Source organism: Cornus florida, unplaced genomic scaffold, assembly GCF_030987335.1.
Source record: "Cornus florida cultivar Cherokee Brave unplaced genomic scaffold, ASM3098733v1 CherokeeBrave_3.0.0_Hap2_Chr03, whole genome shotgun sequence".
In the NCBI taxonomy this organism is placed as follows: Eukaryota; Viridiplantae; Streptophyta; class Magnoliopsida; order Cornales; family Cornaceae; genus Cornus; species Cornus florida.
The window spans coordinates 31,210,622-31,354,800 of NW_026775573.1; the positions used below are offsets into that span (position 1 = coordinate 31,210,622).

General features: G+C 34.1%; 9 protein-coding genes and 1 pseudogene across 22 annotated transcripts; 8 read left to right on the plus strand and 2 right to left on the minus strand.

Annotated features, from left to right (window-relative positions):
• The first annotated feature begins 13,698 nt into the window (after positions 1-13,698).
• LOC132300145 (DUF21 domain-containing protein At2g14520) lies at positions 13,699-32,196 on the plus strand. 2 transcript variants are annotated; one of them, XM_059797108.1, is made up of 11 exons: positions 13,700-14,262; positions 20,423-20,499; positions 20,589-20,672; positions 20,966-21,079; positions 21,197-21,283; positions 25,859-25,998; positions 26,096-26,183; positions 28,765-28,838; positions 31,358-31,485; positions 31,567-31,835; positions 31,937-32,196. In XM_059797108.1, exons 1-11 carry the CDS (start codon positions 14,085-14,087, stop codon positions 31,979-31,981), a joined length of 1,284 nt encoding a protein of 427 aa, XP_059653091.1. In that variant the 5' UTR covers positions 13,700-14,084; the 3' UTR covers positions 31,982-32,196. The 2 variants fall into 2 exon arrangements, with proteins under 2 accessions (XP_059653092.1, XP_059653091.1); XM_059797109.1 differs by lacking the exons at positions 25,859-25,998; positions 26,096-26,183 and having other exon boundaries at positions 13,699-14,262.
• Positions 32,197-35,835: 3,639 nt separating this feature from the next.
• LOC132300146 (uncharacterized) lies at positions 35,836-44,803 on the minus strand. The gene is made up of 4 exons (XM_059797110.1): positions 44,652-44,803; positions 41,035-41,208; positions 36,449-36,725; positions 35,836-36,370 (listed from the first exon to the last, which is right to left on the minus strand). Exons 2-4 carry the CDS (start codon positions 41,201-41,203, stop codon positions 36,034-36,036), a joined length of 783 nt encoding a protein of 260 aa, XP_059653093.1. The 5' UTR covers positions 41,204-41,208; positions 44,652-44,803; the 3' UTR covers positions 35,836-36,033.
• Positions 44,804-47,028: 2,225 nt separating this feature from the next.
• On the minus strand, positions 47,029-50,872 carry LOC132300147 (putative pentatricopeptide repeat-containing protein At4g17915). Of its 5 annotated transcripts, none has more exons than XM_059797114.1 (5): positions 50,638-50,870; positions 48,309-49,747; positions 48,095-48,220; positions 47,408-47,683; positions 47,029-47,304 (listed from the first exon to the last, which is right to left on the minus strand). In XM_059797114.1, the coding sequence occupies exon 2, from the start codon at positions 49,702-49,704 to the stop codon at positions 48,331-48,333; it is 1,374 nt and encodes a 457-aa protein (XP_059653097.1). In that variant the 5' UTR covers positions 49,705-49,747; positions 50,638-50,870; the 3' UTR covers positions 47,029-47,304; positions 47,408-47,683; positions 48,095-48,220; positions 48,309-48,330. The 5 variants fall into 5 exon arrangements, with proteins under 5 accessions (XP_059653097.1, XP_059653096.1, XP_059653098.1 ...); XM_059797113.1 differs by having other exon boundaries at positions 48,326-49,747; positions 50,638-50,867; XM_059797115.1 differs by having other exon boundaries at positions 48,095-49,750; positions 50,638-50,872.
• Positions 50,873-60,356: 9,484 nt separating this feature from the next.
• Positions 60,357-68,946, plus strand: LOC132300149 (LL-diaminopimelate aminotransferase, chloroplastic-like). Its single transcript, XM_059797116.1, has 10 exons — positions 60,357-60,816; positions 60,947-61,023; positions 61,416-61,483; positions 62,473-62,589; positions 63,314-63,376; positions 63,569-63,673; positions 63,876-63,926; positions 64,535-64,855; positions 66,261-66,467; positions 68,511-68,946. The coding sequence occupies exons 1-10, from the start codon at positions 60,728-60,730 to the stop codon at positions 68,802-68,804; spliced, it is 1,392 nt and encodes a 463-aa protein (XP_059653099.1). The 5' UTR covers positions 60,357-60,727; the 3' UTR covers positions 68,805-68,946.
• A 3,853-nt stretch (positions 68,947-72,799) lies between these two features.
• LOC132300150 (disease resistance protein SUMM2-like) lies at positions 72,800-76,040 on the plus strand. 2 transcript variants are annotated; one of them, XM_059797118.1, is made up of 3 exons: positions 72,800-74,097; positions 74,197-75,686; positions 75,916-76,040. In XM_059797118.1, exons 1-2 carry the CDS (start codon positions 72,954-72,956, stop codon positions 75,651-75,653), a joined length of 2,601 nt encoding a protein of 866 aa, XP_059653101.1. In that variant the 5' UTR covers positions 72,800-72,953; the 3' UTR covers positions 75,654-75,686; positions 75,916-76,040. The 2 variants fall into 2 exon arrangements, with proteins under 2 accessions (XP_059653101.1, XP_059653100.1); XM_059797117.1 differs by having other exon boundaries at positions 72,800-75,686.
• Positions 76,041-76,488: 448 nt separating this feature from the next.
• On the plus strand, positions 76,489-80,414 carry LOC132300151 (LL-diaminopimelate aminotransferase, chloroplastic-like). The gene is made up of 4 exons (XM_059797120.1): positions 76,489-76,745; positions 76,995-77,315; positions 78,658-78,864; positions 79,952-80,414. Exons 2-4 carry the CDS (start codon positions 77,019-77,021, stop codon positions 80,243-80,245), a joined length of 798 nt encoding a protein of 265 aa, XP_059653103.1. The 5' UTR covers positions 76,489-76,745; positions 76,995-77,018; the 3' UTR covers positions 80,246-80,414.
• Positions 80,415-85,197: 4,783 nt separating this feature from the next.
• Positions 85,198-87,978, plus strand: LOC132300153 (disease resistance protein SUMM2-like; annotated as a pseudogene).
• On the plus strand, positions 87,973-92,711 carry LOC132300152 (disease resistance protein SUMM2-like). 4 transcript variants are annotated; one of them, XM_059797124.1, is made up of 5 exons: positions 87,973-88,070; positions 88,300-88,424; positions 88,532-89,690; positions 89,790-91,279; positions 91,509-91,633. In XM_059797124.1, exons 2-4 carry the CDS (start codon positions 88,395-88,397, stop codon positions 91,244-91,246), a joined length of 2,646 nt encoding a protein of 881 aa, XP_059653107.1. In that variant the 5' UTR covers positions 87,973-88,070; positions 88,300-88,394; the 3' UTR covers positions 91,247-91,279; positions 91,509-91,633. The 4 variants fall into 4 exon arrangements, with proteins under 4 accessions (XP_059653107.1, XP_059653105.1, XP_059653104.1 ...); XM_059797122.1 differs by lacking the exon at positions 91,509-91,633 and adding an exon at positions 92,588-92,711 and having other exon boundaries at positions 88,532-91,279; XM_059797121.1 differs by having other exon boundaries at positions 88,532-91,279.
• On the plus strand, positions 92,612-95,918 carry LOC132301381 (LL-diaminopimelate aminotransferase, chloroplastic-like). Its single transcript, XM_059798639.1, has 3 exons — positions 92,612-92,908; positions 94,282-94,488; positions 95,625-95,918. Exons 1-3 carry the CDS (start codon positions 92,612-92,614, stop codon positions 95,916-95,918), a joined length of 798 nt encoding a protein of 265 aa, XP_059654622.1.
• Positions 95,919-99,011: 3,093 nt separating this feature from the next.
• On the plus strand, positions 99,012-111,323 carry LOC132300154 (disease resistance protein SUMM2-like). 5 transcript variants are annotated; one of them, XM_059797130.1, is made up of 4 exons: positions 99,012-100,256; positions 100,356-101,845; positions 102,075-102,199; positions 111,130-111,323. In XM_059797130.1, the coding sequence occupies exons 1-2, from the start codon at positions 99,113-99,115 to the stop codon at positions 101,810-101,812; spliced, it is 2,601 nt and encodes an 866-aa protein (XP_059653113.1). In that variant the 5' UTR covers positions 99,012-99,112; the 3' UTR covers positions 101,813-101,845; positions 102,075-102,199; positions 111,130-111,323. The 5 variants fall into 5 exon arrangements, with proteins under 5 accessions (XP_059653113.1, XP_059653108.1, XP_059653109.1 ...); XM_059797125.1 differs by having other exon boundaries at positions 99,012-101,845; XM_059797126.1 differs by having other exon boundaries at positions 99,012-101,845; positions 102,078-102,199.
• The last annotated feature ends 32,856 nt before the right edge of the window (positions 111,324-144,179 follow it).

The window sequence follows — 144,179 nt, forward strand, 5'->3', positions numbered from 1 at the left end:
TCGAAAAACTACAAACCGTTGAAGGAACCGGCTCCACACAAGGTGGAGCCGCCTCCACCATTTAGTAGAGCCGGCTCCACACATGGTGGAGCCACCTCTAGAGCCCAAAGAGCCGACTCTACCTAAGGTAGAACCTGTTCTACCCTTTTGTTGAGCCTGCTCTACTCAAATTAGAGCAGGTTCTTCCCCTGTGCGTCTTCTTCTCCACTTCCGGCGGTGTCCGGCAACTTTGTTCCTTCAACCCAAGTTTATTACTAAATAAACTAAGTCCTAGGGTGGTCCAAAATTAATTAAATTCATTGATCATTAATCAAAACTAATTGGAACAAGAATTTTTCCAAACAGATTAAAAACAAGCCAAAAACCCAATCGGTAACACACACGATTTTGAACAATTTCTATGCAACCAAAAATTAGTTTAACTATTTACTTCCTCCTGGGATTGTGTTAATGATGCAAAGAAAAGTCCTCCAGAACTATTTAAACTCATTAAACATTAATTAATTACCATTAGAACAAGAATTATGCAAAACCGTTTAAAAACGAACAAGTTACAGATACAGAAAACACATACTGTTTTAAAACCAAATAACCGTGCAAACTAAGTTAAAACAAATTAAATTAAATTTATTTTATCCTAGAATTGAATTAGGGATGCAAAGAATACAGGCCAAAGAGATAGAGTTAGTATTAGAACTTGCCTATGAGATTCGGTTCAAAAATCTTAACGTCTTTCTTCTAAGTTTTCCGGCGAACTACTTTCTCCGGCGAACTACTTTCTCCGGCGAACTACAGTAATTCTCCTCAGCTCCTAACTCCCCTGATTCTTCTGCCTCCAATACGTGTGGTTAGGGTTCTAAACCCTTGGCAGCCTTATACAGATATATATAGAGGCCAACTAAACCTAAGTGCAGTTAAACCCTAATCCTAATACTAAACAGAAAAACAAGTCGGCTAAAAACGTGGCTTCCAAAACTAATAAAAACCTATTTTAATAAAATAAAACATTTAACTTAATTCAAATAAATATTAACTAAAATAAGCAACCAATTTAAAATAAAACAAAAAATCCATTAAACAATTAAAGCAAAACAAAATTTCAATTAAATAACAATTAAATAAACCAATAATTACATCAAATAAATTAAACAATTTAAATAAATTCCAGAACTATCCTTTTAAAATTAGGGGCATTATAAGATATAACAGGAAAGTCCTAGTTGAGCAATTGACCTTTGTGAATCAACATGAATTTACCTATATGACCTTTGGCTAAAACAGAGAAAATTTGAGAATGAGTTTGGTATTGATAAGTTATATTTTTGCCCCTCCTAATACATAAAACCATTTTCCCTTATACTTGCAGCTCATTTTGGTTGGTGGGAAAAGACCGTCTCCTTCTCTTTTCTAACTCATTTCACTCATAAGATGTAGATCTATGCATATACATCTAATATATACATATACATAATATATATATATATATATATATATATATATAAGTAATTTTTGAAGACAATGATGGACCCAGATTAATGCATTGTTGCAAAAAAAAAAAAAAAAAAAAAAAAAAAAAAAAACCAGATTCGAAATCATAACCAACCAAATTGAAGTTGATTTTTAGATTAGTGGACAAGTCTTACTGCCGTCTCCGGTCCACCACACCCAGTCCACTGCTGTATTATAGAGAGAGAGATATATTTGGTCTACCACCATGACTAAAACTTTCGATTGCAGAGAACAAAACTAAAGCCAACACATCCCCACTAGCAAGCAGAGCCACAAGATTAAAATACAAAAACTGAAAGAATAAGTTGAACCACATATATATGTGTATACACACACACACATATGTTTGTAGAAATATAGATGAATTTGAGAGTTAAGTGGAATGATTGAATACCTCAAGGGAGGTCTTTGTAGAATAGTGGTGGCGGCGATTGGTGGAGGTGGAGGTGGCGGCGATTGGTGGAGACAATGCAGAGGAGAGAGAAATCGATTGAGAAAGATTGTGTTGGCGCCGGAGAGAACTTGGGACTCCATTGTTGTTAGAGAGAGAAACTAGAGAGAGGGAGAAGAAATGTAATGTCCATGAAAAAGGAAAAGTGAGTCATGTGATTCAATTAGGCAGGAAGGTACTTTTGTTCGGCTGATTATGTAATTTCAGTTTGCATAATGGACAAAAGGTTATTTCTGTCCAAAACCTTTTTGATACCCACTGTTTTGACGCATCACTCTGGATTGCAGGATATGTGATAGGTCAACAAAATTGCAAGAGTTGTTGACCAAAATATTGGTCCACATTCTATCTTGATGTATGAATTGAAAACCTAAGGGGTGGTGGTTTATATAATTTGCTCTAAATAAATTCATAACCAAATTTGACATTGGAGTGTCTTTGTAACAAAATAACAAACCTCATATTTAGGTCTTTGTAGTTTACCACTTTCACCTTTACTAGGCAGTTAGATTGGAGAATTTTGTCTTTAGACTAGAGTTAATGAATGGTCTTAATTCTCAAACTATCTCATCCTCTTATTTTATCGATTCTTTCTCGTCTTTGAATTTAGTTTTCTCAAAATAATCTTCAAAATTCTGAAAACAATCGATTTCCAAATACAAGCCTATTCATATCCAAACTTCTACTCAGCCAAACCCAAATCTCCCTCCTCCCATAATCCCATTACTAATTAATTGCAGCCTATATATATATATATATATATATATATATATATATATATATATATATATATATATATCGAGTACAATGTCTTGCACTTCTTAATACGGAGAACTAATTAAGTAGTAATTATAAAGAAATATATTTGTTGATGCAAGAATCTGTACGCTCCGGAACCCTAGCGAAACCCTGGCGATTCCTGCAAGACAAGAGAAGTGATGACCGGCATGGTGTCGGACGGGTGCACTCCGACGGTCAAGTTAGTACTTGACGATTCCATATCCGATAAGCATTACATATGAAATTTATGGCGTCCCTTTTTAGGTTAACCGATCACTTCTTTTATAGAAGCATTAATGGTAGTAGTTGTTAAAGCGAGATTCTCCCCGATCCAAAATGATATTGTTTCCTTCTTATAGGAATGGTAACTGTCGTTACATATGGTAACCAGAGATTTTTTATGATTCCATAGAGATTTTGAAGAGGATAAATCCCTTATCCTTATCTTATTTCTCATTTGAATTTGAGTTGTTCCTTATCTAATCAAATATTCCGTATCAGTAGCCCCCCATTCCCGTAATCGTGCTTGTCAAGCGTCGGGAATGCCAAGCCCTTCCAAGCTAAGCATGCTTGATGATTACTCTCTTGCCCCTTGCAATAAAAGAGTGGATTTGCTCGAGCTTTGTGAGCTTACCCTTTAATAAGGGAGTAGTGAACCCCTGGTCTCTTTACCGAGGAAAGAAGATGAAGTTGACCCTTCGTTCTTTTATGGGGGAAAGAGGTGTAGCCTTAATGAGGGTGACCCTTTTAATACGCAAGGTAGTCATCTCGTCTCTCTAGTAAATGAAGAAAGCTTTAATTATCTCACCCTTCTATGTAGAGGGAGTAGTCGGATTCTTGTCCCTTTAATGAGGGAAGAACATGTTGTTGGCCCCTGGTCCCTTTAATGAGGAAACCTTGAATAAGATGTAGTCGGCCCCTCGTCCCTTTAATGAGGAAACCTTGAATAAGGTGTAGTCAGCCTCCCGTCCCTTTAATAAGAAAACCTTGAATAAGGTGTAGTCGGCCTCTTGTCCCTTTAATAAGGGAAGCAGATTAATATGAGTTTCACTCAACTCTCCCTTTAACAAGGGAAGTAGATTATTATGAGTTTCACTCAGCTCACCCTTTAATAAGGTAAATAAATTAATATGAGCTTCACTCAGTCGGACCCTTTAAAAAGGGAGTAGTTTCGACCGAGCTTCATGAGATCGCCCCTTTAATAAGGGAAGTTGAATGTCTTGAGTTTCGTGATCCCTTTGATAAGGGAAGTTAGTTTTTTTGAGATCATCTCTTTAATAATAGAGGTTAATTTTCTGCCCCCATTCCCAAGCTTACCTCTCACGCGCAAGTAAGGCCAACATGCCTATGTTCCTTCTTATTTGCCAAGTTAGCAAAGCAATAACAGAGAAACATATATATAATGTGAACATATTAATAAATCTTATTCAAGCTTGGGAAATATATCTTATTCAAGCTTGGGAAATATATCTATCTTATTTTTTGTTTTTCTTTCTTATATGCTCATTTCTCGTGGAATTTGTCTAAAGTTGAGTGAAATGAATTATAAAGGGTGAATACATTGGTTGAAACAGAGAACCACATTCATGCACGAATTTAAATTTTTACTGTCCAATATAAAATTATCAATTCAGACTAAAACATAACAAGACAAATTAACACGTTTTTCAAATGGTAATAATATAAAGTGAATATATATATTAGCATGTATAAAGTCGATTAACTATTTTTTAAAAATGAAAATTTTTAATACATTTATACCCAATATCCAAAGCTACAAATAATTTAAAAAAAAAAAAAAGTTTGGAGTGATATAATTGAAAGTCTTAAAAGATAGATAATTTAAGTAAATAGTCTTACCACAATACCTATTGAAATTGAAATGTTGTATAAAAAGAGAAACATCATATCTATTTGTATGTTGTGATTTTTATTATCATTATATTAGTACTTGGATGTTCAAATATATCCAAATAGATACATTTTTTTTCTTATTCTCTCCTGATCTGTTGAAGATTGAAACTTCCCATAATTTTAAAATTTTTATATGTAAAAAAGCGACAAAGAGATAAAGAGAGATGAACGATTTTCGAAATTATTATATTGATCTGCAAGTAGTTTGTTTTTTTAATGAGTTAGGACTAATCTTGGGCGAATAAATCTTCATTAGGTCATATAAAAAATATTTGAGACAAAGAGGAGAGAGATGTAACCACATATATATACCTAGACAACTCCTTCACACAAAGCATCTTCATGTCTACCACTTTTCCTTCACACAAAGCATCTTCATGTTTACAACTTTTGCACAACTCTCTACTCTCTTACAATTTTCTAAACTCTCACATTATAGAATTTTCTATCCCTCTATACAATATTCCACAAATCACTACATAATTATTTATTTATTGTGTATTTGTTAGGTTGAAAAAAAAAAAAAAAAAAAAAAAAAAAAAAAAGTGCGGCTAGTTTTTTGGGTTGTTGGGCTTTGTGGTTTGGTTGACTTAATTTTGGGCCTATGCTTTTGCATTATGGATTGACCTTGTCTTGGTCTTGCTATCCTTTGCTTTACCCCTTGGGCCTTGGCCCGGACCATTTTGTACATTTTATTATACATATTAATATACCAGCTTTACATTTAGGAAAAAATTAATTAATTAATTATAAATTTAAAAATATGAAAGGGAATATAGAATTATAAAAATCCACAAAATTGTATAATCTTTTAGATGTCTCAAACGAATAGAAACAATGAGGAAGCAAGAAGAAATCTTATATAATTATTCTTCAATTGTTTACACTCTCTGCAGGTTTTATCTAGTGATACAAGGACACACGCAACATACCAACAAAAAGAATAGCACCTCACGAAATACTTATATTATCTAAAACAAATAAACAAAAATATATCTTCATCTTCGATTCCTTATTTTTTTCCTATCCTTATCTCTTGTCACTAATAAAAAAAAATTGATTATTTGACTACCTAAATATTATATGTAATTTAAATAATAATTAGATTCAATTACGTTGACATTTGAAAAATGACCATAAGATTCTCTCTCACACACACTAGTCTACGTTGAAATGTGTTTCTCTTCGAGAATATATATACGTCTACTTTTTTAAATCCATTTATGTTTGAATGAGAAATTTGATTTAAATAAAAGTGTTTGATCATAATAAACTAATTAACAAAATGAATTCAAACAAAGTGGTTCATATCAATTTCATTTCATTATTTTAGTCCAATGGATAACGTGAGGCAGATTCTTTATTTAATTACTCCTATTTTTTTATTTTATTTATTGCATTTTTAGCATGATTAATAAAATAATATTAAATAGATTATTGAACTAATTGATGATCTAATATATTATTTATATGTTGATTATTTTATAAATATATATGTATAAAGGCTTATATTATCTTAAACCCTAAGTAAAGCATATATTCATTCCCTCTCACAAAAAATGTCAAATTTTTAATTTTTTTTAAATTTTTTTTTTTTAGTTGGTACTTACACACACATGCCTCCAATAAGGCTCGAACTCTTAATGTCCATTTGGGAAGTATGGGCCTAGTATTAAAATAATTTTCCTAATTTAAAATCTAATACTTCTAATTTACCCTCCTTGCCTTGAAGTTATAAAAGTACGTAGACTCACCATAGAAGGGAATATTTGGAAATACATTTCCTACCACTATAATAAAAAAAAAAACTACATTCTTAAAAAGTTAGATTCCTGAACAGGATTTGTTTTTTTTTTTTTTTGTGTTTTTGGGTGATACGGAGTGACTGATTTATAGGGTTAATTTAATAAATAAATAAATAACACCCTAGTAAGCTTTAATTACTAAAATATAAAAACTAAAAAATAACCCCATAAAAAAATAGTTTAGACAAAAATAATTACAAATGTGTCAATTTTCACTATTCATGAATATATGGAGACTAAATTACCCTTAAATACTTTATAAAATTTACTAAATTACCCTTACTTTATCAATCTAAGAACCATTCCCATTCTGAAATTTACTCCTCATTGTCATCGTTCTCTTCTCTCTTGTGTACCTAGGGCACGACACACCATTACTCCTCGTTGTGCTAGCTCATTAGAAGGAACTGGAGGAGCGAGAGGCGCAACAAGAATATGGGGAGCAGGGGTGCAGGCTGTCTATGTGCAAACTCAACGAGTTGAGGGTACGGATGCTCTGGCCTCACTGCCCTCACTCTCACTCTTCGCATAGGACCCCTTCGCCTATAGTAGAGCCCGTCGTTGATTTAGAGAATGTTGAGCAAGGAGAAAGACGAATGAAAAGAAAAGAGGGTTTTAAGTGCATTGAACGTTCTACTTTATATAACACCAAGTTTTACATTCTTCGGTGAAAGTTTTATATTATTTAATAAATGTTTTACATTAATGCTATTACAAGTTTTACATAGTTTAGTAAATATTTTTACATTAGTGCTGTTTTATTTTAGAAGGAACTAGAGGAGTGAGAGGCACAACATGAACTATCCATGAATACATGGTAGTGATCACTTCTTGTAGTGCATGAGTATGTTTTCGTCGATGAGCATCTAAGGAGGAAGCCATAACTCGCCGTCGTCCAAGCCATGTACCATTTAAAACGCCTATAGATATAACTGATCAAATATATCAAACAGGTGGTGGGGGCTTCGACTACTCTTCTTGAGATGGTTGTTGCTTCTGCTTCAAGATTTAATTATAGTCCCTTTGCGTGTTTGTTGTAGTCTCAGGGCCCACCCAATGCCAAAAACAAAAGAAAAGCGGGAGTACAAGCTGTTAGAGAGAGAGAGAGAGAGAGAGAGAGAGAGATTTGCAAGAGTTTGTACTTCTAGACAGATAGGAGGCAGTGAGTGAGGGGATGCTTGTATTGTAATTTTAAGAATAATTTGGTAAATTTCAGAAAGTATTTAAGGGTAATTCGGTCTTTTTGTATTCATTAACAGTAAAAATTTATATATTTGTAATTATTTTTGCCTAAATTATTTTTAATAGTGCTATTTTTTAGTGTTTACATTTTATTTAAATGGGCTGTGACAAGTTGGCATACAAATTTGTTTATTTTTTTTAATTTTTATCCAAGTTTGGCATATTATAGATATTTTGCTTTGTTTAAATATCAGATTTTCTTACTTGAAAACAATACCGAATAACAAAAAGTCATGATAAAGATGCTGTATATTAAGATCATGTCCTAAGTTGTATTAAATTGACTAATGTGAGAGTGCCGTTAATTAAATTGTGTTAATTATAGATTAAACGAATATTAAACTCAAGAGTGTTCAAAAATCAATACTCTTAACGTTTGGACAAAATGTCACAGTAACAAGGGCCCATATTTTGATTGCCGCCAAAAAGTTAGACGGTAATACTAAATTTGACGACTACTACTGTAGTGTTCACCCGACAAAAACCGGTGAGTTGGCGGCATATTTGGTAAAAATATTTACAGATTTACCACAAACTTTAGACGAAATTATATATTCACCCTTAAATTTATGCACAATTTGTCTAAAGAACAACTTTTAGCTATTCTTGAATATTGTCAAGTAGCACTTGGGAACTGTTATACTTTACTAGAACTCGGAAATGCAACAAATAGCTTACAACGATGAATAGAAGAATTTAGATATAAAATTATCCTCATTCAAAATATTTTAGAAGCTAAGCGACAAAGGTTTAAAATAGTTTTATGAATAAAATAGAATTTAATATTATTGACACTTCACTAAAACGACTCAGAGAAAACTTAGATTATATTAAAACACAAGTTGATCATAATTCTAGTTCCATAAATTTAGATAATAAAATAATAATTTCCGCTATTAAATATATAAATAGTGAAATCAAAAATATTTCTGAAAATCAAAAAATAATTTTAGATTATTTAAAATCACTAAAAGTAGATATTCATAAATTATTATAATAATTTATGAACACTAGTAATCCTGATTATTTACAATATATATCTGAGATCTATAAAATAGATAAAGAACCTATAGGATTTACGAGCTTTACGATAAACATAAAATCTACCAATATACAAATTAGACAAAATAATGTTTTTATCCAGATATTACTCCAGTTAATTGAAAAAGCTAATAAGCTTGAAGAAAAATTAGAAGTCATACAATAAAGTATTCCCCAGCAGTCTTTTAAAGAAATAAATGATCTCACTGACTAATATTTCATCAATTAAAGACACCAAGCGTGCAAACCTTCTTTAACCTTATAAAGAATGGCTATTATCCTTAAAAAAAGCCAAAGAAATAATACGAGTAGAAGATTTATATGACAATGAGCATGATGCTCAAATTTATATAGAAAATGGTATGAAGAAAGTATCTAATAAAGTTAATCTTTATTCAAATAATTTGTTAAATTTTCATAGTAAAAACTACAACCATCGTAGCCAAAGAAGGATAAGTGTGGTTAATAATCAAGTGATACTTGATCTAATAACACCATAAGCTTATCGTGAATTAGATAAAACTAAATTAGACCTTATGCATCTTGGTGTAATAATGATCGGTATAGTATGATTAAACAGGTCAGAAGTAGGAGCCAAAGCACTAGTCTACATCTACGATGATAGATGGACTAACCATCAACAAGCACAAATTGATAGCGCAGAGATAGATTTAACTGTTAATTCAACCATTTTAGAGAATTTGGTAAACATATTAAGATAGCAATATCTACAAAGGGATATAATATGTTAGAACAATATGAAAACTTATTAATTAACATTTTATTTATGGAAAAAACAATTAATCAGTATAACCTAAAGTTTAAAGCTCAAATTGATGAAATAGTCAAACCATTTAGTAGTAAATATGTTCAGATGATTGAAGCTAGAAAGGTAAGTAGTGAACTTATGAAGGAACTGAATGGGAATTACCAAATCTTAATAAAACAACCAAAAAGATTCTCGAAAATAATAAAATATATGTAAAACACAACGAATAAGCTAATATACGATTCAATAATTATAAACAACATGATACTCTAATAGATAATAATATCCAAGAAGAGTTTATAAATACTCTAATAGAAATAGAATCTCCCGAAGAAATTAATGTCCTCTATGATAAATTAGAAAATGAAATTTTAAATAAAATTATGTATGATTTTGACAATTTAGAAATAGATGACCTAAATGATAAGTATCCAGAACCTAAATATCAACTACTAGAAAATATCTACTTAGGACAAGAAAATAATGATGATAGGACAAAAAACATAATAATGATATAGATTTTTTACTTGAAAACGATACCGTTTAACAAAAAGTCATGATAAAGACGATGTATATTAAGATCAGGTCCTAAGTTGTATTAAATTGACTAATGTGAGAATGTCGTTCATTAATTTAAAGTGTTAATTATAGTACACGAATATTAAATTCCAGAGTGTTCAAAAATCAACACTCAACCTTTGGACAAAATGTCACAGTAACAAAGATTTGATATTTTGATTGCCGCCAAAAAGTTAAAATACTTTATATTGCCAGCATACCAGATATCTCCTATCACAATCAATTAAAATTCTTTAGATTTTCTGGGTCATGTCGTAGTATAGGACAAGAGCTTTTTTTAGCAGTGTCACATTTTCAAGAGTTGTTGACAGGTCACACACAAACTAACACTTGGACAGCATAAATACAGTGATTAAAAATGGCCATTCGGCATTTTCTCGGGATCCAAACACATGTAAATCGTTGAGAAAATATGGATACAAATGTTGAATTGAAAATTCCAAAATAGAAATGTTGAAATGTATAAAGGACTTTTTGTAGCACCATTTGAAGTTGGTTAGTAAATTACGGAGGATTTAGGGAACGTACAAGTATATTTTGTTTTTCGTTTTTTTTTGTTTTTTTTTAAATACATTACAAAAATTTGGGAAAAAAAAAGGAGAAATTTTGGTTTTAAATACATATTTGCGAATGCATATATGTATGCATATAATACCTTGTATAGGTTAAAAATTTAAAACTAAAAGTTAGGCTATGCACAACAAATAGGGATGACAAAATTCAACACCACCTACCAACACGACTCAAACACGATATGAAATTAGTGAGTTTGGGTCGATCTTAATCATGTCAAATCGTTTAACTCGTTTAATTAATTGTATATTTTAGAGCTCAACTCATGATGTATCTCGATTTGACCAGTTTAATTAATTGTGTCAAATCAAACCGATTAACCCATAATCTGTTGTAACCCTGTTACAAAGGTCATTTTTATTATTTCAATATAAAATTCATTGTCTTTTTTACATTTTTAATTGAATTATCCACATCATTCTTGTTAGATTTTGGGTTTGGACCCAAATCGGAGAGTCCACGGGTGAACCCAACTTGATTAGGAAAGTTTAGATTATATCTAATAATTTTTCTTATGTAATAGTTGATTAGGGACTAAAGAAGGAAGCAATATAAAATATATTATAATGTAATACAGCACAAAAAAAAAAATTCTCTTTCTTTGTCAATTATTTTTGGAGGGCAAGAAAGGTTTTTTGACTACAGAGTAGAGTGAGATTGATCGAGGCTCTGTTGGCACGCGAAGCATTCGATAATTCACTTTCGAGTATCACTACTTTGAGGTAACCCAAACACGCTTTCTACTCGTTATTACTGTTATACGGAATACTTGATTTCCTGCAATTCGTATTTTTATGAATTTTGTTTTTTATTTCTCAATTTTTTTTAATTTTTTTTGTACTTATTAATAAATGAAGATAACTTATTTTAAATTAAATAGGTTAATTGTTACATTTAATAAACGGATTGTATTCATATTAAAAATTCTTGACATGATTATTAAACGTATTCTCAACCTATTTAATAAAAGAATACTCATGATGCAATATGATTATGAAATGGAGTATCACATAAACAAAGATGTAACAAATAATAGAATAAATAAATAAATATTACTAATAATAAAATAAATTCCATTTGACTCTAGACAAACGTGATTTGACTCTCAAAATATCTCAGGATAGTTTACACTATCTTTTTGCCCATCTTTCCTTGGTAGCCTGTATATAATTTGCATAAGTATAATTTTTCAAAATGAACTTTTGACATTAAATTATATCAAAATATCATATAATGTATTTATGCACAGTATTGGTTGGGATCTCTTAATTATAAAAATATCTTTACAATATCACTAAAAGATTTATAAAATTCAAAAAATAAATAAATAAAATATACAATTACAAACAAAAATTAAAAGATCTAAAAATAAATAAACATCTGTAAAAATCCATAGTTACCATTAAAAAGATCTATGAGAATCTTATGTAATATATATTAAATTTGAATTAATCTCACTTTTTAAACAATTCATAACCACAGAGTATATATATATATATATATATATATATCACTGCTGGATCAAAGAGCATGCTTATTAGCATCATAGATTAACATGGACCAAAAAGAATATTATAGTAAATCTCAAATCATAAGAATAATTTTGAATTATTACGTGATTTTTTTATATTTTTTTTTTACATGAATAATATGAATTATTACATGAGTTTGCATTCTAATATTGGAGCCTCTAGATCAAAGCATTTTTTAATAATTGTTCCTAACCGACCTTTTGCATGAATATGACTCCACCTCTAACCACTACATGGTGGGGCTTAAGTCATGAACCTAACTTCGGACCACCACTCCCTAATAAGTGCCTCAGTGTCATAGAACCGTAGCAATTGAAACCGCACTTCTTGTCTTTTTTTTGTTTAAGGGATGGTAAGACGTCACTCACGCAATCAATCTCATTGTCGCGAATAAATATTCAATGCGCTTGATTTGAGCCATTAGTAATGTGCATGTATTAGTGCGTGTTGTATATGCACAACTCAGATTAGTTAGGTGTACGATACATCGAATGTATCAAATATCTATCCTCAGGATCTTCATTTTGCAACATACCTTTTATATTTCAACATAAAACTAAAAGTATTTCTAATGTATTTTAAATAACATTAAATGTTTACTATATAATCAATCATATAAAATATATATATATATATATATATATTTAAATTTGCCCCCGATGATACTGTTATAAGAAGTGTCCCATTCACATTTTCTTTCAAAAAATGATATAATAAATAATTTAGTTTAGTCGAAATAAAATCGACTCAACACGTGTTTGATCTTAAATTAACACTCTCTTTTTATCTTAAATTAACAATCCTTTCTCTCTATGCACGTCCTTTTTTTCCGTTTATATAATCTCTTTATTCTATGCAGCTTAACACACCCCTCTCTATTATATCCTAACAATATCTCTTCTCTCTCTCTCCCTACCATCTTCTTCCTTTCCTTTTTTCTCACACTTACAGTGATTTTGATGTTATGCTTTATTCTTTTTAATTGAATTTTCGAAACACATAATATGTTTTCTTTAGATTACTTCCTGCCCAAAAAACAATTTTTCTATTTTATTCTTTCAAATGCAGAACCGCCTGACGATTAGGGTTTTGTTTCTTGTATATTTCCTCCAATTTCATTATTTATTTTTCCAATTTTTTTCTAATTTTTGTCAACAATTAGCCATTTGAATGGCACTTTTCATCCGACATTCTTTGATTTGAGTTTGCTTTTTGTGCCAAGAGAAAAATTTAAAAGTATGATCAATTTTGTTCAAGATTCTTAATAAATAAAAAATATTAATTTGTGATAAAAAAAAAAGAAAAGAAAAAGAGATGAAATAATAAAAAAGTTATACCTACCCACTGTGGTAAAATTTGTTTGAGATTTAGTTAATAAAGAATTAAAAAGCAGAAAACAAAAAACAATAAAAAAGGAGAAAAGAGAGAACACCATTTGGAGTCGGCTAAACGTCGGGTTTTCCGAGTCGTTCTTATTTGTTCTCCTTATTACGTCGGCCAAATTTTTTTTCGTAACTGTCTCTCCACTACAACCGTCAAAATACCTCACTTTCTCTCTCTAAAATCTCCTCCCTCCCTCATTTTGTCTCTCTAATATTTACATCTATATATATTATATCTCTCTACTTTATTCCTTTCTATAATTTTTCCTTGTCTCACTATTATATGCAATCGATAAAGTTTTTGATTTGTTCAGTACTACGTTTTCTCTGAATTGCTCTACTCTGTTGCAATTTTCTCAGTTTAGTTCAGTTTAGGGTTTGAGTTCTTGGGGACTTGTTCGGCAATGGAGGTTTTTCAGTTCCGGTTGTTGTTTCTTTGACAGTTTTAGGGTTTGAAGTAGAGGACGAAGGTTGAAGAAGAAGAAGGAGAAGAAGGAGAGGAATCGAATGGCGGTTGAGTATACTTGTTGCGAGACGCAGTTCTTCGTTCACATAGTAATCATCACATTGCTGGTTCTGTTTGCTGGTTTGATGTCTGGTCTTACTCTGGGGCTCATGTCGATGAGTCTCGTTGATCTTGAAGTGCTCGCCAAGTCCGGAACTCCGAAAGATCGAAAACACGCTGGTATATCTTCTGTTTTTGTTAACAATTTCTTTCATTGATTGTATTTTTTTCTGCATTAATGGCGTGTTTGGATGTTCTGCTAAATTTGGTAGTTAATTACTTTGTTTTTACATGGTATTTAATACGATCTATCCTAATTAAGGAGTTTATTACTTTATATGAGAAAACCATCAACAGTGCTGGAGCCAGGATTTTACCCTAGTGGTGGCAGCAACCTTAAACTATCAAATAATATATATATATATTTAAAGCAAACAACAAGTGCGAAACTTAAATATTGATTGATGCATTCAGTACATTATGCACGCATTTGGGTAAGCATTCAATCTGTTAATCTGGTTTTTGTTCAATTTGTAAAATTACACTTGAATTGTGACTCCATTTGATTATAGGAACTCAAAGGTCAAGTATTTAAATGTTTAATTTGTGAACTCAAGAACTCAAATATGTAGGTGTTGATTAGCATGCTCTCGAAAATTTTGGAATGATTGTTTTAGTGTGCATCAAATACTTTTCATGACAATTCTGGTTTGGCAAGTCTCCGAGAAATGGTTTATTTAGAGCAAAGTTAAAACTACATATTATCTGAAGTCTAGTTTAGAAAGAGAAATTCAGACCATAAACACAAGCCATGGTAAATTAGGAGCAAAAGGGTTTTTATTTTTGCAATTTTGAGAGGGGGCATGTTTACAATCAAAATAAATTTTTTTTGATAAGTAAAATTGTATAAAGAAGCCTTCAAAAGGGGAACACATCCCTCAGAAAATCCACAAGGCCTAATAGGGCCTCTAAACTCTCAGAGAGTCCAAAAAATCAACTATCTCCTCCATGGATTTACAATATCTCCCTATAACCCAACAAAAAACGAGTGCTAATAATAGAGAATTTGAACTCCCCCATAGGAGTCTCCTTTCCATGAAAAATCAAAATATAAAAAGTTAAGTGGGTGCATTTCCCCCCACTGTGCACCATGTGGCTCCACCACCGACCATCATTATGGATGCAATGCATTAATTTATTTTGCAGTGTTTAGTGAGATTTCCGTTTTCTCTATGGACCTAATTTGGATGATGAACTTGTATAATTGCTAATCCATGATATGTAAGAAATTACGGAGCATTTTAATTTTCTTAGGATGTCTAAAAGTGTAAGAAACTGGTTTAGCTTTTGTGGTGGGTAAGAATAGGTGTTCAACAGGTGTTTATTTCGGGAAGTGTAATCAGTTCCTCAAATTTCATATATGTTGTGGAATTTCTTTCCATTTAGACTTAGAGGTTTGTGCTATTGTATACTATAGCTGGCTTACAACCGTGCGAGCAAAGGGCCAACGACGATGGTTACCCAAAGGGGTAGGTGTATACGTTTGGGCTGGGATTGAGACTGCTATACTTTGTATTAGTTGATGTGAATGTTTCTAATTTGGTAGATTGAAGGGATTGGAAATGATATTCACTCACAAAATCAAAGCGTGTTGAGTACTATGTTACCTAGACTCGGATACGTGCATCGGGTGCGGGTATGTATCTCAAGCGTCAGACATTACAAATCCCCAAAGAGAAGGACACAACGCCACTACTATAAATTTATACATTCTAACATTTTTATTTGATTTTATAGGGGAATAAATTCTTAATGTTACATAATGTTTAGTATAGGCATTTCACTTGTATTGAAACAATAGTATACTAAAATTGAATCATTAGATATGCTTTTAGGTGCATTCCAACCAAAAATGTTGAACATGTATCCCATACCCATGTCCAAGTATAGCGTCTCTGACACGGGTATTTCAACTTCTTTTGAAGAGTCCATGTAACATAGGTTCAGTATTGTAGTATTATGAGTTGTGGCAAATTTCGTTGACACCATTTTGAGTTGTATTTTTTAGTGGTGTTGAAGATTTTTCATTCAAGCCAACTCAAGTTTAAGTGGATTGAACCACACATTTGGTGAATGTAATTGTTTGTGTATGTGGACACGAAATTTGATTTTGAGCTTTTTTCTGTATTTACAAGTGTTTTGGAAAACAAAAAAAATTGTCAAAAGTTGAATTTTGGAAGTTTTTTTAGAACTGGAGAGGGCTTAATGTACCAGTACATTGATTTCCATGCACCGTTGCATTGAACTCTAGTAGTTCCTATGCGCAGGTACATATAAGGAGGCAGTGAGTACAATGCATGGACCAGGGCACTGAGTATGAATTTGAATTGGATTTTTGTTTTCAGCTTGAATCAAACTTGGATAGCTATGAAACTTTGGAAAACATGTGTGAATGAATTTTGAAGGGTTTTTTTCCCTATCTATTTCTATCAGAATTGTCTCTCAAAAACCTACAAAAACTTATTATTTAAATCAAGTTTTTTTAAAGTAAAGTGTTTTTCTTTAGCCCTGCGCTATTTTGTACACACATTTTCACACAATGTTAGATTGTGCGTGTTCTCATCTGGTCGTAGTTCTCGAGCTTATTCTGCATTCACCATTCGATTAGCAGCAGTAGACATTGGACAGTTCAAGAACAAGCTTGCTTGACATTCACTAGGAGAAGTAGAATATAATGAAGTTATTGTATTGATGTGGACCAGTGTGGCTGCTTGCTGGTAATTGTGAAAGCTCTGAAAGCACTAAGCGTCATAGGTAAATGAATGAAAAATGATGTTGAGAATACCGGAGACGACTAGAATTCTTTGTACTATTTTTCAAGTACAATGGATTAATTTTCTTTGAGATGACATAGTATCCTTGGTTTTTCCTCTTTTGATGTTTCCCACATTAAAATATTCTAATATCCAGTTTCTCTCTTCCTTGTCCCTTTTTTTTTTTTGCTTGCTTGTGTGCTTGGATTTAGTAACAGTTAAATTAACAAATTAAAATCAAACAACTTAGCAAAAAAAGAAGAAGACTTATTCACCCCCTCTAGGTCAGTTTAACAGAGAATCTAAATAGGTAACTCCATCTTGTACAAGTGCGCTCTACTTTCAAAGTGGACCTTCTAGATAGGACGATAAATGAGTTGACCTGAGCTGGGTATTCGGATGCTTGATCTCAGACTGGTAGAATTTTGGAATATTGAAGCTGGCTGCTGCTCAAAATGGACCAAAACGAAAGCTCAGGTTGAATATTATTAATAAAAATCGTGAGCAGTTCAAGCTTGCTTAGTTACAAGCCTAATGCATATATACCGCATATTTAAAATTTAAAAGTTCTACTGGTAAAGCAGTAAATATATCAAGATGTGAAATGTGTAATGTGAAAAGCTGGCAAATGAAGTCAGTGTGTGAGCCTTTGTTGTAAAAAGGCACTTTACCACCATATATATGTGATAATGACAAGCAGATATCAAACTAACATAGAAGTTTGACACAACTACAAAGTTGGGCTCGGCTCATTCATGCTCAGGCTTGCTCAGTTTTATTTCGAGCTTAGAAAACTGAATTCAGCTAGGTTCTTTAGCTTGTGAAACATTTCCTTTCAAATAATTTTTTATAATTTATAATTTTTCTATAATTTTGTTATATATATATTTTGTCTTTCTTCATCAATGAATAACTATGAAACGATACAAAATTATAGACAAGAAATTTACTGGACATGTGTTCACAAGCCAGTATTAGTTGAGCACACCATTGATCAAGCTTGGTTTGTTTAATAAAAGAGCTCATAGTTTTTCAAGTTTGGCTCGCTTACTTATTGAATTAACGATTGAACATTCTAACAGGAACAACTTGGTTCATTTGTGGCTCTACCAGTTAGATGTTTGCCACAATACTTGGGCATTCGCGAGCAATAGTTGAGTGCAGGCTTACTTATGATTCACTTGTTATTTAGATCAATGAACTATCTTGAACATGCTTCTAAGTGTGTGTGTGTGTGTGTGTGTGAGAGAGAGAGAGAGAGAGAGAGAGATGGGGGGGGGGGGGGGGGGGGGGGATTGCTTAGTGAACTTGGTTTGAGTTGTTTATGAACAGTTCATCGCACTTGCAGCCCTACTTCTACCTTATTTCTGATCAATATTTACTTATAGAGCTAAAAGAACAATTCTATAGAATAACTATTAGATCAATCATCCTTTTTGAAACTTAACTTTGGGTAGTTATGAGTTTATAAAAGAAGCACTGTTAATAAGCAGATTTCAAGATAGACGTATTATAACACAAGGAAGGATAAATTTTAAAATGAATACATTTGTAATATGATGGACGGAGCACCAACTGGAGACAAAATGTGAGGAAGTCAACTAAGATGGTTTGGCATGTGCAACAAAGATCAAAGTGAGGTTTGCATTATAGATACTGTTAGGAAGGATATATCAAGATTAGTATATGTTGAGATAGTAAGAAAAGATTTGGAGGCCTTCGATTTCATTTAAGTTATGGCGCTAGATTAGGTGGAATGGTGAAATAGAATTCATGTAGTTGATTCCAACTAGTTCGGGCAAAGTTTTGTTGAGTTGTCATATCGTCAGTCCCTGTATTGCTTGTTTTTGTGAGTTTTGGAAGTAGACTTGTGTCATTATCTACTTTTAGGTTACATCTACCAATCTTTTGAATAATGGAACTTTATTGATTGATATTTTGTTTGAGAGAAGGGAGGACTGGGAAGAAGGAAAGGGAGAGGGATTGAAGGCCCTTCCTTCTTTTGCTAGAGGGAAAGAGGAAGCAATGAGGAAGCCCTTTCCTTTTGGACCACCATATCCCTTTTTCCGAAGTGGGATGGAAAAGAAAGAGAAGCATCTCCTCCTTCCCCCCCACCTTCTCTCTATCTTACATTTTTGCCTTCCAAAAGTCTTTAATTTTGGAAGGATATTATGGTCATATAATACTCCTTCCTTCCTTTTTACAATTTATGATTTAGTTAATGCATATGCATATTGAAGGATATGTGTGCATTAATTTACTTCACTCTTTGTTATTATTATTATTATTATTTTATTTTATAAGTAAATTTTCATTGAAAAGACAAAGGAATATCCACAGATTTATAATTAAACTCATGCACCCAAAAGAATAAGGAACAAAGCATAGGATATTTAAGCACACCAATAGAAGACTCTGCCCCATCAAAGGATCTCCTATTTCTTTCCCTCCATGAGGTCCACCACAAACAGAGAAGAGGAGGGGGTTTTGGGTTTGTGGGGGGCAGCCCTCCACACATATCTAGCTTGGGACTGAACTGAACATCATCCCTCCCCAAGCATCGATCAAACTCTTTGTGGACTCAAAAATGGTATAAAACAAGTTCCATCCACAATAAAAGATGATCGATCCACCAACTCCTCATCCCTCTTACACTTGCAGGACCAATTGACAATTACCTAACGCCTCCTCCTTAGATTGTCAATATCCTCCCCAAGGTTGTCGCCCATACAAAGAAAGCCACTTTAGGGGGCTTTTGTGTGCCAAATTCCTTTACACAGAGAGGAAGACCCTAATCCTTTAGCAAACTGCAATAGAAGGATCTCACCTCAAATCTCTCATGACTGGAGCCCGTCTGATACCACTCATCCGTCCCCTCCCCAGGAACTGCCTGCCAATAAATTAGCACCAAAAAATCGACCATATTCTCCACCTTCCAGTCCTGCAAAGACCGCTCAGACTGCATGTCTCAGGTCAACGTCCTGCTATCAAGATGATAGCATTGAGCAACCAACACCTGACATATCACTCTCTTAGTTGATATCTCAAAAAATCCATTTTTTATTTTTTATTTATTTATAAGCTGTGCTGTAAGTTTTGAGTTGTTTGTAGGTTACACTAGTTTGTCTGAAGTTATTTGCAAATTGAAAGGATATATATGCATTGATTTAGCTAATAAAAAATATTGAAGTCGTCCTTCATTTTAATCTTGTTTAGTTTGGGATGCATATTTTAATTTTTTTTAATAATTATATTCATATGCATTTTTATCCAAGGTGCTCCTTCTTCGTTCAATCAGAGTCACGCTTCACATTGCGCCTTGCGCGTAGGCTCCAGTGGCCTTGGAGCTTTAGTGGGCCTTGATCCTTCAATAACTATTGTAGAAACTATATTTCCTGATTTTGTTGTTGTAATACTTCAATGCTTCACAAACGAAGTGCCTCATAATTGTATTGCTTTCCTGGGTTTTTCTTTTTTCATTCTGTAGAATAACACTTGTGTTGACAGCTTCTACTTTCTCATGACAGAAAAGATACTGCCAGTTGTCAAAAAACAACATCTATTGCTTTGCACGCTGCTTATCTGCAATGCTGCTGCCATGGAGGTACACATTATTGTGATTTGATAAAAGAAGCCGGTTAATAAAATATATCAAGAAGACTTCATTTTTTAGGTGCTTTTTCTTTTTGGCAGGCACTTCCCATTTTCCTTGATAGTCTGATCACAGCTTGGGGTGCTATCCTTATTTCAGTGACATTGATACTTCTGTTTGGTGAGGTGAGGCATTTATCTTTGGTTATGTTTACTTTTGGAAGACAGCTCAAAAGTCAGGTCAGATGGACATAGGTTACCACAAAATAGTGATTTTTTAGCTCCTGCATCTTGCTGCATATATAATAGGATGCAATTTGTTTGTCTTATTGTGCCACCACAAGAAATGCTCCTAGAAAACATAATCAATCTGTATTATGGTTATATTGATAGTCTTTGTGAAATTATTAGTTAAAACTGCTTGGTAAAATCAACATGTTGATTTGCATACACTTATTGCTGTTAATTTGTACAAACAGATTATACCACAATCTGTCTGTTCTAGATATGGATTGGCTATTGGTTCAACTGTAGCCCCATTCGTCCGCGTCCTTGTTTGGATCTGCTTCCCTGTTGCATTCCCAATAAGCAAGGTGAGACTTGTTTGTCTGGTACTTTCTCTAATGAATTTGCTGTTTCCATAAAGTAGTCGGTTACTTGTACAAATAAGTCTTTGGTTATCCATTTTTTCCTCTATTATTTTTCCCCAGCTATTAGACTATCTGCTGGGACATGGACATGTGGCTCTTTTCCGCAGAGCTGAGTTAAAAACACTTGTTGATTTGCACGGGAATGAGGTATGCGGTTTTTGTAGATTAATTTATTATGTTTTTAAATAAAGATATCGCCATCATCCTTGTCATTTTGTTTCTGCGACACAAAACTGGTTTTTTTAGGGCATCTTCTTCCTTTACATTTGTCTATTTGATTATGCCTCCTAATGGGAACCGTCAACACTTGTCTCATCTGCTTTGCTTTCAAAATTTGCCTCAGTTTGTAGTTCTTTTTTTCCCTAAATGAAAACGTGTCTCATTTTTCTGTTGTCTATGTCAATATTGACTTGACTCATATTTCTGTTGTCAAATTCAATATTGACTTTAGCCTCTGAGAAAACTATAAGACCAAACCCTAAATTTTGATGTAGAGTTGCGCTGCACCCTTGATCTAGACCTAGAGGCGGGGTGAATACATCTTGAACTCTTAACGAAATTAAACCTTAAGCAAATGGTGTGAACCAATCTTAGTGATAATCATGCATGTGATAACTACAAGCAATAAAATATCAATCATACTGATCCATGGAATGTTGTCCAGAAGGTATTGATTGAATTATCTATTGATCGAGGAATTGAGAAAGTTTGAGAGATTAACTCGAGAATGCATTGATCAAAGAGTCGATCAATCCAGACTTTTCCAGAGAACATTGATCAAAGGGTCGATTGACGGAGAAGTCGGCAGATGTGAATCTTAAAATATCAATCATATTGATCCATGGAATGTTGTCCAGAAGCTATTGATTGAATTATTGAATGATCAAGGAAATGAGAAAGTTTGAGAGTTCAACTCTAGAATGCATCGATCAATTGAGACTTCTCCAAAGAACATTGATCAAAGGGTCGATTGACCTAAAAGTCGGCAGATGCTAATCTCAAAGTCAATCTTGGTATTTTAGGCAATTAAACTATTTCCAACTTCCATCAAACCATAATTCTTGACTACTTATTAAAAAAAAAAAAAACCCTATAATTCTCTACTAAATCCTATTTAGTGTAGGACTAGGGTATAGACCCTATAGACCCTCTTATAATCCCCCACATTACACTCATGCACACTCAAACCCTGGAGCACTCAAATCCTTCCCTTGCCTCACCAATGGTTTTCATGTTGTGAGACTTGCTTTGTTAGTGCTTATGATGCGAAGCAGTGGAATGATGTGTAATCCTAAGAGCACACGGAATTATTTTCCTCTTCACAACCTCAATCGGAAAAATAGTACTCCTTCACTTAGTCAAAAGATCACCATCTCAACCCTCGTGTGAAGAAGAGGTATGCGGATATCTTTAAGGGAAGATCTCTTGTAGTTTAACGCTGATGACATTATCACATCAAGAGGATGAGATCCACTGTGTGCAGTTCACGGAGTACCTTACGTCACACCCGTTCAAGTCTTCTGTTGCTACATGCATGACTTCGATACCTACCACCATTAAGACATTCTATGAACACATTGTCTACACCAATACCCTAGAGATTATCGGACATGGTGTCATGTGGTCTAGTCTTACCTAGGGAAGAGGATGAGCAAGTGCTGGCAACCAACATCAATAATTTGATATTTGCTCGTCACTTTGCAAGGTTCATGTCCACTAAACTCAAAAGCCTAATTATCGAATATTAAACAAAATAGTTGAATTCAATCGCCTAAGAATCATTGCTAGTTGTTTAGGTAATGATTAGAATTTCTTTACCATTTGGGTATCAACTCTCTGATTGATCTTCCGTCCTCAATTGCTAAGCATATGATCATTATCGGCCTTGATAGCAACAAGTGGAAGTCATTGCCTTTCCCTCGCCTAATTTACCGAATCCTTGTGAGTTACTTTGGTGAAATGTTCGATGGTCAATGAGCGATGGCGAAAGGCAAAGTAATTTTGGATGATACTTCAATCACAAAGGTTATTTCTCACCTTACTTCGGAGCAAAGGCATGCTTACATGCTTTTTTAATCTGAAGAGGAAGGTGATCCAAGAGAAACACATGAAGAAGATGCACTAGAGGTGGAACATCTACAAGTCAACACTCCACCGAAACATCAGTATTCGACTATGGATAATCATAATTCAACACGGTTGGATATAATCAACAACCAAATCACTTCTTTGGATGATGACTTCATTGCCTTCCAACATGGCACCCTAGGATATGTTGAAGGATATAAATGTTAAAGTTACACCCTCTCTAGCAACTTAAGTTATTAGAGTAGATAGTTGTCAACATGGTATCAGAGCTTAACTTGTTTGGGCTGCCGGCGTGTTCGGTAGCATTGTTCCTCGCGTTCGCCATGGGTTCGGTGCTGTTTGTGACTTGTTTAGGCTACCGGTGTGTTCGGTAGCATTGTTCTTCACCTTTGCCGTGTCTCCGGTTTTATTGCCTTGTTCTTGGTCTGTGTTTGTGATATTTTGTCGTTGGTGACATCATTGTCGCCGTTAGAATTGGTGCTGCTACTCGTTTCAAAATATCACTAATGATATAGGTTAGATTAAGGATACTCTTGGGAATTTTGGTGGTGATGGTGCGAGTTGTAGTGGTGGTCAAGGATATTAGGATTTCTATGTGTATCTTGTGGCTTTTACTATATTAGGGTTAGTTTTGCTTTATATTTATGTTTTCATTGTCTTGGTTATGAGACATTTTTATACATGTGCTCCAATTTTTGGTATTGAATACAGGACTTAGCGACTTAGCTTATGGAGCAAAATTTGTGATCATTGCTTTCTCTCCATATATAGCTAATGAAATTTCAGATTGGTCGAGAGTTTTTTTTGGTGCTTCATTTAGTGTTTATCAACTTGTGAGAAAAAGATGGAGAGATATATGATTGAGGGGGAATGAAGTGATCTATACTTGAAGTTGATTACTTGATTGCTTAATACTTGAATGTTAATTGATAGCTTAATTTTTGAATGTTAATTGCTATTAGTTTGACCTTCTTTTTTTTTTTAAAAAAAAAAAAAAAAAAAAAAATTATGTCACCTTGATATAATGCACTTGGTGAAGATTCCCTCAAGTATTGTAAGTTTGACCTACAAGTGTTCAAACTGTAATCGAGTCTTCTATTTCTACTTATTCTGATATATTTAATTATTATTTGACAAGAATTTTGTCATGTTTAGGATATATGACTTAAGTTGGCAAATTTGTGATCAAAACTTGGGGTCTGTAACTCTGTATTTTTTATTATTTTAGAGTGTCTAGTTAATTAAGTTAATAGTGGTACCTTGGCCAAGGATAGATTAGGAATTTCACAAAGTTTCAATGATGAAAAGGTATTTTACAACTTGAACTGGGTTACTAATCTATTAGGGTTTTGCATATAGCAATTAAGACGAGGGTGAGCCTTGGTGCAACGGTAAGGTTGCTCCATTGTGACTTGGATGTCACGGGTTCAAATCATGGAAACAGCCTTTCCGCATGCAGGGGTAAGGTTGCATACCCTCCCCAGACCCCACATTGGTGGGAGCCTCATGCACTAGTCTAGCCTTTTTTCCATTTAGTAATTAAGATTGCATGTTTGGTTTATCTTAAACTCCTTTCTATGTGTTTTAGGAAATTAAATCAAATCAGAATTCAAGTCAGAATAGGACAGGAGACTTGAATTGATCAAGGTATCCTTCGAAGTTTACTGGCCTTGTGTCGATCAATCGACACCTGGCTCAATCACTTGAGCAGAACGGTTATGGGTTTCCTTTTTGAATTAAACTACTCCATACCCTATTTTTTTTTTTGTGTGTGTGCGCGTGTGTATAAAGACATGTATTCTTCAGAAATAGCAGAGACGAGACTAGCACAATTTATACGGCTTATTATTGCATAAAAGCTTTTCATGCATATTACTTGTGGATTCTAGTGATCCTTTGATCATTAGAGTTTGTGTTTGTGCATCCTTCATCATACATCTTGCATTGTGAGTGGATCATTTGGTTGTTGAAGCATTCGTTGTTGCGCTTGAAGGGTTTCAATAACAAATTCTACACATCCAAGTTACTAGCAAGGAGTTAGAAGATCCATGGGGAAGCAGAGTTTGTGAGGAACAAGACTTGTTGTTGATCCAAGAAGCAGAGTTTGCGAGGAACAAGTCTGTTGACGGATCAACAGCTGAAGGATCTGGGAGTGGTCTTGCGTAAATCTGATTTGGAAGGGAATAAGGGATTCGTTGTAGTAGAGTCTGTAACTTAATCTGTAACTTTTTTTCTACAAACTGAATTTTTATCTGCCTGGCTGCGCCCTATTGGTTTTTCCCTATATGGGATTGTCACATAAAATTCGGTGTTCTGTGTATGATTGATTTACTTTATTGCTTATATTGATCACATGCATGATTATCACTATGATTGGTTTAAGCTAATTGTTTGTTGGTTAGTTAGCTTTTTAAATACCAGTTAATTTAGTTATGATTCAAAATTTTGTTATAAATAGTTCAGGTTTAATTTTGTTTAGAATTCAAGACCTATTCACCTCCCCTCTATGTCTAAATAAAGGGCCTTGCTCTAGGGTGCAGTCCTATAGTTTTCTCGGCCTTTGTTGTCTGGATCTTCTGGATTTCTACTGTTCTATGCTATCAGCTTTATAATCTTCTGATTACTTGTAAGTAGGCTGGAAAAGGTGGAGAACTCACACACGACGAGACAACAATCATCGCTGGAGCACTTGAGCTCACCGAGAAAACTGCTGGTGATGCCATGACTCCTATAGCTGAAACTTTTGCAATCGATATTAACGCCAAGCTTGACAGGTGTTGCATGCTTTAAAAAGTTCTTGTAAAAGGTTTTCCTTGTAGGTGTTTTCAACTTTGTTGATCAGATATTTTACATATTTTTTATATCACATAGGGAGCTGATGAGTTTAGTTTTGGAGAAAGGGCACAGCAGGGTGCCTGTTTACTATGAGCAACCGACAAACATAATTGGACTTATTCTGGTGGGTTGCTTGAATATTCTTTATTCTTTTTGGGAAATTTTTTTTGATAGTTTTCGTTCCATATATAATGATGCTTCTCTTTTAACTGATTTCCAAGTCTGTTATGTTCATCTTCTGCCTTCATATACTGGATAAGAACCATCATCACTCATATTTTCCTCCTCCTCATCTGCTTCACTTAACCGTTTCTTGCTCTAAATTAATTCAATGCAGAAACAATTAGGCTGAGGGAACTTTGGTATTTTACCTGGTGGACTTGCCTGCATAGAGATCCTTATGGGAACTTGAGACAAAAATACAAGTTGATGTAAATTTTAATTGACAGATAAGCTTCCAAAAGAATTTGGCCACTTCTCTGTTTTTTTTTTTTGGTTGGATGCAAGTAGTATAATCTTGGAGCGTGATGGATGAATGAGATGAAATAGAAATTTATCACAACTTGAACTGCTTATTGAGGAAGTATTCCGTGGCATGTCTAGGCAAATAGGTAGAGCTCTGTCTATCTAGGAGATATTGCCAAAAAAGAGATGTATGATGTAGGACAGCAGCACTTATATGAGTTTTGGATTGAAGATATGAAGAATTGAAAATTAAATAACTCGTATTTCTTGACATGTAAAACATTGGCATTATTAGACCCTTGGCAGCTCCAGACCTCTGGGCAATTTAATTAGAGTTAGGTAACAATTCTAGAGTCATATAACATGTTTATTAGAGTAAATTAGGGTGTTGGCTCCCACTACTGGAGTACAGTTGTGGCATGCTCCCTTTTTTCTTTGCAAAAATGCTGTATTGCATGGATATAAAAGGCGAATGGGCTACGACAGGTTTTACTTTATTATGTTTAAATTTGATGGAATTACAATAGAACCTTTCATGGTTATTATGATGGATTAAGGTTTGACAAAGAATAGGAATTGGAAATAGAAACCTTATGAGTTGTATTTAATTATTGACCTCCTTCTCATAACGTAGAGTTGGAGACTTGATACAAATGAGAAAAGTTAAAATTTAAACTCTGCAACTATAAATACTAAAATTGAACATGAATATTTTCTTTTAGTCATGTGTATGTATCATCTTATTCGGTGATTGATGTTGTCGACCAACCTAACAGATGAGGCATGATCACCTTTTTTTACGTGGGTGCAAAAAAAAGAAGTGCTGGTCCAACTAAAGAATTGACCTACTACCTGGAACTGATTGACCTTAAAGTTACATCATGTGACCATGTTGCAAAATAGTTAGAGTTGGAGACTTGATACAAATGAGAAAAGTTAAAATTTAAACTCTGCAACTATAAATACTAAAATTGAACATGAATATTTTCTTTTAGTCATATGTATGTATGATCTTATTCAGTGATTGATGTTGTCGACCAACCTAACAGATGAGGCTTGATCACCTTTTTTTATGTGGGTGAAAAAAAAAAAGAAGTGCTGGTCCAACTAAAGAATTGACCTACTACCTGGAACTGATTGACCTTAAAGTTACATCATGTGACCATGTTGCAAAATAGTTATTATATCTTGTGATATTGGCATCGTATCATAAGATTTTTTTAGCCTATGAAATTGAGTTAAGTTACGTATCTATCTGCTTAATCATCATATCATTTCATGGCTGTATATCTTGTATAGTAGATACTAGCAAAAGCATTTTGTGAAATCAAATTAAATTCAAGTATGATGATGTAACAGTCTGTTATACTACTATACTAGGATTCATCAATGTGATATAGACATACCATATAGTCCCGTGTTTCAATCAGCCTGGTCCTTGTTCTCACTCTTTATTCAATTCTATATTTTATGCAACTGCCAATTCATGCTCAAAGGCTTCTCTATTAATCTCTAATATGTGCTTATGCACGCTTCACCAATTTAGCTCTGGCATAAAAAGTAGTAACTTCTTTTTGGGTTCAAAGAAGATGAAAACATAAGCTACTTATCTTGTTAAAGGATCGCAACTTAATCATGTGATGGTCAGTTGGCCATTATATGTGCAACCGCTTAATTTTGATTAATTATAAAGCTTGTTGATTAAGTCAGCTAAAAGTTTTATATGACAATGATTATTTATGGCAAAAGGGTATCCACAAAGAGCTGTGCATTTGTGAACTGGCACTCTTTTGGCCATGATGTCTTGCACACCCAATTGACCACCAACCCCCTGCCCCCCTCTCTATTTATTTGGTCATATTGCATATGTAACTAGCAGATGGAAACATATTGTTGGATATTACTCAACTTAGAAATTCAAGTGTATTAGTTCTGTCTGTTATTATTTGGTTTGGCTGTTTTTTCACACATTACTATGAGTATGAATTGCATAGCTTTAGACATTTTATTTTATCTATGTTGTTTAACCTACATAGTTCATATTTTTAACTTCTTGCCTTTTAATATATAATTAGTTGCATTTATTTGGGAGAAGATTTTTTTAGTTGGGTTCGCTTGAGTATTTGTCCATCTCTATTGTAATCAGATTAGATCTATGAACATGTAATTGAGATATTGCTTTGTCGTATTCTAGTAGTACTTATTTATTTATACATTTTTTTTTAATTCTGAACTTGTAGGTGAAGAATTTGTTAACCATCCACCCAGAAGATGAAACACCTGTAAAGAATGTTACTATTCGCAGAATTCCGAGGTACCTTATGTTAGCTGTGAGAAGTCATAGTAGGTTCAAGGAAAATTACACATTCAATATTGTTCAACAATAAATAACCTGGAGTCTTCATACTTTCACATGATACAATAATATAAATTAAATCACTCCATTGTTTTTGTTTAAATATTATTATCGATTCCATCCATTTATTATGTTTTTATACTTTCAAGTTCTTTAGGTCTAAAATATCACTTTCTTTGTGGTTTGAGGCTAGCTTGCTGATTGCAGCTATTAATTCTAGTTCTGAGGGGGTAAAAGTAGAAATTGGTTTGATAATTCTTCACCAAAGTAGAGCAGCAATTATGAGTTGAGAATGTAATGAAGGTCAGGAGAATATTGAGCACTTTCCACCTGCGGTTTGTTTTAATTTTCCTTTTACCGATATGCTTTCTTTGTCTCAATGGACAGTCCAGGATGTATAACCATGAAAGATATTAAGAGAAATTAACAAAGAATCATTTATTGAATATATATATATATATATATTTTTATGTTTGACATTATTGTGGAGAAAGTTTGGTATACATGCAATGAAAGATGTACAATATGGCTTTAAACAGATTTCTATATAATAGAATCCGGGCAGGCAATTATGTTGGGACTCGTGTCTCAAATTCCTAATTTAATTAGGTTTCTATTTTAGAGTTGTATTTTATTAGGTAATTTCTTGTTTGACAAGTCTTGGGCTCCAAGGATTTGCAATCCTTGTCCAACAAGGAATTTAGATTGGAACTCTATAAATAGATAACTAGGTTATGGGTTGAGACCTGTGAGATTGAGAGAGATGTAGTCTCGTGAGGGAGTTGATGCCTTCATGGGTAGAGGTACTATATGGGTTGGTGGAGTAGGAAAAACACCAGTGGCACTGGTAGTGAGGGGATTAGGCTCGCGGAGCGGTACATGGTCAAAAGTCATGTACGTGGTGTTGGTACTTTACTGTTATAATATCTCTACGGAAATCATAGTGGAATCTCTTCTCATCCATGGATGTTGGCCGGTTTTGGTCAAACCACGTTATATCTTGTGTTTGTGTGATTGCTTTGTTGGCTTTCATTGGATCTCGGTATTCGTGCGTTTCCGCTGCCCCAACAAATAATATGGTGGAATAGATGGAGACGAGGGAGAGAAGGTGGGGTGTTTGTGAATTGTGCACTTAAAGAATTTAAGAAAGATGAGTACTAAAATAATTATCTTAGCTCTTGGGGACTTTTGTAATGTAGGGGAGGTTAAGGGTCTAGGTTTCCGGATCATAAAGCATGAGGAAAGAGAGCAAGTGTGCAAGCACTGCAAATAGAATAATGTCCAGAGGGCATATCTAAATATACCTATGAACCATGTGTACAAATATGTTGTTTAAGTATTTAATAAATATAGAAAATTTGTAAAATATTTCTTAAGGGAAGTGTTAGGTCTCTTGTGTTTAGAGCTGAATTTTAAATGCTAATTATTAATTGAGAATATTTTTGATACTTCTTTTACTTGTTTTTTTAGTAAGTGATACTTCTTTTACTTTTAATGTTCACTGATAAGTGAATACTCCATCATTTTAAATTTTAACCTATTTTAGGTGGCACTTATGTATTCATATGGGTTTTCAATTGCTCTTTATTGAATAAATACTTAATCCTGAATAATTTAGTCAGAATTAAGTCATCAAACAGCACCTTTAGTGAGCCATGCTCGTCCAAATATCTTAGGTAGTATTTCAGAGAATGAACTGATCTGTGGTCGAATCTGTGTTTGGATGTTCAATCTGGACCAAATTGAACACACACACCCCACCCCCCCCCCCCCCCCCCACAAAAATAATAATAATAATAATAAAAACGAAAACAAAAACAAAAAATTTTCTGGAAGGATTAGGTATCTTACTAGGTGAGAGGACTAAATGACTACAAGGCTGAGGAGAAGTTAGAAATACAATATGCCCTATGGCATGCATCTGCTTTTGTTGCTGCATATGATGTGATAGAATCCAGCTTTACATTAGATGTTCTTTAGACTTAAAACACAGGTTGGTATGAGTAAGTTCAGAAACGATGTCCTCATATTGTGCAAGATAGTTTTTGAAGTTCCGCACGGGTCATATGAATCGATCCATTCTACCTATATGTTGTCATGGGAACATCAAATATGACATGTCCTCACATCTGTGAATTTATGAGGGGAAAGAGAATTGATATTCATGTGATCAGACCTTGATGCTCCATACTCAGCATAGCATTTTCAGCGTTGTATATGAATGGTTGCTTTTAAGTCTTAACTTTAAGGAAGATTATTAAGGAATTCCTTCCATGTTATGCCACATTTATTTTATCCTAAACTTGTCTGCTAAATTTGGTTACGTTGAAGAATATTTAAGGTGAAACAAAATGCAGCTTGTGTGAATATTGGTCAATTACCATAGGCAGTCGCGTCATCTCTCACAGTGCTTGTTCCTTCTGAAATACCCATTTTGAAGGCGTGTGACGTACATAGTATATTGTTTTATGTTTCAGGGTTTCTGAATCTCTGCCATTATATGACATCTTAAATGAGTTTCAGAAAGGTCACAGCCACATGGCTGTTGTTGTAAGACGGTGCAACAAGATGGAGGAGCAGCCTGCCAAGGAGAGCTCTACAGATAGTAAGATCAAACCTCATGCTTTTATTTGAATTCTAGTGATGGGAAGTGTTTTGAATGTCATTTCTTTCTCTCTAACCACAGATTCAGTGAAGGATGTGAGGTTAGATATTGATGGCGAAAAGCCTTCCCGAGAAAAGAGTCTACAGAAAATAAGATCGTTCCAGAAATGGAAAAGTTTCCCCAACAGTGCAAACAATTCTTATAGGGGCAACTCTAGGAGCAGGAAGTGGTCAAAGGAAATGTACTCCGACATCCTGCAGATCGATGGAAACCCACTTCCAAAGCTCACTGACGAAGAAGAAGCTGTTGGCATAATAACAATGGAAGATGTTATCGAAGAGCTTTTACAGGTAAAATATATAATTTCCTGTGTCATCTTAAACCCCTGGTTTTATATGTTCTCGCAAAATTTTCATAGATGGTAGCTTGACACCGATCTTGCACTGTGTAGGAGGAGATCTTTGATGAAACAGATCATCATTATGAAGATTCATGACTCTGGTTTTGTTGATGCATAGTGTAGTACAATTCAGATGGCTACGAAAAATGTTGTATTGGCACGAGTTGTTTTTGTTGTACCGATGTAGGATATACTGGAGTGGGGGAGAAAAATCTGAACCCTACTTATAACTATTTATTGGTGATTATGTATTGAAGACAACAATTTATGGTTTGTAAATGTAAAGAAAAAAAATATGTATGATTTTGTTATACTTTGTTTCATAGGGTTAACTTGGTCATGGTCTGATTTTTTTTTTTTCTTTTTCTTCCCAACTCCCCAAGTGAACTTCCATTAAAATAACACAGCAGCTAAAAACCTCCCAAACTGTCAGTGACTTCCCAAAAAATGCTCCAAAATGTCAGTGGACTTCCCAAAAAATGCTCCTGACAGATTGAAAAACACTATTAGAGACTTCATTGTGCAATGATTCTTATTTCACCAGAGAAATTATTCATTACAACCGTAGCAATGATGACGTGGTGTAATGGACGGTTATAAACACCCTACCAAAGTACATATATTAGTTTTTTTGTTCTATTGTAGGTCCATTTTGGTGGAGTATTTGTAACCGTTCGTTGCACCATATCATCCTTGCAACGATTGTAATGAATGATTTCTCGTAAACAAGGCCTTGATGATCATAGTTATAGATTAATGGGAGAACGGGCAAATGAACAACAACTCAAAGGACTGAATAGAACACAAATTCCATTGAAATAATTCAGCCAGACAGTTCCAAAGGAATTGACCAAAAACACACCCAAAGGAGAAATTATTAGGTGAGCCGGAGCTAGGAATTTTGAATTGGGGGGGCCAAACTAAAATTGTATTAAACTAAAATTTAAAAATTTTATAAATCAACTGTAATTATAATTTTCTTTACAATATTAGTCTTGGTATATGTATTGAGGAAAATATAATTTAAAAACAGAAAAATGCAATTGAAATAAATAGAGATGAAAAAGTGATATGACAATAGAAAACGATAAGTCACATTTAATAAGAGAAGTAGTAAAGAAAAATGATGGTTAAAAAATTCAATTTTGTCGAGCAATTGTTTCAATTTTAAAAATTTCAAATTTGAAAATAAATTAGTACTTTGATTCCACTTTAAGATAGATATATATTAGTATGAACAATGCTTGCCTTAGGCCGTATAAGAAGGAACTTACTTCTTACGATGAGGTGGCCCAATAAAACACTACCATGTGTTGAAGTTTTAAAAATAATAATAATAATGACCACATGGAATCGAACAAATCTTAAACGGACGGCGACCATTATCACCAAACCAATCAACCATCTCCAGGCCGCCAGTATATGTGACAACCACCGCCTCCTAAAATCATTCTTCCCACCATCAGGGTATCCCATCACAGACGACCACCAAATCAACTCTTTTTTAGGTCTCATATTCACCATTGATTGGTAATTTTGATGATTTATACATGATGTGAACTCTGGCTGCGAAATTGATTGGGCGCTGTGTGAATAGTTGGTGGCGGGCCGCGGTACTAATTTATTTTCAAAATTTCAAAATTGAAAATAAATTAGTACTTTGATTCCACTTTAAGATGGATATATATTAGTATTACCTTTATGAGAGATTAATAATAAAAAGTAACATTTTACCTAAACCAAATCCCTCTCGTTTTAATAACAGACTGATTATTAGGAACAAAATATAGAAGTACTTTAATAACTTATAACAAGGAATTACTATACGATTTTTCATTTAAAAAATAATAACATATATGATATTGTTGTTCTTATTGGTATTTTTGTAATCTTTGTATCGTAACACTTTAGTTTTCCCTTCTTTCCAGCTCCAAAGACTCATGAATGAAGATTAATATATATTTAAAGATATTTTTCCCGTAAACATCATCTAACAAAAATGTCTGAGATAGAAGATTCATGCTCTATTAAGCATAAGAACATGTTAATATAAGTTATCTTTTATCTCTTGAATTCAAATCATCCATATCATATGTATTTGTATATTATTGTAAATGTACTGATAATATGGTACAATGAAGCCTGCCACAATAATGAACTTAAATTTTTGTTTCACACTATTGGACTTCAAAGGTAAAGCCTAATAGGGTTCAAGTTAAAATTTCATTCAATTTCGGAAAATTCAAGTTATTTTTCAAGCTCGCTATGTTTATTGAACAAGTGTTTTGGAAAAAGGAGGGGGCACCCTCCACCCCCACCCCCACGCTGTATCATTGGTATATGACCGGCCAATGAAAATCTACCACACATCTAACATATAGTGAAATTGATTTCACCATCTAATAAAAACTACTTTCCACAATTTAATTTTTTAAATACTAATGATGTGGTATGCCGGGCTCACCATGTATCTTCTCCACCCAAAGAACAGATGTTCCTATAGTTGCGAGATAGAGAGGTTAGATAAATAGGAGGGAATCTTATTTTGTAAAAATCTGTAAAGCCAGCAACAGGTTTCCCCTTGTTCCCCACTTCAGCTTTGACCATTTCTTCACCAGAAAGAGTTGTCTACATGCTTGCCAAAAAGATTTGAAAGTTGGAGCCCCATGGTTCCATCTGATTACATCCTGATCATATTGAACTGATTTGGAAACTCAGAGAGATTATTCATTGCAACAACTATGTAATGAACGGTTACAAATATTCTACCAAAATAAAATGAACCTACAATAGAATAAAAAAGTTAATACATGTGTTTAGGTAGTGTTTGTCATCGTCCGTTACACCACGTTATCATTGCAGCGGTTGCAATGAATTATTTCTCGGATACTTAGACACCTGTTGCCAAATATGATCTGCCTCCTCAGTCATGAAAACAGGTCTTTACCAGTGACCATTCTGAATATAATAGAGGAAAACCTGACTCTCTTCTCATAGCTTACTGTGGAACTCTTTATGTGTGTTTTTTTTAAAGGCTTTTTCGTATTTAACTCAATTTTCTGAAAAAATTATAACACACTTAATTCTTGAACTATTTTTATATTTTCACCTTTCTGTCTATTCTCAAAAAAAATGCAAAAACAAGCAGGCCCAAATGTTTGCTTTTGTGAAATCAGTGGCATGGTATATATATACTAGTCTGTTGTCATCTTCTGTTGTCATCTTGGATTCATAGCCTATTAGCTACACATGAACCCTCATTTCACCGAGTGATCAAATAGATTAGGCCTGGTAGTGTTATTTATGTTTGTTGCCCAAGTAAATTATTCAACAGTGTTTCAAGGTAAATTGTGCAGGTTTTCACCAAACTAGTCCCTCTCTGCAACATGTTGAATCTCTGCTCAAAACTCAGGTGAGTTATTTAGGTCGTCCGTTCTGGTGGAGATCCGAGTCCAGAAAATTTTCAGCTTCTAAAAAGAAATGAGAAAGAGCACTGCCAAGTCATGTTGCAAAATGCTGCACTCAAATATGTATTTCAAAGTGAGGTTCCTCACCTAGCAATAGTAGAGGGTGAGAGCATCTACCCATTGCTATCTGACACTTTTCTTGTTTAGCTTCCTTGTTTGAAGCACTGAAGGGAACTGTTGCAAACTCTTCCGATCATCCAAACAGCTTATTTCCAGTTCCAACCTGCCAAAAAGCAGGCATGTCGGTTTTTGACACCGGAATCCTCGTCAAAAAGGAAAAAAAGAACTCAAAATGCCGGTGAAATGACCTCCTCATCTCTGAGAGAAGAAGGTAGGCAAAGTTATGGCTGCAGGCTTGCCCAATCCCAATGTTTACACATTCCAGTACCAACAACAAATTATGGATCTGATATGCCGTGTGAGAGTCTGCACAGACGAGCATGGATAACCAAGGAAGAAAAAAAGAAGAAAATGTGTATCAAATTGGCCAAAAACATAACTGTGATCACATTTTTTTAAGAAAATACATAAATTTCATTGTGTTCCATCAATACTATCTTTCCTATTTTGTTAAAAACATTCTTTGATACCATTTATTATCAATTGTACAAGCGCAGATTGTCATCCTAACCCACACGAATAACGAACTAGAGAACCAAACCAACCAATACAAAACAACTCTCATCTGTGATGCTTAGATCTTTTCTCCTTCTCCCTCTTTTTCTTCAGTTTATCCCTAGATTTTTCTTTTGTGTGCTTCCTAGAGCGGTGCTTGCTTGAGCTCCCTGAGCCAACTTTCTTTGACTTCTTCCTCTTACCACGAGAAGATTCTTCTTCAGAAGATTCACAAGATTCAAGTGAAGAAGGCTTCGCTGGACCAAGAACAGCACGATTTTCCCATTCTTCTCCAACCCTGAGATTAGAATCTAACAGCTTTCCCTTGCCGTCTGAGCTACGAGGAAGGTAAGGACCCGTTTCATCCATCCTAGATCCTACAGTACCCCTGCCACGCTTGACTCTGCATTCAACAATCAAATGAGTTTCACTGCATCCACAAAAAGGGGCGCGCGCACACAGATAAAGAGAGAGAGGTTACCTTGAGTGTAGAAATTCCTCAATTTCTGCATCCCTCAATCCTTCATCATCCCTCGAATAGCAATCCTGGATTCCTCCTTTGCTTGATAAGCTTGGAGCACTAGCATTTACTTCATGATCTGCGTGCCTCTTACTTGTATTCCTTGACGAGTCAGATACGTTCCTGTGGCTCCTACTACTGCTGCTCTCCTCCTTCGATCTCCCTCTAAGCCTCTCATCCAGTTCTAGCTCTTTCTGCCTGGCTCGCCACATCTCATTTACTTCCACACTTCGATTTGCTGAAATGAACAAAATTTCATGGTCAAGCAGACACAAAAAGATATATAAATACTTACAAATAATTAATTACCAAGACAACCAATCATATCTGACATCGAAAGCTCAATACTATAGTTTAATAAATTTTGAGCACCAGAATCCCAGTAACTTCCATATTCAGAATATGCCAGACGCTTAAATTACTCTGGAATGAACTCAAGAAGCTTAATAATAAAACAATTAGTTAGATAAGTGTCAAAGTGAGTGAAGCTAAGTTGTTCAAATGCCTGAGAACCTTGAATGCCAATACTAAGGATGCCATTGCAACAAGGGAAAAGGAATGTGTTCAAAGAGTTGAAAAGTAAAGCAAAATGGAAGGAGATTATCTGCATGCAAACAAAAATCTAGAATACATAACATGTGATATCAGAACACTCACTTTTTCTTCAAATCTATGACTCGGAGAAGGATCAGAAACAGATTGGGGGACTCCGATCAAAGATAATGGGGTCAAGCCTGAAGACAGAAATAGTATCAAAGATACAACTATGGCATTTTTTTAGAAGCATATCCAATAATCCAAGTTTATTATATAATTGTACCATGTTCCTTTTTGTTATATTATTAATTCAAAACAAGTGAAGTGACCATACTAAAACCTTTAATCTACATAAAACAACGATTTTGCCATGATGAATAGTTTATTGTGCTTCTGTGTAATTGGGTTTGGAGATTTATATCGGATGCATAGACAGTTCACACATACCTGACCCATAAACATAGGTCATTGGTGAAGAATTATCTAAAGCTTTTATATCCATTCTTAAATCTGGGGGTTTATTTGATGGTGCAACTTCCGCTATTGATGCTCTAATTCCCAATAGTCCTAATCCTACATCTTGGAATCATTATAGGCCTATATCCTGTGAAACGTTATTTATAAGTTTATTATTAAAAATATTGTCAACAAATAGAGGCAGGTTTAGATTTGTAGTATTACCGTATTAGACCATCCCATTGCTTACTTTAGGGTAGATAGATCACAGATATTCCTCTGCCACTTGTGTACAGTGCCGCTGTAGGCGGCTTGTGTATCCTTTTGGAAGCGCTCCCCTTTTGGGCGCCTTTTATGAATTATTTCTTGTCACCCCCAAAAAAAAAAAAAAAAAAAAAAAACGATATTCCTCTGCTAAGAGCTCTCAGCCTCTCATTACTCGGAGCTTATGTCTTATGACAATAATAATGAGCAAAAGATGTGCTACGAACCTGATACTCTAAGATGGGACTCTATTGAAGATATGTGGTTATAACTTAAGACTCCTTCCTATGGGGAGACTGAAGGGCACTTCCAAAGTGGGTCTTCAACAAGGAGATCCTATACCCCCTTACATTTCTCGTTTGATTAAGGAGGATCCCCCCCTACCCCAAAAAAATAAAATAAAATATCATTGGAGATGCAGCAAAAACAGTACCATCACCTGTCTCTTGCTGATGATCTAATGCTTTTATGCAAGGAGCAAGTGGAGTCAGTTTCTACTTTAGAGAAGGCTCTCATCAAGAGCTGATTGGCTTAACCCCTAGGATTGGAAGAGCAATTGTTCCTATGTTAGGGTCGTGACATGATGAAACAGAGCATTTTGGTCTGCTTGAATTCCCTGGGACAGCTTCATGTTAAATTACTTCGAGTTCTCATCACCCAAAGCTCAAATCTTTTGATTGCAAGTGCTTAATGGAAAATATAAGTACAATATACAAAAATGGACAAAAAGACCCTATTTTGTGCAGGGAGAATGCAGTTCAATAAGCCCATAATTTTTCCAGTCCAGGTGTATAATCTTTCCATACTTATCTTGCCTAGAAAGGTGATCAAAGAGACGGACAAATGCATTGGGAATTTCATTGGAAAAGACAGGAAATGATGAAGTCTGGTGCTTAAGATTGCCTCGAATATTATATGTGGAGACATAAAAAGGGAGGATTGGGGTTTAAAATTGGAAACATCGAATCAAACTACAATTGACAAGCATATATGATATAAGGTAACTGTTAAGAGAAGATGCTGATTGGATCAAGGATAAACTTTGAAGGATAGACGTCTTTGGATAGTTAAAACCTGGATACAAAGGGAAAGTTTTAAAGTTTAGAGATAAGACACAGCATCTCTACAGATACAATTTTGGGAATTATTCACACCTCTGTTGAGGGTCTTAATAGAGCTACAAGACTTCCATACCAATTTGATAGTTCTAGGTAGTAGCAAAAAATACGTTACGCTCTTTTACCCAACCTGGTTAATTCCCCCTAGCCTCTGGCCCTCTGTTTGTCCCACTCCCATCACTTTGTTCCTTCAAGTCATTCAGTTAGGTTCAATAAATGCATTTTGAGGCATGGTATAATTCTTGGTTGGCTGTCCATGAAAGACTTTCTTATGGAGATCATGTTAGCACCATGCACCACGTGCTATATGCACTTATTTTAGGCATGGGTGCAGAGAATAGATATGGACTTAATTTATTTCTGACATTTTCATTATTTAGTTTTTAGAATTATTTTGGCAGCACCTATTAGGGTTTTCCGAGTTGCAGGAGGTTGGTGTATTAGGATGGCACAGTTTTTGAATTAATTGAGAAACATTGAACTCCTATGTCTCTAAACTGTCCTTTTCTCACTTTTCTGCTGCATCACTTTATACCGAAAGTCAAACTGCTCTCTTTAATGTAATTACTCCAACATGTTGCTCATAATGCAGGAGCAAGACCATGAACACCTTTTGTGTTTGTTTATTTATTTTTGTGTGCGCGCGTTTTGTGTTCATTCTCCCATCAAATTCAGTCATTGGGAACAGATATCTTGGCATTAGCAATACACCATTATCCGGACATCTTATAGTTTCAAATATTAATCTCTTAACAAAATAGTTAGGAAGATTACCAACAGTGGGGAACCAGATTTAGATTGAATGGAATGACAAGTAATTTCAAAATAACTACCACAATGCTTCATTTGTCATTTACAGTGATATCCAAGGTTGTCAGATGCAGATTGAAGAGCTGCAAAATTCTGAAGGGATCCCAGGTCAATATTTGGATTAAAAGCCAGTGGAGGCCAACAAATTAGATTGCAGATATCTTTCCTTTTGGACAAATAAAAAAAAAAAAAAAAACAGAAGATATATTTCCCTTTTGGTATGGTTATTATTATTATTTTTTGATAAGTAGGCTGGGAGATTTCATCCACATGCATTGGCCAGTGAACTTCCTTTTGGTTAGGGAAAACGCAGCGCCAATGCGCAGCCTGCGGAGAGACTGTTTTCCGTTGCAAACCCTTGACCTCCAGTCACAATGGTGCTACCTTACAATCGCGTCAAGGACTGGCTCAGGGAGCTTCCTTCTGGTTTTACAGAAATAATTCTTATTTAGGGAAAAAATGAAATTCACGTCTAGAAGAAGGCAATATCATAAACACCACCAAAAGTTTGAACTGGATTAATTATTACAATCTAGTGAAAATAGCAGATCCATTTAGGTGCTATTTGAATATAAATTGGACTCATCCTCAATCAGACACAATGGGCTCCTACAATTGCCATTAAATGTCCAAACACTCGCTAAATGGTACTGTGACCTAAGGCACTATGAACCAAAGAGCACCGTGGATTCTCCCCAACACCCCCGCCCCCCTCTTTCTCTCTCTCTATCTCTACGGGTAAAAAGGGGCTATGATTCCAGCAGCAGGAAAATCCTTTCCCTACAATAAATTTCATTAAACTAAGCTCAAGATCCTCGAGGATTATACCATTACAGGAGCCCTCCTTGAGAGTTTAGAGGCCCTATTGCCTTGTGTAGTTTTTGAGGGATGCGTTCCCCTTTTCAAAGCTTCTTAAGACAACTTTACTTATTAAAAACAAAAACAAAAAATACCATTACAGGAGGCCAACTAAGTATATGAAAGGGGAAAATCATCTGAAGGTATTTATTTCTTTATAAAAACATGTGCATCACAATTGGGCTCCCTAAACCTTTTAATTAATATCTTCTTTTTGGCATGTGCATTCTGGTATCATAAGTTTTGCATTCACAGATATCAAAACCCAACTGCATAAGGTCAAGATGGCATGAGTTTAAAGGAAGCTAGAGGTCGTCAACTGGCAGGATGATATAAGTGCACAAAGAACAATGTATTGGAAACATAAGCCAATTCATTTAGAGAGAGACAAAGACCAACTCTATGCAAAAAATTTAACATTCCAATTAATGAAGGATTATGCACAAAAACATTAAATGATATAACAGAGAGACCAAGAGTTTATAAAGCAGTCACAGAACTAACCTTGTTGTACACCAAGAACAGTTGTGGTAAGGAAACGTGAATTTGGCCGACCCCTAACCTTAGGCTGCCCAAGATAAACATGTATGCCTTCCTTTTCAGCTTGCCGCCGCAATTCTGCTGCCTCTTTGACAAGAATTGCAGCTATCCTGTTCTCTGTCTCCAAATCCATAAACCCTGGTAAGCAAATTCCAAAGAAAGAAACAAGTGAATTTTCCAGAACAGTTAATAACTTCAACATCATAAACAGCATGATGGAGCCAAATGTGGTTGTTAAAGGCGCGCCTAGGCTCCAAAAATGTCCCAGGCTCGTCAAGGCTCAGCTAGAGCGCCTCAAACTAGTACAGGCACTCACATAAAGCCCTCAAGCTCGCACTTTTTAGTAGGTTCCAGCCTCAAAAAAGTGTCTTTTGTTTTCTAATGATTTATTCATATCATTTTCCTGTTGTTATCTAATGACCACTAAATTAGAATGTTCCATATCATATCGCAATCATATTTACTGGATCATATTTTTCTACCTTATAAAATATTTGACATAATCCATAAATTTATGGTTCACCAATTATTAATTGCATTTAGTGATCGATTCGGAAAATTATGGTAATATATGTTTGAAGCTTTGCATAGTATAGTTTTTAATTTTTTCAAATTTATAATCACATTTAATTTGGTTAACTCATTTGCATATGAAATAAGTGATGGAGGATTAATTTACCTGGTCCTCTTATTTGAAATATCAAAAATCCCAATGTTCAAGATTTTTTTAATTATTTGACACATATCTTGAATTATTCTAATTGTACATTGATTTAATGGAATTCACATAAACATAGAAAAGATATATGTGTGCTAGTTTAGCTAATTTATTGAATTGATGATATGTTGAAAAAATTCCTTAATTTGATAATGACAAGTTTGTGTTGCATGGTTTCATTATTCTTTACACGCTTATAATAAATATGCATTATGATTATACACGTGCCTCACTTTCTGCCTTATGTTCCGTCTTGTGCTTAGACTCCAGAAGAACTTTGGCGCCTTAGCGCACCTTGAGCCTTTAACAACTTGGGAGCCAAAATATACTGATACACGTTGACATTATTTATCTAATCACATCAAGGTGAAATTACTATTTATAACAAAGCTTCAACTTGTGTTAAAAGTGGTCTTTCCAGACTAACCAATAGAGTTATATCCTCATCAATTCATAAAGATAGGTCAACTCTTGTACTTTTAGGCTTTAGCAAAATATGATAGATCTGATCTTCTGAATACAAATTGTCAACGAGATCATAATTAGGTGTCATGCTTGTAGTGCATATAGAACTGTCAATAGATCGGATTTTAATCGGAATCTGATTTGATAACTCATATATGGATTGGAACATTCAATCCAACAATTTGTTACTTAAACAAATCGGATATGAACTATGGTTGATCGGGTCCGGTAATAATCCAACCCAATCCAATGTAATATAATATATTATATGATATAAATGTATTATCTAATGCACAATATATAATATTTACAAATTATTGGAATAATTTTTTTCATTTTTTTTCCTTCTTCCCTCTCCCTATTTTGTCTCTTTGTTTTTTTTTTTTTTTTCAAATAATAACAAGTCAAATATCTAATTTATACATCTTCAACGTATCAGGTTATTGGGTCTGATATTTTATAACTAACAAATCGGAAATGGATTCAATCATAAATAATCCGTCAGATCGGACAAGCCTAAGCCAGTCTGAATCCGCTCTGTTTGACAGCCTATGTTCGTATACAGAAAATGCAAGGTGCACAACTTGATGGACTAATAATTCCAACAAATGCTTCCACAAGATATAACAATAATTTAACCAATAAAGAAAAAAAAAAATTTTAAACTTAACAATAGGATTTAACATTTGAAGTAATATCTACAGTCAAAATGACAAATACCAACTACTGGTTTAGTCAAAAAAGCGCAAAAGGGTACTCAAACTTGCCTAAAATTCTGAAGAGAATTTAATTTAACTTCATACTGTGTTTTTATCACTTAGATTTGCACATAAACACTGTATATAGGTGATATAAAATCAACCACAAAGTGTATTCGTATGTGATGAACACAACCACAAATGTGTATATATTTTAGATTCATCCACACAAACAACAGTACCTAATTCAAAATTTTGAACGTGCAGCCCAATAAGTGATCTAATTCAGCATCATATTCAAAGATATGATGAAGCGATAGCAATTTTAAGACAAAATTAGGTTTCCAAAGACTAAATGGAACTCACCAGAATTAGCGAGATTCAGAAGAGAAACCAGAATTAACGAGATTCAAAAGAGAAACCAGAATTAGAGAGATTAAGGAGAAATTGAGTAAGAAAGTCGAGTCTATTATTGATCCAGAGAAACCCTAGTTCGCATAAAGCCGTGATAAAGGACCTGCTTGGGGAGCTTTTCATGGGCTCTAAACGGACTTTCAGGCCCAGAAAGTCATTTCAGAAAAAAAAAAAAATAATAATAATAATAATAATAATAATAAATTGAGCGTCTGGTGGAGTATATGTAATGGGCGAAGCTAGAAAAAGAGGCTTTTAAAAACGAGTTCTCGGGAAGCTGGGTGGTGCTTCAAGTGATAAAGTTTGAATCACAAAATTGTCCTCATACATTGTATTTGATTTCCCAAATCAGCCCCAATGTTCTATTGAGGAAACCCTTCTTTACCCTTTCGGAATGTTCTGTTGAATGTCCAATAGGCAATATGACAAACTCTACTGACGAGAGAGAGAGAAGAAGACTTCTCAATCCACCCATAAGGCCAACAATTGATGCAACTTGAATGCCAACTTGACTATTACAGCCTCACCCTCTCGAAAAGCCACTTCTGCAATCTCCTCAAGCTGTGCCTGAATTTGTCGACTCTTTTTTCTTTTTTCTCTGGCTTTTGGAGGTCTCAGCTCCTAATTATTGTAGGGTTTTCTTAGTTTTTTTTTTTTAATTTTAGTTTTTGAATAAATTCAGAGGATGATATGCACAGCGCCAACAAAGTCGGGTTCATCGATGACTTCTACAGCGGCAACATACAGACAATCGACGTGGGTATAGCACAAAATTTTAGTTTTGACATCTACTGTAAATCATTGCAGTGTTCTAATTCTTTTAGAGGGAAATTCAGGTAGTGCATAACAAATTCACCAAAAAAATAAAATAAAATAAAATTCTGTTTGAGAGGCTACTGGAGGCAACATCCATAATCTAATTATCATATTGGCAGGTTGAAGTGAACCCTTCGAGAAAATACTTATAAGGAAAATATAAATAATAAATAAACAGTTTAATAAAATAGCCCATCAAATAAATACACAGATTCTAGCCATAAATTCCAAGAAATCTGTAAAGAACAAATCTTGTGTTTCATTAAAAAAAAAAAAAAAAAAAAAAAAAAAAAAAAAAAAAAAAAAAAAACCCTAATACATATGGTAAAGAACAAATGTTTGATTGCCTGATTGGGTCGTGATCGGGGTGAGATAGAGAGGAGATGACACAGATCTGTCATGGACTCGAATCGCCCCCAATTTCTAGGGTTTCATTGCATAATAAAATTTCTAGGGTTTTAATACCGTACCTTTTCTAGATTTAAGGACGCAGATAGCGTTCTCGCCGCTTTCGATTGTCGCGCAGAGAAATCTTTGGCTTTGGTTGAACAGAAAAAGATGAGTGGGAAATGAGAGAGAGAACGGGTTTAACACAAATATAAGCTTCCAAACGATGCCTTACTGATAATACAGTACCCAAAGACTAGTTTGCCAGGCCAAAAAAAAAAAAAAAAGAAAAAGAAAAGAAAAGAAGACTAGTTTGGGGAAATTTAAAAAAAAAAAAAAAACCAATGAAGATAATGTGGTTTTCTTTAAATGCTCAAAACATTTATTTGACGTCTTTTGATAAGTAAATAAAAAAATTAAAATTTAAGAATAAAATAAAATAATTGTAATATATTTTTTTTATACAATGTATTTTAATGTATAAGAAATGATTCTTACACCAAATAATTACAGCAGTGAAGTGTAAGACTTACCTTTTTAATTAGTCAAATATCATTACCTTTTTAATTAGTCGAATATCACTACCCTTCATGTATATATGTAAGAGCAAACTATAATTGATACGAGAAGAAAAAAAAAAGGGGGGCAAGATTAAGAAGCTCATTTAAAACTACCTTTATAATCATAACTAGGTAACCAATAAAAGGAATTTTTAAAACAATTTGGTGACTTGAATTTTCTTTACCCGAAATCACATAAATAGAATTTATAGCATAAATAGGTAGCCTATATAGCATTTATAGAATTTTAAGACTCATTGTTGTTTTTGCTAATTGATATGTTTCATGAGAGTTATCTTGATAGTAGTTTTCTTTTGGTACTTTGATCAATTTTTTATAAAATGATAATTTTATCATTTCCTTATATAAAATGCAATATAATACTATATAATTATAGATGAGTGCTAATTACAGTCGCAGCTGTGATTGGTTAAAAAAACAACTGTAATTAATGCATTGATCCTTTTTTTATTGAGCATTAAAATCTAATTTTGTAAAAGAAAATTACCCTCTTTTGCTTGTTGACTATTATTCTCTCTTCTCTTTCCATCTTTGTCTATATATATAAAAATATATATATATAGCTAATTCCCGATTTCCCATCAATGCATTATTTCCCCACCCCCCCCCCCCCCCCCCCCCCTTTTTTTTTTTTTTATACTGTTGATGGATTATGTACATATTAAATATTATTTATTTATACTTTAGGTGTGAATTTTTAAGACTATAAATTTTAATTGAAGTACATTATAGAATTGAATTTCATTGAAATAAGATTGTATAATTGAGTTTAGTTTATTTGTAAAAGATAGAAATGAATGGTTTAGTAAAGGCATAGGGAGAGATAACTATAGTGGTGATGTAATAATCACACTAATTGAATTTTAGTTGAAATAAAATTGTATAATTGAGTTTTTATTATATGTAAATGATAAAAATGAATGATTTAGTAAAGACCAAGAGAGAAATACGTGGTGATGAGATGAGATAGTCGCATTTTAAAGATAAGATGGTTTAATGAGTGATATATAATTATTGATGATGACATAGGATAAATGATTGGTTTTGGAAAAAAAAGAAAAAAGAAAAGAAGTAAAGAATGAATTAGTTTAAAAACACATTAAAAAAAAAAAAAAAAGTTAGAAAGAAGAAAGATATATATATACACAAACACACAAGAGGAAAGAGAATAAAATTAAAAAACAGAGGGTTGTTTTTTTAACCAATAACAACTGTGTCTAAGGATAGTTGCATCGACGATTGCAATTAGCCGTTCTCATTATTATAACATAAGGACATTATTGATTTTTTAAAACACTAGAGAACGGGTTTGGGGAGGGAGGTTTAAATAATAGACGATTAACGGTTTACCCATATATAATTTGTCCAAATCTCATAGGAGATCGGTGTAATTTACCCAAAATTTTATATGGAGCAGCAAAGAAAGGACAAGAAAATTGCATCTAATGAAAATGGTCATAGGTGGTTAGTCCTAAAAGTGGAGGTCTTTTTGGGTTTACAAGGATTGAGTTATGGATAAAGCTGCAAAGTGTTGTTTGTTCTGGGACTTCTTGCAGGTAAAGTGTGTTTATGGATCAACTGGTGTCAAGCCAAGACCGTAAAGGCGTTCACCAATACTCTCTGGCACTTTCGGTGGAATAGTAATCAATCTTGCATAATGAAGAGTCTAGTGTTGTTTTTCAATTTGCTAGGAGCATTGTTTATGAAGTGACTGACACTATTATTTATACATTTATCTATTTTTCTTTTGATTATTATTTTTGGAATGGTGCAGTTCCTGGTTTGTTGGAGGTCCTCCATGTGGTTGTAACTCCTGTGTTGTTTTAATGGAAGTTCACTTGGGAGTAAAAAAAGACCAAGTGAACTGTATGACACAAAGTTTAACTGTAAAACAAATCATAAATATATATATTTTTTTCACATTTACAAACCATAAATTGTTGTTTTTAATAAGACATAATCCCTAAAAACAGTTATAAGTAGGGTTCAGATTTTTCTCCCCCACTCCAGCATAGCCTGCATCGGTGCATCACAATACAACTCACGTGCAAATACAACATTTTTGGTAGCCATCTGTATTGTACTACATTATGTATCAACAAAACCATAGTCATGAATCTTCATAATGATGATCTGTTTCATCGAAGATCTCCTCCTGCACAGTGCAAGATTCGGTGTCAGGATACCATCTATGAAAATTTTGTGGGAGAATATAAAGCCAGGGGTTTGAGATAACACGGGAAGTTTATATATTTTACCTGTAAAAGCTCTTCAATAGCATCTTCCATTGTTATAATGCCAACAGCTTCTTCTTCTTCTTCTTCAGTGAGCTTTGGGAGTGGGTTCCATCTATCTCCAGGATGTCGGAGTACATGTCCTTTGACCACTTCCTGCTCCTAGAGTTGCCCCTATAAGAATTGTTTGCGCTGTTGGGAAAACACGTCCATTTCTGGAACGATCTTATTTTCTTTGAACTCTCTTTTCTCGGGAAGGCTTTTCACCATCGATATTTAACCTCACATCCTTCACTGAATCTGTGGTTAGAGAGAGAGAAATGATATTCAAAACACGTCCCATCATTAGAAATCAAATCAAAGAATGAGGTTTGATCTTACCATCTGCAGAGCCCTTGCTGGCAGCTCTGTTACATGGACTCTTCAAAAATATTGAAGTACCCGTGTCGGACACATATCCCTTGTACATGGATATGGGATATGTGTCCGACACTTTTGGTTGGACATGTACTTAAAAAACATATTTAATCATTCAAGTACATTATATTATTACTTTAAAATGAGTTAAATGTCTATATTGAACATTATATTAGACAAAAACATTACTTTACTCTAAAAAATAAAATAAAATAATTAATAAAATGAATATTTAGCCGTGTCCATGTGTCCTTTTGTTTGGAGATTTGACACATCCGACGCATGGATACATACCCATGTCCGACATCCGTACCCAAGTCCATGTAACATAGGCTGGCAGTATGCTCCTCTGTCTTGTTGCGGCTGTGACCTTTCTGAAACTCATTTAAGATGTCATATAATAGAAGAGTTTCAGAAACCCTGAAACATAAAAGCATATAAATTATGACTTAAAAAGTAATATATTATGTATTTCAGAAGGAACAAGCACTGTGAGAGATGACACAACTGATTAAAGCATCATACTCAAATCAGGAATGTAATATCTTAGTCAATCGAATTTTTGACTGGAGCTTCCTTGCTTCATTTGTATATCCTGTAGAACGAAGACCATTTAGAACAGCCCGTTGGGTACACTGCTCTATTTTGATGCCACTTCTTAAAAAAGATAGAAGGAGCTTGGAAGCATGACGGAATCGCCCTGCCTTGCAAAGATTGTGTACCAAGGATGAACAAGTAAAAGAATCCTTTTCCTCCATCAGTTCAGACACCTTCATTGCATAATCAATCTGACCAGCCTTACACAACCCATCAATCAAGCAGTTATAAGCAACCACGTTTGAATCAAAGCCCATTGAGTCCATGTACTTCAAATGTCGCTTTGCCCCTTCAAGGTCACCTGCCTTGCACAATCCATCAATCAAAATTGTGTGGGTATATTTGTCACATTCAAACCCTCCTTTTTCTATCTCATCCAACAACTTATAGGCATCTTCAAACTTACCTTCGTTAAAATACAAATTAATGAGGGTATTGTAAGACACTATGTCAGGCTCAATGCCATTCCTGGCCATTTGCTCCATGCATTCTTTTGCCTCCTTTAGCTTACCAGTTTTAATTAAAGCACCACTAACTGTGCAGTATGCAAAGGCATCAAATGTATATCCTTCCCGCTTCATCTCTGAGAAGATCTCAAGTCCTTCCTCAAATTTCCTATATCTAAAGCAGTATTTCATTACTATAGTGTAAGTTATAGCATTCGGCTTAGGACCTGATTCACCTAGCTCTCTGACAATCCTTCTTGCCGTCCTCAACCTACCCGACTTGCAAAGCCCATTGAGAAGAATATTGTATGTTACTATTTGGGGTACAAATCCACGACGCTGTAAATTCCGGAATAACATAAGGGCATTAGCAGTATATCCATTCTTGCAAAGGCCGTTAATCATGGTGTTGAACGTAGTTGGACAAGGAACAAAATTGCTCAGAATAATGTCTTGAAAGATCCTGTTGGCCTCATCTGGCTTTCCTGATTTAAAGAAACAATGCATCAAAGTATTGTAACTCCACACATCAGGACGGATACCTGTCTGAAGCATTTCTTCAAACAGGTCCACACATCGCAATAATTGGCAATGCCTGGTGGCACCAGCTATCAATGAATTATATGTAACAACATCAGGGTTTATCCCAGCTTCTCTCATTCTATTAATAACAGAATAAGCTGTGTCAACGCCATCAAAACGGCAATATGCAGCAATCAATGTATTGTAAGTAACCACATCTGGTAATACCCCTAATCTTATACCATCAATTAGAACAGCTTCGGCTTTCTCCAATTGTCGTGCTTTGCAAAAAGAAGCTATGGTTATATTCAATAACCTAGTCGAAAATCTCCATATCATTCTTCACGGGTACTCCAAAAACATCAAAAATGATAATCTAAACCTGCTAACAGTTTGAATACTCGAGTCAGATGGATTTTTACTCTTTATAACACACTTCCCAGAACATATACTATTAGTAAACCAACAAAAGCCCGAATAATATCATATAATACCCTGTAATTGCACTGGTCATATAGAATTGTTCTGAATAGATGCAGAATGAGGATTTTTATATAAACAAGCAAGATTAACAGTATCTGAGAGAAACACATATGGTGTTCGATAATATTAGTAAATAGTAACCAAACCACATCTTGTTGAATGAATAGATGCAAAATGAGGATTTTCATAGAAACAAGCAAGATTAACAGTATCTGAGAAAAACCCATATGGTGTTTGCTAATATTAGTAAATAGTAACCGAATCACATCTTGTTTAATGAATTAACACTACAAGTTCTAGCATCAATCAATATTCAACAGAAGACAAAAACAAATCTATCTCTATTGATACTTCTCTTTTCTATTTATTGCCTTATTTGAGAGAGCAAGGGATGTCTAGATATCAGAAAGCGATCTATAGAGAAGAGAAGAGGAGAGAGAGAGGAGCCAAAAGGGAACAGATGCTCGGACTGGAAGGGTCCGAATATAGAGTCCGGATCTCTCACTAGGACATTAGAGGCTCTGTATTTTTAGATGGTCCATACTGCAATACGGCATCGTCCCTGACGGTGACAATGGACGGTGTTTGATCTATAACGAATGCACAAGATAACAAATCTAGTGTTTCAGAAAAAAAACATATGGTAAAGAACAAATGTTTGATGGCCTGATGGGGTCGTGATCGGAGTGAGAGAGAAAGGGGCTGGGAGATATCTGTCATGGACTAAAATCGCCCCCAATGTCTAGGGTTTCATTGCATAAGAAAATTTCTAGGGTTTTAATACCGTACCTTTTCTGGATTTAAGGACGCAGATAACATTCGGCAGTGAGAGAGATCGGCAGTGAGGTCATTTTTGGTCTTCGGCGAGCTCACCGCTCTCCATCGACGCGCAGAGAAATTTTTGGCTTTGGTTGAACACAGAGATGAGTTAGAGAGAGAGAAAACGGGTTTAACACAAATATAAGCCCTACCAAACGATGCCTTACTGAGTTACTGATAATACAGTACTAAAGATTAGTTTGGCCAAAAAAAAAAAAAAAACAAGGGACGCAGATGATGTGGTTTTCTTTAAATGCTCAAATCGTTTATCTGACGTTCAAACAAGTGCGTAGTACTAGTAATTAGCGAGTTCTTTCAATATAAATTAATTTGATTATCACAGGTCTGCTTTTATATTATGAATCCACATAATTGTTACATATCTAAATTTGGTTCGTTTATTATTTGTTATTTGTGAAGTGTGATTTGTTGTTACGTTTGGTTGGTGGGAAGGATGAGAGAAAGAAAAATAGTAATAACAAATATAAATATGTATTTTTTATGGGGTAATTGTATAAAACCCCTTTGTTGTATAAAAAATACTCCTACTAAAAATTAAATGCATATAAATTCATGTATTATCAACTTTTTGAATAAATTACTCTCTAATCATCAATTTTGACCATTTTTTTTTTATAAAAGCTCTAAAATGCCTTGCTGATGTATGGAAAAAAAAAAAAAAATGAAAAGAAAATCTCTCTTTTCCTTTCTCTCTCTCTTTCAATCTTTTCTATAAGCTCTATTTCTCTCCCTAGTCTCCAGCAACAACCAATTAGCTCATCTAAAAATCACTACTTTAATAAATAAATAAAACTACGTATTATCCCCGAAAAATAACAACTTTGATAAAAAGAAAATTATGTATTTAGGTAATTTCTAAAGCAAATTGCTTAATCTATATCTATATCTATATCTATCTATATCTATATCTATATCTATATTTATATTTATATTTATACTATTTTAAAAGTGTAGCTAATTTCTTAGATTTTTAAAAAATACAAAATTATTTCATTAAATACTAAACATTAAATCACCATATGATTCAAACAATTTTCAATTTTTCATTATAAAAATTCCAATGACGTGTCATTAAATAACCTTATTTTAACTCTCACAACTAAAAAAACAAAAAAAAAAAAAAATGTGAAAGGAAAATAAAACACAACATTTTTAGATTTTTAAAAAGTACAAAATTATTTCATTAAATACTTAAACATTAAATCACCTTATGATTCAAACAATTTTCAATTTTTCTTTATAAAAATTCCAATGATGTGTCATTAAATCACCTTATTTAACTCTCACAACTAAAAAAAAAGAAAATAAAAATGTAAAAGGAAAATAAAACACACCTTTTTTGTTCCTAAAATACACATCCAGTCCACTTCAAACATTTTTGCTTATTTTAAATTTAGATTTTTAAAAAATACAAAATTATTTCATTAAATACTAAACATTAAATCACCTTATGATTCAAACAATTTTCAATTTTTCTTTATAAAAATTCCAATAACGTATCATTAAATTACCTTATTTAACTCTCACAACTAAAAAAAGGAAAAAAAAAAATTGTAAAAGGGAAATAAAACACACCTTTTTTGTTTCTAAGATACACATCCACTCCACTTCAAACATTTTTGCTTATTTTAAATCTAGAAAAATTGTTAACATACTGTATAATGATTCATAATGTTTATATAAATGTTACAACACTTTAGTTTCTTGTCATTACCTGTAATGATTATGTCTCCTTAAATTTTACGATATAACGGTTCCAAATAAAAAATTATTTAATTTTTTGTTATTACATTTGGTTTGGAGTCTATACAAACGCACCAAAATTATTTACCAATTTATTTTTAATTTATTTTCAATTTATTTACAACCCTTCTAAGTCATATAATTTCCAAATTTTATTTATTAAAAATCTCAGTTTTACGTATCATTAATTCATCTTATTTAAATCTTTCAAATAAATAATACTCCTTAATAAGAAGAAAAAAAACATAAAAAGAAAAAAAATTATAATATTCCCACTATTTAAAAATGAACAGTTCCTTTCCAAAAATTCCTTCCAAAAATTCTAAAGCCTAATTCACACTATTCTAAACAAAACAAAAAATTGTAGAAGAAAAAAAAAATGTACCCTATTTGTTTAAAAACAAAAACAAAAAAATATTCACAAAACAAAATGAAAAAGAAAAAGAAAAAGAAAAACATAAAAGGAAAAAAAAAAAAACATACATTTTTGTTTTTAAAACGCATGTCTACCCACTTCAAACATTTTTGCTTAATTTAAATTAAAAAAAAATTATTAACATATATATTAACTACAGAATGATTCATAATGTCTCTATAAAAGTTTATAACTCTTTAATTTCTGATTTGGAGTCTCTCCAAATGCACCAAAATTATTTTTCAATTTATTTTCAATTCATTTACAAGCCTCTTGATTTATATAATTTCCAATTTTTCTTTTTAAAAATTCTAATGATGTGTCATTAAATCACCTTATTTAACTCTCACAAATTAAAAATAAGAAAAAACAAACATAAAAGAAAAAAAAAATTATAATATTCCCACTATTTAAAAGGGAACCCGTTCCTTTCCAAAAATTCTAAAGCCTAACTAACATTATTCAAAAAAAAAAATGTAGAAGGAAAAAAAAAGTACCATATTTGTTTAAAAACAAAAATAATAAATACAAGCAACAAAAAGAAAAAGAAAAACGCCAAAGAGAAAAAAGAGAGAGAGAAAAAAAAAAACATACATTTTTTCAAAAAATTCTAAAGCCTCATTCACACTATTCCAAACAAAACAAAAAATTGTAGAAGAAAAACAAAATGTACCCTATTTGTTAAAAACAAAAACAAAAAAATATTCACGCAACAAAATGAAAAAGAAAAAGAAAAACGTAAAAGGAAAAAAAAAAAAAAAAAAAAAAAAGAACATACGTTTTTGTTTTTAAAATGCATTCCCACCCTACTTCAAACATTTTTGCTTAATTTAAATTTTAAAAAATTATAAACAACCTTTTAATTTCTAGTTATTAAGTGTAATAATTTATTTCCTTTTAAATATTATGATATAAAGGTTACAACCCTTTAGGTTTCTACCATTACATCTGATTTGGAGTCCCTCCAAATGCAGCAAAATTATCTTCCAGTTTATTTTCAATTTATTTACAACCTTTATGATTCATATAATTTCCAATTTTTCTTTATAAAAATTCTAATGATGTGTCATTAAATCACCTTATTTAACTCTCACAAATTAAAAATAAGAAAAAAAAAAAAACATAAAAGGAAAAAAAAAAAAAACAATAATATTCCCACCATTTAAAAAGGAACCCGTTCTTCAAAAAAAAAATGTAAAAGGAAAAAAAAAAAGTACCATATTTGCTTAAAAACAAAAATAAATAAATACATGCAACAAAAAGAAAAAAAAAAAAAAAAAACATACATTTTTTTTTTATATAAAAAAATTTAACTCTAACACATAAAATAAAAAAGAGAGAAAAAAAAAGTAAATGAAAAAAAACAAAAATCTATAATATTCCCACTATTTAAAAGGGAAACCATTCCTTCCCAAAAATTTTCTCCTTACAAATTCTAGAGCCTAATTCACATTATTCCAGACAAATAAAAAAAATTGCAAAAGAAAAATAAAAGTACGATTTTTGTTTAAAAATATTACTAATAATATTTTTAAATTATGCGGCGGTTCATTATTCACAAAGTTTTTTAACAGACATTTCTTTTATTATGTGATGGCTCATCATCACAAGGTATGCTTGTGAGTTACCTGAATCTTAAATTATGTGATGGCTCATTACAATCTTGTTAAAACGATACATTACTGCCTTCTATAGCAATGATGGTGAGAGAGTGCACGAGGTGGGCATGATAATGACAAGCAAAGCAACAATGTTTACTATAATGAATTTAGCATCCTCATTCTTCTTCCATTTTTCATATTTCAATTCCAACAATTTCTTATATATATATATATACATACCAAGTTATTCATTTTTTATTAACTTAATAATATTTGTGCATTCTCACATAGTAGTACTAAAATAAAACATCTCAGTTTTTTCCTTCTTTCTCTTTTAGCAAAAACAAGTGACCCTCCAATTTGTTCCTATCAATAAAATTACTCTATTTAATTATATATAGAAGTTTTGTTACTTGAAATAAAAAATTGAAAAAAATAAAATTTTATTTGTTTGCAGGAAATTCTTGAAGATATTTGGATATAAAGGTGTCAAGTACTCTCGCAGCAGTATTGGGTAAGTTGACTCTCCAACTTTAGCAACAATATTGGATAACCTTAAGCCATTTCTTACTTTCTTGTTTGCAATTATTTTCAAGTACTATGATTTATGGAGTAAATTAGTCAATTATAATTAATTGTCAAAAAATAAAAATAAAAAATTAGAAGGAATATTAAATACTAAAACTCTTTAAGTAAGAAGAAATATTATTTATTGAGAAATATTGGCATGCAAGTGATTGGTGTTTGCATTTTTAATTCATGATCGAATTTGTGATAGTTATATGTTACATATTAAATTTTTTTAGAAATTCTCCCGTTTTCTCATAAGTCTTTAGGAAGTCATGCTCCATTTAAGGTGAAATATAATCCTTCTGACTTTGAATATGAATATAACAACTCAAATCTCTTGTTTTCCCTTAAGTGGATTATGTTATGATGCAATGGACTTTCCATCATTCATTTTCAAGAAAGAAAAAAAAAATACACAAGATTTTGGCATTTTCGGTGGGGTGTTTTTTTTATTAAATTTTATTTTATTTTTGTATAGGTTTCAACAATTTACCAAAGAAAATTTGGGAAGAATATGCAAGTTGTGACAACTATATTTTAGACTTATGATTGCAAGCCAAAAATAATTTATATATTCATAATTGCTGTTTTGTTTTTGAGATGTGAACTTATTTGTACAAGTTTAAAAAAGAAATATTTAAAAGAGAAGAAAAAAAAAAATAGAACAGTTTATGATGTTTTACAATATTACTATGTCTCTACAAATATATATAAAAAGTGGTCTATATGATAGCACATTATATCATATTTCATTTCTACACTTAAATTCTTCAACTTATTATTTTTTATAATTTTAAGAAATTTTAAATGTAATTTTTTTTCCAAGGATTTTTTTTTTTTTTTTAGTGCACTTTTGCTAGTGTGTGTGTATATATATATATATATATATATATATATATATATATATATATATATATATATATATATATAATTTCAAGATTATATATGTATACATATAATATAAAACTAACACCACAAAATATTTAATTGGTGAAAACATGGAGGGGACGAACGTGTTTATTTTGTGAAACTTGATATTCCCTGAATATGAGTATTTTCAATATGTCCGAGTCTATATACATACTTTTACAATAAGATAAATGTTGTGTTGGTTTTGGCATCATCTCAATTTGTTTTTGTTTTAGTCTATGATCATGGAGCGTGAGATGCACAAGTTCAATTATCATCCTGGTTGTTCATCAATGCCTGTAATTGGATGTTATCTTGATTGAGTCTATTTACATTCCAAAAATTTAAAAAATTAAATTATATGAACATTGTTATGTATATCCTTGCAACCACGCCTACTCCCATATGTCAGAGGGAGAAAGAGAAAGATTTTGTTTCTAAAATCAAAGTTATTATGGGTTGATTGCATCTCTTTTAAAGATTTTGCATCTCATATATATATGTATGTATATATATTACAAAATCAATAAATATATGGAAGTTGCTGAAAAGAAAAAGATAGAAAGAAACAAGACGGAAGTCGCTGAAAAAAGAGTCCCACCAGAAAGTGAAAATAAAGAGAGAAATAGAGGGGAGAGACTTTCCAAAAAAAGAAAAAATAAATTAGAGGAGATAGGGGATATTTTGATTTTTTATTATTATATTTTATATTTTATTATATGGGTATTTTAGACATTTCAATGGTTTAATTTACCTAATGTCCTTATTTGCACAAATTGTAAAATGCAGGGGTGTTTTATGAACAACAGGGGGTGAATTGCACATTTTGTATATTATGAGGGGGCTTTTTGCACTTAACTCATTTTTCATTTTTAACCTTTCTAAAAATTTGAAATAGATATAGAATTTTTAGAATTTTAAATAATAAGGGTATATTAGTAAAAATAATACCTTCTAACCAAACAAAAATAATGTGTCACCAATACATCATTTTTATTACCCATACCATTCATTCAACCAAACAAAACAGTGGATTCAATTATCTATTTTTGTGTTTATTTTTTCTCTGTTGAATTTTTGCTCAAAATCTATTTTTAGTTTTTAAAAGTCCTTTACTATTAGTTATTTTGTTTATTTTTAGTGGATTTCAAGTATACATTTATATATTTTATTAATTAATTGTTTGCTTATAATCATGCAAAGATATATAGCTAATGAGCACCTTTTGAAAAATAACTTTGTTGAGTTTGGTCATATAAGTTTTGGTCATTTAAGTTGTACTCTGTATTTTAGCTTTTGTTCTTAACTTTATGTTTTTTTTTTTTTTTTCAATTTAATTAAGTAAAAAGTATAGAATAACATTTTATTCTAATTTGATTATGTGTCTCTTACACTTAATAATTAAGAAAAATAGAAGTTGTTTGGTGAATATAAAATAAGTTAAAAATTTATAAAATGCTTGCGTCCTTTAGGAAAGAAAGGACGTGTCAGTTTATTAAGAAAATTAATACCAATAATTTAGTTTTAAAAAGAATTAACTCTCTATTTCAATCAATTAAAAGAAATCTAAAATTACTAAAATAATCTAAAATCAATTAACCAACCAGAACCCAATAATTTATGTAAACCAATTTTAAAAAGCAACATGAATAAACTTAATACCACGATCACGAACATGATTTCTTTGTTAGAGTCTCCCTCCCCTTGGTTTATTTGATTCGATTTATGCTCGTTTATACATATAATTGTTTCTTTAGGCATAAAGGAGCTCAATCGAGTTGAGTATGAGCTAACTTGAACATTCTTTAGGCATAAATTGTTAGAATGTTTCTCAAGTTCATTATAACGCGTATTGCTCCATTTGAGATGAAGAAATCTTAAGCTGAGGTGGAGTTATGAATAAATCCTTGTTCGAGGTGGAACACGCAAATACATAATTTGATCATGTGTTGATTACGTGAAATATTTGGGAGGGTCAAATTTGCAAATTTCGGTGTCTTGATTTTGGCTATTGCTAAGGTTGAACCGATTGAAGTGGCTTTGAACCGGTTCAAGTGTGGTGTCAATTTTTGGTTGCTACCAAAGTTGAAACGGTTTAGAAAGAGCTGAACGGGTTCAACTTGGATAATGAGTTACTGGAAGGAAGTTGCGAGAAACAGTTTCCTAATCAGTTTTGAAAGGCTAAAGATTTGGGGAATAAGTTGTACCTGCTATTTTAGAGTCGAAGATGAATATGCTATTTTAAGTTGCGAAATACTTGTTCGATGCGGAATTGGGTTTTAAAAACTCTATAAATAGAGATGGGTATGAAAGGTTTAGAGAGAGAGGAGAGAGAAAAAATGTAAAGGGTTTAAGGATGAGTGTTATGAGAAAAGAGGAGAGTATATGTAATTCATGAGTGTATACATGTAGCCTTAAAAGAGATGATGAGTGAGTAAGTGGGGTTTTGATATGTGGTTGTATATTCACTTCCTTAATTCATAATAGTAGAAATCTCTTTCTCTATAGATGTAGCTTTAGAGTTCGGTGAACCATATAAAATATTGTGTTGTTCGTGGATGTGTATAATTTGTTATCTCCATATATGTTTGTGTTGATGTGATGTGATGACACTTCCGCTGTGTATGATAAATGAGGGATTTAAGTCTCAACAACAGCCTACCGTTGAGTGGGTTGGAGGGAGTTAATTGTTCCCCAACAACTGGTATGAGAGCCGATAGTGGGTCAAAGCCTGTGATTGGTCCTGAAGATTAGTAGAAGAAAATTAGTGCGAAATTTGTCAAAGTAGAAGATGATCGTGAGATGCTATGGAGATTCAATCAGAATTGATAATGACATGAAGGTATGAAGAAGATAGATGGTGCGAATATACAAGCCCACGAGGAATAAGTCTTGGGACAAGCTGGAGGATGCTCATTTTTCAAGATAAGGCAAATGTGATAGGGGTGAAGCCCATGAGGAATAAGTTTTGGGGACATGCCAAAAAATATGCTAATTCTCAAAATGGGGCAAGGGTGTGAAGAATAAAAGGGTTTGCTCTAAGCCCGATAAAGACCAAAGGGGAATATGAAGAGTGAAGATGAGAAGTTTGTTGCTTTGAACCAGAAAAACAATTGATGAAAATGAATGAAGATTAGTGGGTTGCCATGCGTGAGCAATTAAACACCAATGGGGTGGATGGAGAAGGTAGAAGAAAAAAAAAAGAATGATGAATTTTGAGAAAATGTGGGGATTGTTAGAGTGTTTATCAAGTTTATCATTGTGCATGGTACTTTATTTGAGGTGGAGAGAAATCTTCAGTTGAGGTGGAGCTATGAATAAATCTTCAGTTGAGGTGGAGCTATGAATAAATCTTCAGTTGAGGTGAACCAATGGAGGAGCATGTAAAAACATAGTTTGATCACGTGTTAATTATGTACGTGGAATATTTGGGAGGGTCAAATTTGTAGATTTTGGTGTCTTGATTCTGGCTACCGCTAAAGTTGAACAGGTTCAAGTGGCTTTGAACCGATTCAAGTGTGGCGTCAACTTTTGGCTACAACCAAAGTTGAACCGATTTAAAATGAGCTGAACTGGTTCAACTTGGATAATGATTTATTGGAAGTTGTGAGAAACAATTTCATAATTTGTTTTGGAAGGCTGAAGATTTGGAAAAGAAGTTGCCTTAGCGCTTTTAGAGTAGAAGACGGTTATGATAACTCCTTGTAAGCAAATTGGGGAATACTTGTCCAATGAATTGGGTTTTGAAGAGATTATAAATAAGATTAATATGAGAGGTTTAGAGAGAGAGAGAGAGAGAGAGAGAGAAGAGAGAAAAAATGTAAGGGGTTTAAAAATGAGTGTTGTGAGGAGAGGGGAAAATATATGTAATTTCTGAGTGTATACATGTAGCATCAAAAGAGATGATAAATGAGTAAGTATAGTATTGACATGTAGTGGTATATTCTATTAATTGATTCATAATAGTGAAAATCTCTCTCTCCATGGACGTAGTCTTAGAGTTGGTGAATTATGTAAAATATTGTGTTGTGCATGGATGCGTATGATTGTTATCTTTATATATGTTTGTGTTGATGTAATGTAATGATACTTCCGTTGTGTGTGATGAAGGAGGAATTTAACTCTCAACAACAACCGACCATTAAATAAGTTGGAGGGAGTTAATTGCTCCCAATATAAATAAACGAGCTCAATCGAGTTGAATTTTAGCCAACTTAAATGTAGTTTGAACTCGATCAGAACCGATCAAAACTCGATTGAGCTTGATCATCTCTACAAGATTAACGAGCCGAATCCAAACACGTCAAAACTCGACTCGGCTGGGCTACCCGTCCTTAGTCTCTAACTTAAGGTGGTTGAGACTTTTTTTTTTGAAAGTATTTTATTTTATTTTTTTTTAAGGTGGTTTAGACTTTTGAGTAAATAAATAGGTTTGGTTCATTATTATTTTTTTTTTTAGTTTTACACAAAAAGGATATTTTTTATGATCCCAGCAAAAGCGATAATATGGCTTGACCACGTTGAATTCGGATTGGATTTCGGTAGAAATTTTCAGTCACAATATTCATTACTCTTTCCGAACCTTTATGATTAACCCGTAAACTATCTAATCTGGTTAGGTTGTCTTGCAAAGTAAAACCTTAAACAAATCAATTTACTCATGTTTTTTTAAAATTTTGTTTCAACAATCTTTCTCAATCATTTTCATTGTTATTGTTATAATCATTAATATTATTCAACTTTTTATTTGAATTTTTCACAACATTAATCCATATTGAGATTTTTCTGGATTTCCCAAAAAATGTCTCTGATCAATAACCATCACCTCTCAACTTCAATTTCTTCATCTTCTTCTACCTTCATTTCCCAAAACAACTTCTTCTGTATAAGGTATCCCTACTCACTCTCCCTGTTTGGTTGCTGAGAAAGTAAAGGAAAAATAAAAAAAATTGAAATCTCGGGGCGCCCTTTCCATTTTCATGAATATTTTTTTTAATTACATTTGTTTTTATTGATGCAGAACTCAGAATGTTTCGCTTCCTATGAGAAACAATGGGATTTATAAATGTGCTGCAACTCCTCCCGCCAAAAAGACCGGTACACATCATTATTTGCATTATAATTTCAATATTTTTCGTTTGGTTGCTGGGAAAACGAAGGAAAAAGATTCAGCGTTTCGTTTTCTCTAGGTAATAGATGACAGTGTAATGGGTTCTACTAGGTTATAAAAAAATAAAAATAAAAAGTAATAATATTTAGGCCTATTTGTGTGGCCGAAGAATCTAACCTAACCTAACCGATGGGGTTTTTATTCATTTAATGTTGTGGATAAGTTGAAGTCTGGATTCTATCTACCACATTAATGGGATGGAAACTCTTGGACTAAACAAATAGATTAGAGATCGAAATCAGTCCAAGTATCATTTTTCTTGAAGAAATTGTATTAGTAAAACCAGCAAGTTTGACAACATTTGCTTCAATTTGTGAAGGTTATAAGACAAATGTCTCTCGTAACTCAAACATGGCTAAACTTCAAGCTGGCTACCTTTTCCCAGAGGTATATTACGGATTTTGCTATATCTCTTTGTTATCATGCAATGTGCTTCCATTGATATTGAAAACATCATTCACATGAGCATTTCGATCGTATTGTAGCACATGTTTTGTTTGCCATACCAGAGGCTGCGAAATTTACTTAGTTGGATACATGTTTTGATATTAGTTCTTAGTGTGCCTTGCCTGAAAAATTGAAATAACACCTACCTGTATTAACCTGTGGCTTATATCCTTTGAAGGAAAGGAGACTCCTATAGGGACATTACAGTTTCATCATTATTACCCTTTTTTGTTGGGTCATAAGGAGAAATTGTAAATTCATGGAGGATATTGTTGATCTTTCGGACTCTTTGTGTAGCTTCTAAGGGATGCGTTCCCCTTTTGAACGCCTTTTCCAATGCATATATTACTTGTCAAAATAAAAAACTAAAAAAAATGATCTCTATACAATTGTCAAAATTATAGCAAAAGTTTTGTAAGTAAATGGATAAAGAAAGCATTGATTAACTAATAGGTGGGGGAAAAACAAATTAGTTGAGGTGCTTAGAATGTATCTTCATTGAGATTGGATCCGAATCTCGTAGTGGATAGTTTGTGAAATGTGTGAGTACTTACCTAACCGAGAAATAAAAAAGCTAGAACCAGCACTCTTATAAAAGGATGGGTTAATTTGGTGAAAATAGAACTATTCTTCATGTTTGACAGATCAATGAAGATCTTAGTAACATCCGAACGATCCCATTTATCTCAGCAATATAGTCCAATATGCTGCAAAACAGAATAATTTGTCTTACATATCGAGAGGAAAAAAGGGTTAGTCTTGACAATTTCATTGCCAGTAATTTTGATGCAGCATCTTCATTGAGATTGGTTGGTTGGTTCATGTATGTAAATTAATTTTTAAAAGCCAATAGTTTCTGTTATAAATCAGGATTGATAAAGTGATTAGTGTTTGTACAAAAATGAAACTAAACAAATTTTGAAACTTAGGTTGCTAGAAGAAAGAATGCACACTTGTTGAAGTACCCTGATGCACAAGTTATAAGCCTTGGCATTGGTGATACTACTGAGCCTATTCCGGAAGTTATAACTTCTGCTATGGCAAAGGTACGTGCTTTATTTTACGTTTTGATGTAAATGTCTTCCTTTTTTTTTCCACAGAAGCAATTTATATTTTTAATTGTTCATAAATGAGCATAAATTTTGTGAATTATGGTGTTAATTTTGGTTGACATTCAAGATATTGTGCAGAAAATTGTGCAGCTTGAATTTCGATTAATTCTACTGTATTTCTGCTTTAAATTCTAGTATGTCTTGATTTTGAATGGGTTTGTGTTGATTATAGACTAGATTCAGTTTATCAATGTTTATTTTTTCCTTGCATATTCTTCTGTTTGATTCTGCTTGAACGCTCTTTTTCGCTGAACTCATTGCACTTACCGTCATTACCCTTCGGTTTTCTATGAAGCATTATTCTGTGAAGATAGTCAAATTAATCAGTGATAGATTCCTAGGTTTTGTTTTAAACCTAAATCATTACCCAATCTGTTTGTCAAGTATCAACTTTGAGGTCTAGTGGTCTTAGCTTGAAGGCTACGGAGCTGTGTGATCATTAGTCTCTCTCTCTCTCACACAGACACACACACAAAACACAAAATTAGCCTTAATCCCAACTACCTGGAGTAGGACCACAGTTTGGGTTGACACATACCATGGACACATTTTTAAATATGTCGCATGAAAGTAATTGTTGTGATTATTTATATCTCAACTGGTTTGTTAATTGAACTGTGATGATCTACCAGTTTCTTACTTGTTCAACTTGTGCCAGAGGTCACACGGGCTATCAACGATAGAGGGTTACACCGGTTATGGAGCTGGACAAGGTGAACAAGTAGGTGATCGATGTTCTTTATTTGCTACTGACTGCTTAAATGTTTGTAGTCACAAAATTTAAAATTTTATCCTTTTCATACTAAACATGTTTTTGTCAAATAAGTTCCAATGTGGCTAATTTCCACTTTTCATTGTCTTTGTGAAACCTTGATATTGCTGGAAGAGTAACAAAAATTGTTGATGTGGTCAGCCTTTGAGAGCTGCGATTGCTTCAACCTTTTACTCAAACCTTGGCATAGACGATGCTGATGTATTTGTCTCTGATGGCGCGAAATGCGACATATCCCGCCTTCAGGTTTGATTTGGTTTCTAGTATGTTTCGAAATTTTCACTTAGTTTCCACAAAGTTTGTTCATTCTTTATCTCATTCACAGTAGATGAATTCCTTTGTCAAATGATGGCCTCTTGTCTGAATCTTATAAGCACCGGAGTTCATTTGCTTATTAACTAATGCTATTGAGATTACCTGACTTTTCTTTGTTCTTCCTTTACGGCAGGTCCTTTTTGGATCTGGTGTTACAATGGCGGTGCAAGACCCTTCATATCCGGTAGGTAGTTCATACTTCAGCACAAGAAAGAAATGTTGGGCTTGAATGGTTTGTAATTCTAAAAACAGTTCTAAAAAATTCAGAAAACAGAAAACTGTTTCCAGAAAACTATAAAAGAAGATTATCTGAAAACAAGCCTTTTTGCAACTGAGTTTTCACAAAACGGTTTTCAAAAAACTAAACCAAGCAGAGTATTTGAAAACAGAAAACTATTCTCAGAGTTACAAACTAAGCGAGCCCGTTATCTCTAGTAGTTTTAACTAGTCGTATGTTTTCTACGTTCTACCTATTATTCATTCCCACATCTTGAATTACAAGTTTGAGCTGATCTCATCATCTCTTGCTAGGCTGTTCTGTTCAGGTTGTTTTTGTTTTGTTTTTTTTTTATTTTTCACATATCTTTTTATAAGAATTAAGGCTTGTGCCTGATTTATAATTATTAGGTGTTCAAGATTTATGGAAAAATTCACAGCTTCCTTTTAACTTATTGTTAAATTTTATAATACTAGTAATTATCTAGTTCAATATTAAGGCACACGATGAGTATTCTTTTGCTACTCCTAATTAAATTGCTGATAACATTGTTTTTTCTTTGTTTTATATCACAGGCATATGTAGACTCAAGTGTTATTATGGGTCAGACTGGCCAGTTCCAAAAGGATGTCGAGAAGTATGGAAAAATCGAATACATGAGATGTTCTCCAGAAAATGGTTTCTTTCCTGATTTATCCACCGTCTCTCGAACAGATGTCATATTTTTCTGTTCACCTAACAATCCAACTGGTTCTGCTGCATCAAGGAAGCAACTTACTCAGTTGGTTCAGTTTGCCAAGAAGAATGGGTCGATTATAGTTTATGATTCCGCATATGCCATGTACATGTCAGATGACAACCCGCGGTCCATCTTTGAAATTCCTGGAGCCAAAGAGGTAGCTTGAAAATAATGGTGTATTTTCTTCCCAACATGTTTTGGTTTTATTAATTTCTGCTATCTTTTTACTTAATAATTTTCTCCCACTTGATTGTTTTGGTGAAATCCTGCTATCTTCATTCTAACCATTTTTTCCCTGATTTTCTAGTTTCATTTTTGGATGTTTGAACACATATTCTCTAAAATCTTAAGCTGTTAGAGAGTGTGTAACTCAATTCTTTAAGTACTCTAACACCGCCCCACGTGTGCCTGGCTTTCGGTCCTACACATATATCAATTACGATTATGCAGGTGACTCTGAGATTTAACTCAGGACCTTGTTTGTTCTAATATTATGTTGACTGCAATCTTTCTAAACACTTGAGACATTAGAGAGTGTGTAAGATCATTATTTAAGTCATATAACAGGAACCTTTATGGTGAAGAGACTTATTTTATGGATAATTTTCTGGTTTATGAGGTCATAATAAAGCAGTCGGGAGAATCTCAAATTTCATGTCAATTGCAGAATTGCATATACCTTTGATATAACATGTTTATATGTTTTGGTCATCTTTGGATGTCCCATTGAAGTTGAATAACTGCATAGTAATGCTACTAGTTGTGTCCTTGGTATTTGATATGATATTAATTTTTTTCGAAATATCATCATTATTAGAGTTATGCTGAATGCATCAATGTTTGAGGGTTGAACATCAATCGCTTATGAATCACAACTGGTGACTTCAATTTAACATCTAATGCAATTATTTCATCATATTTTTTGGTCATAGTAAAAATTTACTTCATAAACCTCTAATGCAATTATTTCATCCTTTTTTGGTCATAGTGAAAATGTTACATCATAATATCGAAGTCGAAATTTCAAACTTTAACGGGGTACATTTTGCAGTCAACTACTAATTCTCCCCATTGTTGATGCCCTCTGCAATGCGTCATCTTTGAATTGAATTTTTTATTCTGAAGTATGAAGTTTAGGTTTCGTTTCCATGAGGTTATTGTGTAGCAAATGTGGGTATCAGACCTGCATAAGAAAACTATGTTTGCAAAAAATGACTTTGTGCTGAAATCATGTTCTGATTTGTTATCAGCATCCGGTACCATGAGCGATTTGCCCATGGATGGTGCAAAATTTGGTTTGTTGGAGACGACCAATATTGTGGAAATTATTATACATTCTTATTTTTCCCCTAGACAACTTTTTAGAATTTCTCACCATCAAAAAGCTATCATTAATGTGATCATATGATTTAAATCTGGTAGAGCTTTTGGTTTAGGATGAGCTATTGTATGCTACATTTAGGGGGTTTCGAATTTGTATCTTTTGATTCTTCTTAAGGGGAGTATTCCATCAGCTATATCTAATATAAATTTGAAGTCGTGTCCATCTATGGAAATTGCAGGTTGCAATTGAGACTGCCTCATTTTCGAAGTACGCAGGGTTCACTGGAGTTCGTCTGGGATGGACTGTGGTTCCAAAAGAGCTTCTCTTTTCGGATGGGTTTCCTGTTGCCAATGATTTCAACCGCATTGTTACTACTTGCTTCAATGGTGCATCCAACATTGCCCAAGCTGGTGCTCTTGCATGCCTTTCACCAGAAGGTCTTAAGGTCAGTTAGGTGGTCTCAGGTTCTTCATTAATTTTCAGGGGGGGGGGGGGGGGGGGTGGTGGGGGTAGATTTTGTCAAGTTTTAAGTGTAAATAGGGTCACACATTTAACCACAAGTACACAATGATTTTACAAGGAAATTTTCTCTCAATTAGAGATCAAAAACCTTTGTTCTTGGCAGTACTAATTGTAATGCAAGTAGATACACACACAACTGTCTCTCACTCTGCACGCACCCTAGCTCACAACAATGTACACATGCACTCCCCCTATCCTACACAACCTTGCTTGGATCCTATGAGCTCTCATAACTCACCAAATACATATATAAAGATGTATTACGACAATACTTAAGTTATTACACAAGAAATTAGCGAGAATACAACTTAAAGTATCAACCACAAAAGCAAAACCTCATTCTGCAGAATCTGTGCTCAGAGGGGTAAACCTGGAATTTCGTATTGTCACAGACTTGTAGATGGTACCCTCAACCTTATATCAACATTATACACCTTCTCATATGATGTTCTCAATGGTTCAAGCAAGGATATCACTTTCACAACTCAACAGGGCTTATGTCTAAAGAAAACCTTAAAACCTTGGGTTTCAAAGGCCAAAATACCAAATGACCATTTCTCTATGCAAATATCAACTTGTACAACCTTGAATCAACTATAGAAACTTGCTTAAATGATAAGAGTTCAACTCACAGCAAGATGACATACATATATACTTATGATAGAAGGCTAAACCAGAAAAAACAAGGCATACATGGAGGTTTGAGACATCAAAATGAACTACATCATAAATATGTGTATGAACAATGATTCTGCAGATGTCAAATAGTAAAACAAACTTGCCTCAACCTATGGACACCTTTGAAATGGCCTCAAGCATGGAATGAACCTCTGTACTAACCCTTTGCACCAGAAAAACAACAACATACAGCCTTGTCCACGATCTTCAAATACACACTCGCACTATATGAATTAGCTCACAAATAAGTCTCACAACTTAGTAAAATCTCATTGTTCTTAGTGTCTCGAGTGCTTGTCACAATGTAGCTCAAGGGTGCTCACTCATAAGGCATAAAAAGGCACAATGCTATAATATGATATATATAGGGTACATTGATCTGTAATCTTACCCTAAAGAGGAAATCCACATGGCATCATTCTCTAATCATTGGCCAGAGAATGTCTTGACATTCCTTGAGCAAAAAACCACAATGCCCTACCACCTTGCATATTTGTCCTCTAGTCACCTTGCCTTTTGACAGCTTGCATATATATACACACACACACACACACACAGTAATACACATCAAGCTTAACCACTAATCAATGCATAATGACTCTCATTTTCTCACACTAAGACCACAGAGCATGTGTCACACATTTGTTCATCATTTGTAAAGATCAAAATACCCCTGTAAGGGACACTAGTCAATATATATAGAATTATGTAGCAGCAACTGTGAACACCTAATCAACATGTAATTCTAAGCAATGCAATGCAATGCACTATCTCAAACAAATGTATAATAACATAATACATGTGTGAAAAGATTTAATTGCCCTTGAATGGTTATGTAGCCAAATATCACATTCTGAACCAGTTCTGTAAATCCTAATTTGCCTGTAATAAGAACTGTCAACATAATGTAGCTTCCTCAAGCTATCTTAAGAGATATCTTATGAATGTAAAGTGACAATGCTACCCCTGTAAGCCTCTATAATGCACCGAGTATATCAGAGCCACTTGAAACTCACATAAATGGACCTGTAACAGCTTTTTGACATTTAAAAGGACAAATCCTAATTCAAAGATGGGACTAACAGAGGGAACTAGATTGAAGCATTGTGTTACATTTTTCTTTTGAATAATGACAAGTAGTATTTTTTGTGGGTGGGGGATGACGTTAATAAATATGATGATGTCATTATAATGTCATCCTAAATTTAGTTGACTTTGTTTCATAACTCATTATTATTATTATTATTATTATTGAGCTCCTATAATCCATGGATTTTGCGCTGTTCAGGCTATGCATGAGGTGATTGGCTTCTACAAAGAAAATACTAATATTATAGCGGAGACTTTTAACTCACTTGGCTTTAATGTCTACGGAGGGAGAAATGCACCTTATGCATGGGTTCATTTTCCCGGTCGAAGTTCATGGGATGTGTTCGCTGAAATTCTCGAGAAGACGCACGTTGTTACAACCCCTGGCAGTGGTTTCGGACCTGGTGGTGAAGGTTTTATTAGGGTTAGCGCCTTCGGTTGTAGGGCTAATGTGTTAGAAGTATGTAGAAGATTCAAGCAGTTGTACAAGTGAGGATGATTTCATTTGTCTCAGCCATATCTGGCTTTCTGTGATTGTATTTATTAATCCTTCTGCATTCTAGTTGTGCTTATATTTTCATGAATGTTCAAGCAATCTATCAGTGAGTAAGTTCTAATAATAGAGAGTCAGATTTATCAGATTTATATATTTCATAATAAATTGTTGGTGTTTTTTTAACTTTTATTTAACAAAAATGCATGCTGAAAAAGAAAAGAAAGGATACCATTAGCTAGTAAAGATAAGAAAAGAAAGGAAAAGAGACAATTTGATAAACCTACTTTTGTGTTTGATTGAAATTAGGGAAGCCAATATATAAATATGTGATAGAAACTCTTTCTAAATGAATAAATATATGATAGAAATTTAAAATAGTATAAAACTATACTTTTAATAAGTAAATAAATAAAGTTTGATTGAAAAGAAAATCTAACCAGGGAAGAAACATATAACTATGAGATAGAAACTCTTTCTGAAAAAAATAAAAATAAATGATAGAAACTCAAAATAGGATGAATTTTTTTTACCGGAGTTATTCATTAATTTAGTTGTGAAATGAATTTTTGGAATGAGTTTTTATTCCAAGAGAATGGTCATTTCCACTTTAAATTAATTTCATATCAAAAAAATGAATGATTTGAATGACATTCCATTCCATTCCATTCATGGATAAGAGATTCGTAGCAAATATAAATGACTAATAATTAAAACTAAGTACATGATAATACACTAGGGGTAATTTTAAAGAAAGAAAATTAATTACCTTAGATACAGGGAAAAAAATTATAATATACATTTTAAATTAAAATAAATGATGAACACATCATTCATGTAATAACTTGTTGGTCCCAGCTTTTATTTAAGGTTTGTCCTTTGAATGTTAGAAGTTTGATAACAGGTCAATTACTGTGATATACTAGGAACTATAGTGTGCTCAAGCTATTTCAATGATGAACAGGGGCATTATGGCTATTTTAAATATGAGAGAGCTCATTTTAAATTGATTAAAGAAGGCTCATTCAGGGGCAATTCAGTCTTTTCACACGTGATATATAATTATGGAATAATTACACTGACCTTCCTTGAGGTTTCGTCAACATACACAGACCTTTCTTTTTATTTGTCAAATTACACTGACTTCCCTTCCATGAGATAGATGAGTGAAATTACAATTTTATCCTCACTATATTTATTTTATGTTATTGCAAAATGATGAATTTTGTTTGCCTTGTCGCTGTTGCCGCCAAAGGTCTCTTCGACGGCAAATTCGTCAGGATCTGTAAACAGAAAGAATGTGCGATCAGGTGGTAATAATTGAATAGCAAGATTGGTGGCGGTTGTGGTGGTTTGCTGGTGGAATTGATGGAGAAGTTTCTGTAACTACCCATCATCACTGCTCTCTCACCTTAACATTAAGTTTCTCTCTCTATCTTTATAATTTTGCTTCTGGGTTGTCTACTATTGTAAAACACGGAAGCTAAATTGGAGTGTTAAAACAACAAGTAACTGTGTGTTTGCCTGTGTGAAGAAGTCAGGGTGGAACCAGAGAAAACCCGCATAGAGATATAAGATATTAGATTTAGAGAGAGAAAAAAAGATAGAGAGAAATAAATGGGTCCATGTTGCAATATTGGGTGGTCTCATTGTCTGATATGGAGAATTGATCAGAGTAAGTCCTTTTAACCTTTGCTCTTCCTCTCTCAAAATTTTGTTCCAATACATGATTTTTCCTTTTCGATCTTGTATGGTCTTGTAAGATTTTGTTATGAACATTAACTTTCAAGCAAAGGAGGTGACTAAACTGGTGTCGCATTTTGATAAATAATGGAAGTCTAGTTATGAGAGAGGTTTGTATGATCACTTTTTCTGGTGGAGCATGCAGCTAGTTTTTTTGCAGAGCTGCTGAATTGTAGTATTTAAGTGAAGATGTCCTTTTTAGTCATCATGATCCCTATCATGCATCTTTCGAATAGAGTTTAGTTATAGAGTGCCAAACAGGGTGAAGGCAATGGTAATGGTAAAGATAATACGCAGTATTATCATTGGAGGGCATTTTGGTAAATTTATTTGAGTAAATAAGGTCAAATATGTCTTCACAACAAATAAAAGGGTACTTTAGGAACTTTATAGGATAAAATTTGGTTACATCAGCCATAGTAAACAGGATGACTATTAGCGACTGTTTAACGAAATGAAACAATGTGTTATAGAGATACAAACTTAAAGGGAGATCCGTGTGAATTTGATAAATAAGAAAAAAGGTCAATATATATTGACATAACTACGAGGGAGGTCAGTATAATTTATCCATTTATACTTTCTTTGAATGCTACATTGCATCACAGAGCTCATAAATATATTTTGTTACTATATACACAGGCTGCACCACTCATTTTTTCTATATATTGACTAGTGCCCAGCGGAGGGGCACTCACGTTGTACATGGAGTGTATTTGCTTGACACGTAGACAGTGGTCCTAGAGTGAGAGCATGAGGTCTGCTATGCATTTATTTGGCACCAAGATTGTGTCATATGAGATATGTGTATACAATGTGAGTTGTTGTATTGCTGGTGCACTAAAGTACAAAAGCTACAAAACAGGCAGGGACATTGTGGTCCTTTCATGATTGGTGGAATGTGCCACGTCTATTTCTTTATTAGGGCAGGATTACATCTCAGTGTACTAATATATATACATTGGTATAGCAGCAGCAGCAACCTTCAAGCCTTGACTGAGTGTGGCCTATTTGCGTTTTCCTGTTTAATGTCAAAACTTGGTGTTTCTGCTTAATTCATCACCATTGTTGTGCCCAATTATCAATAGATTTTGTTACAACTTCTAACTAAATTAGTGTGGATTTTAAATCCAAAAACTATCAATTTAGTAGTCCAAACACAACATAAAATAGAATAGACCATCTTTTATCTGTCAGTGACAACAATAATTGCACCCATGGTGTAGCATTACCCTTTATCAAGTGGACCCAATAATTGAAATTTGTTGGTGAGTAGGTAGGTCTTTTTGCTGTCAATTGAAAATAATGGAGTTATCTTTCGATTGCACTCCTCCCACAGTCCCACCCACGTGATAGAAGCTGACCAGCCTGGATTGTTCATCAATTTGGAAAAAGTGAAACTGTTCCTCTTTAGGGAAATTAATTATAATTATTTTCTTTTCTTGTGAAATCTGTAATTGTGGGACATTATTTAGTTACTTATTTGACTAATTGATAGAATGTTCAAATCTCGACAAGTGAAGTCGTCAACCAACGCAACCAAATATAAGTAATGATATATAAGTAATGAAAAAAGAAAACTAAAACCTGGCCCAAATCTGCAGACGAGAGGAACAAAATCAATTAAATCTATGACTTTCTAGTGTTAAATACTTCGGCAGGGTTTCAGGGTCGTTGAACTAATACTTTTGCTTTATGCTTCTTGTTTTTACTAGTGTATTGTAGCAAAGTAAAAGTACAAAGTATATTTGATAACGTTTGTTGTCATTTGAATAGTACTAAAACACTTCTAAAATTGAGACCAAAATTCATAGTATAAAAATGATGCTTTTGTTTGTAGCAAAGAACTGTTCAATTTTTTATTTTTATTTTTTTGTTATTATTATTTTTTTAAATGATATTTTTAACTAGCAATTTAATTTTTTCAAACTTATAACACTTTTAACAAATATGCTTTCATATTTTTGCTCCTAAAAAAATTATATAGTAAATTTACGTTATCAAATAAGTTTTGAAATAATATTGAACCTCCTATAAAATAAAAACTTTACTTCTGTTTTAGATCAAAACAGAAACATGAAGCAAAAGCAATTATCAAATTAACAGGCCCACAGTGAACAACTCCTAAATAAAAATCTTACCGGGGAAGTCAAATATGGACAAAATTTCAAATTCAAGTCAACAATCTTATCACTAAGTTCATGCATCTGGTAACGGTCACTAAAGGCTACCTTACATTAATTCTTAGGGCTCAAGACTTTTTGTACATGCCAACAAATAAAATCAATACTATCAATTAAGCAGAGATCATACGCATGTAAATTACATTAGCAATACTCAACATCTTTTCTTTCCTTCCAACTACTCTCTCTCCCAGCTCCTCAATTAGGTTGTTCAGAGATAGCAATGGACTTTGTGAGCCCAATAGTGGATGTTACATGCCGATTATGTGGTTGCATCGCAAACACTACCAACTATATTCATCATCTCCAACATAATCTCAACTCTTTGAGAATCGAAAAGGAAAAATTGATCGAGCGAAGAAACGATGTGAAGAGACAAGTTGAAAGTGCCGAGAGACGACAAATGTACCGAACGGAACAAGTAGATGGCTGGCTTCGTAGAGTAAACCAGCTGGAGAGGGAAGTGGACCAGATTCTCCTTCAGGGTGATGAAGAGATCCAGAGAAGATGTCTCAAGATTTGCCCCGGAAGTTGCTTGTCTAGACACAAGCTCGGGAAGAAAATATCTAAGAAGCTACGAGTTGTGGCTGGTCTGAACAGTGAAGGGGATTTCAGCACAGTGGCTGTAACATTGGCCCCGCCACATGCCGAAGAAATTCCTCTGGACAGGATTGTGGGCTTGGATTCGAATTTTGACGAGGTCTTGAGACTCGTCAGAGATGATGATAATGGAGTGGGAATCATCGGAATATATGGAATGGCTGGAGTTGGGAAGACGACTCTATTGAAGAAACTCAACAATGAGCTTGCGACTCGGTTCAGTGGAGAGTTCGATGAGGTGATATGGGTTGTTGTGTCCAGAGATGTAAGTAGCGTCGAAAGCGTTCAAGATAAAATTGGGAAGAAGCTAGGATTTCCAGGCACGTGGCGGAGCAATAAAAGCCAAGATGAGAAGAAACAAGACATCTTTAGGTTCTTGCGGTGGAAGAAATTTGTGCTACTTTTGGATGACATATGGAAGCAGATTGATCTTCTCGAAGTGGGAGTTCCAGTACTTTCATACAAGGCCAAGGCAATATTCACCACCAGATCTGAGGAGGTGTGCGGTCTTATGGAAGCCAAGAAGAAGATTAAAGCGGAATGTTTGGTATGGGAACAAGCCTGGGATTTGTTTAAAGATAAGGTAGGAGAAGAAACCCTTAATTCTGACCCTGAAATAAGAAAGCTCGCACAAGATGTTTGCAAAGAATGCTCCGGTTTGCCACTGACATTGATTACAATTGGACGAGCCATGGCTAGCAAGAGAACCCCCCATGAATGGGATTATGCAGTAAATGTGTTGAAGAAATCAACATTCAAATTTTCAGGTATGGGAGAGCAAGTGTTTCCTCTTTTAAAATTTAGTTATGATAACTTATCTGATGAAACAACTAAGATTTGCTTCCTATATTGTGCTCTCTACCCAGAAGATTGGGACATCTATGTTCCCGATCTCATAAAATTGTTTATAGGTGAGGGGTTTTTGGATGATGAATGTGATAACATCGATGAGGCTTGTAAAATGGCATATGAAATTATTGGTAGGTTGAAGTGTACATGCTTGTTGTTGGAGAGCAAAGAAAGCCGTTCTTTTGTGAACATGCATGACGTGATTCGGGACATGGCATTTTGGATAGTTTCAGAGAATGGAAGGAGGGAGATGAAATATTTTGTGCAAGGAAATCTTAATTTGACCAAAGCACCTCCTATTTCTAAATGGGAGAAGGCTGAGCGAGTATTTTTGTTGAGGAATTCCATTGAAGACTTAAGCGGAACTCCTAGATGTCCCAATCTCTTGACTTTAAATCTTAGTTGTTCCGATCACTTGTCTGGTTTTCTTTCTAATAGTCGTCTAATGACCATTTCTGATAACTTTTTCCAGTTTATGCCGGTTCTCAAAGTTCTGGACCTGTCAGGAAATGAATATTTAACGAAGTTACCGTCAAGCTTTTTCAGGTTGTTTTCTTTACAACATCTTGATCTCTCATTGACAGGCATAACAGAGTTGCCAATTGAGTTTAAGTCGTTGGTAAAGTTGAAATATTTGTATATGAATGAAATGCAAAAACTTGATATGATCCCACCACAAGTCATATCAAGTCTTTCCATGTTGCAAAGAGTGGAGATGAAAGCTAGTGGTGTTTCAAGGGTATTTGATGAAGGTAGCATTTTTTATGGTGGCAATGAATTGTTATTGGATGAATTGGTAAGCTTGAATCACCTGCAATACTTAAGTCTGTCTGTAAAAACTGAACTGGCACTCCAAAAATTACTAAGTTCACAGAAGTTACGAAGTTGCACGTTTGGTTTAGGCATCGAACATTGCCAAGGCTCGAGTTCACTACCACTGTCTTCTCTACAGAAAAATATTAAGAGACTCGAATTTTTAGAAATTAAATTTTGTTATTATTCAGAGGTGTTGTCAATGAGCTGCGATATGATAGATGGAAGCAGAAGCTTCCATAACCTCAGGATAATCTGGATCACACACTGCACGGCTTTTAAGGATCTAACATGGCTAATTTGCGCGCCAAACCTTCGAGAGTTGGAAATTTCTTGCTGTTGTGCAATGGAACAAGTAATAAAAGATGATGATATTGGTAGGGAAGGAAGTTTGGGTGTGTTCGTGAGGCTACAAAAATTGTTTCTAGATGCACTGCCAAGGTTGAAGAGCATCTACAGCCATTCATTGTCCTTCCCCTCTCTGATCCACATTAAAGTGCATGACTGTCCGAGGCTTAAGAAACTTCCTTTTGACTGCAATAGCGGCAAAGACACTCTTCGAACAATTCAGGGTGGAAGAGGGTGGTGGGATAAGTTGGAGTGGGAAAATGAAGAAACTCAATCTGTTTTCTCTCCTCTTTTCAAAGAAGAATGGTGGTAATTGTGAGGAAGAGTTGCCTTATCTCAGTCACAGGTAAAAATCTCCATTATTAACTGCTTGTTTTTGTTTTTTCCCGAAAATTTTATAATATTATGGGGTACCGTACCTGGTCTCTCAGACGTTGGATGTAATGGTAGGACCTACCTGATGGATAATCTAACGGCTAAGAGATCCCGGGGTACCTACAGAACTTCTTGTCCCTGTGAAGTAGTGTCGTGCTTAATGCTAAGTCTCTTTTAATCTTTCTTTTCTCTTTTCAAAGACAAATGGTGGTAATTTTGAGGAAGAGTTGCCTTATCTCAGTCATGAGAAGTCATCCAACAAACAGCTGGGAGACACAGAAGGGACGCTACTCCCATGTATTCTAGAATTTTCCTTCCGTCACAGGTAAAAATCTACATTCTTAATTGCATTTTTTTTTCATCATAACAAATTAGGAGAAGTGGACTCAAACACAGACATACTTATTCGGAGAGCGTGCTCTACCATCTAGGAAGTGGATAATGCCCTCCATTATTATTTGCTTGTTATTATTTTTTTTCATCTTTTCCCGTTGATCTGGTTTGTCCCTGTGAGGTAGTGTCATGCTTAATTCTAAGTCTCTTTTAATCTTTCTTTTGGGGAACAATGACACACAACATATATAATAATAATGTTGTTTACTTGTTATCAATAATGATAAAAATAATATCTACTGTTACTATTATATTACTAGATACTTTATATATGTTTGAAAAAAAAATATTCAGTGCACATTTTTGTAACTTATAATATTTATATAATATATACTTGATAAATCATTGTTTAATTTCTAATCAAATTAAATTTACATTGTTTCCCTTCTTCGATCAATTAAATAAACTTGGGTTTTCCGCAACACATGTCAACAACAGTTATATAAATTATATAATCAATCTTAAATTAAACATCTTTTCTTGTTTTAATATTATTCTTAATAATTTAAACTATACTCTTTGAATTTCATCTGATCTTTTGTTTTAACTAGTCGGATGTTTTCTACGTCCTACCTATTATGCTTGAATTACAAGTTTGAGCTGATCTCATCATCTCTTGCTAGGCTGTTATGTTCAGGTTGGTGTTTTGTTTTTTTTTTTTTTTGTTTTTTTTTTCACGTATCTGTTTATAAGAATTAAGGCTTGTGCCTGATTTATAATTATTAGGTGTTCAAGATTTATGGAACAATTCACAGCTTGCTTTTAACTTATTGTTAAATTTTATAATACTAGTAACTATTTAGTTCAATATTAAGGCACACGATGTGTATTCTTTTGCCTAATTAAATTGCTGATAACATTGGGTTTTCTTTGTTTTATATCACAGGCATATGTAGACTCTAGTGTTATTATGGGTCAGACTGGCCAGTTCCAAAAGGATGTCGCGAAGTACGGAAAAATGGAATACATGAGATGTTCTCCAGAAAATGGTTTCTTTCCCGATTTATCCACCGTCTCTCGAACAGATATCATATTTTTCTGTTCACCTAACAATCCAACTGGTTCTGCTGCATCAAGGATGCAACTTACTCAGTTGGTTCAGTTTGCCAAGAAGAATGGGTCGATTATAGTTTATGATTCCGCAGATGCCATGTACATGTCAGATGACAACCCGCGGTCCATCTTTGAAATTCCTGGAGCCAAAGAGGTAGCTTGAAAATAATGGTTTATTTTCTTCCCAACATGTTTTGGTTTTATTAATTTCTGCTATCTTTTTTACTTAATAATTTTCTCCCAGTTGATTGTTTTGGTGAAATCCTGCTATCTTCATTCTAACCATTTTTTTCTTGATTTTCTAGTTTCATTTTTGGATGTTTGAACACATATTCTCTAAAATCTTAAGCTGTTAGAGAGTGTGTAACTCAATTCTTTAAGAACTCTAACACCGCCCCACATGTGCCTGGTTTTCGGTCCTACACACATATCAATTACGATTATGCAGGTGACTCTGAGATTTAACTCAGGAATCTTTCTAAACACTTGAGACATTAGAGAGTGTGTAAGATCATTATTTAAGTCATCTAACAGGAACCTTTATGGTGAAGAGACTTATTTTATGGATAGTTTTCTGTTTTATGAGGTCATAATAAAGTAGTCAAGAGAATCTCAAATTCCATCTCAATTGCAGAATTGCATATACCTTGGATATAACATGCTTATATGTTTTGGTCATGTTTGAATGTCCCATTGAAGTTGAATAACTGCATAGTAATGCTACTAGTTGTGTCTTTGGTATTTGATATGATATTAATTTTTTTCGAAATATCATCATTATTAGAGTTGTGCTGAATGTACCAATGTTTGATGTTTGAACAACGATCTCTTATGAATCACAAGTGGTGGCTTCAATTTAACATCTAATGCAATTATTTCATCATTTGTTTTGGTCATAGTAAAAATTTACTTCATAAACCTCTAATGCAATTATTTCATCATTTGTTTTGGTCATAGTAAAAATTTACTTCATAAACCTCTAATGCAATTATTTCATCCTTTTTTGGTCATTGTGAAAATGTTACATCATAATATGGAATTTGAATTTTTTGTTCTGAAGTATGAAGTTTAGGTTTCGTTTCCATGGGGTTATTGTGTAGCGAATGTGGTATCAGACCTGCATAAGAAAATTATGATTGCGAAAAATGACTTTGTGCTGAAATCATGCTCTGATTTGTTATCAGCATCCAGTACCATGAGCGATATGCCCATGGATGGTGCAAAATTTGGTTTGTTGGAGACAACCAATATTATGGAAATTATTATACATTCTTATTTTTCCCCTGGACAACTTTTTAGAATTTCTCACCATCAAAAAGCTATCATTAATGTGATCATATGATTTAAATATGGTAGAGCTTCTAGTTTAGGATGAGCTTTTGTATGCTACATTTAGGGGGTTTCGAATTTGTATGTTTTGATTCACCTTAAGGGGAATATTCCATCAGCTATATCTAATATAAATTTGAAGTTGGGTCCATCTATGGAAATTGCAGGTTGCAATTGAGACTGCCTCATTTTCCAAGTACGCAGGGTTCACTGGAGTTCGTCTGGGATGGACTGTGGTTCCAAAAGAGCTTCTCTTTTCGGATGGGTTTCCTGTTGCCAATGATTTCAACCGCATTGTTACTACTTGCTTCAATGGTGTATCCAACATTGCCCAAGCTGGTGCTCTTGCATGCCTTTTGCCAGAAGGTCTTAAGGTCAGTTAACCACAAGTACACAATAATTGTAATGCAAGTAGATACACACACAACTGTCTCTCACTCTGTACGCACCCTAGCTCACAACAATGTACACATGCACTCCCCCTATCATAAGCAACCTTGCTTGGACCTTATCAGCTCTCACAACTCACTAAATACCTTCAAATACACACTCGCACTATATGAATTACTGAGATGAATTAGCTCACAAATAAGTCTCACAACTTAGTAAAATCTCATTGTTCTTAGTGTCTCGAGTTCTTGTCACAATGTAGCTCAAGGGTGCTCACTCATACGGCATAAAAAGGCACAATGCTATAACATGATATATATAGGGTACATTGATATGTAATCTTACCCTAAAGAGGAATTCCACATGGCATCATTCTTTAATCATTGGCGTGAACACTAGGACAACAGAGCACGTGTCACACACTTGTTCATCATTTGTAAAGACCAAAATACCCCTGTAAGGGACGCTTGTCAATATATATAAAATTTTGTAACAGCAACAGTGAACACTTGATCAACATGTAATTCTGAGCAATGCAATACAATATAATGCACTATCTCAAACAAATGTGTAATAACATAATACATGTGTGAAAAGACTTAATTGCCCTTGAAAGGTTATGCAGCCAAATATCACCTTCTGAACCAGTCCTGTAAATCCTAATTTGCCTGTAATAAGAACTGTCAACATAATGTAGCTTCCTCAAGCTATCTTAAGAGATATCTTATGAATGTAAAATGACAATGCTACCCCTGTAAGCCTTTATAATGCACTGAGTATACCAGAGCCACTTGAAACTCACATAAATGGACCTGTGACAGCTTTTTGACATTTAAAAGGACAAACCCTAATTCAAAGATGGGACTAACAGAGGGAACTAGATTGAAGCATTGTGTTACATTTTTCTTTTGAATAATGACAAGTAGTATTTTATGTGGGTGGGGGATGACTTCATTAAATATGATGATATCGTTATGATGTCATCCTAAATTTAGTTGACTTTGTTTCATAACTCATTATTATTTTTATTATTATTGAGCTCCTATGATCCATGGATTTTACTCTGTTCAGGCTATGCATGAGGTGATTGGCTTCTACAAAGAAAATACTAATATTATAGTGGAGACTTTTAACTCACTTGGCTCTAATGTCTACGGAGGGAGAAATGCACCTTATGCATGGGTTCATTTTCCCGGTCGAAGTTCATGGGATGTGTTCGCTGAAATTCTCGAGAAGACACAAGTTGTTACAACCCCTGGCAGTGGTTTCGGACCTGGTGGTGAAATTTTTATTAGGGTTAGCGCCTTCGGTCATAGGGCTAATGTGTTAGAAGTATGTAGAAGATTCAAGCAGTTGTACAAATGAGGATGATTTCATTTGTCTCAGCCATATCTGGCTTTCTGTGATTGTAGTTATTAATCCTTCTGCATTCTAATTGTGCTTATATATTCATGGATGTTAAAGCAATCTCTCAGTGAGTAAGTTCTAATAATAAAGAGTCAGGTTTTATCAGATTTATATATTTCATAATAAATTGTTTGTGGTTCTTTTACTTTTCTTTAACAAAAATGCTGCTATGAATTTTGCAACTAAACTATAATGAAAAAGCATAGTTTTATATATAGTGGGCAATGGCAAATATTATAAACCCGGTTACAGAAAGAACTCCATGGTGCTAAAAATCCAAGCTAGTATAATCCAGGCACAAGAAGGCTAGCTCTGAGGCTATGTTTGGTATAGTGAAAAAGAAAAGAAAGGATACCATTAGTTAATAAAGATAAGAAAAGAAAGGAAAAGAGAGGATATGATAAACTACTTTTGTGTTTGATTGAAATAAGAGAGGATATGATAAACTACTTTTGTGTTTGATTGAAATTAGGGAAGCCAATATATAAATATGTGATAGAAACTCTTTTTAAATAAATAAATAAATATATGATAGAAATTTAAAATAGGATAAAACTATACTTTTAATAAATAAATAAAAAAGTTTGATTGAAAAGAAAATCTAACTAGGGAAGAAACATATAAATATGAGATAGAAACTCTTTCTGAAAAACATAAAAAAAAATGATAGAAACTCAAAATAGGATGAATTTTTTTTACCGGAGTTATCCATAAGTTTAGTTGTGAAATGAATTTTTGGAATGAGTTTTCATTCTAAGAGAATGGTCATTCCCACTTTAAATTAATTTTATACCAAAAAATGAATGGTTTGAATGACATTCCATTCCATTCCATTCATGGATAAGAGATTTGTAGCAAAAATCAATGACTCTACCAATTAAAACAAAGTACAGGATAATACACTGGGGGTAATTTTAGAGAAAGAAAATTAATCACCTTAGATACAGGGAAAAAAAAATTATAATATACATTTGAAATTAAAATAAATGATGAACACATAATTCATGTAACAACTTGTTGGTCCCAGCTTTTATCCAGGGTTTGCCCTTTGAATGTCAAAAGTTTGATAACAGGTTAATTGCTGTGATATACTAGGAACTCTGGTGTGCTCAGGCTATTTCAGTGATTAACAGGGGCATTATGGTCATTTTAAATATGAGAGAGCTCATTATAAATTGATTAAAGAAGGTACATGGTGGCACAAGTTGAATCCACAAGCCAAGACAATGCCATTTCTGGTGCACATATGTATTCTTGGTTACAGGCTCATTCAGGGGCAATTCAGTCTTTTCACACGTGTATAAGGATGATGTTATATTTTCCTTGAATGTTACATTGCATCACAGAGCTCATAAATACATTTTGTTAGCAATATATACACAGGCTGCAACACTCATTTTTGCTATATATTAACAAGTGTCCAGTGGAGGGGCATTCACGTTGTACATGGAGTGTATTTGCTTGACACGTAGACAGTGTCCTAGGTGAGAGAATGAGGTCAGGTATTCATTTATTTGGCACCAAGTTTGTGTTATATCAGACATATGTATACAATGTGAGGAGTTGTATTGCTGGTGCACTAAAGTACAAAAGCTACAAAGCAGGCAGGGACATTGTGGTCCTTTCACTTAGGGAATGTGATTGGTGTAATGTGCCACGTTTATTTCTTTATTAGGGCAGTATTACATCTCAGTGTACTAATATATATATATGTTGGAAATAGTGGCCTAGTTATACACACAACACTATACTATTTGGAAGAGAACAGAAATGGAGGAAAATACTTTTTTTTTTCACTTGATATATTATTTGACTAGAGTACATGAATATATAGGCCTCGCATATGTATGTGTAACCATTACATTTAAATATCCATAACTCTCCTATCTCCCACTAACATAATCTTCAATATGCATAACTCTCACTAACATAGTATTTGTTAGGCTTAACTCTCATGACTCTTTATTTTACATAACCTTAACTCCCACTAAGACAATTTACTACCCACTAACATGTTAAATTAACACATGCATCATGGATACAAAAATACTTGAAAATACTAAATACTAAAATCAAGTTTATTTTCAACACCCCCCTTTAAACTTGATTTTGTAACTTGAAAAACCTTCTTATTAATCTTGGGGGCTTGATCAAAAGTTCGATAGTTGATCTTCAATTCCACCTCCTTCAATAACTTCAATCTTCTTGGCCATTTCCATTGATGTGTAGGGCTTGTGAAACTTCTTCAAATGCTTGTTTGATGTCTTCACATAATCATATATCATCCTCTATATACAAGCACACCATCGATCTTTTTTCTTCTTAAATTTTTATGGATCTTCAACTTCACATATACTTCTTCTTTAGAGTCAAAAAATAATTCCATATTCACCCAACCTGTATCAATTACAAAATTCTCCAAACTATTTTTTAAAAAATAATATGAGAATTTCTTATCATCCTGGGCTTCAATCTCATACTTCTTTGGAACAACTTTCTTTAAGAGAAGTTCATCATTCTCCAAAAAATAAGCATTATTTGATGAATATGAAGAAATAATAATTTCATCAAATAAGTCAAATATAACTTCTTTCAAGGTGGAATTTGTAACCATACCTGAAGATGTTAATTCACCAACTTGAACTTTTGCCTCTTCTTTAGCACTTCCTTTTTCTAAATCTTCTATTTTCACTTCATCCTCCTTCACTTTTGAATCTCCAAAATCTTCAACTTCTTTTGCACGATACACGTCTTCATTCTCCACAACTTTGTCTTCAAGACTTTCATAATCATCTTTCGTAAACTCATCATTCTCAAAGAATTGTACCCAATACTCCATGGGTAGTGATTCACCTCTATGATTGGAAACGATGGTCTCGAGCATCTTCCAAATACAACTTGGAGTTTTGGACTCTCCAAAATACTCCCAAATTTCTTGATGTATTGCCTTTTGCAACACTACCAATGCCTTATCTTCTTTCTTTTCATGAAGCTTGTTGGACATGCCATTCTTTGGCTCTTCTCCAACAACATCCCACAAATTGCATGCTTTGAGGTATGAAGTCATGATGATTCTTATTCTCTTGTAATTAGAGAACAATATCTTTTCACTAAGAAAATACATTTTCTCCCCTTCATCATTATCAAGGAGAAACATGTTTTTCTCAAATGTTGAACCTTCTAGGATCAATTTCGTCTGGCCTTCAGGATCGTCTAGGCTCTGATACCACTTTGTTGGAAATAGTGGCCTAGTTACACACACAACACTATACTATTTGGAAGAGAACAGAAATGGAGGAAAATACTTTTTTTTTTTCACTTGATATATTATTTGACTAGAGTACATGAATATATAGGCCTTACATATGTATGTGTAACCATTACATTTAAATGTTCATAACTCTCCTATCTCCCACTAACATAATCTTCAATATGCATAACTCCCACTAACATAGTATTTGTTAGGCTTAACTCTCATGACTCTTTATTTTACATAACCTTAACTCCCACTAAGACAATTTACTACCCACTAACATGCTAAATTAACACATGCATCATGGATACAAAAATACTTGAAAATACTAAATACTAAAATCAAGTTTATTTTCAACAATATATACATTGTTACAGCAGCAGCAACCTTCAAGCCTTGAGTTTGCATGGTTTATTTGTGTTTTCCTCTTTAATGTCAAAACTTAGTGTTTCAGAGCTGCTTATATCATCACCATTGTTGTGCCTAATTATCAATAGATTTTGTTAAAACTTCTGAATTTGTGTGGATTTCAAATCTAAAAGCTATCAATTTAGTACTCCAAATACAATATAAAACAGAATAGACCATCTTTTATCTGTTAGTGACAACAATAATTGAAACCATGGTTCTTTGTAGCATTGCCCTTTATCAAGTGGACCCAATAATTGAAATTTGTTGGTGAATTAGGTAGGTCTTTTTGTTGTCAATTGAAAATAATGGAGTTATCTTTCGATTGTACTCCTCCCACAGTCCCACGTGATAGAAGCTGACCAGCCTGGATTGTTGAGTACTTTCCAAATTATTGAGTTTGGAAACTGTTACCCCTTTAGGGAAATTAATTATAATTATTTTCTTTTCTTGTGAAAGCTGTAGTTGCGGATACTCCAAATTATTTAGTTACTTAATTGACTAATTGGTTGACTAATTGGTAGAACATTCAAATATCGAAGATTGAGTTCGTCAACCAACACAACCAAATAGAAGTAACGAAAAAAGAAAACTAAAACTTGGCCCAAATCTGCAGATGAGAGGAACAAGATCAATCAAATCTATAGTACTTTGTAGTGTTAAATACTCGGGCAGAGTTTCATACATAGGGTCCGTTTGATTAATGCTTTTGTTTCGTATTTTTTACTTTTACTAGCATATTATAATGAAGTAAAAATATGAAGTATGTTTGGTAACGTTTAATGTCATTTGAATAGTACCGAAACGCTTCTAAAATTGAGGCCAAAATTGATAGTATAAAAATGATTTTTTTGTTTGTAGCAAAGAGCAGTTCGAATATTTTTTTTCTTCCTAAAATGACATTTTTAACTAGTCATTCAATTTTTTTAAACTTGCAACACTTTTAGCAAATACACTTTCATGTTTTTGCTTTTACAAAAATCATGTAGCAAATTTACGTTATCAAATAAGTTTCAAAATAATATTAAACATACCATAAAATAAAAATATTACTTTTACTTAGGGTCAAAGCAAAAATATGAAGCAAAAGCAATTACCAAATTAATAGGCCCATGGTAAACAACTCCTAAATAAAAATCTTACAGGAGAAGTCAAGTATGGAGATAATTTCAAAGTCAAGTCAACAATCTTATCACCTGGTAACGGTCACTAAACGCTCCCTTATCTTGTTAGGGCTCAAGACTTTTTGTACATGCCAACAAATAAAATCAATACTATCAATTAAGCAGAGATCATACGCATGTAAATTACATTAGCAATACTCAACATCTTTTCTTTCCTTCCAACTACTCTCTCTCCCAGCTCCTCAAGTAGGTTGTTCAGAGATAGCAATGGACTTTGTGAGCCCAATGGTGGATGTTACATGCCGATTATGTGGTTGCATCGCAAACACTACCAACTATATTCATCATCTCCAACATAATCTCAACTCTTTGAGAATCGAAAAGGAAAAATTGATCGAGCGAAGAAACGATGTGAAGAGACAAGTTGAAAGTGCCGAGAGACGACAAATGTACCGAACGGAACAAGTAGATGGCTGGCTTCGTAGAGTAAACCAGCTGGAGAGGGAAGTGGACCAGATTCTCCTTCAGGGTGATGAAGAGATCCAGAGAAGATGTCTCAAGATTTGCCCCGGAAGTTGCTTGTCTAGACACAAGCTCGGGAAGAAAATATCTAAGAAGCTACGAGTTGTGGCTGGTCTGAACAGTGAAGGGGATTTCAGCACAGTGGCTGTAACATTGGCCCCGCCACATGCCGAAGAAATTCCTCTGGACAGGATTGTGGGCTTGGATTCGAATTTTGACGAGGTCTTGAGACTCGTCAGAGATGATGATAATGGAGTGGGAATCATCGGAATATATGGAATGGCTGGAGTTGGGAAGACGACTCTATTGAAGAAACTCAACAATGAGCTTGCGACTCGGTTCAGTGGAGAGTTCGATGAGGTGATATGGGTTGTTGTGTCCAGAGATGTAAGTAGCGTCGAAAGCGTTCAAGATAAAATTGGGAAGAAGCTAGGATTTCAGGCACGTGGCGGAGCAATAAAAGCCAAGATGAGAAGAAACAAGACATCTTTAGGTTCTTGCGGGGAAGAAATTTGTGCTACTTCTGGATGACATATGGAAGCAGATTGATCTTCTCGAAGTGGGAATTCCAGTACTTTCATACAAGGCCAAGGTAATATTCACCACCAGATCTGAGGAGGTGTGTGGTCTTATGGAAGCCAAGAAGAAGATTAAAGCGGAATGTTTGGTATGGGAACAAGCCTGGGATTTGTTTAAAGATAAGGTGGGAGAAGAAACCCTTAATTCTGACCCTGAAATAAGAAAGCTCGCACAAGATGTTTGCAAAGAATGCTCCGGTTTGCCACTGACATTGATTACAATTGGACGAGCCATGGCTAGCAAGAGAACCCCCCATGAATGGGATTATGCAGTAAATGTGTTGAAGAAATCAACATTCAAATTTTCAGGTATGGGAGAGCAAGTGTTTCCTCTTTTAAAATTTAGTTATGATAACTTATCTGATGAAACAACTAAGATTTGCTTCCTATATTGTGCTCTCTACCCAGAAGATTGGGACATCTATGTTCCCGATCTCATAAAATTGTTTATAGGTGAGGGGTTTTTGGATGATGAATGTGATAACATCGAAGAGGCTTGTAAAATGGCATATGAAATTATTGGTAGGTTGAAGCGTACATGCTTGTTGTTGGAGAGCAAAGAAAGCCATTCTTTTGTGAACATGCATGACGTGATTCGGGACATGGCATTTTGGATAGTTTCAGAGAATGGAAGGAGGGAGATGAAATATTTTGTGCAAGGAAATCTTAATTTGACCAAAGCACCTCCTATTTCTAAATGGGAGAAGGCTGAGCGAGTATTTTTGTTGAGGAATTCCATTGAAGACTTAAGCGGAACTCCTAGATGTCCCAATCTCTTGACTTTAAATCTTAGTTGTTCCGATCACTTGTCTGGTTTTCTTTCTAATAGTCGTCTAATAACCATTTCTGATAACTTCTTCCAGTTTATGCCGGTTCTCAAAGTTCTAGACCTGTCAGGAAATGAATATTTAACAAAGTTACCGTCAAGCTTTTTCAGGTTGTTTTCTTTACAACATCTTGATCTCTCATTGACAGGCATAACAGAGTTGCCAATTGAGTTTAAGTCGTTGGTAAAGTTGAAATATTTGTATATGAATGAAATGCATAAACTTGATTGGATCCCACCACAAGTCATATCAAGTCTTTGCATGTTGCAAAGAGTGGAGATGAAAGCTAGTGGTGTTTCAAGGGGATTTGATGAAGGTAGCATTTTTTATGGTGGCAATGAATTGTTATTGGATGAATTTGTAAGCTTGAATCACCTGCAATATTTAAGTCTGTCTGTAAAAACTGAACTGGCACTCCAAAAATTACTAAGTTCACAGAAGTTACGAAGTTGCACGTTTGGTTTAGGCATCGAACATTGCCAAGGCTCAACTTCACTACCACTGTCTTCTCTACAGAAAAATATTAAGAGACTCGAATTTTTAGAAATTAAATTTTGTCATTATTTAGAGGAGTTGTCAATGAGCTGGGATATGATAGATGGAAGCAGAAGCTTCCATAACCTCAGGATAATCTGGATCACACACTGCACGGCTTTGAGGGATCTAACATGGCTAATTTGCGCGCCAAACCTTCGAGAGTTGGGAATTTCTTGCTGTTGGGTAATGGAACAAGTAATAAAAGATGATGATATTGGTAGGGAAGGAAGTTTGGGTGTGTTCGTGAGGCTAAAAAAATTGTTTCTAGATGCACTGCCAAGGTTGAAAAGCATCTACAGCCATTCATTGTCCTTCCCCTCTCTGATCCACATTAAAGTGCATGACTGTCCAAGGCTTAAGAAACTTCCTTTTGACTGCAATAGCGGCAAAGACACTCTTCGAATAATTCAGTGTCAAAGAGGGTGGTAGGATAAGTTGGAGTGGGAAAATGAAGAAACTCAATCTGTTTTCTCTCCCCTTTTCAAAGAAGAATGGTGGTAATTGTGAGGAAGAGTTGCCTTATCTCAGTCACAGGTAAAAATCTCCATTATTAACTGCTTGTTATTGTTTTTTCCCGAAATTTTTATAATATTATGGGGTACCGTACCCGGTCTCTCAGACGTTGGATGTAATGGTAGGACCTACCTGATGGATAATCTAACGGCTAAGAGATCCCGGGGTACCTATAGAACTTATCGTCCCTGTGAAGTAGTGTCATGCTTAATGGTAAGTCTCATTTTATCTTTCTTTTCTCTTTTCAAAGAAGAATGGTGATAATTTTGCGGAAGAGTTGCCTTATCTCAGTCATGAGAAGTCATCCAACAAACGGTTGGGAGACACAGAAGGGAAGCTACTCCCATGTATTCTAGAATTTTCCTTCCGTCACAGGTAAAAATTTACATTATTAATTGTATTTTTTTTTTCATCATAACAAATTAGGAGAAAGGGACTCAAACACGGGCATACTTACTCAGAGAGCGTGCTCTACCAACTAGGAACTGGATATAGCAATGGACTTTGTGAGCCCAATAGTGGATGTTACATGCCGATTATGTGGTTGCATCGCAAACACTACCAACTATATTCATCATCTCCAACATAATCTCAACTCTTTGAGAATCGAAAAGGAAAAATTGATCGAGCGAAGAAACGATGTGAAGAGACAAGTTGAAAGTGCCGAGAGACGACAAATGTACCGAACGGAACAAGTAGATGGCTGGCTTCGTAGAGTAAACCAGCTGGAGAGGGAAGTGGACCAGATTCTCCTTCAGGGTGATGAAGAGATCCAGAGAAGATGTCTCAAGATTTGCCCCGGAAGTTGCTTGTCTAGACACAAGCTCGGGAAGAAAATATCTAAGAAGCTACGAGTTGTGGCTGGTCTGAACAGTGAAGGGGATTTCAGCACAGTGGCTGTAACATTGGCCCCGCCACATGCCGAAGAAATTCCTCTGGACAGGATTGTGGGCTTGGATTCGAATTTTGACGAGGTCTTGAGACTCCTCAGAGATGATGATAATGGAGTGGGAATCATCGGAATATATGGAATGGCTGGAGTTGGGAAGACGACTCTATTGAAGAAACTCAACAATGAGCTTGCGACTCGGTTCAGTGGAGAGTTCGATGAGGTGATATGGGTTGTTGTGTCCAGAGATGTAAGTAGCGTCGAAAGCGTTCAAGATAAAATTGGGAAGAAGCTAGGATTTCCAGGCACTTGGCGGAGCAATAAAAGCCAAGATGAGAAGAAACAAGACATCTTTAGGTTCTTGCGGGGGAAGAAATTTGTGCTACTTTTGGATGACATATGGAAGCAGATTGATCTTCTCGAAGTGGGAGTTCCAGTACTTTCATACAAGGCCAAGGTAATATTCACCACCAGATCTGAGGAGGTGTGTGGTCTTATGGAAGCCAAGAAGAAGATTAAAGCGGAATGTTTGGTATGGGAACAAGCCTGGGATTTGTTTAAAGATAAGGTGGGAGAAGAAACCCTTAATTCTGACCCTGAAATAAGAAAGCTCGCACAAGATGTTTGCAAAGAATGCTCCGGTTTGCCACTGACATTGATTACAATTGGACGAGCCATGGCTAGCAAGAGAACCCCCCATGAATGGGATTATGCAGTAAATGTGTTGAAGAAATCAACATTCAAATTTTCAGGTATGGGAGAGCAAGTGTTTCCTCTTTTAAAATTTAGTTATGATAACTTATCTGATGAAACAACTAAGATTTGCTTCCTATATTGTGCTCTCTACCCAGAAGATTGGGACATCTATGTTCCCGATCTCATAAAATTGTTTATAGGTGAGGGGTTTTTGGATGATGAATGTGATAACATCGAAGAGGCTTGTAAAATGGCATATGAAATTATTGGTAGGTTGAAGCGTACATGCTTGTTGTTGGAGAGCAAAGAAAGCCATTCTTTTGTGAACATGCATGACGTGATTCGGGACATGGCATTTTGGATAGTTTCAGAGAATGGAAGGAGGGAGATGAAATATTTTGTGCAAGGAAATCTTAATTTGACCAAAGCACCTCCTATTTCTAAATGGGAGAAGGCTGAGCGAGTATTTTTGTTGAGGAATTCCATTGAAGACTTAAGCGGAACTCCTAGATGTCCCAATCTCTTGACTTTAAATCTTAGTTGTTCCGATCACTTGTCTGGTTTTCTTTCTAATAGTCGTCTAATGACCATTTCTGATAACTTTTTCCAGTTTATGCCGGTTCTCAAAGTTCTGGACCTGTCAGGAAATGAATATTTAACGAAGTTACCGTCAAGCTTTTTCACGTTGTTTTCTTTACAACATCTTGATCTCTCATTGACAGGCATAACAGAGTTGCCAATTGAGTTTAAGTCGTTGGTAAAGTTGAAATATTTGTATATGAATGAAATGCATAAACTTGATATGATCCCACCACAAGTCATATCAAGTCTTTCCATGTTGCAAAGAGTGGAGATGAAAGCTAGTGGTGTTTCAAGGGTATTTGATGAAGGTAGCATTTTTTATGGTGGCAATGAATTGTTATTGGATGAATTGGTAAGCTTGAATCACCTGCAATACTTAAGTCTGTCTGTAAAAACTGAACTGGCACTCCAAAAATTACTAAGTTCACCGAAGTTACGAAGTTGCACGTTTGGTTTAGGCATCGAACATTGCCAAGGCTCGACTTCACTACCACTGTCTTCTCTACAGAAAAATATTAAGAGACTCGAATTTTTAGAAATTAAATTTTGTTATTATTCAGAGGTGTTGTCAATGAGCTGCGATATGATAGATGGAAGCAGAAGCTTCCATAACCTCAGGATAATCTGGATCACACACTGCACGGCTTTTAAGGATCTAACATGGCTAATTTGCGCGCCAAACCTTCGAGAGTTGGAAATTTCTTGCTGTTGTGCAATGGAACAAGTAATAAAAGATGATGATATTGGTAGGGAAGGAAGTTTGGGTGTGTTCGTGAGGCTACAAAAATTGTTTCTAGATGCACTGCCAAGGTTGAAGAGCATCTACAGCCATTCATTGTCCTTCCCCTCTCTGATCCACATTAAAGTGCATGACTGTCCGAGGCTTAAGAAACTTCCTTTTGACTGCAATAGCGGCAAAGACACTCTTCGAACAATTCAGGGTGGAAGAGGGTGGTGGGATAAGTTGGAGTGGGAAAATGAAGAAACTCAATCTGTTTTCTCTCCTCTTTTCAAAGAAGAATGGTGGTAATTGTGAGGAAGAGTTGCCTTATCTCAGTCACAGGTAAAAATCTCCATTATTAACTGCTTGTTATTGTTTTTTCCCGAAAATTTTATAATATTATGGGGTACCGTACCTGGTCTCTCAGACGTTGGATGTAATGGTAGGACCTACCTGATGGATAATCTAACGGCTAAGAGATCCCGGGGTACCTACAGAACTTCTTATCCCTGTGAAGTAGTGTCGTGCTTAATGCTAAGTCTCTTTTAATCTTTCTTTTCTCTTTTCAAAGACAAATGGTGGTAATTTTGAGGAAGAGTTGCCTTATCTCAGTCATGAGAAGTCATCCAACAAACAGCTGGGAGACACAGAAGGGACGCTACTCCCATGTATTCTAGAATTTTCCTTCCGTCACAGGTAAAAATCTACATTCTTAATTGCATTTTTTTTTCATCATAACAAATTAGGAGAAGTGGACTCAAACACAGACATACTTATTCGGAGAGCGTGCTCTACCAACTAGGAACTGGATAATGCCCTCCATTATTATTTGCTTGTTATTATTTTTTTTCATCTTTTCCCGTTGATCTGGTTTGTCCCTGTGAGGTAGTGTCATGCTTAATTCTAAGTCTCTTTTAATCTTTCTTTTGGGGAACAATGACACACAACATATATAATAATAATGTTGTTAACTTGTTATCAATAATGATAAAAATAATATCTACTGTTACTATTATATTACTAGATACTTTATATATGTTTGAAAAAAAAATATTCAGTGCACATTTTTGTAACTTATAATATTTATATAATATATACTTGATAAATCATTGTTTAATTTCTAATCAAATTAAATTTACATTGTTTCCCTTCTTCGATCAATTAAATAAACTTGGGTTTTCCGCAACACATGCCAACAACAGTTATATAAATTATATAATCAATCTTAAATTAAACATCTTTTCTTGTTTTAATATTATTCTTACTAATTTAAACTATACTCTTTGAATTTCATCTGATCTTTTGTTTTAACTAGTCGGATGTTTTCTACGTCCTACCTATTATGCTTGAATTACAAGTTTGAGCTGATCTCATCATCTCTTGCTAGGCTGTTATGTTCAGGTTGGTGTTTTGTTTTTTTTTTTTTTGTTTTTTTTTTTCACGTATCTGTTTATAAGAATTAAGGCTTGTGCCTGATTTATAATTATTAGGTGTTCAAGATTTATGGAACAATTCACAGCTTGCTTTTAACTTATTGTTAAATTTTATAATACTAGTAACTATTTAGTTCAATATTAAGGCACACGATGTGTATTCTTTTGCCTAATTAAATTGCTGATAACATTGGGTTTTCTTTGTTTTATATCACAGGCATATGTAGACTCTAGTGTTATTATGGGTCAGACTGGCCAGTTCCAAAAGGATGTCGCGAAGTACGGAAAAATGGAATACATGAGATGTTCTCCAGAAAATGGTTTCTTTCCCGATTTATCCACCGTCTCTCGAACAGATATCATATTTTTCTGTTCACCTAACAATCCAACTGGTTCTGCTGCATCAAGGATGCAACTTACTCAGTTGGTTCAGTTTGCCAAGAAGAATGGGTCGATTATAGTTTATGATTCCGCAGATGCCATGTACATGTCAGATGACAACCCGCGGTCCATCTTTGAAATTCCTGGAGCCAAAGAGGTAGCTTGAAAATAATGGTTTATTTTCTTCCCAACATGTTTTGGTTTTATTAATTTCTGCTATCTTTTTTACTTAATAATTTTCTCCCAGTTGATTGTTTTGGTGAAATCCTGCTATCTTCATTCTAACCATTTTTTTCTTGATTTTCTAGTTTCATTTTTGGATGTTTGAACACATATTCTCTAAAATCTTAAGCTGTTAGAGAGTGTGTAACTCAATTCTTTAAGAACTCTAACACCGCCCCACATGTGCCTGGTTTTCGGTCCTACACATATATCAATTACGATTATGCAGGTGACTCTGAGATTTAACTCAGGACCTTGTTTGTTCTAATATCATGTTGACCGCAATCTTTCTAAACACTTGAGACATTAGAGAGTGTGTAAGATCATTATTTAAGTCATCTAACAGGAACCTTTATGGTGAAGAGACTTATTTTATGGATAGTTTTCTGTTTTATGAGGTCATAATAAAGTAGTCAAGAGAATCTCAAATTCCATCTCAATTGCAGAATTGCATATACCTTGGATATAACATGCTTATATGTTTTGGTCATGTTTGAATGTCCCATTGAAGTTGAATAACTGCATAGTAATGCTACTAGTTGTGTCTTTGGTATTTGATATGATATTAATTTTTTTCGAAATATCATCATTATTAGAGTTGTGCTGAATGTACCAATGTTTGATGTTTGAACAACGATCTCTTATGAATCACAAGTGGTGGCTTCAATTTAACATCTAATGCAATTATTTCATCATTTGTTTTGGTCATAGTAAAAATTTACTTCATAAACCTCTAATGCAATTATTTCATCATTTGTTTTGGTCATAGTAAAAATTTACTTCATAAACCTCTAATGCAATTATTTCATCCTTTTTTGGTCATTGTGAAAATGTTACATCATAATATGGAATTTGAATTTTTTGTTCTGAAGTATGAAGTTTAGGTTTCGTTTCCATGGGGTTATTGTGTAGCGAATGTGGTATCAGACCTGCATAAGAAAATTATGATTGCGAAAAATGACTTTGTGCTGAAATCATGTTCTGATTTGTTTTCAGCATCCGGTACCATGAGCGATATGCCCATGGACGGTGCAAAATTTGGTTTGTTGGAGACAACCAATATTATGGAAATTATTATACATTCTTATTTTTCCCCTGGACAACTTTTTAGAATTTCTCACCATCAAAAAGCTATCATTAATGTGATCATATGATTTAAATCTGGTAGAGCTTCTAGTTTAGGATGAGCTATTGTATGCTACATTTAGGGGGTTTCGAATTTGTATCTTTTGATTCTCTTTAAGGGGAGTATTCCATCAGCTATATCTAATATAAATTTGAAGTTGTGTCCATCTATGGAAATTGCAGGTTGCAATTGAGACTGCCTCATTTTCCAAGTACGCAGGGTTCACTGGAGTTCATCTGGGATGGACTGTGGTTCCAAAAGAGCTTCTCTTTTCGGATGGGTTTCCTGTTGCCAATGATTTCAACCGCATTGTTACTACTTGCTTCAATGGTGCATCCAACATTGCCCAAGCTGGTGCTCTTGCATGCCTTTCGCCTGAAGGTCTTAAGGTCAGTTAACCACAAGTACACAATGATTTTACAAGGAAAATTTCTCTCAATTAGAGATCAAAAACCTTGGTTTTTGGCAGCACTAATTGTAATGCAAGTAGATACACACACAACTGTCTCTCACTCTGCACACACCCTAGCTCACAACAATGTACAAATGCACTCCCCCTATCATAAGCAACCTTGCTTGGACCTTATCAGCTCTCACAACTCACTAAATACCTTCAAAAACACACTCGCACTATATGAATTACTGAGATGAATTAGCTCACAAATAAGTCTCACAACTTAGTGAAATCTCATTGTTTTTAGTGTCTCGAGTGCTTGTCACAATGTAGCTCAAGGGTGCTCACTCATAAGGTATAAAAAGGCACAATGCTATAACATGATATATATGGGGTACATTGATATGTAATCTTACCCTAAAGAGGAATTTCACATGGCATCATTCTTTAATCATTGGCGTGAACACTAGGACAACAGAGCACGTGTCACACACTTGTTCATCATTTGTAAAGACCAAAATACCCCCGTAAGAGACGCTTGTCATTATATATAAAATTTTGTAACAGCAACTGTGAACACTTGATCAACATGTAATTCTGGGCAATGCAATACAATACAATGCACTATCTCAAACAAATGTGTAATAACATAATACATGTGTGAAAAGACTTAATTGCCCTTGAATGGTTATGTAACCAAATATCACCTTTTGAACCAATCCTGTAAATCCTAATTTGCCTGTAATAAGAACTGTCAACATAATGTAGCTTCCTCAAGCTATCTTAGGAGACATCTTATGAATGTGAAATGACAATGCTACCCCTGTAAGCTTTTATAATGCACTGAGTATACTAGAGCCACTTGAAACTCACATAAATGGACTTGTGACAGCTTTTTGACATTTAAAAGGACAAACCCTAATTCAAAGATGGGACTAACAGAGGGAACTAGATTGAAGCATTGTGTTACATTTTTCTTTTGAATAATGACAAGTAGTATTTTATGTGGGTGGGGGATGACTTCATTAAATATGTTGATGTCATCCTAAATTTAGTTGACTTTGTTTCATAACTCATTATTATTTTTATTATTATTGAGCTCCTATGATCCATGGATTTTACTCTGTTCAGGCTATGCATGAGGTGATTGGCTTCTACAAAGAAAATACTAATATTATAGCGGAGACTTTTAACTCACTTGGCTTTAATGTCTACGGAGGGAGAAATGCACCTTATGCATGGGTTCATTTTCCCGGTCGACGTTCATGGGATGTGTTCGCTGAAATTCTCGAGAAGACACACGTTGTTACAACCCCTGGCAGTGGTTTCGGACCTGGTGGTGAAGGTTTTGTTAGGGTTAGCGCCTTCGGTCATAGGGCTAATGTGTTAGAAGTATGTAGAAGATTCAAGCAGTTGTACAAGTGAGGATGATTTCATTTGTCTCAGCCATATCTGGCTTTCTGTGATTGTAGTTATTAATCCTTCTGCATTCTAATTGTGCTTATATTTTCATGGATGTTAAAGCAATCTCTCAGTGAGTAAGTTCTAATAATAGAGAGTCAGGTTTTATCAGATTTATATATTTCATAATAAATTGTTTGTGGTTCTTTTACTTTTCTTTAACAAAAATGCTGCTATGAATTTTGCAACTAAACTATAATGAAAAAGCATAGTTTTATATATAGTGGGCAATGGCAAATATTATAAACCCGGTTACAGAAAGAACTCCATGGTGCTAAAAATCCAAGCTAGTATAATCCAGGCACAAGAGGGCTAGCTCTGAGGCTATGTTTGGTATAGTGAAAAAGAAAAGAAAGGATACCATTAGTTAATAAAGATAAGAAAAGAAAGGAAAAGAGAGGATATGATAAACTACTTTTGTGTTTGAGATAAGAAAAGAAAGGAAAAGAGAGGATATGATAAACTACTTTTGTGTTTGATTGAAATAAGAGAGGATGTGATAAACTACTTTTTTGTTTGATTGAAATTAGGGAAGCCAATATATAAATATGTGATAGAAACTCTTTCTAAATAAATAAATAAATATATGATAGAAATTTAAAATAGGATAAAACTATACTTTTAAAAAATAAAAAAAAAGTTTGATTGAAAAGAAAATCTAACCAGGGAAGAAACATATAAATATGATATAGAAACTCTTTCTGAAAAACATAAAAAAAAAAAATGATAGAAACTCAAAATAAGATGAATTTTTTTTTACCGGAGTTATCCATAAGTTTAGTTGTGAAATGAATTTTTGGAATGAGTTTTCATTCTAAGAGAATGGTCATTCCCACTTTAAATTAATTTTATACCAAAAAATGAATGGTTTGAATGACATTCCATTCCATTCCATTCATGGATAAGAGATTTGTAGCAAAAATCAATGACTCTACCAATTAAAACAAAGTACATGATAATACAATGGGGGTAATTTTAAAGAAAGAAAATTAATCACCTTAGATACAGGGAAAAAAAATTATAATATACATTTTAAATTAAAATAAATGATGAACACATAATTCATGTAACAACTTGTTGGTCCCAGCTTTTATCCAGGGTTTGCCCTTTGAATGTCAAAAGTTTGATAACAGGTTAATTGCTGTGATATACTAGGAACTCTGGTGTGCTCAGGCTATTTCAGAGATGAACAGGGGCATTATGGTCATTTTAAATATGAGAGAGCTCATTATAAATTGATTAAAGAAGGTACATGGTGGCACAAGTTGAATCCACAAGCCAAGACAATGTCATTTCTGGTGCACATATGTATTCTTCGTTACAGGCTCATTCAGGGGCAATTCAGTCTTTTCACACGTGTATAAGGATGATTTTATATTTTCCTTGAATGCTACATTGCATCATAGAGCTCATAAATACATTTTGTTAGCAATATTTACACAGGCGGCAACACTCATTTTTGCTATATATTGACAAGTGTCCAGTGGAGGGGCATTCACGTTGTACATGGAGTGTATTTGCTTGACACGTAGACAGTGTCCTAGGTGAGAGAATGAGGTCAGGTATTCCACCAAGTTTGTGTTATATCAGATATTTGTATACAATGTGAGGGGTTGTATTGCTGGTGCACTAAAGTACCAAAGCAACAAAGCAGGCAGGGACATTGTGGTCCTTTCACTTAGGGAATGTGATTGGTGGAATGCGCCACGTTTATTTCTTTATTAGGGCAGTATTACATCTCGGTGTACTAATATATATATATATATATATATACATTGTTACAGCAGCAGCAACCTTCAAGCCTTGAGTTTGTATGGTTTATTTGTGTTTCCTCTTTAATGTCAAAACTTAGTGTTTCAGAGCTGCTAATATCATCACCATTGTTGTGCCTAATTATCAATAGATTTTGTTAAAACTTCTGAATTTGTGTGGATTTCAAATCTAAAAGCTATCAATTTAGTACTCCAAATACAATATAAAACAGAATAGACCATCTTTTATCTGTTAGTGACAACAATAATTGAAACCATGGTTCTTTGTAGCATTGCCCTTTATCAGGTGGACCCAATAATTGAAATTTGTTGGTGAATTAGGTAGGTCTTTTTGCTGTCAATTGAAAATAATGGAGTTATCTTTCGATTGTACTCCTCCCACAGTCCCACGTGATGGAAGCTGACCAGCCTGGATTGTTGAGTACTTTCCAAATTATTGAGTTTGGAAACTGTTACCCTTTAATTATAAGTTAATTATAATTATTTTCTTTTCTTGTGAAAGCTGTAGTGCGGATACTCCATATTATTTAGTTACTTAATTGACTAATTGGTTGACTAGTAGAACGTTCAAATATCCACGATTGAGTTCGTCAACCAACACAACCAAATAGAAGTAAACGAAAAAAGAAAACTAAAACTTGGTCCAAATCTGCAGATGAGAGGAACAAGATCAATCAAATTTATATGACTTTGTAGTGTTAAATACTTCGTATTTTTTGCTCTTATTAGCTTATTATAATAAAGTAAAAATATAAAATATGTTTGGTAACGTTTACTGTCAGTCATTTGAATAATACCGAAACGCTTCCAAAATTGAGGCCAAAATCGATAGTATAAATATGATTTTTTTGTTTGTAGCAAAGGGCGGTTCGATTTTTTTTTTTTTTTTTTTTTTTTCTTTCTAAAATGACATTTTTAAGTAGTCATTCAATTTTTCAAACTTGCAACACTTTTAACAAATATACTTTCATATTTTTGCTTCCACAAAAATCATGTAGCAAATTTACGTTACCAAATAAGTTTCAAAATAATATTAAACATACTCAAAAATAAAAATATTACTTTTACTTTGGATCAAAACAAAAACATGAAGCAAAAGCAATTACCAAATTAATAGGCCCATAGTAAACAACTACTAAATAAAAATCTTACAGGAGAAGTCAAATATGGAGATAATTTCAAAGTCAAGTCAACAATCTTATCACCTGGTAACGGTCACTAAACGCTCCCTTATCTTGTTAGGGCTCATGCCAACAAATAAAATCAATACTAACAATTAAGCAGAGCCCATATGCATGTAAATTACATTAGCAATACTCTACATCTTTTCTTTCCTTCCAACTACTCTGTCTCCCATTTCCTCAAGTAGGTTGTTCAGAGATAGCAATGGACTTTGTGAGCCCAATAGTGGATGTTACATGCCGATTATGTGGTTGCATCGCAAACACTACCAACTATATTCATCATCTCCAACATAATCTCAACTCTTTGAGAATCGAAAAGGAAAAATTGATCGAGCGAAGAAACGATGTGAAGAGACAAGTTGAAAGTGCCGAGAGACGACAAATGCACCGAACGGAACAAGTAGATGGCTGGCTTCGTAGAGTAAACCAGCTGGAGAGGGAAGTGGACCAGATTCTCCTTCAGGGTGATGAAGAGATCCAGAGAAGATGTCTCAAGATTTGCCCCGGAAGTTGCTTGTCTAGACACAAGCTCGGGAAGAAAATATCTAAGAAGCTACGAGTTGTGGCTGGTCTGAACAGTGAAGGGGATTTCAGCACAGTGGCTGTAACATTGGCCCCGCCACATGCCGAAGAAATTCCTCTGGACAGGATTGTGGGCTTGGATTCGAATTTTGACGAGGTCTTGAGACTCGTCAGAGATGATGATAATGGAGTGGGAATCATCGGAATATATGGAATGGCTGGAGTTGGGAAGACGACTCTATTGAAGAAACTCAACAATGAGCTTGCGACTCGGTTCAGTGGAGAGTTCGATGAGGTGATATGGGTTGTTGTGTCCAGAGATGTAAGTAGCGTCGAAAGCGTTCAAGATAAAATTGGGAAGAAGCTAGGATTTCCAGGCACGTGGCGGAGCAATAAAAGCCAAGATGAGAAGAAACAAGACATCTTTAGGTTCTTGCGGGGGAAGAAATTTGTGCTACTTTTGGATGACATATGGAAGCAGATTGATCTTCTCGAAGTGGGAGTTCCAGTACTTTCATACAAGGCCAAGGTAATATTCACCACCAGATCTGAGGAGGTGTGCGGTCTTATGGAAGCCAAGAAGAAGATTAAAGCGGAATGTTTGGTATGGGAACAAGCCTGGGATTTGTTTAAAGATAAGGTAGGAGAAGAAACCCTTAATTCTGACCCTGAAATAAGAAAGCTCGCACAAGATGTTTGCAAAGAATGCTCCGGTTTGCCACTGACATTGATTACAATTGGACGAGCCATGGCTAGCAAGAGAACGCCCCATGAATGGGATTATGCAGTAAATGTGTTGAAGAAATCAACATTCAAATTTTCAGGTATGGGAGAGCAAGTGTTTCCTCTTTTAAAATTTAGTTATGATAACTTATCTGATGAAACAACTAAGATTTGCTTCCTATATTGTGCTCTCTACCCAGAAGATTGGGACATCTATGTTCCCGATCTCATAAAATTGTTTATAGGTGAGGGGTTTTTGGATGATGAATGTGATAACATCGATGAGGCTTGTAAAATGGCATATGAAATTATTGGTAGGTTGAAGTGTACATGCTTGTTGTTGGAGAGCAAAGAAAGCCGTTCTTTTGTGAACATGCATGACGTGATTCGGGACATGGCATTTTGGATAGTTTCAGAGAATGGAAGGAGGGAGATGAAATATTTTGTGCAAGGAAATCTTAATTTGACCAAAGCGCCTCCTATTTCTAAATGGGAGAAGGCTGAGCGAGTATTTTTGTTGAGGAATTCCATTGAAGACTTAAACGGAACTCCTAGATGTCCCAATCTCTTGACTTTAAATCTTAGTTGTTCCGATCACTTGTCTGGTTTTCTTTCTAATAGTCGTCTAATGACCATTTCTGATAACTTTTTCCAGTTTATGCCGGTTCTCAAAGTTCTGGACCTGTCAGGAAATGAATATTTAACAAAGTTACCGTCAAGCTTTTTCAGGTTGTTTTCTTTACAACATCTTGATCTCTCATTGACAGGCATAACAGAGTTGCCAATTGAGTTTAAGTCGTTGGTAAAGTTGAAATATTTGTACATGAATGAAATGCATAAACTTGATATGATCCCACCACAAGTCATATCAAGTCTTTCCATGTTGCAAAGAGTGGAGATGAAAGCTAGTGGTGTTTCAAGGGGATTTGATGAGGGTAGCATTTTTTATGGTGGCAATGAATTGTTATTGGATGAATTGGTAAGTTTGAATCACCTGCAATATTTAAGTCTGTCTGTAAAAACTGAGCTGGCACTCCAAAAATTACTAAGTTCACAGAAGTTACGAAGTTGCACGTTTGGTTTAGGCATCGAACATTGCCAAGGCTCACGTTCACTGCAACTGTGTTCTCTACAGAAAAATATTAAGAGACTCGAATTTTTAGAAATTAAATTTTGTTATGATTTAGAGTTGTTGTCAATGAGCTGGGATATGATAGATGGAAGCAGAAGCTTCCATAACCTCGGGATAATCTGGATCACACACTGCACGGCTTTGAGGGATCTAACATGGCTAATTTGCGCGCCAAACCTTCGAGAGTTGGGAATTTCTTGCTGTTGTACAATGGAACAAGTAATAAAAGATGATGATATTGGTAGGGAAGGAAGTTTGGGTGTGTTCGTGAGGCTACAAAAATTGTTTCTAGATGCACTGCCAATGTTGAAAAGCATCTACAGCCATTCATTGTCCTTCCCCTCTCTGATCCACATTAAAGTGCATGACTGTCCGAGGCTTAAGAAACTTCCTTTTGACTGCAATAGCGGCAAAGACACTCTTCGAACAATTCAGTGTCAAAGAGGGTGGTGGGATAAGTTGGAGTGGGAAAATGAAGAAACTCAATATGTTTTCTCTCCTCTTTTCAAAGAAGAATGGTGGTAATTGTGAGGAAGAGTTGCCTTATCTCAGTCACAGGTAAAAATCTCCATTATTAACTACTCGTTATTGTTTTTTCCCGAAAATTTTATAATATTATGGGGTACCGTACCCGGTCTCTCAGACGTTGGATGTAATGGTAGGACCTACCTAATGGATAATCTAACGGCTAAGAGATCTCGGGGTACCTATAGAACTTATCTTCCCTGTGAAGTAGTGTCATGCTTAATGGTAAGTCTCTTTTAATCTTTCTTTTCTCTTTTCAAAGAAGAATGGTGATAATTTTGAGGAAGAGTTGCCTTATCTCAGTCATGAGAAGTCATCCAACAAACGGCTGGGAGACACAGAAGGGACGCTACTCCCATGTATTCTACAATTTTCCTTCCGTCACAGGTAAAAATTTACATTATTAATTGTATTTTTTTTTCGTCATAACAAATTAGGAGAAAGGGACTCAAACATGGGCATACTTACTCGGAGAGCGTGCTCTACCAACTAGGAAATGGATAATGCCCTCCATTATTATTTGCTTCTTATTATTTTTTTCATCTTCTCCCGTTGATCTGCTTTGTCCCTGTGAGGTAGTGTCGTGCTTAATGCTAAGTCTCTTTTAACCTTTCTTTTGGGAAACAATGACACAACATATATAATAATAAGGGATTATTACTAATACATGGGCTTAAGGCCCAAAATTTACTCTAAAATGAAAACAAAGACTAGATTTTCTCTAAAAAGATTGACCTAGGGAATATTTCTCTAAAATGGATTCCACTTTACGCTTTATACCACAAAAGAACTTATATTACTAAAATGACCCAAAGTAATACTTTAATATAACAAAAAACCTTAGATCATAAAATAAAATTACAGCAAGGTCTTTAGACAAAAGATTTAATATTTTTTCTTTTCTTTTTAAATTTTTCACGGTAAATTAAAATTATTCAGTAGCTTAATAAAGACTTATATACTTCTTTAGACAAAAGATCGCATATATAAATTAAATTTAACGAAACAGTATAGCTCTGATACCAAAATTGAGACGGATCCGACCGGATAGAAGCATGCAAAATAACATAGAATCAATTTAACAATTAAATCACAGAAATGACTGCCGAACCTAATAACGCTCTGATAACGCCCTGTAGAAACGCCTGAACACCGGCAAAGAACGGGCCAACAAGCTAACAGTTCGAGTCAACTCACAGAAGAAATTGCTAAATTAAACCAACGCTGCTTGTACTGGTTGGAGTATGTGAAAATTCTCGGATCTACACTGTCTGGCTAAATAAAATCTATATATTTGATCTATTCGTCGACAGAAGTCTTTTGCCCGAAAGTACTGAAAATATTAAATAAAGAAAAGGTATTTGTTGAACAGGAGCAAACTGGATGATTTATTTCATGGAAAATATATACATGGATACACTCTCACACTATATGTTACAAAGGAAATATATTAAAGGAAATCACAAAAGAAAACACACTGGAAACTGAAGGCTGGATGCTTGATGGTTCGAGACTTGATGGCTTCTAAAACTCGATGATCTTTTCTTGAGTCAAGAGGCTTCTTTTTATAGCAGAAGAGAGGGATGAATCGGCGGTTGAGCTTGAAGATGCTGCATGGATGGTTGAGATTCAAGATGCTTTTGAGATAAGATAACATGAATTATTGCTGACCTGTTGACGTCGTCTTCTGGAAAATTATATCTACTTTTGCTGTTGCGAATCTGCTTTCGGTGGATCTGTTTTTAACTGTACACTATTAAGGATCTACTTTTTCTTGGATGCTGAAGTTGCCTTTATCTTTAGACTGTGGAGAATCTGTTTTTCCTCAAAATTCGTGCATATTATCCAAATTTCTATCAGTTGGGCTAGCTGGTGAGATATCTCCTCTGTGCATGCGGGCCAGATATTCATCAGTGATGTTTGGTGAGCTAGTTTCTTCGTTTCTGTAGGCCAACTCAAGCTGTTCTAACAACATCTTTTCTTCATTTATTATATCTTCAATTTCTGGGGATATCTCAATCTCTGGAGGAGACTTAATGACATGAGGAATTCTTGCCTTAACAAAAATTTCCATATTGATATTATGATCGTAGAGTCTGAAACCAGGATTGTAGCATGGGTTAATTTGTCGATAAGCTTTATAGTACACCAAATGGTTAAAGGTAGTAGGGTCAATTTCAACATGAAAGTTATTTGCGAAATCAACATGTCGTGTTAGAAGCTTGACTTTAGATGGATTAGAATGAATGTAAACATGATGCTGTCCCAAAATTATAGCTCCTTCTTTTATCCATTCTGGGGCAGTACTGTGGATTTGAAGGAGAATTGGACTTTCTGGCATGAAATTTTAGGTATTATTCTAATCGAAAGCAATGGCTTGGTTTAAACGGTTGGGAAAATTACACAAAGAGTTTAGATATTCTAAGGGCGTATCCTTGGGTATAGTGACACTGTAGATCATTCCTAATTCTAACAGTTTACTTAGATAACAAATGGTTGTTTTTGTAGAGAAAAATGGTTTTTCTGGTTACTTCAAAAGGAATAAAGAAAATAGGATCTACATCTAATAAGATTACGGACATAGGTATCTAGGTGCCTGTTTGTATAAAGCGTAGGAAAAAATAGTTATATCGGGTTTCTTTGGGTGGACTGTTATTTTTGAGGTAGTTCTGGATATCAACCCATTTTTTGAAACCATCAGACTTAATCTCTTCAAGGATAAGGTCTTTGAGATCATCAAGGAAGAGCTCAACTTGTTGTCTTAGGATTTCTCTATAAGTTGAGGAAAAAAGGGGTAGAAGCTTAGCATGCTTGGTTTGTACCTGCAAAAATTGAACTTTCTAAAGATTTTCATCGTCATTAGTTATTTGTTCGGAAATGGTTAGTTCTGTGGGGTTTTCTGTTGATCTTTGATAGGCTAAATTCAATTTTTTGTAATGAGATATAAGAATCTCATGCTCCTTTTGTAAATTCTGATATGTTGTATTAGTTGATACAAAATATTCACTTAAGGTATTTAAATTTCTAACGAGGGTTCTATCGGGGTTGTGTCTAGAAAACCAAATATTATCCAAAATAAGTTTTTGGTCAGGAAAAAGATTATGTCTAGCGCGGAACTGTTGAGCTGGGTTTTGGACAATTAAAAGAGGATTAGAAGTACCTAGTATAAGGCTATAGCTATTGTTGCTCTTGATCTCCATTCCTGCAAAATTTAACAATCGATTAGTAAACGAGATAGAATATCTGCTAAATAATTATCTTTTCCTCTGACATGTTCAGATATAGGTTTAAAACCTCTTCCAGTAATACAGTCAATGAATGAAATCCATCGCTTAGCAGACATCCGCTGTTGTTTTGCTTTATTTGCAAATTTAACTATATTATCACAATTTGTTCGTATAAGAAATTTTTTATCAAGGAAAATCTGAAATTTTTCAATAGAGTTGGTTACTCCTAGAATTTCTAGATCTGTTGAGGGTAAAATAGATTGTGCTTTATTAAAAGTTCCACTAGTGTGGCGACAAATTTGTTCTTCATCTCGAGAAGATTCTTTTGTTGGTCTTTGAAGAAGTAAGCCTGCCCATCCTTGAGCTGATGCATCTGTTTGAATAATTTTATAACTTTTTTCAAGTGGGAGTTGTAAGGGTTCTAACTGAGAGACTAAAGATTTAATTTTCTTGACTAACTCTATATCTTGGGTATTGAAATACTTTTGACCATATTTTCCTAATTTTGAATATAATGGTCTTACTAATTGTCCTAATTTGGGAATAAAATTATGACCATAGTTTAATAATCCTAAAAATGTTTCTAACAACTTGGTTTCTTGTAATTTATCAGGAAAGTCTAGAATCTTTTGACAATATGGGATTGTAATTCTATTTTTCCATCTTTTATGTATAAACCTAATAATTCAATATCTTATTTTTCTAATATCATCTTTTTACTACTTATAATGAGTCCTTGTGTTATAAATTCATTGAATATAATTTCAAGATGTTTTCTATGCTTTTCTTTAGTTTGACTGAAGACTAAGATATCGTCGATGTAAACACAACAGAATTTTGAGTGTTTATTAAATATAGTATCCATTTTACGCTGAAATTCTTGTGGTGCATTTTTTAATTCAAAAGGCATAACAAACCACTCATAATGTCCTTCAGGACATGTGAACGCTATCCATTCAATGGATTCATCGGCCATTCGAATTTGCCAAAATCCTGATTTACAGTCAAATTTAGAAAATCATTTTCTATCTTGGATTCGATTTATTAAAACATCTTTATTAGGAATTTTATAACTATCAACATAGGTATTATCATTTAATCTTTTATAATTTATAACCATACGAGTCTTTCCTTTTTTTTATTTCTGCATGATTTCTAACCATAAAAGCTGGACTCCTATGTCTACTATTACTTTTTCTTATTACTTTTAGTAATAACAGTTCTTTAATTTGTCTTTGGAATTCTTCTTGATCGTCTAAGGTATGAGGATTATCTTGTATCTTTATAGTTATAAAAGTATTTATTATATTTAATTTTGCTTCAATTTTATTTTTATACCAGTGTTTCTGGGGGTCTTCACCTAAAATTTCTGTTGTTTCAGCTAATCTTATGAGATTATCAATGTTTAGTTTGGGGTTTTTTAATATAGTTTTATTATTAAGGAAAATCTGTAGTTCATCAAGATGACTAAGAAACATTAAGGCTTCAGAAACATCTTCTAAAAATTCAGATACATCAAATAAATTTTCAGTCATTTCTTCTGTCATAGGTAAGGTATTAACATATGTAATGGCTCCTTTATCTTTTTGAGGAATATAAGGATCTCTAGATGGAATAAAGGTTCATTTCTTAAAAAACTGTAAACCCGTAGGGGTATACATAAATCCTTCGGTAAGTGATTTTATAAAATTTAATCCTAATATAAAATCATAGGTGCTAGGAATATTATTAACTACATAAGTCTGGGGTAAAACAAACTTTTCATTATTAATTAATATAGGAATGTTTTGAACACAATGGGTTATTGGGAGTTTTTCATTATTATATTGGCTCATGTTAACATTATAATTTAACCTTACTAAAGCTTCGTCTGGGATTAAATGTTTTCGAATGATACTTTTAGATGCGCCAGTATCAAGCATAGCTGAAGTTTGAACTAATTTTTCTCTAAATTCTAATGTCACTGGGAATTGAATTAGACTAGATGGTTTATATATTGAATTTATAGATTCAATTAAAATATCTTCTTGCTTATCTTCATATTTTGTATAGCAATTATGACATAATAAAGTTTTATAATGATTTTCACAATAATGACCTTTTTTAATAGATGTATTGCACTGTTTACAATTATAAGAAGAAAATTGAAAACTAACTAAGTTATACTGACATGATGGATTACTTATAGTGTAAACGAAATCTTCTAGTGAATGAAGCCCTTGTTCAAAGTCTTCATCATTATCAAAGTTACTATATAAGCTCTCGATACTATATATACTTTCATTATCATCGTCAGAGTCATAAATACTTTCTAGTTCATATAATTCTTCTACCTATTCTTTAATATCTTCAAGTATGTTGATCTTTTCTTGTATCCTTTTAATAGGATTTTGTTTGTATCGATGAGGGCAATTTGGTCTAATGTTTCCTGAATATCCACAAATAAAATATTTGCAATGTCTTTCTTTTGTGGGTAACGTGTTTACCTTATTATCCTTGTCTTTGTTGTCCTTTTTATCTTTATTTATCTTTTACTTCTTATACCAAGGCCGCTTTCTGAATTGCTTAGGGTTAGTTCTATCATAGGGTTTTTTATTACGAAAATTCGTGTAAGTTTTGCTTTTACGGAAATTATATTTTTTAGGTTTATTATGCTTATAATTACAATTTTTCTTAGGCATACACCCATATTGGGGTGGAAAATCTATTTGTCTACACGTATAATAAAATTATTTTTTGATTTGTTTAGACTCTTTACGTTGTCAACATTCTGCTTTTAACATGTTGTATACATGATTAACTCTATCTCCTATGGTTAGAGTATCGCGTCTAGGGTTTTCCAACCATTTTTCCCATATTTTAGTTCCTACGCTTCTAGGTAACTTCTGAAGGTATCGATCAAGTAATGTTTTATCACCTGTTTTACTAGTGGCTGCAAAATACTCAAAAAACTTATTGGTATAGGGTTTTATGTATCTAAAATCACAAATCTATAGTAATTCTAAATTACGTAAAGCTTTGTTTTATTTTATTAAGGTGTCATCTAATAAACGGTCTTCACCAATTAATACCTTTTTAATGAAACTTGTAAAGCCTTGAATGGTAAAATTATCACGTAAGATGACATAATCATTTGGATAAATTTACCTTATAAGCTTGCCACCAGTCATAAATGGTTCCTCTTAATAAGGTTTCACAATAGGTTAAGGCTTGAGTTCTATTGTCAAAATTGGTCAAAATAGATTGCCTAATATAATCTTGTTCCCAATTTTCGATTACCTTTGCCCAGTCTTGGGGATCGTGTCTTGCTATGTCTAATATTGTTCCTGATGATTGTGCTGGTAGATTCTCATATTGTCTACGATATTGTGTTAATGTGTACATATCTGGTATATTTCTATTTTCTACATAAGTTTCTCGTGAGGGATTTAATCTTTGTCCCGTAGTAAAGTCATCACTTAAGGTATTACTACCTGAGGTGTTAGTCTTTCTTTGGTCACTCATTTCTTGTTCAATTAAGTAAGATTCTGATGCTTCTGGTGCTTTCCCTTCTCTGTGCTCTATTACATTTAAATCTTTTTTTTACTGTGTTTAATTCTAATGTTGTATAGAAGGATTCAAATTCGACACTTATAATATTTTTCTTAATATCATCATTATTTCCTTGTCCTAAATAAATATTCTCGATAAGTTGGTATTTAGGTTTTGGATACTTGTCTTGCAATGCATTTAATTCTAAATTATTAAAATCGTACATTATTTTATCTACAATTTCATCTTCTAATCTATCATAAAGGACATTTATTTCTTCTGGAGATTCGATCTTTATTAGTGTAGTTAAAAAGTCTTCTTGAGTATCATCAACTAAATTGTCTTGTCTTTTATAATTACTAAACCTTATGCTAGCATCTCCGCTATTTGAAACATATATTATATTATTTTCGGGAATCTTTTTAGGTGTAGTAGTAAGTTTAGGTAATTTTTATTTTGTTCCTTCATCGGTAATACTGCTTACTTTTCTGGCTTCTATCATTTGGACATATTTGCTACTAAAAGGTTTAACTATTTCACTAAATTGGGCTTTAAACTTTAAGTTATACTGATTAACTGCCTTTCCCATAAATAAAGTATTAACTAATAGATTTTCAAATTGTCCTGTCATATTATATCCTTTTGTAGATATAGCTATTTTAATATGTTTACTAAATTCTCTAGTAGTCATCGTATAATTGGGAATACATCCTACTATTGCGGCATTGTCGGCTAAGTCTATTTCGGCGCTGGCTATCTGAGCTTGTTGATGGTTATTCCATCGATCATCATAAATATAAGCAAGTGCTCTAGTTCCGGTTTCTGCTCTATTTAATTTTACTAATCCTATCATTATGACGCCTCAATGCATTAGTTCTAAATTATTATCATTTAGTTCTTGGCATGCTTCGGGTGTTATAAGGTCTAAAATTACTTGATTGTTAACTGCACTTATTTTTCTTTGGCTAAAATGATTATATATCTTGCTCTGAAAATCTAATAAATTATTAGAATAAAGATTAATTTTATTTTTTACCTTCTTCATTCCTTGTTCTAGATATTTTTTAGCATCATATTCATTATCATATAAATCTTCTAATCTCATTATTTCTTTGGCTTTTCTAAGGATAATGGCCATTGTGGTATTTGCTTATGAGGTTGAAGTTGTAATAAATTTACACGCTTGGCTGTTGTATGAGAGGACTGGTTATTAACTGACAATTTTATTTCTTTTATTTTATCTGATAATTCAGATAATTCTTTTGAAGATTCTCTGGGAATACTTTCTTGTATTACTTCTAATTTCTCTTCAAGTTTATTAACTTTATCAGATAACTGGAGTAATAACTGAATTAAAAAGTTATTTTGTGTAATGTGTATATTAGTTGACTGTACGTCTGTTTTAAAGCTAGTAAATCCTATAAGTTCTTTATCAATTTTATAAAGTTCAGCTAACGTGGTTAAATAATCAGGACTACTTGTGCTCATAAAATTTATTGTAATAATTTTTGGATATCGATTTTAAGGGATTTTAAAGAGTCTAGGATTATTTTTTGGTTTTCAGCAATATTCTTAAGATCACTATTGATATCTTTAATTACGATTAATATTATCTTACTATCTAAATTATTTGGACTAGAATTCTATACTACTTGTTCTTTAATATAATATAAATTTTTTCCTAATCGTTTTATAGAAGTATCTAAATTATTAAAGTCAAATCTATTCATAAACTAAAATCGTTGCCGTCTAACTTCTAAAATATTTTGTATTAATATAATTCTAGATCTAAGTTCTTTAATTCTTCTTTGTAGACTACGTGTTGTGTCTCTTAATTCTAGAGCTATGTAGCAGTTCCTAAGTGCTGTTTGACAAAATTCTAATACTTGAACAAGTTGTTCTTTGGGTAAATTGTGCATAAATTAAACTTCTAGGGGTGAAAATATAAATTCAGCTTTATAAAGGACTAAAATAGAACTTGGTTCATGTATTTGTAAATATGTCAACTACGTTTAGCTATGAGTAATATACCTACACTAGGACTACTTTATTGTAAAAGTCCCTAATAATAATGCTATTAACTTGTTATCAATAATGATAAAAATAATATCTACTGTTACTATTATAGTACTAGATACTTTATATATGTTTGGAAAAAAAATATTCTATGCACATTTTTGTAACTTATAATATTTATATTAAATATCCTAGATAAATCATTGTTTTTTAATCAAATTAAATTTACATTGTTTCCCTTCTTCAATCAATCAAATAAACTTCGCTTTTGAACGACACATGTCAACAACAGTTATATAAATTATATAATCAATCTTAAATTAAACAACATCTTTTCTTGTTTTAATATTATTCTTAATAATTTAAACTTTACTCTTTGAATTTAATCTGATCTTTTATTTTATTAGCAACCAAACAATAAAACATATCAACATACATGGCTTGTTAGTGAGTACATAAAATAAGTATAGTATAGTATAGTATGCCCAGATTTGCATGTTAAGGTGTTGTTTAATAATGATTTCGCTTTTTATTTTTTTGCAGTCTCCAGAAGCAGATATCTAAGTGGAAGTGGAAAGCAAAAAATATCATTTATACCCTTGTTATACCAATATTGATATTATTAGTTTTAACTTCTTTTTGTTCATTCTATCACGAATACCGCCGATGTTGTAATTATTTTTTTGGCACATTATTATCCAAACTTAAAATAACAATTTTTGAATCATTAGAAACTAAGTGCATGTTTAAGATTGATTTACATTGTTTATTGCTTTTGTGTGTGAGTGTGTTTGTGAGGAGATAATTTCATTTGGAATTGTGCTTTGTGTTTTCTTAGGGCTGTGGAAAATTGAATTGTTGGTGATTGAAAAAATCTTCGTACCACCTCGATCCATTAATATTTTGATATACAAAACAAAAAAAAAAACTAACACATGACTCATTATGATAGAATAATGATACTTATAAATTTTGACCAAAACACTTCAAGTCCAATGATTAAAAAAAAATTATAATATGATAAGATAAGATCTAAAGTCTTATATATTTTTTATATCTTTGTTTTTAGATTTGCTAAACATCTTTTAAAATTATTTTATTATAAATTATATTGTATTTTAACTAACAAAATATATGTTAAGAAGTCTTTTAGAATTAAATTACTAATGGTTAATTATTGATTTATATTATAATATAATAGAATAAGATGAGTAATAGCTAGGTATTCCAATATTATTATCTAGTTTATATGACTACAAGAGAGAGGGAGTAGTTTGTGATGGAGTGACCGAAAGGAAAAAATTTATGAGAGAGTGAGACGTTTAAAGCTCGAATGATTTATTCTTTTGACTCTTTTTGTGAATAAAATCTAAGGTAAAGTACAATGATACCTTATGAGGTTTAAGTTTGGTATAAAGATAGTCATATATAAGTTTGCTATTTTTGAACAATGACACCCTTAAATTTGAAAAAATTGACAAAGACACTTTGAAAATGATGAATTAACTTTATTACCCTTTGATATAAAATTGACAAATGTAATAATTTTTTATTGACTTAAATACCCTTGGATCAAATAAGTTTAAATGGGTTATTGGGTACAATCCATCTGAAAAACCCAAAATTTCTCTCTCCTCACTCTCTTCTCCTCTTTCCCTTCTTAAACTCTAACCCAAACAAGCCTAACAGAGTGAAAGGAAAAATCGAAGCTCATATACGTAAGATATCGAAGGGAGAGCCCAATAATTGGAAAAATTAAAAGGAAAAAGCTCGATAACAAAGCTTTTCCTCCACCCCCGCCCCCCCCCCCCCCCCCCCCTTCTCTCTCTCTCTCTCTCTCTTTCTATATATATATATGTGTGTGTGTATGCGCGTGTTTCTATATATATATATATATATATATATATATAGAAACACGCGCATACACATATATATATCACCACCACCACCAATCACCCCACTACATATACCGTCGCCGCAGCATCATCATCATCATACCTCAACCTCCACAACCACCACCCCATCATCACCATCATCAAATGAACCACGACGATGAGCAAGGAAGACGGAACTGCCAAAAATGGACCGGCGAGCTCGCAACGGAACCAAAGTTCTTCAACTTCAGCAAATTGAACTAAAATTTTGTCAATAGTGAAGAACTCGAAAATGAAAACGGTGAAGAACAGATCGGAGCAAACTATCAACGGCAAAGAGAGACCTAGTTCGGTGAGCTTACCCAACGCGGAGTACACAAGTCTTGTAAAAGTACCACACGTTGGGGTTAACGGTGGCAGTGAGTGCTCTCACCGCTCGGTTCATTCTCTCGACGTCGATGGAGCCCTATCTCGATCTAACCCATGACGGCGATCAAAATTGGAGCCCGATCTTGATCTAAACCACGAAGACAATCAAAATTGGAGCCTGATCTTAATCTAACCCACGACGATGGCGATGTGAGACGGTGGCTTCAAGACGACAGCGGCTTCTTCACGACGATGAGGGAGACGCAACAGAGCCCCCAAAAAAATGGAGGCCGATCAAATTTGCACGCACGGATCGACCGCAACAGAGCCCCACAGTGAGTGAAGCATTGATTGCCGTTGAAGATGACTTTAGGGACACCGATGGTGTCGACAACGTCAAGGACCCATTAGTGGAACGTGTCAGTGACGAAACAATCGAAGCGGCGGCTGAGGAGGAGCTGCTTGAGGGGTTCTTGGAGGATGAAGGTGTCAGTTAAGGGAGGAACCGACATGTGAATGGAGGAGATGGTAAGCTGCTCATCGAGTGGTGGTTGGAAGGTGTGAAGGTGGATGTCGTGGCTGGAACTTTGGGATTTGGGTGTGATATATTGTTTTAGGGTTTACAACAAGGGTAAGTGCAAAAAAAACACCTCTCTATTTTTTAAAATGTGCAAATAACACCTTTATTATTCAAAATTGACCCTTCTAATTTCAAAAAGTTACAAATAAGGACTTTTGACCAACAAATTTGCCATGTGCCGTGAATGTGACCAAAAGTTGGGCTTTAATACCAAAAATACCCTTTTGCACAATCCAAAATGCCCAAAGGGGGATATTTGCAGACTTTTGAAAGTACAGGGGGTTTTTTTTGTAAATAATTAACAAAATTTTGAAATTTTGTTATTCTCTCCTCTCTAATGGCTCTCTCTCTAAATAATTAATTTAAAAATAATTAATTTTCTTATTTTCTTATTTGTATTAATTAATTTCTTTCTATAAATAATCTATATATAATACACATATTATATATATATAATACTCATTATATTCATATTTCTATTATTTCTCTCCTATTTATATTATATCCCTCATTTCTATATATAATACTCATATTTATGTATTTTATTTTATTTTTTTTCTCCGTAATGCTTTTCTTTTCATATTTGTATTCTTTATTTATTTTTTCTCTCAATATAATATAATTTTTCTTTTCTTATTTTTATTCTTTATTTATTCTCTCTCTCTCTAAAGATTCTATCTCTATATATATATTAATTCCTTATATATATTATTAATTTATTACTTCATTTTAAGAATTAAATGAGTTTAATTTTTAAATGATATATGTTAAATGATGCTTGGGATGAGAGAAATCCGAGACGAGAAAGAAGGACTGCTAGCACACTCGCATACGTGTAAGCAGTTTATTGGCTGCTCACTTTTTTTGCATTGATTGCATTCACACCGGATCAGCTCCCTCTCTCAACTCCTCTGTACTCTCTTTTCTCTCTCTATGAAGAACAGGTCGCCGGCGTAGGCGCGGGTTGGTCCAGTGAGGGTGCGAGACTGAGAAGAGATCGCCACCACTCACCACCGCAATGTCGCCCCACAACCACCTCCACCACTAAACATCAGTTACCGACCAACCCGAACCCTAACTTGGCTGAGTCCAACTCGTTCGCCATTAAAACTTCGTTCGAGTAAAAAATTGAGCAAACCAAACGACGTGAGTAACACACCTCATCTGGACAGTGTGAATAAAATTTTTTTTTGAGAAACCGAATATAATCTTGTTGAGATCGCCTCCAAGGACAGCCCATTCCAAACGGAGAATCCATTACAGACGAGTCCTGCGAGGACGACGTAAGTGTCGATGGCGATATTAGGCAACCACTGACCCAGAGGGGTGATCGATTTCTGGTTCCTTATAGCTCCATTTCACTTGATTGGGCGATTCCGCAATCTTGACGGCTTCGGTGGTAAGAGTGTGGCGTAGCAGGAGGTGGTGTGAGGAGAGATTGGATATTAGGGCTTTCATAGATAATTGGAAAGAATGCTTACAAGCGGTCTGATCTAAGATTGATGATTCGGCGGTCAACGGCAAGGAGGACGATGAGGAGAACGGCGAGGCCGAGGGACAAAGGCGGCTTGAATGAAAACCCTCATTCACCATGAACACCGGCGAGTTAAGATAAGAGAGATAAATTCACCCAAAAAAAAAAATTAAAGCCGAAAGAAATAAGATTTCATTACCCACATCACCCAAAACGATGTAGTTTAGGTCAATGTCTATTTGGGTAATTTCAACTTCTTCAATTTTTTTATTATTATTGAATAAAGAATATTGGGGGGTATTTTCGTATTTTTACCTACCCCTCTGACAAAAAATCCTTGTTTGTACTATTTTGAAACTACAAGGGTGACTTTTGAACAACAGGGGTGTTATTTGCACATTTTAAAAAATACAGGGGTGTTTTTTGCACTTACCCTGTTTAACAATATACATATACATATAGATATATACATATGCATATGCATATAAATATAATATATATTTATATATAAAAAGGTGTAATGAGTGTATAAGGGTAAAAGCATCATTTAAGAGTTTTGATATTTTATAATTTAAATTAATAAAATATTAAAGGGCAATCTTGACTTTTTGTAAAATTTAAGGGGTTGTTTGGATTTAATTTCTAACAAGGGGGTGTCATTGTCCAAAAATAGGTCAACTTGTATGTGGTTATCTTGGGTGGCAATTCGTGTTGGCGTGTCGTGTTCGTGTCGATACGATTACGACACGGACAAGATTAAGGTTGACACGAACACGACACGATTATTAATCGTGTCTAAGACCCTTAACACGAATACAACACGATTATTATACGTGTAACACGGTACGACATGCATAACCTGTTTAATAAATGGGTTAAGACTTGACACGACACGAAAAGACACATTTAAGTCATTTTTGACACGAATACGACATATTTATTCTACACGTTTTACTAAATGGGTCATTTTTGACACAAACACGACACGTTTACTTAATCGAGTTAATTGTGTCATAAACGTGTTTACATAGTCAGACAAGAACACGACACGTTTAGTTAGTGGGTCAATCCATGTCGACACAATTATGACACGAACAAGATTAGCCTAAACCCAAACTCACTTATCTCGTGTCATGTTCATGTCGTGTTAGCGTATCGTGTCAAATATTGCCACACCTAGACTCCTTATGCCAAACCTTAGGGGGTGTCATTGTAATTTACCCTAAAATCTATAATTATTGTTTAATTTGAATGTGATATATTCTTAGAAAACCTCGTTGTGCATGCATTATTATTTTTTCAATGGTTTTAGAAAAATATTTCTCTCTCTCTGCGCGCATTTGGGTATTTTTCAAAATTTATTATTATATAATGATTTTTTCAGGTGTTAAAGCGGTTCTCAAGTCTCTAGTTGTAACAGGTGGACGCTTACCCGATGACCCCAAAACTTAAGTTATTGGGTAATGCTGCATACTCACTCATTTATACCCATTTCAATTCCTATTCAGATCTGGTGTGGGATACCTCAAACACAAGTTGTAACAAGGGGGAGCTTGTCCCACATCGGATCCGGATGGAAAAGTGAATGGGTATATATGGGTTTGGTGTTAATTAAAACTAAGTACATGATAATACACTAAGGGTAATTTTAAAGAAAGAAAATTAATCACATTAGATACTAGGAAAAAAATATAATATACATTATTAATTGAAATAAATGATGAACACATAATTCATGTAACAACTTGTTGGTACCAGCTTTTATATAGGGTTTACCCTTTAAATGTCAAAACTTTGATCACAGGTTAATTACTGTGATATATTAGGAACTCTAGTGTGCTCAGGCCATTTCAGTGATGAACAGAGGCATTATGGCCTTTTTAAATATGAGAGAGCTCATTTAAAATTGATTAAAGAAGGTACATTTTAGCAAAAGTTCAATCAACAAGCCAAGACAATGTTATTCCTGGTGCACCATATATATTCTTGGTTACAGGCTCATTCAGGCGCAATTCAGTCTTTTCACACGTGTATATGATCATGCTATATTTGCCTTGAATGCTACATTGCATCACAGAGCTTATAATTACATTTTGTTAGTATATACACAGGCTGCAACACTCATTTCTGCTATACATTGACAAGTATCCAATGGAGGGGCATTTAGGTCATTGTACGTGGAGTGTATTTGCTTGATATATAGACAGTGGTCTTAGAGAATGAGGTCTGTTATTCATTTATTTGGCACCAAGTTTGTATTATATATCAGATATATGTATAAAATGTGAGTTGTTGCATTGCTAGTGCACTAAAGAACAAAAGCTACAAAGCATGCAGGGGTATTGTGGTCCTTTCACTCAGGGAATGTTAGAATATTCCTTCACCAATGATTGGTGGAATATACCACATTTATTTCCTTATTAGGGCAGGATTATATCTCAGTGTACTAGTATATATATATATATACACACTGTTATAGTAGCAACAACCTTTAAGTCTTGAGTGAGTATATTGTGAGCCTCATTTGAGCTGCATTGTGTGTGTGTCTCGGGAACAAATGTTGGTCCTATTTATGTTTTCCTCTTTAACGTCAAAACTTGGTGTTTCAGAGCTGCCAAGGGCTTATATCATCACCATTGTTGTGCACTGTGGCTTATATCATCTCTCAGGGGTGGTATGATCTTTTGTCATCTTGTGATACAATATCACAATGGTTTAAGATAGTACATTGCAACTATTCAGTTTGTTAAAGCTTGTTGTCTATTTTAATTGAGGTTCAGCATATGAAAATCAGCTATAGGGTTATTCAGGGGTATTGTGGTCATTTCACAGTTGTATAATATGTTTATACATTTGTTCAGATAGCTGCATTGAATTGAACAATTGTGAATTGAGCTGGATTGTGAATTAACAGATTGATGCTGAAAATGACAAGTGGTTGTTTCAAGGGTATTTTGGTCATTTTACTTGAAGCTCATGTGTGTTACACGTTGTTGTGGTCCTAGAGTGAAAGTGTATACACTACATTGTATTTCCTAATCCAAGTCTTGGATAAGAATGCTATCACAACCTTGATATTGTGAGCTGTAATTTCTGATATGCTAGAGGACAAAATTCTGAATTGGCAAGGACATTATGGTCTATTCACATAGAGAACGTCATAATATTCTCTAGCCAATGAATGGTTACAGCTGTTATGTGTATATCCTTCTTGTAGTAGGACTTGCATTGTATGATTGAGTATATACATACTATTATAGCCATTCTGCAAGAATAAGCCTTTTGAAAAACCCTAATTGTAACCTGCATTGAACCATCTCGAGAGCTTCATATGAACCAATATTTCTAAGGTCCTTGGTGATGATCTGAACCTGAAATCTTTATAGAAATGTCACTGAATTGATCAATGTTGTTATGTTCATCATAAAGTCCATTTTTTGTCATGTTTTGCTGGTGCAAAGGCTAGTTTGAAGGTTCACTTTGAGCCTGAGGTTGTTGTGGTGCTAAGTCGAGGTTGATACGGGTATAATTTAGTTATTCACATTTGTAGAACACTTATTCTTGGGGTTTACTTTGCTGCAAATGATTTTTGTATCTCAAATGTGTGATTTGAGCCATTTTCTGGTTTATCCTTGTGATCCATATATAGATTGATTATATCTTACTACACAATATTCGATCTACATGCTAGCAAGTTTATTTTGATGAATCAAAGAACTTTGGTTACCTCTGGTTTTGATTTGCCAAAACTCTTGTTCTTCATTAGTGAAGCTGTTGTCAAGGCCTTATTGAAGTTGTATTGTGATTCACATGCTATACTTATATTTTTTTATCATCTGAGCATGTTTGTAATGGTAATATAAGGCTATGGGATTGATCTCAGAATTTTGGGGACACGAATTTCCATTTTTACCCCTCAAACCGCAAAAGGTGTTCTAGAGGCTACAAATTGGTCTTTTGAGCTGCACAACCACTTATATCTTTTGTGTATGATTGAATATTGTTGATAGTCACACTTTTTATTGTATTTGGTGAGCTGTTAGAGCTTATAGGGTCCAAATATGGGTGCTTAGGACAGGGGGAGTACTTGTAAGCACTGTGTTGAGCTAGTGTATGTGTAGAGGCAGTGAAAACTAGTGTTTTAACTTATACAAGGGTGTGCGCAGAGTGTGAAATAATTTAGTATGTAACTACTTACATACAACTAGTGGAACTTATATTGGTTGAGGCCAAGAACCAAGGTTTTTTCCTATTAAGAAGGTTTTCCTTGTAAACCTTGTATTCATTGTATTTGCTGTCAATTGTAATTTTTGCTGTGTTGAAAAAGGATTTGAAATTGACCAATTCACCTCCCCTCTTGGTCTAACAATTAGTATCAGAGCTTTGGTCTGCATAATAAGGTTCTAACAGGCCTGCAGTTAATCCTTGAAATGGAAGAAGGTCAAGTCACTAACAAGACACCAAGGTTTGATGGTTCTAACTATGATTCTTGGAAGACTATGATGAAAGCTTTTCTAATGTCTCAATTTTATGATGTGTGTCATGCCACTGTGTTTGGCATTATTGTTCTTAATCTAATTAACCCTTCTGCAGATGACAGAGATGCTTTGGCTAATGATGGTAAGGCAAACATGTCATTTTTTATGCTTTTAAATAGCAAGAGTTCACAAGGATTAAAAATTGCAAGACAACTAAACAAATACGGGATTCTCTTAAGGTTGCTAATGAAGAAACAATATAATTAAGGAGAAAAAGATACAGATTTTGAAGGTTCAATATGTAAGCTGCAAGATGGAGGAAAGGGAAGCTATAACAGATTACTTATTCAGGATCAATGAGATACTGAACAACATGAAGGCACTTGGTGAAGATATTAAAGATTCTGAAGTTTGTAAGAAGATTTTGAGGTCTCTAACCTCAAAATTCAATGCCAAAGTCACCATTATTGAAGACAATGATCTATCATTGATGAAGATTGATGATCTTCAAGCCTCACTCATAACCTATGAGATGAGAATTGGTGCCCTTAAGGCCAAAGAAGTGGTTGAAGAAGTTAAACCAAAGTCTGAAGATGATAATCTTGAGGAAGATGAAGTGGCTTATTTAGCTAAGAAGTTCAGAAAATTCAGGTTCAAGAAGAGGACACAAACACAAAACCTAACCAGCTATGGTTGTGGTAAGTCTAGCCACTATGTAACTAACTGTCCTAATTCAAAGGGGAAAAACCAGAAGTAGTTTGAAGAAGGAAGACTTTTATAACTGATTGGGATGTTGCTCCTGAAGAAGGTCAAGAGGATGAGTGTCTATTTATGGCAATTCTTGAAACCTCTCAAGATTAAGGTGAAGTGGAAGAAGACAGTGATATTGAAGTTGAGAAAATTCTTGAAGAATGTGAAAGATTGGCTATTGAGTGTGATCAATAGAAGTCTCAAATCAAGAAGCTTAACTAAGAGCTGCAAAGGTCCAAATAATTGCTTACAAAGCACTTCAGGCTAAAATTGTCAACACTGTGTTTAATCTTCTTGTCTGTGTTTAGTCTTTTGAAGCAACAATCTAACAAGGTGTGGACCACCAAAAGATATAAAGAAAAGCTTTCACGGGCTCTTGAAGAAAGATCACTGAAAATGGCAGAGATTTGGAAGCATGCCACAAAGCAAATTGGCAAAACAGGCATTAGCTACATCTGTGATACTGTATCCAAGGCCAGACAAACTCACTCTGTGTTTGTTAATGATCCCCTCTCTCTGTGTTGAGCAAACTTTTAATATTTATAAACTTAACAATTTGAGATTTGTTCGGCAATGTGATAAAGTGTGGCGACAAACAATCTTAATCTTACTACAACTACGTAGAGTAGTGTGAGTGAGGGTCGAACACAAGGACTATAGGCTTGAATTAAACTTAATATCAATGAGCATTTGATTGCATCAATGATGGTTTGTTTGAGTTGATTAATCCTGGAATTAAGCTAAGTGTAATAACAACTAGAATGGTGCAAGAGTTAAGTATAATGGAATCAAAAGAGAGAGAGACTTAGGGCATGGATGTAATACCCTGATATTTTAAAGGATTTATTAATTAGAATTAATTACTTTTATTTTATTTTTAAATGATATATTTGATTTAATTTGAATTAATTGCGTTTATTTTAATTTTTAATTGATTTGTTTTATTGAGTGCTTAGATTAATTGTTTTATTTTATTTATATTTCGTGAATTATTGATATGATGATTGTTGTGTGTGTGCTTAATTATTGATTGAATTGTTGGCGTGTTAATTTTATTGGTATGGTGTAACTTGGTTGTAATTTATTGTTTTATTTATGTGCTTAGTGTAATTAGTTTTTAGTTTTTACTATTTAAGTGTCTATTTAATTATTTGATTTATTTAAATTAATTGAATTTGGGATTAAGGGAAGTTGGACCAAAAAATGTGGTATTGGGCTTGTATGAAGCCTTATTGGGTTAATTAATAAAGGCCCATGATTATTTAATTATTTAAATGATCATTTTTGTATTAATTATAAATATATATAATTATATATAAATATAATTAATTAATAATTGTTATGGAAAGATATATATAAAGATATATATTTATGGATATATATAGGTCTATATGATTTAATTAACCCATGAATTAATTATGGAAGGTATATATATATATATATTTGTAATATAATATGTGTTTATAGATATATATTATATAAGAATTATTATTTTATTTGAAAGTCCTAGTAGGAATTGGATTTGGATTCTAATGTGTATAAATATACGCATAAGACTTTAGGGTCAAAAGTTTACACGTTAAAAAAAATAAGAGAGAGAGAAAAGGAGAAGGCCGACAAAGAGGAAGCCGGATTATAGAAAGAGGACATCGGATTTGGAAGAGGCAATCAAGGCTTGAAGCTTCGGTTTTGTTTTGAAACCTTCAGGCGAGTTTTCTCTATCTTTCCTCTTAGAACCCATAAGGATTTCACCTTGGGTATCAAGGCTTTAATTTAATTAAATTGTTAATTTAAATCATGGTTAGAAGGGAGTTAATAACAAAAATATTAAGTTAATTTTATTTGGTTAAATCATGAGAGTATTAAAGGCATGATTGATTATTATTTTTATTTTTTTGGAATTGTAGGATTTTAACTATGTATATAGGTTGTATATATTTAATATCAACTGTTTATGCTTGATCTTTGACCCAAGAGAATTATTTAGGGTTTATAGAATTTTTTGAGAATTTTCTGTAATTTTTAAAAAAAAAATTAGAGTTGTTTTATATTTTTCTGGAATTATTTAGAATTATTTATATATATTCTGGGCAAATATATATATATATATATATACAAATATGAGGTTCTGTAGCGGCGGCATAATAAGAATAGGTTAGTAATCCAGTGTGATGCGGTGCATGCTATCACGGTGCACATGGAATCTGGGCCTCTGATGGGTCTTGATTAATGGGTAGTTGATCTGGTGTGGATTGGTACATATGAGCTCATGTGAGATAATCTGGTGTGGGTGTATACATGTGAGCTTCGGTGAGATAATTAGGTGTGGATGCATACATGTGAGCTCAAGTGAGCTAATCTGGTGTGGTGCATTTGTGTGAGCTCAATGATATAATCCAGTGTGGGCGCGCTCATAGTAATCATTGAGCTCAACCTATTATTATTCTTGTTTTGTTACTTAAAATTTAAAAGGTCATAACTTAATTATTTTAAATTGAAATTGGGTCATTCTTGAGCTCAAATTCAAGGATTTTTCGTCCTCTTTCCAATGGTATCAATTTCATTATCCGATTCTCATCATAGTAGGAGATATTTATGTTTTAGTGAGACGATGTAAGAAAATTATTTACCGAGATGGAGTATTTATGGGAAACTTTATCTGACGATATTTCGTGGCATTTAAATTGTATAAATATAATTCAATTAATATATTGTTATGGAAGGAAGTATATGTATATATATATATATATATATAATCAAGGATTATTATGGATGGTATTATACATATTTATATATTATATAATATATGTGTATGTATATATATATATCAATTAAGATGATTATTATTATTATTCTTATTTGATATATCTGGATTTGATGGTTAGTATTCGTGATATACTTATAATCTGTATGAGATGTTTATGTATGAATTAGCTATTATTGAGTTTAAAGTTGGTATATGGTTGAATTGTAGGCATGAATGAATTGCCATAGGTGTAAATATAATGCCTAAATATTCGTATGAATAAAATACATACATAGGAAATATGGATGAGTTGCTAATTTAAAAATATAAATATATATGTTTGTGGAGGCATGGTTGAATTGCTAATCTATAAATATACATATATGGAAGCATGGTTGAATTGCCAATATATAAATAAATATACTTATAAAGGCATGGTTGAATTGCTAAAGTATAAATAAATATACTTAAGGAGGCATGGTTGAGTTGCCAATATATGAATGAAAGTATTTATAATGGCATGGTTGATTTGCCAACGCATAATTAAATTGTTATGTGTTAGATGATCAAAATATCATATATGGTTATTGTATGTATAGATTGGATTAAGATTAAATAGTCTTAAATTAGAATAGTCTACTGCTTACAAATTAGTGCATTATTTTATACATACTAATAAAATAATACTGGTGAAGACATGGATGATTTGTCAGAGTTTAGATTTTGGAAATATGATTTAAATGATTTAAATTCACTATTGACTTTTGGAATAAATATAGTTTTCTTTGAATTATATTTTATTATTTAAATAATTATTTAAAATGGAGTGTAGGTTAAAGGGGTTTCTCTTTAATAAAGGAAGAGTTTTGAGTTGGTTTAGGTGTGATTATGTTTAACCATGATTTAATGTTTCGAAAATTAATAAAACTATTAATGGAAAGGAAGGTTATATTGTATATAATTATTTATATATATGTACATCATGCTATATTAAAGTTAAAACTTTATTAGGTTTGGTTTTGATCAGAGATAATCTGCTTATTGGTTTTCAGAGGTCTGGTAGAGTGAACTTACTCGTAGGGTTTAACCCACGATTTATTTTCCAGGTTATTAGAAGTTTAAGTCTCAAGGTTGAGGATCCGCAACTGGAGGACTTATCTATTCTTTCTATTTTATTTCAAAATAGGATATTATCACTTCCGTAAGTATTAATTGATTAATAGATAGTGGATTTTGGTTTAGGGGTCCTTGAGTTATAGGATTCCCGAGTTGTAAATTTTGAAAAATTATTAATGAAACTTTTATTTAATAGATTCCCTTCAGCGAGTTATTTATTCTTTTTATTTCTTTTTTGTACTCTGTGCTTGTTAAATACTTAAATTATTTTTTTGATATTCCTTGATTTTGTGCGCGGACTTGATTAACCCGTGTTCCGAAATTAGGGGGTATCACAGTTGGTATCAGAGCACTCCAGGTTCAAGTGTCCCTAGGGTGTCTTTCGTTGTGTGACTTCCGCGTTGTATACTCTTTTACTTAGAGCTTAAGTTTAGGATTCATTGTATTCTGTATTCGGTCCGCTAGTGTGTCCTAAAGTTAAATCATTTAGTCTTATCAACAAATGGTAGGATAACGATTTGGAAGGTATTGGAGAAGGTAAGAGCATAGGTGCCAGGATTGTTGGCTAAATCAGTATATAGAGAGACAATATCTATTATGGAAACTAATTGAATGACATAGATTACGAAGGTCAATAGTTTACGTTCACATAGTAAATGCAGGTGTGAGATTAAGATAGATAACTGAATTGTAGGAATTTATTACTTCTACACGCAATATTGTTTAGGGCGGATGAATGTAGTTGCAGAATTGGTTTTTAAGTTCTGTTTTGAGGACTGGGGTGTTCCAAGGTTGTTTAGATCAAATTAGGTGATTTAAATGGTTGAAATAGACTAGTTAAAATCTCAGAATGCGTAATATACATTAATATGCTAAGGACTTGAACCATTTGGAATTTTAATTAACTTACGTGTTGTGAATGAAGGATTTATTTACTTAATATTATTCTAGCAATTTCAATGTATATTTATGTGATTTTAATCATGTATTGGCATATAATATAATCATGTATTTGTCGATTTTTTTTTTATTATGGTTGCTTCAGGATTATTTGATGTATAATTATATATGTTGCATCAATTATGGGTTTTATGGATTTATGCACCATTAAAATAATATGGAGGTATTTTAGGGACGGATTAACTGAATAGTTAAGTCCTACCTATTTATTTATGGATTGTATGGTTTAATGCACCGGTATAGGATGGTGGCATTTTAGAGATGGATTAACCAAAGAAGTTAAGTCCTACCTATATATTTATAAGGGAACGGATTAACCATAGAGTTAAGTCCTACTTATTTGTGTCAGGTCAACGGAATAGTTGGATGGCATGCCATTGAAATAATATGGTTGGATAGTTTACTTTTATGTTTGGATATAATGGATTATATATATATGTGCCACGATATGAGCTTGAGTCTCAGGATCAGTGGTTATGATGGAGGCGTATATTGCCGATTGAGATGGGTAGCTGGATTTAAGAATGTGTGGGCCCTAGTAGAAGGAGGACTCGTGACCACCTTTGTGTGCGTTTTACATGAGATACCCACTATCCGGTTGAGACTGCTTTAGTTCAGTGAGAGTCTCTAGTGTGTACTTATATTTATCAATTATAGAAATATGGAATTAGCTAATTACGAGATGTGTTTGCTAATTATGAATATGTGTGGATGGGTTAATTTTCACACGGATAAAATGTATAATGAAATTTGAAATTAAATAATCAAAGTTTTCATTTCATGGATTCGTGAATTCCGAGGACGGAATTCTTTTTGTTAGGGGGGAAGAATGTAATACCCCGATATTTTAAAGGATTTATTAATTAGAATTAATTACTTTTATTTTATTTTTAAATGATATTTTTGATTTAATTTGAATTAATTGCGTTTATTTTAATTTTTAATTGATTTGTTTTATTGAGTGCTTAGATTAATTGTTTTATTTTATTTATATTTCGTGAATTATTGATATGATGATTGTTGTGTGTGTGCTTAATTATTGATTGAATTGTTGGCGTGTTAATTTTGTTGATATGGTGTAACTTGGTTGTAATTTATTGTTTTATTTATGTGCTTAGTGTAATTAATTTTTAGTTTTCATTATTTAAGTGTCTATTTAATTATTTGATTTATTTAAATTAATTAAATTTGGAATTAAGGGAAGTTGGACCAAAAGATGTGGTATTGGGCTTGTATGAAGCCTTATTGGGTTAATTAATAAAGACCCATGATTATTTAATTATTTAAATGATCATTTTTGTATTAATTATAAATATATATAATTATATATAAATATAATTAATTAATAATTGTTATGGAAAGATATATATAAAGATATATATTTATGGATATATATATGTCTATATGATTTAATTAACCCATGAATTAATTATGGAAGGTATATATATATATTTGTAATATAATATGTGTTTATAGATATATATTATTTAAGAATTATTATTTTATTTGAAAATCCTAGTAGGAATAGGATTTGGATTCTAATGTGTATAAATATACGCATAAGACTTTAGGGTTAAAAGTTTACACGTTAAAAAAAATAAGAGAGAAAGAAAAGGAGAAGGCCGACAAAGAGGAGGCCGGATTATAGAAAGAGGACATCGGATTTGGAAGAGGCAATCAAGGCTTGAAGCTTTGGTTTTGTTTTAAAACCTTCAGACGAGTTTTCTCTATCTTTTCTCTTAGAACCCATAAGGATTTCACCTTGAGTATCAAGACTTTAATTTAATTAAATTGTTAATTTAAATCATGGTTAGAAGGGAGTTAATAACAAAAATATTAAGTTAATTTTATTTAGTTAAATCATGATTAAATTAGAGTATTAAAAGCATGATTGATTATTATTTTTATTTTTTTGGAATTGTAGGATTTTAACTATGTATATAGGTTGTATATATTTAATATCAACTGTTTATGCTTGATCTTTGACCCAAGAGAATTATTTAGGGTTTATAGAATTTTTTGAGAATTTTCTGTAATTTTTTTAAAAAAATTTAGAGTTGTTTTATATTTTTCTGGAATTATTTAGAATTATTTATATATATTCTGGGCAAATATATATATATATATACAAATATGAGGTTCTGTAGTGGCGGCATAAAAAGAATAGGTTAGTAATCCGGTGTGATGCGGTGCATGCTATCACGGTGCACATGGAATCTGGGCCTCTGATGGGTCTTGATTAATGGGTAGTTGATCTGGTGTGGATTGGTACATATGAGCTCATGTGAGATAATCTGGTGTGGGTGTATACATGTGAGCTTCGGTGAGATAATTAGGTGTGGATACATACATGTGAGCTCAAGTGAGCTAATCTAGTGTAGTGCATTTGTGTGAGCTCAATGATATAATCCGGTGTGGGCGCGCTCACAGTAACCATTGAGCTCAACCTATTATTATTCTTGTTTTGTTACTCAAAATTTAAAAGGTCATAACTTAATTATTTTAAATCGAAATTGGGTTATTCTTGAGCTCAAATTTAAGGATTTTTCGTCCTCTTTCCAATGGTATCAATTTCATTATCAGATTCTCATCATAGTAGGAGATATTTATGTTTTAGTGAGACGATGTAAGAAAATTATTTACTGAGATGGAGTATTTATAGGAAACTTTATCTGACGATATTTCGTGGCATTTAAATTGCATAAATATAATTCAATTAATATATTTTTATGGAAGGAAGTATATGTATATACATATATATATATATATATATATATATATATATATATATATATAAAATAATCAAGGATTATTATGAATGGTATTATACATATTTATATATTATATAATATATGTGTATGTATATATATATCAATTAAGATGATTATTATTATTATTCTTATTTGATATATCTGGATTTGATGGTTAGTATTCGTGATATACTTATAATCTGTATGAGATGTTTATGTATGAATTAGCTATTATTGAGTCTAAAGTTGGTACATGGTTGAATTGTAGGCATGAATGAGTTGCCATAGGTGTAAATATAATGTCTAAATATTCGTATGAATAAAATACATACATAGGAAATATGGATGAGTTGCTAATTTAAAAATATAAATATATATGTTTGTGGAGGTATGGTTGAATTGCTAATTTATAAATATACATATATGGAGGCATGGTTGAATTGCCAATATATAAATAAATATACTTATGGAGGCATGGTTGAATTGCTAAAGTATAAATAAATATACTTAAGGAGGCATGGTTGAGTTGCCAATATATGAATGAAAGTATTTATAATGGCATGGTTGATTTGCCAACGCATAATTAAATTGTTATGTGTTAGATGATCAAAATATCATCTATGGTTATTGTATGTATAGATTGGATTAAGATTAAATACTCTTAAATTAGAATAGTCTACTGCTTACAAGTTAGTGTATTATTTTATACATACTAATAAAATAATACTGGTAAAGACATGGATGATTTGTCAGAGTTTAGATTTTGGAAATATGATTTAAATGATTTAAATTCACTATTGACTTTTGGAATAAATATAGTTTTCTTTGAATTATATTTTATTATTTAAATAATTATTTAAAATTAATAAAGGAAGAGTTTTGAGTTGGTTTAGGTGTGATTATGTTTAACCATGATTTAATGTTTCAAAAATTAATAAAACTATTAATGGAAAGGAAGGTTATATTGTATATAATTATTTATATATATGTATATCATGCTATATTAAAGTTAAAACTTTATTAGGTTTGGTTTTGATCAGAGATGATCTGCTTATTGGTTTTCAGAGGTCTGGTAGAGTGAACTTGCTCGTAGAGTTTAACCCACGATTTATTTTCCAGGTTATTAGAAGTTCAAGTCTCAAGGTTGAGGATCCGCAACTAGAGGACTTATCTATTCTTTCTATTTTATTTCAAAATAGGATATTATTACTTCTGTAAGTATTAATGGATTAATAGATAGTGGATTTTTGTTTAGGGGTCCTTGAATTACAGGATTCCCGAGTTGTAAATTTTGAAAAATTATTAATGAAACTTTTATTTAATAGATTTTTTTCAGCGAGTTATTTATTCTTTTTATTTCTTTTTTATACTCTGTGCTTGTTAAATACTTAAATTGTTTTTTTGGTATTCCTTGATTTTGTGCGTGGACTTGATCAACCCGTGTTCCGAAATTAGGGGGTATCACAATGGATTTCACCGCTAAGCTCATGTAACTACACAAATGACTTCAACCAATGTGGGTTATTTCATTGCATAATAGAGACATGGCTACAAGCATACATCATCAACAAGAAATAATGCTACATATGCATTCATTAAGTATGAATTATCAACCTCAAGAATGGACTACCCACCTAACTTTTCAACGTTGTGGTATAATTCATTAACAATGAGTATAATCCATCAAATCAAATAGCAAATGTATCTAAATTCGCACATATGCGAGACCATCTTTGAACACAATTACAAAGAACATTTAAGGTAGAAATCAAAATAGTCCATCCAAATATAAGACAATATGAAGAGAATTAGAAATTGATATTGAGATAAAACATGTCATTATTTGGTACACCAACAATGAATTCTCTAGGCCTAGCAAATATACAATTACAATTACAAAAACTTAGGGCATCCAAACCCTAAGTGGAGAGTTTAGCCGGCCACAATCTTCAAAGTGTGATCAACCAGCTCCAAGCTTAGCTCCATTTCTGTCTCCTTCTTCTTATTCTTCTTCTTGTTGAAACCCTAGAGAGAGAAAATGTAGAGAGCCTTATATTTGATCCTAATTGTGTATATGTGAAATTAAGGCTACACAATCTATTTATAGTTGATTAAATTGCCCAAATAGGCTATACCTTATACACCAATGTCAGTTATATCGTGCGCCATGGCTTGGCCTTCAAGAGGGTTGAATCTGATGTTTTTAAGACATTCTCGGCCAGTTCGATAGATCGAGTAAAAACTTGATCCATCGAGGCTCGACCGATTAAGTGGATTCTTTTATAGTTTCCTCCCTTTTTATCCCTTCCTCTCGCCGAGACTTTATAAAAGCTTTAAAACACTGGAATAAGCTTTGAGTGGTCCCAAGTACTTGGAATCGGACATAAAACAAATTATTACTAAGACGGAAAAATAAAGACAGATCAAGGTTCTAATATATCCACGGTTAAGGGTTGAAGTGAGCATATTTCAGCACTTTTCACACCCCCAAACTTAATTAATCCCTTACAAGGCAACAACGCCAAAAATTGAGAAGGCTCGCGAGAGGTCGCTTCACAAGGTCAATAAGAATGTGGTTTTGGAAGTTCCAATAAGTCAATTTTACATTTGTAAAACCACTACTATTACGTAGCATAGTGAGTAGGGATCGTTCACAGGGACTAGTGGCTTCATTCAATTTGTAATTAGTGAACAAATGGTTCAATAGAAAATAACAAATTCAAATAAAAGAAGAGATAAATTGATAACGGAATGAAGAGATCAAATTAGGAAAAATACCTATGCAATAATAGAATTGTTGCTACAACTACATAATAATGGTCAAGAGAATATGTAAATTGCATCAATAAGCATAACTCATCAAAGCTAAGCATGAATTGTCTACTTATCTACTTCTACACTGGTGTTGTAGCACAACCCACCAAATTGAAGCATGAACTATCAAATTAAGTGCAAATACATCAATTAAGCACCATTGTTTAACCATCACCCACACAATTACAAGAAGTGAAAATGTTTGTAAGGACCGTGTCTTCTTTTACCATTTTTTATTTTTCGTTATATTTTTTTATTATCTACTTACTTGTTTTATTCTTTTTCTTATGACCTAAGGGTTTTGTCTGACCCGAAGTAGGTTTCGATACTCGAAAATGATTTTTGACACCACGTGCATTGCGTTATATTATCTTTTACAGTCTGTGTATGACATTATTTCATTAAAAAACATGCTCGTTTATTTACAATTTCTAGGGGTATGGATGCATGGTTTCTTTGGAAACATTTTTGTTTTACGGGGTGCTTTATGTAATTATTTTTTATCTTAGGGACTTAGTTGTAAATATTCTTTGGGATATTTAGAGGAGGGACCTCTTTGCAATTTTTAGTAATTAGGGACAAGTGTCACTTTCTTTGGGGCCACTTGTGATTCCCTTGGTGGTGAGACTTGGGAGCACACTTTGGTGACAAGCATTAGCTGTTAATTCACCCACTTGTTGGCCTTGGATTGGACCACTTGTTGGCTTGGAATGTTGACAAGTATAGGCTTATGATTGAGCTTTGTTTGGGTGCTTAGGATGGGAATAAGTGGAGGGTGATGATTCACCCACATTTGGACTTTTGGTTGGTACACTTATTGGCCTAGATTGATGACAAGTGTAGGTTTGAGATCAAACCTTATGAGGAGACCTAGATAAGTGACAAGTGGATGGTGGATGTGTGTGTGTGTGTGTGTGTGTGAGGTAGTGTTGGTGTGTGTGTGTGTTTGGCCAAAAAATGTTTAGGGTTAGTGGAAAAGTTAGGGTTTTTATTGAATCCTCTCAAAGCCACCTTGCAGCCAAACTGAACCCTCTTTGTCATTTTTGGATTTTGAGCCTCTTGCTTTGGGAATTTGATCTCCCACTTTGAAGATCATATCTTCCTCTCTTCTTGATATAGAACACATTTTTCTAATTTTTCATTTTTACCTTTTTTACCTAGGATTCCAGAGGGGTAAACCTCGAGTTTGGCAGTTTGGGGAATCCTGAAACCCTCTTTGCCATTTTCGGATTTTGAACCCCTTGCCTTGGGAATTTGATCTCCCACTTTGAAGATCATATCTTCCCTCTTCTTGATCTAGAACACCTTTTCTCAGTTTTGCATTTTGAGTTTGTTTGCCTTGGATTCTAGAGGAACAATGCTTTAGTGAGGTAGGGGTTGTACTATATTTATACTCATGTTATGGTTTCTTGTTTCCTTTGTTGTTGATATACATTGTATGCATGTAAAATGATATTTTAGGATTGTATTAGATATATTTTGATTGTATCTAACCTAGGGTGTCATTTTACACAAGGCTTATATGTGATTATTCACTTGTATTATTGTTGTTATACATGGTAGAAATTGGAATTTCTTGTCTATGATATTCTTGTATAATTATTGTTCCTAACTGTATTGTGATATTTGACTATTTTATTGTTAATTAAGGGATTTAATGAGTACCATGTGAACATGATTAAAATCTCTATGTTGATAACCTTGTAATTGTATTTACCTTGTTTCACTTAGTGATGATTTGAAATCACATGATTTTGTTAATATAACTTTGGTGATTTTATTAAATTATTGTTAATGATTTAATTACGTAATTAACACTATGTAGTTGTTAAATTCATGGAATTGGAACTCATTTCATGCTAACTTGAATTAATCTCTTATATTGATAATGTTGTAGTTACATTTTGTGTAAAATTGGGATCTAGAGATTTCTTGTGATACGCTTATGAAATTCTAGAATAATTATTGCCTTGATTTTGTTAAGAAACCTATGCTATATTGTTGTCTACGTTGAGATTTAGGCTTGCTATGTTGTGAATGGATTTCCTTGTCTAACAACCTTGTGATTAGTGTAGTGAGTATTACTTTATATACTTGACATTCACATGCCATTGTAGCTTGGAGACTTGGAACATGACTATGTGTGATTACCATTGTTGGTTGTGCATGGAAGTTGTTTACTTGTATTGTAACACTTGAAGTTATTGTGACAACTTGATCAATTTTGGAAATACTTGGGGCAATGAAATGTGACATGGCTAGGGTTTGGCCCTAGTACGGGGGATATGAGTTCTCCCTACAATATAGTGCGCACTTAGGTAGTTCCTTGAGGGTTAATGCCATAAAACAAGTTGTATTGTCTTGTGTTGTGAGTCTCCAACCTTGTCTTGTGTTGTGATCTCATACCGGACGCCGCCTCTAAGTTTTCCAAATGGTATTATTTCGCATTCAATTCCAAGTTGTTAATCATTGATTACTTGTAGCTTGTGATTTGGTGCTTGAAGTTTCAATTTCGTTTAGTATACTTATACTTGTATACTTATATATTGTGTATTTTATTTCAATATTATTTAATATACTTGTGCTTGTATACTTGTATATTGTGTATTTTATTTCAATATTGTTTAATATACTTGTGCTTGTATACTTGTATATTGTGTATTTCATTTCAATATTATTTAGTATGCTTGTGCATGTATATTGGTATATTGCGTTTTTCATTTTAATTGCTTGTGTAACTTGAGATGATCCCTTAATATCACTTTGAACATAGACATTAGGTGGTATGCGCCTCATGTAATCGTTTATATTACGTTACAAGTTGATATAACATAGGTTATGACTTGTTGTGTCTTATGGAATATTACCATTGTGATAGATTGTTTACCTATTGTGATTTGCTTTTAAATTGTTTCGATTATAGCTTAGGATGATTCCTTAGCTTGCCCATTGAACATAGACGTTAGGAGGCATGAACCACATGTATTGTTTTATATTACGTTGCAAAGGTTCATTGAAACTTTAGGGTATACGTATATACTTCTTCCTACGAGTAACTTTGGTTGTTCACCCTAATTGTTTGGGATATTTTTAGGTAAATATACCTTGTTTTGGGATGCACAACATCCCTAGATTTGCTTGGTTGCTCGGAGTATTTTTGATGTATTTTGTATACAAGCGCGTGTTAGCATGTTTTACTTATTTTGGTTTAATATGTCAAAATTTGTAATTTTCATTTAGACATGTGAAGTGTACTTAAATACACTATTCGAAACTTATTTAACATGTATGTAATGAGGCCAAGGGCCAAAAACCTTTTATGTATGCAATGCATGATTTCAATTTCAGGTATTTTAACTTTTTTGCAAAGTTTGTGCTTAAGGGCATTTTGGGCAATTCTTTTTAAAAATAATCCGTCATGGTCGTGTAGAAAATCACATTTTAAGGGAGGTTTCTTCACAACTTTTTTCAAAAAAATTTGTTTTGGCATCGAAAAACACTTGCAGATCTGGAAATTTTGGTGCAGCTTTCTGGTTTTCGATCGATCACCGAATCTCGCGATCGATAGCCCTTCACTTTTTCATCCTTCGCAGGGTTGGCGATTGTAGACACTAAAATTTAGTGGGCTTTGGTTTTAACGAATGGACCCATTAAATATAGGCCTAATGTTTAAATAAATTATTTAATTTACTAGGCTTGGTCCACTTAAATTATTTAATTAGCCCAGCCCAGATAATTAAATGAAACGATAATTATTCCTAATAAAATATATTTTGAATAATTATCTTTAAGGATAATTATCACAATATAACCGGCCCGGCCCAGTTATAGTTTTATCCTTATCAGGAGATGACACGTGTCATCATCCTATTAATCCAAGAAGCCTATAAATAGAGGCCTGGAGGAAGAAAATGGGAGAGAATTCAAAATTCAGAAGTTTACAAATTTAGACACAAATTCAGAATTCAGAAGTTCAGAGACTCAGAAATCTAGAGACTCAGAATTCAGACACAAATTCAGAATCGAAACCCAAAAGCGAAGAACATCAAGCACATCCAACAACGTGCCGTTCTTCATCAAATTCCACAGTGATTCAAGAACAAGCTCGTGCAACCCTTGGATCCAACCAACCAAAAAAAACAAGGACATCGAATCAGAGGACCATTCTTTTTGTTGTAAAAGATATTACAAAGGATTATACTCCACATTCATAAATTAATAAAATTCTATTTTGCTCCATATTTTGTTTCTATTGCAGACTTACAAAATTTGTGTGTACAAATTTGTGGCACGCCCGGTGGGACTTCCTTTGCCTCTCATCTCTTTCTCCTACCATCAAGTTTCTTCTCTATCAGATTCTATGGCTCCCCCTAAGATTCAGATAGACAAGAAAGCCCAAAAGAACATCGCTATTGCAAAGGTCGACGCTAAAGCCACCATGAAAAGTGGCACGAAGACCAAATTAAGCGATGGAAGTACCTTGACGGGCCCTGTGACACGTAGCAAGTCCCAGGCGATGGCGTCATTCAAACTTCAGCAAGATGTGGTGAAAACTAATCCTGCAACACCGGCGAATGTGAAAACTCAACATGTCAAAAACCTTGACATTGTTCCAGAGGAGGCTCCACCACCAGATTCACTTCGTTCTATCTATGATGCTCACTCTAGTGTCGGTTCAACCCCAGAGTCACCACGTCAGAGTTCGGAGCAATCAATCACTTCAAGGAACGTGGATTCTCAAGGCCTATCATACTCAGATGTGGTTGCTGCTATGATGACTGGAGCTGCTACAGTGGAGGAACAACTAGCAACTATGGCTCATTCCATTGAGAACCTCACAAAGACTATTGAAGAAAAGGACTTGCAAATCGCTACACTAATGAATAAATTGGAAGTTTAGACCTTCGGTGAAACACCAATGCCATCCGGGAATCGTGCAACTTTCACACCACCACCGTCTGGGAAACCTACATCTTCCACAGCAATACTAACGGAGAATCCTAATTCTACAGCACAAGGTACTCACAGGGAGAATCCCAAACAGATGTCGGTGACAGAACAAGCGACCAGTCAAAACCAGACGCCGGGGATAGAACAGGCGACTGGTCAAACCAATCATACCTTTTCTTCAGTCTCTTCATTATCTGTCGAACAATTGCAAGATATGATAACGAATACAATCCGAGCTCAATATAGTGGTGTCTCACAGAGCACTCTCATATACTCAAAGCCCTATACAAGGAGAATCGACAGTATGAGAATGCATATAGGATACCAACCTCCGAAGATTCAGCAATTTGACGGAAAAGGTAACCCCATGCAACACATTGCCCATTTTGTCGAGACTTGTATGCCGGAACAAAGGGGGACTTACTAGTCAAACAGTTTGTCCGATCCCTTAAAGGAAACGCATTTGAGTGGTACACTGACCTAAAGTCAGAATCAATTGATAGTTGGGACCAGATGGAATGAGAATTCTTGAACAGGTTCTATAGCACTCGTCGTACTGTTAGTATGATAGAGTTGACTAACACGAAGCAATGGAAGGATGAGCCTGTAATCGACTACATTAATCGGTGGAGAGCCCTCAGTCTTGACTGCAAGGACCGTTTGTCAGAAGTGTCTGCTGTGGAGATGTGTATGCAGGGAATGCATTGGGGCCTGCTCTACATTCTGCAAGGCATAAAACCTCGCACATTTGAGGAATTGGCTACACGTGCCCATGACATGGAGATCAGTATGAAATCCCATGACGGCAAAAGTCCCGTGACTATAGAACCACGCAAAGATAAGAAGGACTGGAAGAAGGGCGACAAGTCATCAAAAAATGCGGCTAAAGATTCAATGGCTATCTCAACCACCCCAATCAAGATATCTATTAAAGATGACAAGAAGGATGATAAAAAACCTCGCCAGTTTCAAGAGAGGGAGAGACAGCGTCCTACGCTAAAGGAGTTAGAGAAGAAAGAATACCCCTTCCCCGATTCCGATGTTCCTGGCATCTTGGAATGTTTACTTGAAAGTAAAGTTATAGAACTCCCTGAATGCAAACGTCCTCCAGAGATGGGACGTATCAACGATCCAAAATACTGCAAATATCATCGCATTATCAGTCATCCAATTGAGAAGTGTTTTATCTTTAAGGAGGTGGTGATGAATCTGGCAAAACAAGGAAAAATCTTGTTGGATACAGACGAAGTTGTAACTTCAAATCATATCACTGCTACTTTGACAACCTCTGTCATGGGGAGTGCTTATTCTCAACCTTTAACTTCGGAGGTATCTTGCACAACTATCCAGTTTGGTTCATTGGAACCAATCCCAATCTATATTGGCTAAGGGAGTGTACGTGACATTTCAACATTTGGAAGGGTTTTTCCTCAGGATGATGAAGAATGATGGACTCTGGTGACAAGAAAGAAACCACGGAAGCAACAAGCTGATATTTTTCAGACTAATTATTCTGACAGAGGGCAAAGGAAGAAGAAACCCCAATATCACCATAAACAGTCTGGCCATAACAGAAAATGGGTCAAGAAGACACAGTCAACTAAACACACCTCTATAAGCAAAAAGAGTCAGAAGCCTATTACTTTGCAAGAGTTCTTTCCAAAAGGATACCTAAATGACGAAGTTGTAACAACTTACATGGTTTTAACTAAGAAAACAAGCCTTAATGATGAGAAGAACGAGGATCAAGATGAAGTCCAGACTGTAGAGAACCATAATACAGCCATCATTGAAAAATCTGATGATGATGAAGTGGTCAGAGGTACGTTTGAATCATGTTGTGCACCAATTGTTTTCACGGACGAAGATCTTCAGTTGGGTTCGAAGCCGCACAATTGTCCTCTCTTCGTCTCCGGTTACATAAAAGAACGAAAAGTTACTCGTATTCTTGTTGATGGTGGCTCGGCGGTGAATCTGATGCCAAAATTTACGATGAAAAATCTTGGCATCACAATTGACGAGTTATCGCGTAGCCGTCTTATTATTCAAGGTTTTAACCAAGGAGGACAGAGAGCTATCGGCATGATTCAGGCAAAGCTAACTATTGGCGAGCTCCAAGCAGAAACCTTATTCCATGTGATTGATGCAAAGACGTCCTACAATTTGTTGTTGGGAAGACCTTGGATACATAGTAATGGCGTCATTCCATCGACTCTTCATCAGTGCTTTAAATTCTACAAAAATGGCGTACAAACGGTTGTGGCGGATCATAAGCCATTTACAGAGGCAGAATTTCATTTTGCCGATGCCAAGTTCTATATCGATCATGATACACCTTCGGAAGTGCCCATCCCAAGCCTTCCGTCTACACAAGAGATTCAATCTACAAAAGCAAAAGAAGCATTAAGTGATCCACTAGACGTTTCAGTGACAGACATTGTAAAGGTAGCTAAAACGCGAGGGGTCTCGATAAAAGCACATCGGACGAAACCTATTTTAAAGTATGTTCCAAAATCTCAGCGACAAGAAGGGCAGGCACCTGTTATCGAGATAATTGAAACTAAGGAATTTAAATTAAAGATGTCACAAACCAAGGAAAAAAAAGATATGCAAAAGCTTAAAGGAGAGTTAACTCTTCCTCTCCCTAAGATTCAGAAGTCTTCGCCTTCCAAGTCTCCGTTAAAAGGGTTCGTACGGCCTTCTCAATCTATGGTTGATCATTTATCACTTCCAAAACAAAGGACCGACGAAGGATTCGATCCTAAAGCATACCAACTCTTGGCTAAGTCGGGGTATGATTTTACAAATCCTGCAAGCCTTGGAAAACTGAATGCTGAGGTCACCAGTGAGAAGGTGCACGGCCTCAATGAGACACAGAAGAAGTTGAAAGAGCAAGGGCATAAAATCATTTCACCTAAGTCTGGTCTCGGTTTCGTAGCTTCTGAGCCACTTCGAATTCAAATCACAAAGAGGGATAAGAAGTCAAGCACCTCATACATTGGGTTTGAAGAAGTTGAGGATGAACAAGATCAACAGACTGGGCATAAAAAATCAGTCTTTGACCGTATAAGAGCTCCATGCGATCGAACATCTGTATTCAACAGGTTGTCAAGCCGAGAATCAAATGTTTCAAGTTTTCATATCAGCAATTTGCCTCGTAACTCTATTTTTAACAGAATGAGCTTTCATGACCAAGGAAGAAAATCTGCACAACCTCAATCTCAAAAGTCAGTATTTTCTCGAATTGGTACTATCCATGATGCACCACTAAAAAACAGCAAGATTGTGAAGTCAGAAGAAGCTAACATCGACGTGGTGAATAATAGTGAGGTTCAGAGCCTAGTGCCTTCGCGAATGAAATGTAAGATAGAGATAGATGTCACCAATGATGTTACATTGAAAGCTCGAAGGCGAACCATTGTATTTACTAATCAATCAGCAGAAGTGGATAGAATAGAAGGCACTGGCGAATCGTCTTGTGTTACTTCATACCACATCACTGTTGAAGAGGAACCTGACTGTGAACAACCAGATGATATCGAGAAAGCTCCACCAACACTAGAAGATGGGGGGCAGGCTACTGTTGATTAACTCAAAGAAATCAACTTAGGAACTGACGATCAACCCAAACCAGGTTTTGTTAGTGCATTCCTAAACCCCTCAGAAGAAAATGATTACTTTCAATTATTGTCTGAGTACAAGGATGTCTTTGCTTGGACATACAAAGAGATGCCCGATCTTGATCCTAAAATTGCAGTGCACAATCTCGCTGTCAAACGTGGGACACGTCCGATTAAGCAGTCTCAACGTTTCTTCCGTCCAGAGCTAGTTCCAAGGATAGAGGAAGAACTCAACAAATTGATTGAAGTAGGGTATGTCCGTGAGGTCAAATATCCAACATGGTTTTCGAGCATTGTTCCAGTGAAGAAGAAAAATGGACAGATTCGAATCTGTGTGGACTTTCGTGATTTGAATGAGGCATGCCCAAAAGATGATTTTCCTCTTCCCATCCCTGAGCTCACTGTAGATGCAACCACTGGACATGAAGCTCTCTCTTTTATAGATTATTACTCTGGGTACAATCAGATAAGAATGACTCCGAGGGATGAGGAGTTAACTGCCTTTCGCACTCCTAAAGGCATATATTGTTACAAAGTTATGCCCTTTGGACTAAAAAATGTAGGAGCAACATACCAGCGCGCTATGCAAGGGATCTTCGACGACATACTCCACAAGATTGTTGAATGTTATGTTGATGACTTAGTGGTTAAGACAAAAGAACGAAGAAATCATTTACAGGATTTACGTACTGTCTTTAATCGCCTTCAAAAATATCAACTTAAGATGAATCCCCTTAAATGTGCATTTGGTGTGACTTCAGGGAAATTCCTGGGATACGTCGTACGTCATCTTGGTATTGAGATTGATCCTAATAAAATTGAGGCCATTCAAAAGATGCCGCCACCAAAGAATTTACGTGAACTTAGAAGTTTATAAAGTCAACTTGCGTTCATTTGTCGGTTCATCTCAAATTTAGCAGGTCGTTGTCAACCTTTTAACCGACTCCTAAAAAAAGATGTTCCCTTTAATTGGGACCAATCATGCCAAAATGCTTTTGATAGCATCAAAAAGTACCTTCTCAATTCTTCGGTATTGGGAGCACCGGTACCTGAAAAGCCACTCATACTTTACATTGCTGCGCAAGAAGAATCGCTGGGTGCCTTACTTGCTCAGAATAATGAAGAACATAAAGAAAAGGCATTGTATTATTTAAGTCACAGACTCACCCCGACGGAGCGAAATTATCTTCCAATTGAAAAAACATGCCTCGCACTTGTCTTCGCTTCTAAGAAATTGAGGCATTATTTCTTGGCTTATACGATACATCTTGTTGCAAGGGCAGATCGTCTCAAATATGTCATGTCTAAGCCGGTCATTTCCGGACGATTGGCGAGGTGGTCAATTTTGTTCAACGAATTTGAAATTATTTATGTGCCACGAAAAGCAGTAAAAGGACAAGTCTTAGCTGATTTCTTAGCTGACCATCCTATTCCAACCGATTGGGAAATTTCTGAAGATTTTCCTGATAAAGAAGTCTTCCTTGTGGACATCCTCCCTCCATGGATGATGTTTTTCGATGGGGCAGCACGATCAGATGGGACTGGAGCAGGTGTAGTTTTTGTTTCTCCAAAGAGACATGTCATTCCATACTCTTTTGCACTTGCTGAAAACTGCTCAAATAATGTAGCTGAGTATCAAGCCTTGATTATCGGCCTTCAAATGGCGAATGAGATGAACATCACGGACCTCGAAATATATGGAGACTCTAAGTTGGTGATCAACCAACTTCTTAAAGAATATGAGGTTAAGAAAGATGATCAAGTACCGTACCATCGTTACGCCTCTCATTTGTTAGAACGGTTTGATAGCGTCATACTAGAGCACATTCCAAGAAAAGAAAATCGGATAGCTGATGCTTTGGCAAATTTGGCTACAACATTGGCGTTAACTGATGAAGACTTAGTTGATGTTCCTGTATGTCAAAGATGGGTCTTGCCACAAGTCTTGGAGGATAAATTTGAAGAAAGTAATGTGGTTTCTTGTTGGACACAAGAGGAAGAAGACTGGAGAATCCCTATCATTGATTATCTGGAACATGGAAAGCTTCCCGAAGACCTACGCCATAAGACTGAAATACGAAGGCGAGCACCTCATTTCATCTATTACAACGATACATTGTATAGGCGTTCCCATGAGGGCCTTTTCCTTCGCTGCCTTGGAAATGATGAAGCAACGCATGCAATGAAGGAGGCACATTCTGGGATTTGTGGAGCTCATCAATCTGGTCCAAAACTGCACTTTCGCATCAAAAGAATGGGTTATTATTGGCCCACTATGGTCAAAGATTGCTTGGAGTATGCAAAAAGATGTCAAGCCTGTCAATTCTATGCCAACTTCATACACCAACCACCGGAACCATTACACCCTACTGTGACGTCATGGCCGTTCGATGCACGGGGATTAGATATAGTTGGTCCTTTAGAAAAGTCTTCAAAAGGCCACTTGTATATCTTGGCTGCAACTGATTATTTTTCAAAATGGGCGGAAGCTGCACCCTATAAACATGTGAAAAAGGAAACAGTGGTTGACTTCATCAAGTCCAACATTATTTATCGATATGGTGTCCCTCGATACATCATCACTGATAACGGGACGAATTTTAAAAACAGTTGGGTAACTGACCTTTGTGAGAAATTTGGATTCAAACAACGTAAATCCTCCATGTACAATGCCCCTGCAAATGGTCTCGCAGAAACATTCAATAAGACTCTATGTGAGCTATTGAAGAAAGTAGTCAACCAAACAAAGCGAGATTGGCATGAGCGAATGGAAGAAGCATTATGGGCATACCGCACTACGCATCGGACACCTACTCAAGCAACTCCATATTCTCTGGTCTATGGCGTAGAAGCAGTTCTTCCATTGGAACAACAAATCCCATCATTAAGGATAGCCATACAAGAAGGTCTTACAAGTGAAGAAAATGCCATCTTACGTCTTCAAGAACTGGAAGCATTGGATGGAAAGAGATTAGAAGCTCAACAACAGCTAGAGTGTTATCAAGCTCGACTTTCTAAAGCGTTCAATAAGAGAGTTCGACCTCGGTCATTTCAAGTTCGAGACTTAGTATTAGCTGTTCGTAGACCGATTGTCATAAATCGTAAGGGAAATAAATTTGTATCCAAATGGGATGGACCGTATGTTGTTCGCGAAGTTTATACTAACGGCGCATATCTCATTATTGATGAAGACGGAGTAAGAGTGGGGCCCATTAATGGCAAATTCCTGAAGCGCTACTACCCATGAAGGCAATGCTCCTGATCGTACGAGCTTAAACTGCACTATGCTCCTGGCCTACATGAGTTAAAACTGTGATTGCCAAAAACAAAAAAAAAAAATCCTTATCTCTATTGAACTACGTGATGACTTGATCCCTCTTTTGAGGGTACGTAGGTAGCTTAGACTTTTATTCTAAGTTCAGTATAAACTGTGAACGGTGAAACAAATAAATTATGATAACATCTTTGTAAATAAAATGGAGATAATAAATCATTTGTTTTATTGCTAAAATTCAAAGTTACAACTTTTTTTTGGAAAAAAAATGATGATCAATACTAAAATTCCATAGCGATAATTTCGTCACGTTCTTGCCATAATATCTCTTCCAGTTGCTTCACTACTTCATGATCGCGATTCGAGATGACGTTAGCTTTTTCTATTGATTTTCGATCTTCCCAAAGTTTTGTGATGGCTTCCTTCTTCTGAGATAACTGTGCATCCGTTGTCGATATGAGGACTTTAAGCCCTCAAGTCTCTTCCCTGGCTTCTTGCAATTCTTTCACTAATCTAGCTTCTTTAAATTCAGCTTCACTCAAACTAGATTGAAGTGATTCTATACGCTTAGCACCATCATCTTCTACAGACCTAGCGTTGGTGAGCTGTGTATCAATACTGGCCAATCGTTGGGATTGAGAGTTTGAAGTCATCATGCAGGCATATGAAGAAGATGTAGCAATATAATTGGCCGCATTATTGGTATATGAGTTAATTCGCCTCTTCAAAGCTGAATGGTCTCCAGGGAGTTTTGCGAGTCCTTCATAAAGTGTTTGAAGTTTAGGTGCTCGAGACGGTATTTTATCGGTAGGAGTATCGCGTATGATATTCTTTATGAAATCAACAAAGAATAAAGCAGTACGACGATGAACATCAAGAACGATCTCTTTCGCATTGAAAATTGACATTTCAGAAGGGGCAACATGATGTAAGGGTGGACCCTGTTCTCTTAAAATCAAAGAAGGGATAACTACATGATCTTTACCAATATTTTCAACTACCTCCATAGCTTGACTAGTCACTTCAGCAATCCCCAAAACATTCGAGTGTTGACTAACTCTGCTTCTTTGTAGTGAAATCTCTGTACCTTTTCCTATCGCAGTGGCCAACTCTAAGGCAGACGGTCCATAAATAGATTCTTCATTACATGTTGGGTTAGCAACAATGACGACATCTTCCCCAAGAAATCCCTTGCTGTCTTTTATCTATTAAAAAAATAATAATAAATAATGGTAATTTGCAGTACAAAAAAAAAAAAAAAAAAAAAAAAATATATATATATATATATATATATATATATATATATATATATATATATATAAAATAACAGTTACCTGTGTAGGTTTTGAACTGCTAGGTACCCCAGTAAAAAATTGATCAAGAGAAGTGGCAACACATTCCTGTACTGAATCAAGTCTCACTTTGTCGGTGACATGCTTCCAGTTACAATCCTCATCATAAGCTTTCACATCCTCATCTAACTCCATTGATAACTGACGACGGTGACGGTTATTAATTAGTGGTGGGACATCTTCTGTTGTTTGGTGATGGCTACTAGATCCTCCAACAACGTTACAATCATTATGAGATTTGATGGTTAACTTTGGCACTGGCTTAGATGGGAGATTTGACTTCAACTCCTTAATTAAAACCTTCCTAATTTTAGTTGGTTTCTCTGGTGGGGAAATCGTGCGTTTAGATTGCTTTGAGGTAATTTCTTTCTGTGTAAATGGATCAATATATACGCTGGACCACCATTTGGCATATGCTCTGGTAACTGAGGATTTTTGGTGGCTGAAGGTTGAAGGAAGCAACGCATCACAACCAGAAGAATAATG

What these genes read in the sequence shown, in the direction of transcription:
- LOC132300145 (XM_059797108.1), top strand. Translation starts at nt 14,085, where the DNA reads ATGGCGGTTGAGTATACTTGTTGCGAGACGCAGTTCTTCGTTCACATA. An exon ending in ATTAACGCCAAGCTTGACAG is followed by an intron (nt 25,999 to 26,095) that starts GTGTTGCATGCT and finishes TATATCACATAG; the next exon opens with GGAGCTGATGAGTTTAGTTT. An exon ending in CAAGGAGAGCTCTACAGATA is followed by an intron (nt 31,486 to 31,566) that starts GTAAGATCAAAC and finishes CTCTAACCACAG; the next exon opens with ATTCAGTGAAGGATGTGAGG.
- LOC132300146 (XM_059797110.1), bottom strand. Translation starts at nt 41,203, where the DNA reads ATGGATTTGGAGACAGAGAACAGGATAGCTGCAATTCTTGTCAAAGAG. An exon ending in TGTTCTTGGTGTACAACAAG is followed by an intron (nt 36,726 to 41,034) that starts GTTAGTTCTGTG and finishes TGTTCATTTCAG; the next exon opens with CAAATCGAAGTGTGGAAGTA. An exon ending in GAGGAATTTCTACACTCAAG is followed by an intron (nt 36,371 to 36,448) that starts GTAACCTCTCTC and finishes TGTTGAATGCAG; the next exon opens with AGTCAAGCGTGGCAGGGGTA.
- LOC132300147 (XM_059797115.1), bottom strand. Translation starts at nt 49,704, where the DNA reads ATGATATGGAGATTTTCGACTAGGTTATTGAATATAACCATAGCTTCT.
- LOC132300149 (XM_059797116.1), top strand. Translation starts at nt 60,728, where the DNA reads ATGTCTCTGATCAATAACCATCACCTCTCAACTTCAATTTCTTCATCT. An exon ending in GCGACATATCCCGCCTTCAG is followed by an intron (nt 63,674 to 63,875) that starts GTTTGATTTGGT and finishes CCTTTACGGCAG; the next exon opens with GTCCTTTTTGGATCTGGTGT. An exon ending in TGCAAGACCCTTCATATCCG is followed by an intron (nt 63,927 to 64,534) that starts GTAGGTAGTTCA and finishes TTTATATCACAG; the next exon opens with GCATATGTAGACTCAAGTGT.
- LOC132300150 (XM_059797117.1), top strand. Translation starts at nt 72,954, where the DNA reads ATGGACTTTGTGAGCCCAATAGTGGATGTTACATGCCGATTATGTGGT.
- LOC132300151 (XM_059797120.1), top strand. Translation starts at nt 77,019, where the DNA reads ATGGGTCAGACTGGCCAGTTCCAAAAGGATGTCGCGAAGTACGGAAAA. An exon ending in AAATTCCTGGAGCCAAAGAG is followed by an intron (nt 77,316 to 78,657) that starts GTAGCTTGAAAA and finishes TGGAAATTGCAG; the next exon opens with GTTGCAATTGAGACTGCCTC. An exon ending in TTTTGCCAGAAGGTCTTAAG is followed by an intron (nt 78,865 to 79,951) that starts GTCAGTTAACCA and finishes TACTCTGTTCAG; the next exon opens with GCTATGCATGAGGTGATTGG.
- LOC132300152 (XM_059797122.1), top strand. Translation starts at nt 88,395, where the DNA reads ATGTATTCTAGAATTTTCCTTCCGTCACAG. An exon ending in GAATTTTCCTTCCGTCACAG is followed by an intron (nt 88,425 to 88,531) that starts GTAAAAATTTAC and finishes TCTACCAACTAG; the next exon opens with GAACTGGATATAGCAATGGA.
- LOC132301381 (XM_059798639.1), top strand. Translation starts at nt 92,612, where the DNA reads ATGGGTCAGACTGGCCAGTTCCAAAAGGATGTCGCGAAGTACGGAAAA. An exon ending in AAATTCCTGGAGCCAAAGAG is followed by an intron (nt 92,909 to 94,281) that starts GTAGCTTGAAAA and finishes TGGAAATTGCAG; the next exon opens with GTTGCAATTGAGACTGCCTC. An exon ending in TTTCGCCTGAAGGTCTTAAG is followed by an intron (nt 94,489 to 95,624) that starts GTCAGTTAACCA and finishes TACTCTGTTCAG; the next exon opens with GCTATGCATGAGGTGATTGG.
- LOC132300154 (XM_059797125.1), top strand. Translation starts at nt 99,113, where the DNA reads ATGGACTTTGTGAGCCCAATAGTGGATGTTACATGCCGATTATGTGGT.